At 46.2% G+C, this 119,258-nt stretch overlaps 2 protein-coding genes and 1 long non-coding RNA gene across 7 annotated transcripts; 1 reads left to right on the top strand and 2 right to left on the bottom strand.

The window, feature by feature from the left end:
- Nucleotides 1-40,392: 40,392 nt before the first annotated feature.
- On the bottom strand, nucleotides 40,393-52,943 carry CFAP20 (cilia and flagella associated protein 20). Its single transcript, XM_030297415.1, has 6 exons — nucleotides 52,611-52,943; nucleotides 43,440-43,519; nucleotides 42,620-42,731; nucleotides 41,403-41,591; nucleotides 40,944-41,054; nucleotides 40,393-40,462 (listed from the first exon to the last, which is right to left on the bottom strand). The coding sequence occupies exons 1-6, from the start codon at nucleotides 52,692-52,694 to the stop codon at nucleotides 40,457-40,459; spliced, it is 582 nt and encodes a 193-aa protein (XP_030153275.1). The 5' UTR covers nucleotides 52,695-52,943; the 3' UTR covers nucleotides 40,393-40,456.
- A 204-nt stretch (nucleotides 52,944-53,147) lies between these two features.
- Nucleotides 53,148-59,428, top strand: LOC116737777. The gene is made up of 4 exons (XR_004342949.1): nucleotides 53,148-53,358; nucleotides 55,487-55,548; nucleotides 57,950-58,064; nucleotides 58,970-59,428. It is a non-coding gene; the product is annotated as an uncharacterized LOC116737777 (long non-coding RNA).
- Nucleotides 59,429-60,341: 913 nt separating this feature from the next.
- Nucleotides 60,342-100,868, bottom strand: CSNK2A2 (casein kinase 2 alpha 2). 5 transcript variants are annotated; one of them, XR_003965022.2, is made up of 13 exons: nucleotides 100,739-100,868; nucleotides 99,804-99,915; nucleotides 90,669-90,770; nucleotides 87,766-87,816; nucleotides 77,862-77,921; nucleotides 72,056-72,139; nucleotides 71,149-71,259; nucleotides 70,797-70,898; nucleotides 70,219-70,319; nucleotides 69,267-69,415; nucleotides 67,525-67,618; nucleotides 61,585-61,835; nucleotides 60,342-60,513 (listed from the first exon to the last, which is right to left on the bottom strand). XR_003965022.2 is itself a non-coding variant. In XM_030297411.2 (12 exons), exons 1-11 carry the CDS (start codon nucleotides 100,840-100,842, stop codon nucleotides 67,542-67,544), a joined length of 1,053 nt encoding a protein of 350 aa, XP_030153271.1. In that variant the 5' UTR covers nucleotides 100,843-100,868; the 3' UTR covers nucleotides 60,555-61,835; nucleotides 67,525-67,541. The 5 variants fall into 5 exon arrangements, 4 of the variants coding, with proteins under 4 accessions (XP_030153271.1, XP_030153273.1, XP_030153272.1 ...); XM_030297411.2 differs by lacking the exon at nucleotides 60,342-60,513 and having other exon boundaries at nucleotides 60,555-61,835; XM_030297413.2 differs by lacking the exons at nucleotides 60,342-60,513; nucleotides 61,585-61,835 and adding an exon at nucleotides 63,094-63,267.
- Between the last annotated feature and the right edge of the window lie 18,390 nt (nucleotides 100,869-119,258).

Below are 119,258 nucleotides of genomic sequence, written 5' to 3'. Positions count from 1 at the left end.
TGGGCCACCTGAAGACTCAGCTCGGAGGCAAGAGATGGGACGCGGTGCCATTTTGCACTTGAAAAGCTCCCCTCATCACCTGCTCTGCTCAGAGGGTGAGGGGGCACCTGAGATCTGCCCCTGTCATAGTTGAAGAAGCAGAAAATCTCACGCTGGGCAGGCTGCAGACAATGCCCAGGACAGCAGGAGACTGAGTGTCACTGCCCCTCGGGTCTGGGCATGGCTGGCAAGCCTTGCACCCAAGTCCATCCTCTGGGCCAAGCTATCAGGTACCGGCCTGCACCCCCAGAAATGCAATGGTCAGCTCTAGTGGGGTTCCACCCTGACCAGGGAGCCGGCCCGGCCTCCACGACAGCGGGACAGGGTCTTTCAACCTGCTGCAGGCCCCACCCTCCCCTCAGCTGCCCACCTCTTCCCCAGCCCCCTTGATCCCACCCTTTCCTCCCTTTGTGTTGAAAACTGGCTGAGGAGAGTAGGAAATTCTGGCCCTCAGAAGCCCCAAAGGCCTCTCGGGCTCAGCTAGGAAATGGCCTGTGAGCTCCCCCACCACAGGGGCCTTGGCAGTCAGCATGGAGGGCCAAGGCAGAAGCCATCTCGTCAGCTTTTCTGTGGCAGAAGCCACAGGGCCCCACCCAGGTCTGCCCGAAGCCTGCAGCCTTAGGGTCACCCAGAAGCCCAGAGGTCACCAGGCGGGTGGAGGGCGGTGTGGAGGCACAGGGGCAAAAAAGGAAAGGATGTGAGACCTCTCACCGAGCTCTTCCTCAGGGCGCAGGCCAGGGAAGACTTGGCAGACGAGGCCTCAGCTCCTCAGGAAATTGCCTGAGGAGACTTGCACCCCTGAGCTCTCTGGTAAAATCTCAGAGAAACCCAATGGCTGAAGGAACAGCTCATCTGGGGAGCCCCGTTTATTGTCCCTCGGGCTGAGGAGTGTGAAGGTCTCCGAGGTGACTTCCGAGAGACCAGTGGTGCAATTTGACACCCCTCCCCCACCAGGATTAACAGGAACGTGCATCTTTACATTGGTTTTGTTTAATGTGGCTCTACCTAAACTCACCATGGGCCCCACAGTCCCCGTTTTGCTAATTCCCAAGTAAGATAATTACGATTTAACAGATACACAAAAAGAAGCAAAATATAAGCCACCCAATCCCCCAGGCCAGTGTTGACAGTGTGGCATGTTCCTTCCAGGCTTCTTGCCTCTGCATTTGCACAGCTTGGAGTTTGAGAGTCTCCAAACATCCTGGGCTTCAGCCTGAGGCTGACGGTGCTTACACCTCAACGGAGGGGGTGACATGACCTGCCAGGGGTCGCTGGGAGAGTGAAAGGAGGATGGATGGCTGGACAGGGCTGGTGATGGTGCCCGGCACTCGGCAACTGCTCAGTGTTCAATCGCGACCCCAGTGGCCGTGCATACTCCTCCACTTACAGTTTACTCGTGAGAAAAGCAGGGCTCAGAGAAGTTGAATGACTTGGCTAAAGTCACACAGCTAGGAAATGGCCATGCTGGGAGAAGAACCCAGACAGATTGTCTTGCACAGCAGCTCAGGCCCAGCTCACCCTGGTGCTGCTGGAGAACAGAGATAAGGATGAGGAGGCCTCTGCCCACCCTGGCCTTCCCTCCCCATACATTCTAGGCATCGAAGACCCCAGGGCCACCAACAGAGCCCCCTTTCAGGCTGGGGCAGGGGCCAACTGGCCTCTTCCTCCCCCTCCAACTTGGCAGAAAAGCCTTTTTGTTGTGGCTCACACAGAGGCCATTCTCTGGCTCACGGAAGGAATGGCCGGCTTCCTGTCCATCCACAGCCTCCCAGACTGCAGCGGACTCCTCCACGTAGGCCCAAGGGGAGCAAGGCTTTCTGTGCCTCCGCATCCTCCAGTCCTGGCTCTGGGGCCCAAGGCTTTCCCCCCTTGCCCCCTTGTGTGGTTTCACGGGTTGAAACTACCCGCGGTTTGGGGAGAGCCATCCCGCAGCCGTCCCCCCAAATGCTGGAAATTCCAGGCCTCAAGGCCCTTTCAGGGTGCAGTAGTACCACCCTCATCCCACTGCTCAAGTGGCTTTGTGACCCAAAAGCACTGGGGGAGACCCTGCCAGGCTGCTTGTCCTGTCCCAAATGTCCCCTGCACCTGCTTGCCTCTATGCCTTTGTTTATGCTGTTCCCTCCCACTGGAAAACTCTTCCTTGCACATTTCAGCCTGTCTAAATTGTATAGCTCCTTCAAGGCCCAGATTAAGGGTTGCCTTTTCCAGATTCCCACCCTCCTTCCTCAAGTTACTTGAGTTTCCTGCCTTCCTCCGCTGGCTCACCCAGCAGTCGTGTCCTGACCATCGCTTGCCTCCAAGCCTAGCCCGCCCATCCTTACAGGCACCCAGTTGTTGATCGTGGCTCCATTGCTCACCAGCTGAGTGTCCTTGAACAAGGTGCTTCATGTCTCTGAGCTCAGATTCCCCACTTGTAGAACGGGGCTAATAGCCATGCCTGTTTCATACACTTGTGAGGCTTGACTGAGGGAAGCCCTGTACACACTTAGAACAGCCCCCAGCCCATGTCAGACTCTCAGTAGTTTGCTACTAATATCTCTATTTTAGACGCAGGTACCTGATGGCACTGAGGAGGCTTCCCTCCTCGCCTTTCTCTCCAGGAGTGTTTGTGGGATGGGGTCAAAGGTCTCCAAGCCTGGGGACAGGTGCCGGGAGGAGTGACATTCCTGTCCCACCAGCTCCCCTCCCAGCTGCCCAGCCCCTCCTTGCTCTCCGCACCAGCCCTTCTTCCCAGACCCTGACTCAGGTTTCTCCCCAAGGGCTTCTGACATTTCCCAACCCCACATTGTTCACCCACCTCAGTCTTTGCCAGAAATAGCCTCCAAACTCCCCTTCATTTACAACCAAGCTAAAAGGCCCCTCCTGGAAAAAAATGGTATCATTCCCTGCCAGCATGGATCACAGCAATAAACTAGATTTCCATTAAGAAATCATTCCGAGTCACTGGAAAGGGAGAGGCAGCTATTCCCCGATAATTTCATCCAAGGATACACAGCACCATGCTAAAACCTGTCAGCTTCAGTCAGATCAACCTCTCTGTACCCATGGGGATACTGAGGTCTGGAAGGGGGGCTGATGTAGCCACAGCCCCTTGCTGACTCTGAACTGCCCTGCCTTCTGGTCTTCAGGCAGGACAGGACTCCCCTCCACCACCGTCACCCCCCACACACACCCTTTACTCCTCTCCCTGCCCCCATCCCACCCCCATGTCGGCCTCCCTTGTCCCCTCTTTGGGAGAGCTGAGGGCAGGGTGCTTTGATTAATCCTGCCTTCCTGATAAAAGGCATTTCTGCACTTCATGGAGCACAGCTCCTGGAGAGGAGTTGTGCCCTCTGCAAACAGCCCCCCCCCCCCATTGTCCTGTGAGCACAACCCCTCCCTCCCTCTCAGGCCTCAGATTCTGGTAGAGCTGACCCCATCCCCTTGGTGGCCAGATGATCTCGTGACCCAGGACCAGCCAATCAGCACCCTAGCTCATGGTTCAGGGGTGGGCAGAAAAGCCATGCCTGGCCAATCAGGGCCTCCCTGTGACTTTTTCTAGAGCCCCTGTGAGAGAGAAGCCCTGTGTCTGTTAGGATTGCTAAGCTACTAGAACTGGAGCCTGGAGCTGCCAATGGGTTATCTTGCCACTGCATGTAGACAGCCCCACTCAGAGCACAGACAGCACAGAGGAAAATAGAGCCTTGAAGATTCTGGAAGGCAACATTTGAGCACCTAGATCCAGCCATGCCTGAAGCTCTAGGGCCCTAGGCTTTTGGTTACATGTATCAATAAACTCCCTTTATTTTTTAAGACATGGTGAGCTGTTACTGATTTGGGTTTTAGTTTTTTCAATTTTTGCCCCGACTGATGGCCAGGGTTCCAAACTTGAGTTTCAAACTTGTGCTTAGCTTAACGCATTCTTTTTGTCCATCTAGGAAGGAGTCTTCTTAGGATAGCACCAAACCCCATGACCACAAGACACCCATCTCTTCAACCCTTAACTATTTATGAGAACCAGGGCTCTCTCTGTCTCTCTGACACAACCCCTCCCTACCGTCACCCCCATCCCCACCCCCACCCTGCCCAAGCCTCAGTAATGCTGCCTAAGACAACGTGGAACACCTGAATCTTCATGAGTCCCTGGGAATCAAGTAGCCAGATGGTGGCAGGCGAGGGGAGTGGGGAGGCTCAGTTAACTGTTACGTGGGCTTTTCCAGATTGCAAAAGGTAATACATAGTCAGCCATCAAGGACAATAAGGAAACCACAGAAATAGCAAAGATGACTACGAAAAATGCCAGCAATTTCTACTCTCCTGCCAAACAACCCTAACGTTTGAATGTAAACCCTATAGGCTTCCCTTTATGAGTATATATTAACATATTTTATTTTTAAAACATGAGTTCATACCAGGCATGTTGTTTTTTCACCTGCCTTTTCCATTGAATATAGCATGAGCTTTGGATGAGAAACATAAGATACAGAAAACTTTCACTTCATTTGTTGCTTGAATTTTTATGAGCATGCATTATATGCCCATAATGATGAAATAAGCAAGTAAACAGTCTATCTTGAACCCCTTTTTGTGTCCACAGATGGTTTTCTTTTGGTGGATGCATTCTATGGATGCCCCAGAGGAGTTTTCTCAACCGTGGCAAAACAGTTACAGATAATATTTTAGAAACATCCAGAATTATCGCAAATAGTTCTCAAGGGCTCACACTGCACCAGCCATTACATACTTTACTGTAGTTAATCCTGGTAAGAACCCCACAGGGTAGTTCTTCTGTTTGCACTTCATACCAGAGGAGCACAAGGCTCAGAGAGGTGAAGGAATTTGCTCAAGGTCACACAGCTAATAAGTGGTGAACTCAAGCCCCACTTGCTTCTGAATCCAAAGCTCTTGACCCTTCATTTATTCAGTAAATGTCTGCTGATGTCAGGAGGCAGGCCAAGGATCCAGCAGTGAATAACACAGAGAGCCTCCCTCATGGGGTTCACATTTGAGGAAGATGAGCATCCTAGGCAGAGGGGATAGGCTGTGCAAAGATCCTGAGGCTGGACCAGGTCTAGTGTGTTTAAGGAACAGAAAGGAGACAAGCAGCCTGACAAAGAGGAGGTGGCCCTCTGTTAAGCAATGAGTTTTAGAGCTACAGAGTTCTCAGACTAAGCCCCTCTTGTACAGATGGGTAAACTGAGGCCTGGACCATAACAGGTATTGGCCCAAGTCAGTGTTCTCAGTTCTGTAGAACTGAAGACCCATGCTGGTTCCAGGAGGATGCCCATGCCAGCTGTGTTCACTGCCCAGAGAGAATCCCCCTCCAGCCTCTCCTGATGTGTATGAAGTTCTTTGTCCCCACCCCCAACTCCCCACCAGAGCCTCTTACTCAGCTCCTAATGGAGAGGAAGACATTCAGCAGACAAGGGATTCTGTGTGCAGATGATATCACCCATGGAGGAACGGGTCCCAGAGAACAGAACTTAGTTTCCTGGGTGGGGTGGGGGTGTCGGGAGTGAGGGGGCTGTGCTCCTGTCCCCCCGCTGTCCCCAGATACCAGAAGGGGACCCATAATTTTATTGGGAGGCTAGCCGCACGGACACCCTGCACCAGCAGTCTGCTCTAGGCTCTGGGGACAGCAGGAGCTGTCCTGAGAATATTTTAAAAGGGCACCAGAGAAGGGGTAGTGCGGTGAATCAGAAAAAGTCCTACAGCAGGGCCCGGAGCCCAGCTCTGTCCAGCAACTTCCATGAGCTCTCAACCCTTGCTGTAAGATGGGAAATCAGCTCAACGGTGGACCTAAATACGGGCCAACAGGAGGCCCTGCTTACTCCTGCGGCATCAGTGCTGTTGCCCCGCAGTGCCCACCGCCTATTTCTTGGCTGCACGCCTTGATCTTCATCTGAAGAGCCAGCCCTCTCCCACTCTCAGTTTACAACTTGCAGAAAGGCTGCCCTTCCCCCCAGCTGTAAGTGTGGGTGGGAAGCAGGAAGAGTGAATCCCCTATCCCCACCTGCATTCCTACTAGGGACGGGCAGGGGTCCAAGGCATCTCTGGCCTTTGTCGGTATGTGGGAACAGCCTGCATGGAAAGGAGCAGCACGCAAGGGAACAGAGACACAAGATAGAAAGACGGCATTGTTCGAGCCCCTGGATGTAGCCAGACCTGATGTCAATAGCCTTACTTTTTTTGTGAGAGCCAGTAAATACTTTCGTCAGTCATTTAAGCTGGAATTTCTGTGATTTGTAACTGAGAAAAATACAACAAAGCACAACTGTCACTTAATCAAGTTCTTTGTCACCAAAGTCTGCGGCTTAGTGAGGACAGACTTGCCTCAGGTCACATACAACTTAGAAGTAGAGTGAAAGCTCTAGAAGCCCAGACAACCCATCCCCAGTCACAATGCCCTGCTCACCAAGGTCTGCCAGGTCACCTGATGTGCAGCCCTCTCCACCCCACCCCCAACATCTGTGTGAACTTGAAAGTTAACAAAAGGCTTTGCAAACACATGATCTTGTTTAGTTTCATAAATACAGTGAGCAGTTTGGGAATCAATACTAAGGAAGTCTATTTTCTTTCTTTCTTCTTCTTTTTTTGAGTTTATTTATTTTGAGAGGGGTGGGGTAGTGGCAGAGAGAGAGAGACAAAGGGAGAGAGAATCCCAAGCAGGCTCTGCACTGTCAGCACAGAGCCTGATGCGGGGCTTGAACTCACCCAGATGCCCCAGGAAATCTATTTTCAAAACATGAGAAAACTTTCATGCACAAAAACATTCATTCACCTGTATTTGGAATGAGAGTAACTGGAAGCACCCAAAGGACCCAATAACAGCACGTTGATTAAATAAGAAGTGGCATACTCTCTGATGGAATAGCATACAACCATGTCTAGGTGGTGATTCCAGAAATCGTCCATGCAGCAGCACCAGGGAGGGAGGGCGGGGGAAGGGCTCTTCTGCAGACTACAGAAGACAGAGGGGAAAGGAGAAGGGAAATTAGCCCTATAGCGGATCTGAAAGGGGCCTTCAAGAGCGTGTGGTCTATTTTCTAGTGGGGAAACTGAGGCCCAAAAAGTCACCATGGTTTTTCCCAGGATCCCCGAGCAAATTAGTGGCAGAGCTGATCTCAGACCTGGTCCTGTGGTCCCTGGAGGAAGGGAGAGGTCCCAGCCCTCACTCAATTACTCGTGTGCACTATATGCATTCTTTCTCTGTGCATAAAGTGAAAACATTGCAGATCAGGCAAGAATCCAGATCCTTCTCACTGCTCAGAGATAACTGCTCCTTCAGGGTGGTGTTCATCATCCCGGACCACTTCTGTGCGTTTATACTCTATATTTATCTATTCATAATTGAGGTCGTATTTGTCTCATGACTGATTTGTTTGCTTAACAGAAAGGTTATATTGTGTGCAATGTCCTACAGCTTATTTTTTCATCCAATATCATGTCCTGGACACCTTTCCACGTCAGCACGTACAGATCAAGCTCATTCTTCTTCATTGCTATCCATTTTGCACAGAGACTACTAGGGGCAAGGATGCCAAGTTTCCCTGTCCTCCCTGAGTGGACCGGAAGGCAGCCCACCTCCTTCATACTTAGGGCTGTTAGAAGTGGCAAGTGTGACTGTTGGGGAGAGGCAGCTCACACGGAAGGGCCTCAACCCCCTCCCCCTCCTCCTGGAGGGCTGATCCCGGATCCTCTTGTTGAGAAGGGGGTGCCCTCTGAGATGGAAGAGGCTGCCTCAGCCTGAGTCCCTGAGTGGCTGTGTGGAGCAGAGGACTGGCCTTCCCCCCGAGCCCCAAACCTGCACTGGACACACAGGCCGAGGAAACACGACTGTGTGTGTTAAATCATGAAGATTTAAGGGTGAAGTTAGTTCTGCAGCTTAGCAGTACCCGCCCTGACTGACACCGTCTGGGCGCAATCGATTTCCAGAACAATTCCCTCCGCAGATAAGTTGCTCCTAATGTGTTTATATTACAGACAACGGTGCGGTTACCGTTCCCGTCCATTCCTCCTTGTGCATCCTCGGGAGCATTTCTCTAGGCTTTTCTCCATCTGCCCCTCGACAAGCATCTCTGCTCAGCTCCACCTGCCCTGGGAGCCTGGCCCCTGGGATTGCATTCCCAGCAGGCTCACCTGCCCTCTGGCCTCGGGTTATGATGCACCAACAGAAGGTGCTTGCTGTTGTCTGAAGGGTGGAAGAGAGGGGGGTCAGGGTACTTTCACCTCCTCAGCTTGTGTCCGCTCCACTTATCAGAGTCTCTGGCAGGAGCACACATCTTCCAGCAGGCAGACCCTCACGATGGCCTCTGGTAATGTTCTCCCTCCCCTTGCTCTCTAGGCCTAGGGTGGCGATGTCAACCCACTGGGCTCGTCTGGTACCTCAACTTTCCTCGTAGGGTCCAGTGACCCTGGCCACACCTCTGTAAGTCATGAAAACTCGACATGTTACTTTACTTGTCCTGTCTGGAGTGAATTCTGTATCCTGCCAGGGCTCTGTTTGATACACTGGAGAGAAGGTCAAATTCCCAGATCCCTGGAAATGTATGTTGTCTTTTATTTTTTTAATGTTTCATTTCTTTTTGAGAGAGAGAAAGCATGAGCAGGGGAGGAACAGAGAGAGAGGGCAACAGAAGATCCGAAGTGGGCTCTGCGGTGACAACGGAGAGCCTGATGCTGGACTCGAACTCACAAACCTCGAGATCATGACCTGAGCCTAAGTTGGATGCTCAACCGAGTCACCCAGGCATCCCTATTTTATTTTTTTAAGTTTATTTATTTATCATTTGAGAGAGAGGGAGAGAGAGAATCGCAAGCAGGTTCTGCACTGTCTGCAGAGCCCGATGCGGGGCTTGATCTCACAAACTATGAGATCATGACCTGAGCCGAAGTCGGACACTCAACCGACTGAGCCACCCAGGCACCCCTGTGTTGTCTATTTTAATACATGCTTACAAATTTCTCTTCCAGGTCATGTTAGAGCTTGCCTGACCAGGCCATTGGGCAGCCCTGCAGAGACATGGGAATGCGGAGCTCCCTCCCTGGGGCTGGGCACCTGGCCGCTGAGGTGCAGGCTCCAGTTCTGAAGCCAGAGTCCTGGTTGATCACCAACTGCACGCGGGTGCACTTGGGGAACCTCTGGCTGGACACACATCCAGGTCCCTGCCAGCCACTACTGGCCACTGCCAATGGAGACCAGCCTGGGGCACCCCCCTCCCCCCCCCCCCCCCCCCCCCCCCCCCGCCACCTCATCTTGCTCAGAGGCTGGACAAAAACTTGACAAGCGTGTTTTCACCAACCTAAGAGTTTCGGCCTCTCTTTGGGGACTGTTTGTGTTTCGGGTCACGCTGTTGGCTGCCCCCACCTCCTTCTTTTCTCTGCCAAAGTACGTTCCCTAGGCTGCCAGGCTTCCAGGAAGCTGGCAGTTCCTGCCCTGAGCTGCCCAGTGGGAATCTCCTTTTCCTATTCCAGGCCCTTCCATGTCCTCTGTCCCATTTCATTGTCTCCTCATAGTCCAGCAAATGGGAGACACTGCCTCCATCTTATAGACAGGGGCCGGGCAAGGGACGGCAGTTTGCTCAAGGTCACTATACAGGGTAGGAGCAGGGGGGACGTGAAAACTGACCCCCAGGCCAGTATGCAACCCCATCACCCACCCAAAGTCAACCATCAGACGGGCGTCAGGCCTCATAGCAATCCCCCTCTTCAGCCTGTTTACTCATTAACAAATAAGAAGCAGTACTGGGCACTCACAGCCGAGGGTTGGCCCTCGACCAAACCCTGCCCCCCCACCTGTTTTTGTAAATAAAGTTTTGTTGGAACACAGCCACTCCTTGCCGGCTGTGTACAGCCGTCCCCCCTTATCTGTGGTTTCACTTTCTGCAGCCTCAGTTACCCGGGGTCAACCGTGGTCCGGAAGTAAATGATCCTCCCTCTGGAATTATTAGAAGGTCAACAGCAGCCTACCCCTGCTACATCTCAGTGCCTGGGTCATTCACCTCACTCCATCTCATCACATAGGCATTTCATCATCTCGCCTCATCATGAGAAGAAGGGTGCGTACAGTACAAGAAGGTATGAGAGAGAGACTGCATTCATAGAACTTTCATTAATACTTGCTATAATAGTTCTATTCGATCATCATCAGTTATTGTTGTTAATCTCTTACTATGCCTAATGTATAAATTAAACTTTATCATAGGCATGTATGTATAGGAAAACACATAGTATATGCAGATTCAGTTCTATCAGCGATTTCAGGCATCTCCTGGGGGTCTTAATATATATCCTCCCGCGTGGGGGTACTACTGTATTGTCTATGGTTGTTTTCTGCTGCACGGGCTGGGTTCGGTCACAGCAGACTATCTGTTCCCCAAACCTAAAGTATTTACTATGTAGCTAGGACCACATTATGACTTTCTAGGCACTTTTATGCCATCATGAGCCCCTTCCTTGTCAAAAAATAAAAATTATATACACATAATTGTACAAAATTATATTTTATGACTGTATGGGTATAAAGACAAATATAATCCAGGATGGATTATATTCTCTTTTTTCCTAGTGATTTTAAATAATTACAACATTTCCATAGGCCTCTAGAATAACTGTGGACCTCAGGCACTGCATCCATTGTGCCTCATGGAGAAGTCGGTCCTGAATTTGCCACACATGTGGTCCCTCACTGCTGAGAGTAGAACCCAAAGGGAGACACCCCTATATTTAGCCCTCTCCTTGGTCCTCCCTCCAGTAGCAAAGGGGTAGAGGGAAGTTTGACGGGTTGGAAGGGAACCATTCGGGGCTCAGACAAAAACAACTGCATGTATTTCCTAGGATGGAAGTATTTATTTCTTTTCAAGTTTCTCTATTTTGTATTTTTCAAATTTTTAAATAGTTTTTTTTTTGGAATAAATAATAGATAGCCATGAGTTAAAAGAAAAATATTTTGAATGTCCCAAATAATTTGACCCTCCCCCCCTCCTCTGCACCCCTCAACTCCCTTCCTACCACCGTGTGATTCCTTCCCAGCAGACTGTGTGTGCACAAGGGACGCTTGCTTGCAGATGGTTTATCACACACATCGTTCTGCTCCCTGCCTTTTTCCTTCTTAGGTCTATATTCTTATGCATAAATTCATCTTGCCTTTGTTGAATGGCTCTTCAGTACTCCATTGAATGAAGGTACCATAATTAGGACATTTGGGTATTTTCAATGTTTTTCTTTTGCAGCAGTGGAACTGCGAATACTTCTGTGAAGACCAGCCATGCCTGAATACATTTTTTCCTTCCAAACAAATCTCTCAGAAAAGGAGTCTTTTTATATACAGGTTTTGATTAAGGCTCTCCCATTACCTGAAGCTTTCTGATTCCTTTATTTTAAACAAGGAAGTACTATTTGCAGAAGACACAATAGCCTGAAATGACCTCAGCGCATTCTAATTTTGGATGTTTATGGTGGACATCCAACAGAATTAGTTTGGAGGGGGAGAAAAGGAGGCAAAGACATTTAACACAGATTTAGTATTTTTCCTGGGGATATGACTTCACAGTTGTAAGTGTTAAATAACACTGTAAACAAACCTTTTCAAAATTTACTTTAGAAAGCAAAGCTTTAAAATTAAGAGCACCCATTCACCAGACACATTAAAAGAATAAACAGGAAGCTTCAGAGTGGAAGATACTTGAAATCCACATGTCCCACAAAAGACTTGTATCCAAAATAGATAAAGAACTCCTACAAAACAATAAGGGGAAAAAAAGCATTTGATCCAAAGAAAAATGGATAAATGACTCGGTCAGCACTTCATTAAAAAAGAATACCCCAGGGGTGCCTGGGTGGCTCAGATTAAGCATTTGACTCTTGATTTTGGCTCAGGTTATGATCTCATGGCCGTGAGATTGAGCCCCGAGTTAGGCTTTGGTGCTGGCAGTGTGGTGCCTGCTTGGGATTCAATCTCTCCCCCTCTCTCTACCCCTCCCCTGCTCACATGCACTCGCTCTCCCGTTCTCTCTCTCAAAATAAATAAAATGAAATAAAGTAACACAACGATGCAATACCACTATTTACCCACCAGAAGGGCTGAAATGAAAAAAAAAAAAAAAAAAAAAAAAAGACACTATCTAGCATTGACAGGTTGTGGAGCAACCAGAAGTCTCATACCCTGTTGATGGGGACACAAAGAGCACAACTTTGGAAAACTGTCTGGCATCATCTGTGAAAGCTGAATATACACATACTCCCTGAGCCAGCAGCTTCACTTCTAGATGTATGCTCAACACAAATGCATACACCTGTTTATGAAAAGGCATGTGTACAAATATTCATAGCAGCACTGTGTTATTGTGATTTATAATAAGAAATATGTTTGATTTTCTTTAAGGTTCCTGGCACACAACTTCTAAGACCCTTGGAATTTCCTAAGTGGTAGGAGCTATAAAGTGCTTTTTGTTATGTTCATGAGGTGACTTTTGGAACGCCCCCAGGTTACCTATGGGTGAGTGCTTGTTGCCAGGGGACCCATCAGGGTTTAGAGGGTTGGAAAATTTAGTTCCGTCACCCTCCCCAACCCCCAACCTCCAGCAAAGGAAGAAGGGCTAGAGATTGGGCTCAATCACCAATTGCCAATGATTTAATGTACCATGCTTACGTAATGAAGCCTCCATAAAAACCCCAGGCCGGGGTTCTGAGCACTTCTGTGTGAAGGTTCGTCCCCTCCACAAGCCTTGCCCTATGCATCTCTTCCCGAGTTAGATCCTTTTATAATAAACTGGCAATCTGGGAAGTAAAGTGTTTCTCTGAGGTCTGTAAGTGGCTCTAGCAAATTAATCTAACCCGATTAGGTTGTCAGAACCTCTGATCTATAGCCTATGGATCAGAAGCACAGGTAAGTATCTGGGGGGGGGGGGGAGGGCAGTCTTGCAGGACTGAGCCCTTAATTCTTGGGATCTGCTGCTATCTCCAGGTAGATGGGATCAGAATTAAGTTAGCTGTTTAGTGGTGTTGAAAAACACACGTAACAGTATTAAGTACTCTTTTAGGTACTATTTGTGATAGCCAGACAAACCAAGTGTCCATCCACAGTACAATGGATACTTGTGTTATAAACATACAAATACTATAGACTATTGGAAATGAACGAACTACAGGTAAAGGCATAGAAGAAACTCACAAAGTTGAGTCCAGGAAGGTAGACATAAAGAAGTAAAGGCTGCATCATTCCATTTATATACAATTCAAAGACAGGCCAAGCTAGCCAACAGGTGGGAACAATAGATGAACAGATAAAATGGGGTACGTCCATATATATATATTCCTTTATGGAACATTATTCTCCATAAAAGGAATGGAGTTCTGACCCCTGCTACAACACAGATAAACTTCGAAACCATTATGCTCAGTGAAATAAGCCAGTCACAAAAGGACAAATACTGGACAATTCCACTTACATGAGATATTTACAGACAAAAGAGATCAGAGGTTAGCAGGGGCTGGAGGTGATGGGGAAATAAAGAGTTACTGCTTTATGAAAGGGTCTGTTTGGGGTGATGGAAAATCTCTGGAAACAGTGGTGATGGTCGCACAGTGTCATGAATATAATTAATATCACTGAATGTACACCTCAAAATGGTTTCAATGGCAACTTTTTCAAAATATATGTGTTACCACAATAAATAAGATTAAAAAAAATGATTCCTATATTGCAAATAAAGAAATGAAGTCAAGAGGAGTGATAAAACAAAACAAAACAGTCAAGGGTCACATGGTGGCTCAGTCAGTTGAGCGTTGGACTCTTGATTTCCCCTAAGGTCATGATCTCAGGGTTGTGGGATCGAGCCCTGCATCCCCGTGTCCAGCTCTGCTGGGCATAAGATTCTCTCCCTCTCTCTCTCTCTCTCTCTCTCTCTCTTCCCCACCCCTGTCTGCCACTCTCCCCTACTCGCTCTCTCTTTCTAAAAATAATAAATAATAAATAATAAATAGAATCTTTAAAACAAATGAACAAAAAAATCCCCAGGCCAAACCAACCTCTGGTGTTAGAAATCAGGCCAGTGGGTGGGGGACAGTGGCCAAGAGGGGAGTCAGGGGGATTCTGGTGGGTTGGGCATGTTCTGTTTCTTGACCTAGATGCTGGTTACATGGATGGGTTTTTTTTTTTTTTTTTTTTTGTGAAAAATCACTGAAATATTTGTGTTTTTTCTATATGTAAATGAAGCAATGAAATATACCTGCAGGATCTAATATTTTGTAAATGGCTAGCTGGGACCTGGGTTAAATTTCGGGGACAGGGTCTTAAGTGCCTGTGGCAAACACTTTTAGATGGCAGTCACACTGGAAAGTGGAGGGGGACAGACAGATAGCGATCACAGGACAGTGATAAAGAAATCACCGAGATGCATGGGTGGAAGGTGTAATGCAGAAAGTAGAACCCAATTATTTAATGAAATAAGACAGACAAAGCTACATTTCTAAAGTGACGTATTGTTTTAGCTAATATGTGATTTAAAAATATGTGTATAGCTAAGTCAAAACATTATTCAATACATAAGTATTTGAATATTTAACCTACACACCTAAAAGTTATAGATCTAAGCTGGCCCACAAACATGTGGTTGGTTTGTTTTCATTTCTTTTTATTATTTTAAATTGTGGTAAAAATACACATAGCACAAAATGTACCATCGTAACCATTTTTAAGTGTGTTTAGTGGTATTAAGTTCATTTGCTTTGTTGTAAAACTGTCACCGTCATCCATCTTCAGACCCTTGTTCGTCTTGTAAAACTGAAACCCTATGCTCATTGCCCAATAATTCCCCCTCCCCCCTCCCCCAGCCCCTGGCCGTCACCACTCTTCCTTTGTCTCTGTGTATTTGATACTTTCTGTACCTCACATGAGTGCAACCATACAGTAATCGTCTTTTTGTGACTGACTTATTTCACTTGCGTTCTCAACTTCCAACTATATTGTAGCATGTGTCCAAATCCCCCCCCCCTTTTTTAATGTTTATTTATTTTTGAGAGAGAGCGTGAGAGGGGGAGGGGCAGAGAGAGAAGGAGACAGAGAATTGGAAGCAGGCTCTGTGCTGTCAGTGCAAAGCCCCACATGGGGCTCGAACTCAGGCACAAGCCCTGAGATCATGACCTGAACTGAAGTAGGATGCTAACTGATTGAGCCACCCAGGTGCCCCAACTCTTTTTTAAGTTTATTTATTTTGAGAGAGTGGTGGGGAGGAGCAGAGAGAGAGTGAGAAAGAATCTCAAGCAGGCTCCACACTGCCAATGCAGAGCCCTACATTGGACTTGAACTCACGAACCTCGAGATCATGACCTGAGCCGAAATCAAGAGTCAGCCACTTAACCGACTGAGCCACCCAGGAGTCCCTGGTAACTATTTTTAACTTTTTGAGGAACCCCGCACTTTTTTCACATTAACAACACCATTTTACCTGCCCATCAACAGTGCACAGTGTTCCGATTTCTCCATGTCCTCACCAACACTTGTCATTTTCTGAGTTTGGACTATAGCCATCCTAATAGATGTGTTGTTTTTGTTTTTGTTCTCTTTGGGAAATAGAAGGCTGTCCTCTGTTCCGTGTGCTATTTCCTAACAACATGTGCAAGCATGTCTACCTTGGGGATAACTTCCTAGAAGTGACATTTCTGGACCAAAGGATGTGTGCATTTTTAAGGTCACCAAATTGCTCTTCTAGAGGTTGCCCCAGTTCATCCTCCTTTCCCCACTCCTGCACCATCCCAGCGTGTGATCAAGGACATATCTACTGACTTCCCCGCTAGTGCCCCTGGTCCCCCCTTCCTTCAGGGCCACGAGCCACCACCCCACTGAGCCTTGTTTCAGGCCCTTTTGAGATTCCCCTCCCGAGGATCGTCCTCTCCTCCATACCGGCCTCCACAGAGTCAGCAGGAAAGATTTTTCTCAAACAGCCGCTCCCCAGGCTTGGAACTCTCCGGGGACTCCACGTCACCCATCGTTGTGCTGTGTCTCAACAGGAGTTCGCCAGTGATTTGCTTTTGAAAACTGATGAAAGCAGCTGCAAGGGTACTCCAGTGCGTCAGTTTGGGCTCCCCCGGAAGTGGGCCGGAGACTGGGATTTCAGGGAAAGTACGGTGGTCTATCGCTGGCCATCCAGGAACACAAGTCCGAGAGCAAGAAAGGATAAGGGAAAGGAAGACCGAGTAAAGGGCACGTTATCAAGCTAGTTTACCACTGTGGGTTAACCAGAGCTTATCCTCCTGGAGGACTCCGGGGGCTGGCGTAGCACCTGGGAGGTGGAGAGCTGGGCGCTATGCACCAGCACCCATGGACAACTGGTTGAGCGCGGCTCTGACTTACTACGTGCGTGGGCAGCGCCACGGAAAGTTCTCAGGTAAAGAGACGCAAGAACCGGCAGCCGGCAGCTGGCCCTGTTTGCTAGACCAGTAAAGGCCAGGAGACTGACAGCCTCTGCTTCACCCTGTCATTGTGTCTCCCCATTGTGTCCTCTTGAGTGAATAAGAGAAAGGAAGAGTTGCAACTGGTGCAGGGAAATTTGCACCCCAGCTGCTCATCTCGTTGTAGCCACAGGCCTTGCGCCTTTCCACAGCTCATTCTGCCTTCTCCTTACACCCGCTTCCGGATTTTCCTTGGAGGAATCGCAGCCAACGCCCGCCCCATCCTCATTCCCTGCGGTTGGGGTGGAGTTGGCCCCGCCCCTCAGATAAAGGCTGGTCACATGATTCGGGCCTGGCCAATCAGCAGATACCATTCTGCTGGCCATTGAAATTGGTTCAAAGATAATAAGATAGTAACAAGGATCCCCATTGAAGGTCTTCTGTAGACTTTGGCTGCTGCTTCTGGGAAGGTGGGGCTCTTTTCCTCCTGGGTTTGTGAGTGTGGAGCTGCTGGCCACTCTCCTGTTGTCAGAGGTGTGTGTGTGTGTGTGTGTACGTGTGTGTGTGCGTGTGTGTGTCCATGGTTGTTGCCTGAGAGCCACTCAGGGAAAACCCAGCAAAGAAGGGGAGACTGATTATTGGTGACACTTTGAGCCCTGGATGCAGTAAAGCCTAAAATGAGATCCACCTGGGACCGTTCAGATACCAGGGCAAATTAAGTGCCGTTTGTAGCTTCAGCCAGTTTGAGATGGGCTTCTGTTGCTTACAGCCAATGGAGTGCCAACCAGGGCACCAAGGCACCTTAACAGATGTCATTGAGAATAATTGTGGGGCTTCTCTTGCCTGAATGTTTTGGAGAGGACCGTCAATCTGGGTCTCCAGTGGGGGTATTTTCCTCAAGGGAGCCAGGACAGCAAAGATGGGAGATACAGGCTAAAGGGGCTCCTGCCTGGCTCCTGCCTCAAGTGCACCATGTTTCTCCGTTCTGTCCTTCCTTCTCCACACCTTGGCCACACCAGGCTCCTCACCCTTTCCCACTCATGTTCTGGGTCTTGATCCTGCCCTTCCTGGGGATCCCCATACCTCCCCATTCCCACGTGCCCCAGCTCAAATATACCCTTTTTTGCAAGGCCTGCCTGGACAAGACTCCAAACAGAATGCTTTTTCCCCTCCTCCTGTGCTCCTACTGTCTATATCCTTCTATTTAATGCAGAGTTTGGGGTTCCTAGGTGGCTCAGTCAGTTAAGCGATGGACTTCCACTCAGGTCATGACCTCACACTTCGTGTGTTCAAGGCCCGCATCTGGCTCTGTGCTGGCAGCTCAGAGCCTGGAGCCTGCTTTGGATTTTGTGTCTGTCTGTCTCTCTCAGCCCCTCCTCTGCTCATGCTCTCTCTCTCTCTCTTTCTCTCTCTCAAAAATAAAGAAACATTAAGAAAATAATAACTTTTAAAGCAGAGCCTGGTGCTCACTATGATCATTCATTCACTCATTCTTACAACAGTTACCTACTGAGCATCTTCTGTGCTTACAGAATGGTTTTGTGCATTAGGAGTACAGCAAAGGACAATACAGACCAAAATCGATCATCCTGGAGCTTAAATTCTATTAGGGGATCGGACAATAAAAATCAGTAAATAAGTAAACTACAAACGGTATACCTGAGAGTAAGTACTAGAAAGAAAAATCAAGCAGGGAAGGAGGATAGAGAGAGCTGGAATGTGGCCAGAGAAAGTCCTTCTGCGAACATAGCATCAGAGCAAAGGCCTGAAGGGGATTGGGAAGTATAGTAGATTGAATGGTGCCCCCAAAATATATGTCCACGTCCTAGTCCCCAGAACTTGTACATGTAATCTTATTTGGAAAAAGGTTTTTCCAGAACTGTTAGAGAAGGCATCTCTGTTGTTAGGGCACCAAATTTGTGGCAATTTGCTATAGCAGACTTAGGAAACATAAAGGAAATAAACCGTGTGGGAATCTGGGGAAGAATGTTCCAGAAAGAGAGACTCTCAAGGACAAGGACTCTGAGGCAGGGACCAGGCTTGGTGGGTTTATGAAAGAGCAAGGGGCCAGAACAGCTGGATCGCACTGAACAGGGCAGCATGGTGGAAGGTTTAGGGGACTAGATCGTGAGAATATGAAGGGCTTTGTTGGCTTTTACCTTGAGCGAGGCAGAGCCAAGAGACGGTTTGAGCAGAGGAGTGACGTGACTGGACTTACAGCTTAAATAAATGAAGGAATAAATGAATGCATAGCAGCCACCGTATCACATCCTGGTTATGTCTATGCCTGTCTATGCTGCTAAGCTATGAGCAACATGAGAGTAGGGACTCTGTCTTAAATTTTTTTGTATCCCTAGGGTTCAACACTAATCATGCCTGTCCTGGCTTTTCCTGGCCTACCAATCAATAAGAAAAGACCAAAAAAATAGGCAAAAGAAATATTCAAGGTTAGGAAACATAGGAAGAGACTGGTTCAGTTGCTTTCTTAGGTATTCACCCAGGAGAATGAAAGCAATGGGTCACAAAAAGACTTGCATATGAATGTTTATAGCAGCTTTATTCATAAACAAAAATGTCAGCAGCCCAGGTATTCATCAATAAGAGAATATATATTTGGATAGTCATACAATGGATATTGAATATGCTATTCAATAATAAAGCAATATATGCTGAATTTATTCAACACCACTCAACAATTAACTATTGCAATGACCTAGATAAATCTCACAGAAATAATATGAGATGAAAGAAGTCAGACACAAGCAAGTACAAACTTTAGGGTCCCATTGATAGGAAGTTCCAGAATAGACAAAACTAATCTGTGATGGAAATGTAAATACCGTGGTTGCCTCTGGAGGATGGGGGCAGAGATTGACTAGTTAGGCACGAAAGGGAATTTTCTGGGGGTTGCATTCTATATCATGATAGAGATCTGGGTTACACAAATGTATGCATTGTCACAACTAATCAAATGATACACTTACGATTTTTGCATTACCCTACGAGCATTTTACAGAAAGCAGAAAAAAAAAAAGAATCCTAAGCAAATATTGAACTCCAGGTAATGATATGCATGCTCCAGTGTTTAGGGAGGAAGTGTACTGATGCCTGTAACTTACTCTGAAATGTGCCCCCCAAAATAAGAATTGATGGATGAATAGATCAATATGTGCTAAAGCAAGCCTGGTAAAATGTTAATTGTAGGACTACATGGTGGGTAAGTGGGTGTTCGCTGTACAATTCCTCCTACTTTTCTGTATGCTGAAATTTTCTTAATAAAATGTTTTAGGGGGCAAAAAGAGGCTCAGTGATCAGAGATGTGCAGATTATGACACTCAGTCCTCCACCTATCGGATCAAATTACAATGAGACTGTCTTCCAAGCACTGGATTGCAAAAATGTTCAAGACTAGTGATACCCAGTGTATGCGAGGGTGTGGGGATTCTCATATACTGTAGATGGACGGGACTATGACAGTGCCCCTGCCAAAGCCGTTGGCCTGGATGCCCTGTGAGCTTCCTTCCTGTCCCCGAGTGGCTCGTCCTTTACATACAATGTATACAATGTTGTATCCTGTTTTCTACTCAGCATTAGATTATCAACATTCCCCAACTTCTTTAAACAGTCTTTGTAAACATGTACTTAAAAGAAAAGAGGCATTGTTGGATTTGGGTGTTGTGTTTTTTGTTTTTTGTTTTTCTTTATGATTACAAAGTTCATTGTAGAAAAATTAGGATATACAGAAAAAGAACAGAGAAGAAAATAAAATCCTCTGAAAACCTACCACTTAGGCATGTTGTTGGCCCTTCCCCGTCTCTTCTGTGCACACACACACACACACATTCACAGAGATTTTTATGTTTGTGTGCTTTTTAACAAAATAGAGATCCTATAGGGCATTGTGTTTTATTACTTGATTTTCTTAAAATTCTTCTGGGACGTGGTTTTACAGGTTGCCTGTTTCTTTAATGAGGACCCACATTATTTCTCCATTGTTGGGGTCCAGGTAGGGTCAGCCTGGTATTGCTACACCCTTAGGGAACCCGGGGCATGGACAGGTCCACCAACACAGATGTTAGAGGTGTGCAGGCTCCTGGGGTTAAAAGGCCTGGCACGGGCACCCATTGATTCTGGGGCCACCCCATTCCCCTGCCCCTGGCCTGGCTGCCCCACAGCCCCCCACCGCCCACTGCTGGGCTCAGCCCAGAGCCAAGCCCATTATGGCTCTCCCTCAGGGTTCTGCTGCCTGTCCTGGCTTGTCCTGTCTGTCCTCAGCTGCCCTGTCTAGGCCGGGTTGGGTGAGGCTGGGCCCTGAGTCCCCCTGAGGACTGTGGGAAGAGCCAGGCATCTGGAACCAACAGTCAAGGAGTCCTGCTTCAGCAAGGCTTTTGGCCCAAGAAGCAGCCTCCGTCCAGCCCTCAGCCTGGAGGAAACCCCTGTGCCCCAGGCCTCATTGTGTTGTCAGGATTTCCCGTTTCCTGACCGCCTAACCTATTTATGGGCCACAATGGCTGCTTCCCTGGGGAGGCCTCTACTGTACTTGAGCCCATCCTCTCCCGGCCTCTGGACTTGGCCCATTTGTCACATCACAGACCCAGCCTGGGCTTGCTCTGGGGCAAGGACAGAAAATGGGTGTCACCTCAAATGCTAATTCAGTAGATTGATAGAGCCTGCCAGGTGCAGGGTGAGGATTGTGAGGCTGTATCTGGATTCAGCAAGAGAGAGTATGACAGTCCATTCACCGTGTGGTGCTGAATGACTTGGGCTTACCGCCTGGTGACAGCAACCCTCTGCTGTGGCCCAACTTCCCTTCTAGTCTCATCTCCTACCTCCCTTCCATGCTCCTCCCCTCCAGCCACAGGTCCTCTCTCCTAGGAACACGTCCCGCCTTTTTCTGTCTCAGGGCCTTTGCTCGTATTGTTCCTCTGGCCTCTCACACCCTCCCTCACCCTGAGCAAGATATATCAAATGGAGCGTTCAGCCCCAGTTAGCTGTTCAGTTCAGCAGTTCTTACTCAACCTTTCAGGCTCCATTTCAAAGGTCACATCTTCTGGAAGGCTCTCCTATGGCCCAAGACTGGGCCACACACCCCCACAAAACCTCGATACCCCATTCTGAAGGAGAGGCCACCAGATCAGTTTTGTGGGTATCTTAAGTCAAGCTCTCTAGAAGCAGAGCCTGAGGGAGGATTTCTTGTGCAAGTGGCTTACTGAGAGCCTCCATCCACAGGAAAGGAAGGGAAGCAGAATAGGGCAGAAGAGGAAGCTGAGTGAGACGTGGTTTCGGGAGAAAGCTTGCCTCAGCCCGATCCCCCGAGGAACTCTAGAGCATGAATGGCACCAAAGATGTTGTGGACTTCAGAGACACGGGGCCTGGGCTGCTATACGCCCATGTCAGTCATTGCTTATAACCTCCTGGGCATCTCCAGGTAATGTGGCGCCCATCAGCCAAGGGCAGCCTCTGGATGGGGGTGAGCAGAGAGCAGCCAACAGCATAGCAGCTGAGGGAAGGGGCACCAGCCTTGGGACCTGGGTGGACACGAGCAGCACCTGCCTCAGGGAGTGTCCGGCACCCATGCCATGTGTGAGCGCTCCAGGGCAGGTGTGGCATTTGAGGTACCGCAGAGCTCAGAACTGGGCTCCAGAGAGAACTTAGCATCTGACAGACTAAGCTGAGCCCAGGGAGGGCAGCAGCTTCAGGACTGATACTGGTTGAGTCCACGGCCTGAGCCCGGTTGGTGGGGGCCACCCCCAGCCCCGATGCCTTCCCAGCAGGCCCGGTGACTATGCCCCTGGGCCCCATCTCCTGGTTGCGTCCCACCTCCCTCCCCGTGGTTGTGTTTCTCAGCCTGGCTGTATGTCAAGCAGGCTCTGGGAAGGCCATAGGCCTCCATGTAGAGGATGCTCTGGACTTGTCCCCAGCTCTGTCCACCTTCTGCTCCTCTCTCTGGCTTGGACATCATCCCTATACAAGTCCCCTCTAGACTGGCAAGCAGGATCCTAAATGCCTCCTTCTCCTGGAAGCCTCGTCAGACCTGCCCACAGCCCAGCCAAGGGGCCTCTCAGCTCTACTCCCTACGCTAAAGACAACTTTGAGATTTACATGATAGAAGATAGTTTGTGCAAGAGCCTAAATATTGGAAGCTTCAAAATAGCCTTTCAAAAACGAGTTTTTTTAGGTCACCCCGTTTTACAACCATACCTCCACAAAGACAGACGTGCCGCGGTGGTATAAGGTTGTGAGGCTGGCCTGCCTGGGTTGTAGGGGCCGTGTTGACGGTCCTGATGGTCTTGATGGCCTGTGTCGGGTGGTGGCAGCAATGTCCCAACAGCCAGTCCTCTGATACCCTCAGTGTGGTGCTGGTGGGTTATCATGGGCTTGGGTGGGTGGCCACCACTGACAGTCTGCATGATGCTAAGTGAGTATATGTATTGGCCTAAGCTTTGCCTTTCTATGCTTACCGTGCTCATTGGAAATCAAGGTCTCTGATGTTCAGAAATATGGTTAATTATGGAAATAGGGGCTAAATGATAACAAATCTATACTTCATGCAGTCATTTAGTACTCCACAACCTGTACCAGGACCTGGCATTCCATACATATCAATGGATGGATGAATGGGTGGATGGATGGGTAGTTGGGTAGATGGGTGGGTGAGCGGGTGGATGGATGGATGAATGGGTGGATGTGAATGAATGGATAAGTACCTGTCTCACAAATAGAGAAAACGGGGTTCCTAAGAGGTAGTATTACTTGCTCGAGGTGACAAATAAAAGCAGAACCATGATTCCATACTTATTCCTAGGGTACCCCAACCCCACAATTTGGGCAGCATATCAGTATGGAGGGAGGAGGACATAAGGATGAACAGGTGTCTGGAGAAGGGGAGTTGTAAACTGATCAGGGAAAAGGTGATTCTGGGGAGTGGTCACCATTCTTGCTGCTTCCTGCCCCCTGGTGGTGGTGGTTGGGTCTCCAGCCTGACCAACCCAGGGGCTGATCTCCGGGAACGAGGTCATCCAGCCACAAGGCAATGGTGTTTACACTGAGGAGAGGGAGTCAGGGTGCAGAGAGAGGGTCTGAGGAAGGACTGGGTCCCTTTAAGCAGCCTATAGGAGGAGGGGTCCATGCCCAGAAACGGGGTGGGGGCTGGAGGGGTGTCCAGAAGCCTCACTCAGCATCCCTAGCTCACTGAGTGACCTATCTGGGGAAGGCAGGGAAATTGTGGTAGGGTTTGGGCCAGGCAGAAGACAGAGAGGAAGGGGAGTATGCCTGTGCTGATAGCCCCTCCAGGAACTGGTTCAGTTCATGCTTGGAGGAAGGAAGAGAGAAAAACAGGCCACCGCCTAGACCACCAGGCAGGAAACTGCAATCCCGGCTCTGCCTCAGCTGTGCTTTGCAACCTTAGGCACTAGACCCCCTAGGGCCTCAGGACCCTCACTGGCAAATGGGGATAGTAATAGCACCTGCCTCAAGGGTTGGTGTGAGGACGACCAGTGTCCAGGGAGCTCAGGGACATGTTCCTGCTCTTCTCACCTTGGCTTCTGTGATCCTCACGCCAGCCCCTATTAGGGAAGCAGGGCAAGTGTCACACTCACATCTCAGATGACAAAACTGAAGCTCCGGGGAATGAGCTCAGGCTCAGTTCTCTCCCCTACTGACGCACCCTGCCTCTCCCACCCTGTGGTTGCAGGTGATGACGGCCAGGCTCCTCCATTTCCCACCTGTACTTGGGCTGCACCATAAGTTCACACACACACACACACACACACACACACACACACACACACACACCCCCTCTGCAGGACTGCCTGGGCTCAGCTGAGCTAAGGGTGGGAGCCCGGAGCAGAGCATGGTTTTTCCAGCTGCTGGGCTCCTTCTGCCAGAAAGGGAGGGAGTGGAGGGGGGAAAGGGGGAGGGGAGGTGGCGTGGCCGCCTGTTCTCTGGAAGGATCAGTTTTTCCCTGGAAACACTCAGTGGAGTCCTGCCCTCCACCCCTCTCCCTTTTCCTGGAATGAAGGCTTGGGGTGGAGAGGAGAAGGTCCCAAGGCCACCTGGATGCACACACAGTCACGTCACCAGCCCAGCTTTGGCTCCAGAGCCCCTGCCCCCACCCCATCATCGAACCCAGGCTCCTAAGTACATCTCTGCCTCATTGAGGGAAACCGAGGCAGACAATCTGAAAACCACCGTCCTCCACAACTGGGTCCTGTCAACCCAGAGGAACACGGTTCAGTCCATGTCTTTTGAGGGGTCATGGTGACCAATCCCCTGCCTCGGGGAGGCCAGGGGCCCAGTGAGGGGACCACTTCCCTTGTGGGCCTGCTCTGTTGTGTAATCAAGAAGTTCCTGCTTATTCGGGTGCCTGCGGTTAAGCAACAGACTCTTGATTTTGGCTCAGGTCATGACCTCACAGTTCGTGATATGGAGCCCCACATAGGGCTCTGTGCCGAGAGCGCAGAGCCTGCTTGGGATTCTCTCTCCCTCTCTCTGCCCCTCCCCTGCTCTCTCTGTCTCTCTCAAAATAAGTAAATAAACATTTAAAAAATTAAAAAAAAAAGTTGTTGCTTATATCCAACCAGATCATCCCCATTTCCTCCTCTGTGAGCTGGAGAACAGACTAGCCCCCACCCCCCTCCCCAGCCAGCGAGGCCTGGGCTTGGGGTGCAGGGCATGGGGGGCACCGGCAGGGGAAGGTCTAGGCCAGTAAGGACTGGGGGAAGTCCTCTGGCTTCTCACTCCTTTGCTTGGCTATGGCCTAGATCTTTCTCCCTCCCCCTCATTCCCTCTCTGCCTCCTGCTTTCTCTGCTACTACCTATGTTCCTCCTCCTTCCTCTCCCCTGTCCCTCTGTCCATTCTCTGGCTCTCTCCTCACTCAGCATCTCCCTCTCTCTGGGTGCCTCTCTTCTTGCCTCACTTTCCCTTTCCCTGCTTTCTCCTTTGCTTTCTTGCCCCCTTCTCCCTCTTGTTTCTGTTGGGTCAGTGGCTCAGCCACCTCCTCGCCACCACTCCATTGGTCCCCCCTGACTCCTTTCCAGCCTCCCTTACTCCTTGACCCATCTCCCAGCTTCTCTCTTCCCCTGTGGTCCCCTCCTGCAGGCTCACATCAGACCCCTGGAGAGGGCCCATGGCTTTCTGGATAAAGTCCCTTCTGTGGTACCAGACTTGCTGGCCCTGCCCCCACCGAGTGCCTTCACCCACTCCTGGCACATCTCAGCTGAGGGCCTGTCCTTCCTCTGGGCCTCTGCACCTGTCCCCTCCATCTGCAAAGCCATATGCCCCACCCCAACTCATTTCCAAGTCACTTCCAGACTGGGACCCCTCCCCACCCCCTGGGCTTTCATGGTCACCGTGTGGTCCCTCAAGTGCTCCCCATTTCCTGCCCAGCTCCCTCTGAAGGCAGGTGTCTGTCCAGCACAGAATGTCAAAGCTGTGAGACACCTGACATGGCTTAGTGGTGGGAAATCCAGGGATATGCTAGCCAGGAGGACTCCCTAACAGAGGCCAGTTGAGGCAGAGTTGGTGGGGGGAGGGTGTGGGCTCTGAAACTACAAGCCCAGACCTTTCATGCTGGTGAGTCAGGGCCCCCTCTATGGGGTCCCAGGCAGGCACCCCTAGATCCTGCAGTGCGCGACTCTGCTCCCGGCGTTGCTGGCTGATCAGTGCCACCCCGGCAGGCGGCCCTGGGGCCCAGCAGACTGTAAATCACCACCATTGTCTGCCTGGCCCCAGTCTCGCCCATACTTTAAAAGGGAAGGACAAGAATCTCCCCGCACTGGCCCCTCCGCCCGCCAGTCGAGAGGCTGGTGCAGCAGAAGAGAAAGAGGGTCTTTATGCCCACGGGCAGGAGGGCACCACATCCCCGCCCAGTCCCCCGACGATGCCCTCTGGTGAAAGGAGCCTTTGTGAAGCCCCCGAGACCGGCCAGAGCAGACACACGGCCCGCCCCAAGTAGGAGGCGGTGGCAGGCAGCTGGGGGGTGCTGTGCCCCCGGTGGGGGGGGTCACAGGCCACCGTGGGGGGAGGCCTCGGGGCCCAAGGACCTGAGGCAGAGGTTGAGTAGTGGCAGGAAAGGAGAAAGGCCACGCTCAAACTGTGGCAGTTGAAAGTGGGCTCACAGTTGCCGCGTCCTGTGTACACACAGGCCCCGACCTTGCACAGCTGTGAGGGCCAACTTCCTGCAGACCTGTCACAGGGGAGGACAGCCTCCCCACCTCGCTGAGCCCCTCCCCTGCCCCCCATGGCTGACTGCTTTCTCACCTGCTCTGCCCCATTCCCGGCTTTTGAATGGCTGGGCAGCCCACCTGGGGACTCTGTGATGCCATTCCTTCCCCCTCGAATGCTCTTCCCAGCCTCCTTCTCTGAGGGCCTGCTCTGCCGGCTCTACCTGCCCTTCCCCACCTTCCCCACCTCCAGCCTGCCTCATCCTTTATCACATCTGCATTTTTCTGTCAGTCTCCCCAGCTAGATGGGAAATTCAGTGAAGGAACTTCTGTTCATTTCTTTCCTTTATCTTGCCCCTGGTGCACTGTAGGTAGACGCTGAATATTTCTGTGAGTGCATGAACAGATCATTTCATTTCACTTACCCTTCCTCCTACCCTGCGAGGGAGGAACAGTGATTCTCTGTCCTGGGACCGAGGCATCTTCCTCAAGTTATACACTGAGAAAGAGGTAGAATTGGGGATTTAGAGTCAAGGCTGGTGGACCCCAAAAGCCATGCATTTAACCTATGTGCTCCCTACTTCCCCACTCCTGCCTGGCAGGATCCCAAGGAGAGAAAGGCTTAGCCCTTAGGGAACATTCTTGACTATGCCCTTGGGAAGCAGCTCTGAAGTTCAGGTGGCCCAAACCCTCCCTTGCAGGTTGCATGGGATCCAATGTGGGGTCCTCAGGCACAGTGCCCTCTCTGTGACAACGGGGGTGGGGGGGGTGGGCGGCAGCTTAACTGCTCTCTACACCTCACAGCTGCAAGTCTGACACTGCCCAGCTATGTATCATTAGGCAGGGTTCCTGCTCCTTCTGGAACCTCAGTGCCCCACCTCCCACACCAAAGTGGGGCAGTAGCCCTGTCTAGAAGGTGCATCTGTGAGGAACACAGGTGAAATTGTGCAGGAAAGGGCTCCTGGGACCCGGAAAGCAAAGCCCCAGATAAAAATGTGACCCTCGCCCCATCTGCAAAGGCCTGAACCTGGCAGGCAGCTAGGGGTGGGAAAGATGCCAGAGAAAGGCTCAATCCCCCTCAGCCCTCAGCTGGGGGGAAAGGCTGGGCCAGGGCTGCCAAAGCCGTGAGTCAGCTGTCCTTGAAAAGCCAGGCAGCCCAGGGCCCGGCACCATGGAACCCAGACCTCCTCTGTGGTTGGGGAAGTAGACAGGGTCTCCCCAGGGAAGAGCAAAGCCACCCAGCCAGGAGCCACTGGGACGTGTCTCTTCTGAGCCTGATCCCTGGACCTGGAGTGAATGCTGGCAGCACCCGCTGGACGGCGCTGGCCCCTGGGATGGCACTTCCTGACAAAGGCCACCCTCCCTGCATCCTGCTGCCCCAGGTCCAGAAGCCCACAGTGTCCTCCCCCAACCCAGGGACCCTCTGAGCCAGGGACAGGGCCTTAGAGAACACCAAGGCAGCCCCTTCACTGTGCAGATGGGGGAGTCATCCCAGCTGCTGGGTCACACAACCAGCCGGTGGCAGAGCTGAACCCTGAGGCCTGCACTTGGCTCTGCTCCGAGGACAGGTCACTCGAGTGCAGCTGCCCCTCTCAGCGCTGGGTTGGATACTCCAGCACAGGCAGGCTCTGACTCGGGAGGGGAGATTCCACCCGGTGCCCCTCTTGCCCCATCCCTCACCGCCCCCCACCCCCACTCGTGGTCTGGCCACATGGAATGTCCTGCTGTTCCCCAAACTGGCCAGGCCCTCTCCAATCTCTGGGCCTTTGCCCACGTTGTTCCTTCTGCCTCGAAAGTCATTGCCTGTTCTTTTCCCTGGCCAACTTGTTCCACCCTTCAGCAACCACTGCAGACAGTAGACATGGACTCCTCCAAGAAGTGCTCCCTCTCCTCTTGCCCTGTCTGGATTCCTACCTATCACAGAGGCCACTCTGAAGGGCTGTGGTTCTGCCCCGGCCCCAAGTGCCAAGGCCAGTGCATAGCAGGGCTCAGTGAGGGGCCTGCAGATGAAGGGGAATGAGCTCCCTGTGGTGGAGGGTCTCTCGGATGGGGGGGAGCACCCTGCTCCTCCCTCTCACTTCCCTCCTCTGACCACTTAAGTAGCTGGGAAGATGGAGGGGCGCCTGGGAGCTGGAGAGCCGCTCTCCCCCAGGGTGCCCGGGGTTGCCTCGCCCTTGGAAGGACCAACTCCACCCCATTTCTCACTTCTGCTTCCTGAGCCCTTACTGCTAACTGCCCTGCTCTCTGTATTTCCATGATCAAATTCCAGGCACAGGAATTTGAAGGCTGAGTCCTGTATCACCAACCAGTCGACAATTCAGCACCCAATTATCTCCAGCCAGAAGCCCAGGGCAGGTTCACATTCCAGGGACACAGTGATCCGCTCAAAAGTCCATGTGTTCATTGAAAAAAATGTGCTCTCAGCACCAAACCTGTGCCAGGCACTGTCCTCAGTGCTGGGGACACAGCAGGGAAGAAATGGATGCAGGCCTTGCCCTCTCGGGGCTTACAGTCCAGTGGGCTCCTCCCTCCTCCCTGCACTTCTGGGAACCTCCACCTCCCTCCCTGGTGAGGATTTCTTCCTTTCTCCTCTTCGTGAAGCCCCTTCTGGAGCCCTCTGTGAAGGCAGGCACACAGATCCCCTAGAGGGTGGCCAACCTGGATGATGTCCGTGAGGATGATGAAACAGGGCAAGAACAGTCACCATGACAACACCCGTGGGTGCCGGGTCCTGCCCTAAGCACAGTCCATCCAGTTTCTGGGGATCCCCACCAAAGCCCTAGGAGGGGCTTATCACTATCGTAATTCCTGTTTCTGTAAATGGGAAGGCTCAGGGAGGCCCACTTTATGGCCTGAGTTCACAGGGCTGGTAAGTGGTAGAGCCAGGGTTCAAGCCCACCATGGTAAGCCCTAGAGGGAAGGGGGTAACCTCTGGCTGCTTGGCTCCTTCTGCCCCCAAGTGCTCTCACCTGCTTGTGATCCCACGGAGAAGAAGGGTAGCTGCCACCAGAGGGTATGGTCTCCACCAAACGTGGTTTCTGCTGGGAAGGAGGTGTTGGGAAGGTCTGCCTGGAAGGGGGTGAACAGTGACCACAGGCTGCCCTCCAGCCTAGCCCCTCACAGGCAGCCCTCCCCACAGACCCAGTCTCTGTCACAGGGACCTCCTTTTCCTCTCCACTGTTGCCAGTGGCACAGGGGCCAATATGGGAGGCTGTGTCCACCTTCCCCACCCCTCCAGCTAACCCAGACTACACTTAGGACACTAGCTCCGTATTGGGCATCCCCGATCTCGAGCCTGTTTCCTCGCTGGTCTCTACAGCCCCAGCCTCAGGGAGGATCATGTCCCGCTCCCCAGCACCCCCCATAATTAATCATGTGGGCTGCCCTCCCAGCCAGGCCCAGCTCTGGCCCCTCCAGTCCACCCTGTTGCCAGGCCCCAACACAGCCATCCGTTGTCCCCTGGTCAGAAGCCAGTGACCAACTCAAAATAACTATTTCCCTTCCCTCCAACACAACTGTCCTTCCTGGGGAGGACAACAGCTGCAAGGGATTAGGGGTGGGGAACAGAACCAGAGAGCCCCCGACCCTCAGCCCTACACTCAGGCCCAAACCCACAGAGCTGGAGGCCAGAGCTACAGGCATGGGGGTGAGGAGCCCGCCTGCCCCAGTGTCCGGGGCTGCCTTCTCCCCCCGGAACGAAGTCCTCCTCCCCATGAACAAGGAGCACCAGGGGAGCTGAAGGGCAGCAACCTCCTCAGCCCGACCTCAGCCCGACCTCAGCCAGCCCGACCTCAGCCAGGCCCACCTGTGGCCAGTCCTGGGCCTACCCCCAAGCCCGAGGTTGCTGCCTGTGGAGGAACTGCATGCTCTTGCTACATAGGAAGCTGGAACGTCCACTTCTGGCCTTTGCATCTGCTGTTCCCTCTGCCCAGATCGCCCTTCCCTTTACAGCCCGGTGTCCCCACCTCCTAGCCCCTCAAAGCCCTCCTGCATAGAACCTTTCTTGAGCTCCCAACCCCCTAACAAAATTCAGAGGCTGGAAGTTACAGCTCCTACCTGACCGTACACCATCTGTGATGGTACTTCTCACGGGAACAGATGCCCGGCAAGGATAACACCACAAAATGGCAGAACCACCCTCGGCTTGAGGAGATGCAGGGCTCTTTTGGACCCCGTAGTTGAACTGGACTGGCCAGGCCTCACTTTGAGCAGTGACCTCTCACCCAGGGCCAGTTCAGGCGGAAGGACAAGGGGAGGCATGACTGGGCCGGAGAGGGCCCCGGGATGCTCGGAGCTGAGTCCCCAAGGCCGGGCTGTCACTGCAGTGCCCACCTCAGGAGCATCTGTGCAGGAATAGGGCACTTGCTACTTTCCGAGTGGCCGCTGTTCTCTCAGGGGGGCTCCTCAGTGCTGAGCTGGAGCTGGAGTCTGGCCTCGACTTACCATCCATCCCTGGAGCCACCCTCACCGCCCACTACCCCTGCTGGCTCCTCGCACCCACCGCGCGGTCCCTGGCTCATTCCTGGCTCCTTCCATGTCGTCCCTTTCCTGGGGCAGGCCTGATCATTGCTTTCTTTCTCCAGGTCTTGGTCACACGGGCTCACGAGGCCACACTCACAGCCCCCGCCCCACACAAACACGAGAGCGGGCATGTCCTCATGGACCTTCACCTGGCAAGTGGCATTTTCCTCCTGCCCTTGGCCTTTTCCCTTCCACCTCACCCTGCGAACTTTGAAGACAATCTTCCATTACGTATATTTAAAAAAATTTTTTTTTTTTTAACGTTTATTTATTTTTGAGACAGAGAGAGACAGAGCATGAACGGGGGAGGGTCAGAGAGAGAGGGAGACACAGAATCTGAAACAGGCTCCAGGCTCTGAGCGGTCAGCACAGAGCCTGACGCGGGGCTCGAACTCACAGACTGCGATCATGACCTGAGCCGAAGTCGGACGCTCAACTGACTGAGCCACCCAGGCGCCCCTCATTACGTATATTTTTGATAAGCCACCTCATATACGTTTCGGGACTGAGATGAGATATATGTTAGCCAGTAAATAAATATTACCTGCTCTTCCTGTGAATTCATTTAATCCTTTGCTACCCTTGCCTGAAGGCACTTGTGGTCTGAGGATAAGGGGGCAGCACCCGGAAGGGGCAGGTCCTACAGGGGATGGGCTGGCTACGCTTCCATTACCTATGTCCTGTGTCACTTAGGTTCTGGTAAACTGTGGCCACCTAGGAACCACCCCAAAACCTCCTGGTTTAAAACAACGAAGGTATTTTTAATTTTATTTTAGAGACAGCATGAGCGGGGGAGAGGGCAGAGAGAGAGAGACAGAGAGACAGAGAGAGAGAGAGAAAATCCTAAGCTCAGCATGGAGCCTGACGCAGGGCTTGATTCCACAACCCTGGGATCATGACCTGAGCCCAAATCAAGAGTCAGATGCTCAGCCGAATGAACCACCCCCGTGCCCCCAAACCAGTACCGTTTTATTTGCTCCTGGTTCTTCCACCTTGGCCGAGCTCTCTGGGGCAGTCCCTTGGCTGGTCTTGCTGGGAGCCACCTGGGTAGCCTCACTCAGCTGCAAGCCGAGGCCTTGCGTCTCCGCGTAGGCTGGGCCTCCTGGTCAGTCCTCGTCCGGCTGTCTCTCCATGCAGTCGCCAACGTGATCACTCCAGCAGAGTGGCCGGGCACAAAGAGCTTCCATCAGTGAAAACCCAGAAACTGTCAGGCTTCCTCAAGACTTTGCCTCAGAGCTGGCACAGCATCACCTCTGCCACATCCCGTAGTTAGGTAAGTCACAGGGCCAGCACCACACCAGGTGTGAACACTCGGCGGCTATGTTCATCTCAGGCCACTGAATCAACAACATACGCGGGGCGCACTGGAAGGAATATGTGACAAATTGTAACGGTGGTAATTTGGGGCGATGGGAATATGGGGGCTTTGAACTTCTCTATTTTTACGTTTGAGAAAAAGACAAGAAATAAAGGGGAGGCTGAGACAAGGCATCCAGTTCACTGTTCTGAGAGGAGCTGTCCCCGACAGCTGTCATGGCAAGTCGCCTTGATTCCCGGGGGAGCCGGGGCCTTTTGGCCTGATGGGGCCCTAAGAGGGAAGCTGTTCCTGACGCCAGGACCTATCACTCTGGGAAACGGGCCTTTGGGCGGGGCCTAACAACAGGCCTGAAATTTAGGCTTGAGACATACTGTCTGAATGAAGTCGACAGCGGCCAAGGTATCTGGCCAGGAGTGAAAGATGACGCTCATCACTCATGATGCAATTTCGAACTTGCTTCCCATTCCCAAGGTTCATCACTAAAATGCACCCTGGGTGTTTTTTAATTAATCCAGTGATCCCTCACTGCCCAAAAGGTTGGTCCAAAGACCAGCAGCATTAGCATGACCTGTGGGCTTACTAGAAATGCAGAATCTAGGGCCTCACCCCAGACCTGCGGAATCAGAACGTGAATTTTTACAAGATTCCCTGGATGATTCTTATGCACAATTACATTTAGGAAGCCTGTTCAAATCTGTTCTTAAAAACACGATTATACTACATTGAAACTATTTTTTCTTTGATGGTGATAAAGTCTTATTGTTTTAGTGAAGGCATTTAAAACAGCATTGTCCAATTAAAATTTTCTTTATCTGCACTGACCAATATGGTGGTCATTAGCCAGCTACAGAGCGCTTGAAAAGTGGCTAGTACAACAAAAGAATTGAATTTTCCTTTAAATTTAAATTAAATGAAATGTAATTTAAATAGCCACAGACTGCTAGAAGCTTCCTGCTACTGTATTAGCATGGATTTTAAATCGACTTCATTTTTTAAAGGTCTGTGCACCTAGAAAATTGCAGCCGGGCTCCCCAGGGGATTTTGCACAGCCATGAACTCCTTGTTACAATGTGATGTTATGATGGCAGAAGAACTATATATTTTGGTGTTTGAACCCAGCTCCTGGCCAGAACTCCTAAAACCTTTGTAATTTCCTACTCCGTTAAGGTGCTAGGAGCATCTCTTGTTTGCCCTTGCTTCCTGACACAGAGCTCCCAAATCCCTTGGAGTTTCCTGGGTGATGGGAATATCTTTTGCTCTAATGAAGTGACTCTTGGCAGGCTCCTTCCTGGCTACCTTCAGCACAGGGGTTGGTGACCTGAAAGACCAAGCATGGTCAGAAGCCTGGGATGTTCAGCACTTCCCCCCACCCATCCCCTGGGTTCATCCCCATGATAAGGCCTCCATAAAAATCCCTGAAGTATGGGGTTTGGAGAGCTTCTGGATGCTGGTGCCTCTGAGGCTCACGGAGCCCCCAGTGGGAGGGGAAGGTGGCAGCCACCCTGGGTTCCCCACACCATGTAAACTCAGCCTTCTGGGGAATGTGAGGTGACCTGAAGCTCCCTTCAGGCCTCAACAGCTTCCCCGAGCAAGTGGGGTTCAAGGGGACAGCTAATGCCCTCTTCCCACAGCAAAGGCTGGTGGCCCCTGTGGGGTTCGCTGCCTAAAGAAGCTTGAGGTTCTTCATTTCCCTTATTTGGGGTTGCTGGGATTCCCTGGGGCCGGGGCCGGCCCAGGGCTGGTAAGGAACTTGTGTCGAGTGTCTCCGCTCCCCTTCCCCTCTGCCAGCACACGGACCAAAGTGAGCACAACCTCCGGGAATGAATCTCTACTCCCTGTCATTATAACTTCGTCGTTGGTGAAATGAATCCAGTCCAAATATGTGAGTGGCCAGAAATGTTATCTAGGTACCTCTGTCCCCAGTAGACTTGGGGCATGAGAACTTGGCAGGCCCAACCACCTAAGATCTGCAGAAGGTTTGAGTCTGGAACTCCTATAGGGAGTTCACTGCCCCCGTCCCCACCCGCAGACCCTTAGCAGCAGATTCCCGTGGGATTCTGTTCTCCCCTGCCACCCATCCTCCTGTTCCCCATGGACGTGCATCTGCAGAGAGCGAACAGACACTTTGCCAAGCTTTCGGTGGCAGGAGTCTTTTTCACGTGCTCCCTAGTCACTGTCGCACGTGGGGTCTGAGATTTGCTTTCCCAGCAGCACACCTCCCGGTAGCCAGCTCGGTGGGGGAGAACTGTGGCTTCCCACTACCTCTCCTAGGCGGGGGCTCCTGACAGTCACCAAGAACCTGACATGTTGGCATAGGTAGGTTTCCAATACCAAAAAAAGAGGCTTGGAAGGCTTCTGTTCTTTAGACTTCAAGTGAACATGAGGGCAGCCTTGGGGTGGGGGCAGCTTTGGAGGGGGCCTTGGAACCCAGGGGCTACTGTGTGTACAGGCCTATTCTACTATATCGACTGAATTTACTGTATTCCCTCCCAAATGCCAGGAGGATTCACAACTTAAGACTTGATGGAAGACAGCTGGGGGAGACCCAAGTGATGAGAGAACTCGTGAGAGTCCCTGTTAACATTTATTACCTTCATGCAGTAGAAGGGCAGCGGCTGTCAGTGACATTCGACACCCCTTAATAAGGGGCTCCAGCCACCGTGTTTCCATATCCCACCCTTCACATACTGTTTTGCTTTGCTTCAGACACCATGGATACCAAGAGGCACAATTTTTCCAAGGCTCGTGCTCCATCCAGATGTGCAATGCCTTGCGGATTTGCGATTTGGAGTGCGCCTACCACAGCTCAGAGGCACTCGTGGTTTGCATTACAGGACTCCGTATTTGCAGGCTCTGGAAAAGGTGCAGAGATGGAAGTTCCGGACTAGAATTTTGTATCAAAGGAACTTAAAGTCTGAGAGGGGCTTTGCTTTATGCTTTCCTTTCTTCCCAGCATCTGGCCTCTGCAGGTATGGCATCGATTCTTGCTCTTGGAACAGCTTCTCAGTGCCAGAAACACCACAAATCACCAGGGGAAGGTGTTAACATGCAGATTTCTCAGCCAGATTTAGATCTCCTGAAAGAAAATCTGCATTTTAACGAGCTGGGCCTCAAGCGTATGCATTTTAATAGGCCAGGGCTAAGTAATCGAAATTTGACTTTTTTTTTTTTTTTTTTTTTGAGAAATACAATCAGAAGAATATACTCCACAGTGTGATTCAAATTGTAATGAAGCAAACATCGGTGTGCAAACACTCCCCAGGTTGGGAAATAAAGCACTGGTGGTCCTTGGAAGTTCCATGAAGCCCCTCTCCTGTCACTCATGCCCCCGTCCTCCCACCCGCATCCCCCACCCCTGGGTGAAACAGTGTCCTGAGTTCTGAGATACCCAGTCCCCTTTTTGTCACTATGGCCTGTCATTTATAAATGCATCCTGCAATATATTGTTTTGCTTATCTAAAAGTCATATAGAAATGGAGGGGCACCTGGGTGGCTCAGTCGGTTGAGCATCCAACTTCGGCTCAGGTCATGATCTCACAGTTCGTGAGTTTGAGCCCCATGTTGGGCTGTGTGCTGACAGCTCAGAGCCTGGAGCCTGCTTCGGATTCTGGGTCTCCCTCTCTCTCTGCTCCTCCCCTGCTCATACTCTATCTCTCTCTCTCAAAAATAAGTCATCATTAAAGAAGTTTTTTTTAAGTCATACAGAAAAGGAATCATCCTTGATATACTGTACCTTGCTGTCTTCACCATGCACGGGAGTCATATGCTTCCTCTGCTGCTGCACCTGTAGCTGCAATTTGTCCCTTTTCGTTGCTGTATAGCTTTTTGTTGTGTGAAAACAACACATCTCGCTCGTAGGCATCTCTTCCAGCCCAGCTCTGAGGCACACTTCATGTGTTTTCCCCATCAGGCTGATTTTGCTGAGGAGGAAACAGCAGGTCAAAGAAGTCAAGTGCTTTAAGAGCCCAGCGCGGGGGTTCAACAGCCTGAGTTTGAAATCTGCTTCCGCCAAGGGGGGCATCACTGTGTGAGCTCAGGAACACTCATCTCTGTGCCTTGGTCTTCTCATCTGTAAAACAAGAATGGTTCCTGTTCCAGTGCTGCGATAATTCAGTAAAACAAATACCCGTAAGGCAGGTAAAACTTGGCCTAGCCCCTTCAAATGCCTTCAGATCAGAAATGGGAACTGGGGCTTCTGACTTTATATTATTTTTGTGGTTTATATTTCCCATGAACATAGGCTACTTTTATGATCCATTAGTGAAACAGAAACCTTTGCCCTACAAGCTTTTCACTCTTCACCTCAGCGCTGAAGGTAAGCTAACATGCAACCATGAGGGGACAACCAGGCAAGGCCTCACTGTGGAGACAGAGCCGAGTCTGGCCTTGAGATCTCTCCGGCAGTGGGGTCTGGCCTGGCCCAGCCACCCAGGGGGACATTCTCTCACATCTCACTGCTCTCTATAAAAAGGGCACACCCAGACACACAGGATGCCGGTGGACAGGGGGAGTGCCCACGCAAGCAGGACAGGGATGGCATGTGACTGGTCAGGTGATCCAGGTCCTTGTCCCAGCCCATGTCTCCCTGGGCTGTGGCATCCTCATCAGTAAAATGGAGGAAGAGGAAGAGAGGGTTTAGACAAGGAGAGCGTCAAAATCTTTCTCAGTGAATTCTCAGTGAGGCTTTTGGCTAAATCTGCTGAGGTGCTGGGGAAATCAGCTTGGAGGTCTGTCCCTTGGCATGCCTGACTTTCCTGAGAGACACCCCAGGAGGGGGCCAGTCTGGCTACAGGAAAATCATTCAGTGGGCCAGTGGCAAATAAGGGCCACAGTGGATCTGCTCTCACCCAAGATGAATCCTGTTGGGAATAGTTGCACACCTGTCCCTTCAAGTTCACGACAATTAACTAACACTCTCACTTGGAAGGCAGTTCCTTCTAAAACACACCATGACCTCCAAGGTGCCTGATAACGCGACTCTGCCCACTTCAATTTCTCCACTGTAAGGTCACTCTGGCCCCAGCTCCAAGGAGGCCGCTAACCCTCACAGCCTGTCCTTTCCTTCCTCCTGTGCTCAGCCTCCTAATGGTTTGTCGCCGTCTTCCTGGTGAGCTGGAAAGCCGAGGGCAAGGGGCCGTGCACTCGTTGGTTCCACAATTCACACTGGCCTGGGTCCAGCTTAGATAATACACCCCATCACCCCCAACGCCCCCTCACTTCCTCTCAAATGGATATGCAAAGCATCTGGGAAGTGGACAGCTGTCGCCTTCCACCCCAAAGAGGGAGGTGAGGTAATCCCCATACATAGTCTGACAAGTGCCTTGGGGTGAAAGGGGCTCTGTGTGGAGGAGAGTGTGTTGCTGTGTTTCTCTGGACTTCCAGGAGCACTTCCCTGATGGCCTGGCACTGAAGAGAGATGAAAAGTTAACCAGATTTCCTCGCCTCCACAAAAGCATCTTTCTTTCAGGCCACAATAGACACCATGTTGGAAGGAAGATTTCAGCGTCCAGTGACCAGAGATAGGGAGCTCTATTGAAGTCCCTGGCCACCCCACTGCCACCCATCTCTGAGGATTCCAACTATAACCCTGAAGGCTCAGGGGACAGGCCCACGGGATCTAACAACAACAACGCTACTATGTTTAAGAATGGACAAGGGGACAACATTCAGACGTGACTGGGGCTGGCCCTGTTACCTGGGCTGACGGCCCTCTGTGTGTTGACCCCATCAGAGGGGCAGCACCCGTGAAAGAGGCGGCTCCAGTCGAGTCGTTAGCAGGAAGAGAAAGGGCAGAGCTGTCCTGGGCCCACCCGAGTGTCAGGAGCTCGACAACTGTGGGGAGAAACGCAAACTCGGCAAGTCACACGAGGTGGCAGCGGAGCACCTTTCCCTCCAGACCCCTGGCCCTGCTGCGGCAGAGGTCTGCTGCTTACCCGCAGCGCACTCTGGAGGGTACGGGTTGTGGGAGAGGAGCGCTTCTTGCCATTTACTTTCACAGAAGGCCGTGACGGCAACAGCAAATTCAGCACGGTTTTTACGTCTCACCGAAGTCTAAGTGGCTGGTGCCCACGCTTCCAGCGTCATCCCTGTGGGACGAAACCAGACCCAGGGGGGATTCCCCGGGAGGGCCCAGTATCTAGAATGGCCTTTTGTTCTTGACTTTGAAATTCTTGCATTACTTTTCAAAAACATTTTTTTATAGTACACAAAGTCTACAAATGACACAATAACTATTGTCTCCAGATGTAGTCACTGTACTAGTTTAACTGTATCCTTCAAGATCTGGCATATCCGCCCATGCTCTTCTCTGCCCCTAAACTGCTTCCTCCCTGCCCACCCCTCTCTGCCCCCCAGCGAATTTACACAGGGTAGTCGCATCATGGAAGTGTTTAACTTCTGTGAATGTAACTATTTGTGCCGGGGTTGGCCATCCCACTGAGGGACCATATGCCCAAGAAGCAGTATAAGGGAGGGTGTGGGGTAAGCTTTCAGCTCCCTTATGTGATTCGAGTGTTTAGAGAAACACTTTTCCTGGAAGTCCCTAAATTCAAGGCAAGGAAGTCCCTAAATTCAAGCCCATTGGTGATGGGCTCCAATGCTGAGGGACAGTAGGTGTGGTTACAAAAGAGCATGTGGGGCTCCAATGTGACAACTTGCTAAGGGAATTAAGAGCAATCTGGACTAGATGCCATTTTGTCTTTTTTTTTTTTTTTTTTTCAACGTTTTATTTATTTTTGGGACAGAGAGAGACAGAGCATGAACGGGGGAGGGGCAGAGAGAGAGGGGGACACAGAATCGGAAACAGGCTCCAGGCTCTGAGCCATCAGCCCAGAGCCCGACGCGGGGCTCGAACTCACAGACCGCGAGATCGTGACCTGGCTGAAGTCGGATGCTTAACCGACTGCGCCACCCAGGCGCCCCTATTTTTTTTTTTTTTTCAACGTTTATTTATTTTTGGGACAGAGAGAGACAGAGCGTGAACGGGGGAGGGGCAGAGAGAGAGGGAGACACAGAATCGGAAACAGGCTCCAGGCTCTGAGCCATCAGCCCAGAGCCCGACGCGGGGCTCGAACTCACGGACCGCGAGATCGTGACCTGGCTGAAGTCGGACGCTTAACCGACTGCGCCACCCAGGCGCCCCGCCATTTTGTCTTAAGCTTGACTCGGGCCCCAATGCCTAGTAAGATGATTCTACTGATTATATGCTGTTCACATTTTTCCCCATTTAGTGTAGCTTGGAGTTGTTATAAATCAGTATCTGTACAGATGTCTTGTCCTGTAAGTGCTTACCGCAAGATATTTCACAGCATGAGCGTATGGGATGTGCTTTGGAAAGAGCTCTATGTTCACATCACAAAGGAAAGAAAAATATCATTAAAAAAATAAACTAAGAACAAATTTACTGGGGTGCCTGGGTGGCTCAGTCGGTTGAGCGTCCAATCCTTGATTTCGGCCTCAGGTCATGATCTGAGGGTCGTGGGATCACATCCCACGTTGGGCTCCACGCTGGGTGCAGAGCTTGCTGAAGAGTCTCTCCCCCCCCCCTCGACTCACCCCTCCTCCGCCCCACTCATGTTCTCTCTCCTTCTAAAATAACAAACAAAAAACCCAAATTTACAAACCAAGAATATAGCATTTTATTCATTTCCAGATTATGAGTATTACACAGCATATACATATATTTAGATAATATATAAAACAATGAATAAACCGTAGGAAGAAATATTGGTCTGAAATTGCTTTAGGGAACATCTTTAATTCTATAGTTCCTGGTAAATGTGTCTCCACACACTGGGGCAGGCAGCTGGGTAAAGTCCAGCATTCGTGCACCAGAGCCCGGCCTACCCCCCACGGCACTTGCAACGCGAGGATGGCATTCTGGCATGGTCACTGGTGTCCACAACAAAGGACACCAAGTAGTAGATAAAAGAACCACAGCACAGTAAACTAATAGAAATATTTGTTTTTTGTATTGTCCTCCAGTTAGTTTCCTTTTCAAACTAAGAGCCATGTCCAGGGTCTGACATCCCTTGAGTTGCATTCTAGTTATTGCTGGAGAAAAAGAAACAAAGAGAAGAGGCAATCAGAAAAATAGATGGTCAGTGCCACCGACCCGCCTTCCCCTTTCTGGTGACACTGGAGGGGACACTGGACTGTGCAGAAATGCGCAATGTCAGCAGCAGGCAGGCATGGAAGAAGCACCCAGCATTGTGTCAGAGGAGACCGATGGGCTGACAGGAATTTGTTCGGATGGAAGATATTCTCCAAGGAAGGCCCGTGAGCAGGAAGCAGCAGGATGCCGCCCAGGGAGAGGCAGGACCACCTTGTGGAGGTGGAGACAACAGTCACAGAACATTTCCCAGGACCGATCCTGATTCAGTGCTGATGTTGGAAGAAGACCCAAGATCTTACAATGAAAGGTACTCCAGACCCCACGTCAGCACTGAGAGGCTCTGCAACCCAACTCAGAATAGAGCACTTTCTAGCTCCCCCAACTCACCGTCTGGCCTTCCTCCGAGGAAGGCTGGCTTACCTTTGCTTTGTTCTGAACTGGGAGATATAATTTGAACTCTGCCGGCAGTTCATCTTCTGAGTAGAGTCTGTCTGAGAAGTAAACACGTCGGATGCGACAGTTTGCGTGGATCTGTGGGTGCAAGACTTATTTTAAGAGACAAAATAGGATTGCCCTTCCTCTTTCCCTGATTCTCCTAGAGTTCCTCCCACGAGGCTGTCAAAGCTTCATCTCTTTGGCCTCTCCTCAGCATGGCTTAGGGATGGAGTCTGGCAAGAGGGATATTTTGCTTGCTGTGTTCTCCCACTATATCTGAGCAGACACCTGAATATGGCCTGGACCTCTCTGAGCCCTCTGGACAGTGACTTGGGCACCTGAGCCAAAAACCCACACTGTTCTGTCACCAGGGCCACAAGCCAGGAACAGGCAGAGCACACTCTCCTCTCCCGTTTGGCACTCCACAAGAAAAGGAGCCAGCACCTGCACTCTCAGGGTCTCGATGTAATTTGTGCCATATGCCCGCCGTGTGAAGTCTGACAGATTGAACTGAATCTGGTTCCAGCCATCATCCAGCCGCATGGGCATGGTACAGATGAAGGGTTTGACTCGGGTGGTGCTCTGGTAGTTACTTGCCCGAAACCGCCGACGCACATTCTTGTCATCTAGTACCTATGACATATAGAAAAAGAGTCACATGAACTCTACCTTGGAAGAAGCAAACGACCTGGGTATAAGACAAGGGCCTGAACTCCCACAGCCCAGTTTCCCAAGGCTGAGACCCAAGGGAGAATAAACAGACCAGATACAGGTCACACTGGATGCAGATGGCCCGGAAGTAGCAAGTTTATCTTGTCCGTTGCCAAGACAACACCAGCTGCTTATGACACATGACACACCCGAGGGCCCACAGACTATAGAAGATTTCATAAACATTCTTCCATTTCAAAAATCAAAAATACTAGAACAGAGACCAACAATAACCAGTATTAAATGGACACTACTCTAACCTTTAAGCTTTGAAACTTACAGCTGTTGTTCAGACTTCCTAGGTGCCTACTGCTTCTTTAAAAACGTGGCGTTAAAGTTTGACTACCAAATTGATACCAAATTTATGCCGTATAATAACGGCTGCATCAAGTGTGTAGTAGAAGCAGAAAAGAATACATACAGGGGCTCCTGGGTGGCTCAGTCAGTTAAGTGTCAGACTTTGGCTCTGGTCAGGATCTCACGGTTCTTGGGTTCGAGCCCTGCGTCAGGCTCTGTGCTGACAGAGCAGGGCCTACTTGGGATTCTCTCTCTCTTCCCCTCCCTGACTCATGCTTTCTCTCTCTCAAGATAAACAAATAAACTTTAAAAAAAAAATACGGGATGCATGGGTGGCTCAGTCGGTTAAGCCTCCTACTTCGGCTCAGGTCATGATCTCACAGTTCGTGGGTTCGAGCCCCGTGTCGGGCTCTCTGCTGACAGCTTGGAGCCTGGAGCCTGCTTCAGATTCTGTGTCTCCCCCTCTCTCTGTTCCTCCCTTGCTCTCTCTGTCTCTCTCTCAAAAATAAATAAAGATTAAAAAAAATTTTTGTTTTTAAAAATACATACTAAAGACTAAAGATACTTTCCGAGAGCTATTTTTTTTCCTGCAAGTTGATGAGCTATCCCTATGGTATAGCTGAGAGTGTACACATTCATGTGCATATACTAACCTGTACTTCAAAGGTAAAGTATTTCTTCAAATTTTTGATAATCATGACAAGGAAGGGCAGTTTAATCCCCAACGTCTTTTTTGGGTCTGCGGGACAGGTGATATATGTGGTGCTGCAGAGAGAGGGGACACTGGTAAGCACTTCCCTTGTGGTACACACAGCAAAAACACTTGGTCCAAGAGGTAAGTTGGAAAGCAGATCTAAAAGAGCCAGATACCTCACCCAATCCTCAATCCTTGAATCAGCTGATGCTTAAGAAAACACAACGCTGGATTCTGAAACAAAAGCTGAACACAGGGCTAGACATCAACAAAAAAATAACCTGAAAAACAAAGCCAGGCCAGCGATCTGAGGAATTTCCTCCAGTGAGAGAAGACTCAGTTCTGGTCTAAGAGAAGCATCAAGTGATATAAAACGTAAACTAGGACCACCGTGGCACAGAGAGCCACACAGTGGCACACGCCATCTACTATGACCGGTGCCATCCCTCCGCCCACACCCACAGCCTTGGTTACTTATTAATAATAATATAACTAACATACAGCACTTACTATGTGCTGAGCAGGCTCTAAGTGCTTTATACACAATTTGCTTACTTAATCTTCACAACAACCCTCTAAGGAAGGGGTCCTGTTACTATCCCTATTTTACAGATGAGGAAACTAAGGCCTGTGGGTTAAGTAACTTGTCCAAGGTAAGCTGTAAGCAGTGAGCTGGATCCACACCAGGCGCTCGGTGCCACAGTCTGTGCTTATTAACTTCTATGACGTACTGCCTCCCTGGAGTACCGGGTCTCTGGGTGAGCAGAGGGGCCACCTACCTGACATTCGTCCCTTCAATCTCTAGCACCAGGGACTGGATGTCATTATCAGTGATTCTTTTGATGTGGCCATTCCGCACCTACAACGAAGAAAATTAAACCAATTAGGACTGAAATATTTGGCAACAACTTTGTTAAGATTTTGAAGGCTTAGGGGCGCCTGGGTGGCGCAGTCGGTTAAGCGTCCGACTTCAGCCAGGTCACGATCTCGCGGTCCGTGAGTTCGAGCCCCGCGTCGGGCTCTGGGCTGATGGCTCAGAGCCTGGAGCCTGTTTCCGATTCTGTGTCTCCCTCTCTCTCTGCCCCTCCCCCGTTCATGCTCTGTCTCTCTCTGTCCCCAAAATAAATAAATGTTGAAAAAAAAAAAAAAGAAAAAAAGATTTTGAAGGCTGAATGGGACCATTTAAAGAAAACCACAGTAGCTCTTGGGGCATAACACAGAACTTTGGGACACGGTATACTGAGCTTATCTGTAAGTAGGCCATGATATTACCTCTATATAAGGTCCCATCAGCCACCACAGGAATTGCAGGTGACTTGGCAATCTATAAATTAGGATAAATTTCTTCCCAAAGAAATCAACTCGAGGGGCACTTGGGTGGCTCAGTCAGTTAAGTGTCTGACTCTTGGTTTTGGCTCAGGTCATGATCTCAGTTTGCGAGTTCGAGCCCCCTGTTGGGTTCTGTGCTGGCAGAATGGAGTGTACTTGTGAATCTTTCTCTCCTTCTCTCTCAAAAAATAAACATAAAAAAGAAAAAGAAATCAACTCGATTCAGCTAACATTTACTCAGTGCCGACTATGCACTAGGAACATTCATATACACTCTCTGACTTAATCCTAACAACAAAAATCATAAGGTAGGTGGTATTTTACACATGTGGACACTGACATCCGGGCAGTGCAAATGAGGACCCTAAGTGACAGAGTCAGGATTAATGACCAGGCTTTCCACACTGTCTTATATACTTCTTCGGTCAAAAAGGCCCAATCCTGGGTGCCACTGGAAGGGCACCTCCACTGGGAGGGCAGCAACCAGAAAATGAGAGCACTACTCCCCAGTATCAAGCATCATTTTTATCTTCTACACTGCTTATTACAATGCTCCTACTTCCTGCTTCCTTATTTTTTCCCTAAATTTCAAATTTTTAAAGAATTCAAGTCTCATCGGTGCTGCACACAAAACCCTTCTTCAGCGTTTCAGCCCACACCAACCTCTCTTCTTTCTGATTTGTCTGTCTGGCTCATGTAGCCTAGACCATATAATTTAGCACTTCATCCTACATGGTTCTGTGTCATCTGCTGCATATGTAGGAGGTACAATATGAAGAGAGATCAATATTCAATATGGATTTCCCCTCTTAAAATATTCAGGAAAGCACAATTACCTTCAAGCAATGAGCGCTTAAGCACCTAATATGGACACAGCAGAGAAACGCAAAGGCATTTTTGACACAGGGCTGGACTATTAGGGCTGAATGTATTAACACATGAAAAACATCAACAAGATTCGGTACAGGATGCACCTAAAGCATGTGACCTTTTTCCAGGCATAGTGAAAATGGCTGTATTGACATGTCGTATTGACTCAATCCTTTGGCTTTCCAGTAGACTTGCATATAAAGAGAGAACACGGTGTCAAGTCTGACTGAGAGTTGTACTTTCAAAATGGATTATTAATAATACGGCATTTTGTTTTTAGGCATCAGTCTCTGACCTCTGGTACTGTGAATTTGATCCACTTGAGGTGTGCTTGGTGTTCCCATGGGACATTTGATATCACTGCCTATCTTTTTCTGCGAGATGTAACTGAGTCTTGTCTCCTTACAAAAGTATAAGCTCAAGGGTAGGGATCAAGTAGTAAGCATCATTTGCATCTTCTACAAAGCTTAGTACTATGTGAGGCATGAACTAAGCATTCAAATATTTGCTGACTTCTGGAATTTGTCACCCTGAGAGTTGGCAAGGGTGAATAGATTCAAGGAGGATTTAAAAAAAAACTCCTGGATAACATATCCACCATGGACTATTATAGGAAGCCAGAGAGACTGGGGTCTATCACAAAGCCAGGGAGGCTGCCAGCATGAGGAATGCTTTCCCACAAATCAGCCTTTGGTGCCCATTATCAGAGACAGAACGCAGGGTGGATGGGCCCCAGATCTCTGCCAATGCAGCATTTCTTGGGTTCTTAAGACACAAACGTCACATTGAAGTGCTCCTCAAACAAAGCTGGCGACACCGCTGCCCTCCTGCTTCGAGTTCTGGGCCTCTTTCCCAGGGAGATTAAGAGCACAAAGGCTTGGGTCTGTGTAGCACATGCCAACGCGGCCCACCTCATTCCCCACATAAACACTCGGGACCAAATGGCAATATTCCTCCTCGATCTGCTAGCCCACAGCTGCTGTGGAAAACAGACGGACTTGCTGGTGAAGGAGGAATCAAATGCGAAATTATTTCCAAATAACGTGATGTAGTCATGTTGCTAAGAGGGGCTGGTATTCCAACAAGATGCAAACACTAATTTGATAACATACAACTAATTATTCTTTATAACTTCATTCTTTCTTTAAAGGATACACAATGCAACAATCGACATGGTTAACCTGGAAGTATCAATTAATTATTGCTAAAAGGCAACTTGTTGCAATTTATCCAATATTGCTTAAAAGCATGGCTGTGAACCTTACATCCCCAAAGGTCTCTCAGAGCACAGGGAGAATGTTCTCTCGGCTCCAGAAAGCTCGGCCAGATTCCACAGGGAGGAAATGCTAGGAAATTTGCTTCTCCCCATCTCAAAGTTTCTAGCAGATGACTTCACTCCAGCAAATGCTACTATTCAAGTCTTTATACAGAAGAAAACAATGCCTTACAAAGCACGCAGAAGCCAACAGACTGGAAGCCAAAACAGACTTTGTGTATTCTTCTGCCTCTGCCCCAGAGGCAAGCTCATTTTTAGCTGGACTTTCAAAAACTTCCTACAGAGAAATTTCTCTCAGCAACACATCAACCACCACACTCCAGGACTTCGGTCTTACAAAATTAATTAACGTAGTCCATAAACCAGGAGAACCAGGAAAAAAGGCAGCTTTTTCAAAGGAATGCCCACCGGTCTCTCTGGAGTTTTAAGTATTCTCCTATCACCAACTGCCAGAGTTCTGAAATCAAATTAAGTTGATTGGTTAGCGAATTATGATTTTTCTCCTTTATTTAAGGGCTGCAAATCGAAACTCACTGGGAAAGAGGGGTGGGGTGGGGGGTGCAATTGATCAGAGAGATGAGCACTTAAAGGACACCTCCCCAAACCTCTTTAGGCTCTAAAACTAGGATCAAGGGAAAAGCGGGGTGGACAATTTGGGACAAGGCCTCTCAACCACCTTGGCAGTCTGGCCGTCACTGTTTTAAATTGTAAAGGTCTTGCAGGAAGCAACCCCGTCCTCAGTCCTGCTTCTGACAAACACATACAACAAGATACACAACCTCAGAAAGCACTGACTTCCTTTCCTTAGCTCCTTCCAGTTCAGAGGTCACTAAGCAGGCCTGGCTTTGAAACGAAGATAAAGTGAACTGGTCAGTATTTATTGCTTACGGTGGAAATAGGTTTTATCTTACTTCCCTCTCTAAATGAGACAGTGCCAATTGTTTTTGACTTTTTCATTCTTTTTTACTTCATGACACAGTCTCGCTATCAAGGTGTAGGTTACAAGTGTTTTATTCCTCCAAAAAATAAACAAAGCCAATCTTACTTTTTTTTTTCACGAACTCCCTATCCCCACCCTCTCCCTCCACCCCCAAAGCTATGAGATGGAGGTACTTTGGGAGCTGCAGAACCCAGGTTACTGGCTACAACAAATCAAAAAGGTTCTCAGCCTCTGTGGACACTAGGAAAGGAACCTTCAAACCCTTCTTGCAATCACTCTCCCAGGCTTTCCATGGTCACTGGGGCAACTAATAAAGAACACTGATTTTCTTTCTTTTTTTTTTTTTTTTCAATGTAAGCTCCAGGGAGGAAGGTCAAGCTGAGGGGAAAAAAGTACTACTGGGATAGGGAGAAAGCTAGCCAACTCTCCATATTTCTTCAAGTGTTTTAAAAATAACACATGAGTTGTATCCATTCTCTACCCCCACCTTTCATTTTTCTGGCTCCACCCACTCATCCTGGCAGACAGCTGAGCCCTCAGCCATCTGGCATCCTAGTCTTAATAATGACACATGTTCCAATTTACATTAAGCCATTAGAGCTGTACATGTCGGCAGGAAAGTTTCGCCTGTAGCTAGGGGCCGGGATATAAGTCAGAAAACAGGCAGAGGGAGACCTCTGTGGGGAGAGCTGGGCATAGCTCTGTCTCAAGGCCTGGGCCTTGCAGGCTCCGATGGGTCAAAGCTTCTCTCCCTTTGCTGCACTTAACAGGGACTCTCCAGATAGCACACGGGAAACTCTGGGCATATACAAAGAACCCTTTAGTTACAGTAAAGGCAACTAAGTTCAGTGCTAACCAGTCTCTTCCTAGCAATGCCTTGCAAGGGCAAGTGTAACTCAAACCCATGCCTTCGCCCAATTATAGTAAAAGCTATTACTCAGAATAATAAACATCATCAGGCTGATCCAGTAAAAGTCTGGAAAAAAACCCAGCTACACTACCTTCATGTCCAATGCCCTCGATCCTACTACCGGGAACGCAGCAGTTTAACATGTACCAAGAAAGTTTGCTAATTAAAAATGAGGGTGTGGAAACTCCTTTTCTGGACAGAGATTATTCATTTTTAAAATTAGGAACAGGGAAGGAATCTAATACTATCCAGCAACAATCACAAAAAGTCTGCTTCTAATATTTAGTTTTAGAATAGGCGAGGATCAGCGGCAGCTGAAAGACAAGGTGAGAGGTGAGAAAGACAGAGAAACTTGTATGAACTAACATTCTCATCTAGTAGACTTTTAGGATATTAAACATATTTTGAAATATGAAAATTTTATGTTTTACACAGGCATAAGTGGGAACAGAACCTTCTGGTATTTTCTTTACAAACCAGAAGTGATATCGACATTAAACATAAAAGTCCTTTAATGAATGAAATATTTGCTGGTTCCAGATGTTAAGGGAACATTAAGAAACCCCTAATTTCTCCTAAGCTGTTGGTTTGATAAAGACAGAGGTCTTTATCAGGAGGCTTGCAGTCTAGCAAGGAATACAGATTTTAAGAAGCTAATTTCAAGAATGAATTTCAAGAACGATGGGTATGATGAAAAGGAAGTAGAGGCTCTATAAGGGGGTATAAATGAACTTAACCTGGAGGGGCAAGTGGATATAGACTCACTTAATCTGACGAAGTGCCTTTGTGCTATAACCTGGAGACTAACAGAGGTGGTGTGGTGGGTCCCAGCAGAGGGACAGGTACAAAGGCCTGAAGGTGAGAGAACACAACCTCCTTCAGTTCAGTAGGAGGTCTAAGAGGGGAACCCGGTGGGGGGTGGGGGGGCAAGCCTGGAGAATTGGTTAAGCAGGCACCCGACCATGTGCTGTGTGGCCTTAGAGTCACGTTAAGGGTTTGGGACTGGGAAAGCCATGGTACAATGACTAAATTATTCTAATTTCAGAAGTCTGGCTTTACTGTATTTCCTATTCCTAGCCATCAATTATAAACTTATTTACTCTTGAGCAAATTCCTGGGTTTCCTGCCCTATTTAATACTGTATGCCATAACTCTGTTGCCAAGCATTTTATATAAACCTTCATTTAATCTCCACAATCATGGAAGGAGGTGGCATCATTACAAAATAAGAAAACTGGGCAGGTAAGTGCTTGCCCAAGGTTACACAAGACAGGACATAGGACAGAGCCAAGGCGCACATCCACACTGTCCCAACTCCAGCCCTGGGGTTTCAAGGTAAAAAAGTTTTCTTCCCCTAAAGGAACTTGTAGTCTAGTGGGAAATACACAATAAATAGGCAACTGCCATACAGTGTGAAGTAGAGGGCCACAGGAATACACAGGAGACCTAACTTAAGCTCCCAATGTAACAATGTTTAAGTTGAGATTTGAAGGAAGAGATGGGCGGCAGGAGCTATGAACTTCAAAGAGGGTCTGATAAATGCAGATGTTACAGATGTTAGTAAGCACACCCACAAAAATGGAGCCTGTCAATTCACTAGTATGAATATGGCATTCACTCTTCACACTCATAAGGAGACACAGAGCCCAAACAGAAGCCAAACTTAATTTTTCCAAGATTACTCTTTACAAAAAACAAATTATAGAAATTCTTCTCCATAAACTCAAGAAGGAGAATAGTACAGTTTGTGAAATCACAATAGTAACAAAAATAGCCATATACTACTGGCAGAGTTCAGGGTCATTTCTAGATAAATGTGGATGGTCTATCCCTCCCTCCATCGAACTTTACCTTTACTACAACTTTGCCTTACTCCCTAAGAGCAGGGAAAATGTCTTCTAGCTTTTTATCTCCCAGATCTACACAATGCCTGTGATTTAACTGTTGCTCAATACTTTGATAAGTATATCAATTCCCAGTGTTTCCCCAACTGAATTGGATTCCCAACACTTCCTGAGGACTTTAATATAGCTAAGAAAAGGCACACATGCAACAAAGCCTATGGATCTGACCCCAAACTTATCCTTTCCCTTTCCTTCCCTTGCCCCAGGGGACAAGATTCACCCCTAAACCCATTTCAGTCTAAATACAAAAAGTATTTGACTTTGGCTCAGCTCATGATCTTGCGGTTTGTGAGTTCGAGCCCCACATCGGGCTCTGTACTGACAGCTTAGAGCCTGGAACCTGCTTCGGATTGTGTCTCCCTCTCTCTGCCCCTCCCCAGCTCACACACTCTCTCTCTCTCTCTCAAAAATAAACATTATACACAAACAAACACAGAAAGTAGAAGGACACCTGGGTGGCTCACTCGGTTAAGCATCTGACTTTCAATTTTGGCTCAGGTCATGATGTCAAAGTTTGTGGGTTCAAGCCCCATGTAGGGAGCCATGCTGACAGTGCAGAGTCTGCTTGGGATTCTCTCTCTTTCTCCTTCTCTCTCTGCCACTCCCACACGCTCTCTCGCTCTCTCTCTCTTAAAATAAATAAACTTAAAAAAATACAAAAAGTAGAAATATAATTAACTTTTACTATTATAAGAATTTTGCTTAAAATGAGTGTTATTCTAAATGTTTTTTTTTGCCAGAAGGTCTGTTTAATTTACTCCAAGTAACCCTGCCAGGTGTTCTAATAATGTTTTCACACGTGTTTATGTCATTAGGGTACCATCCGACCTCTAGTGGCGTTGTTAAGGGACACAGTGCACCATGGTTACTTTGCTTTTATATTCCATGTGTAAACATATTGACTGGCCAAAAAGCTGCATTTGAAAAATAAAACACACACAAAAAGATCAAGCCCAGAAAGGTCAAAATGGACAACTCTGGTAAGTTTCACCTAATCGAAACGCTGAAGCGTTCCTACCACTGCAAGTCTTTCAGTGTTACTGAGTTCTCTGGCCTGCTCTAGAAACCTCTCCTAGATCAGGTCCCGTTCTCTATTTCAAGAGCCTTAAGTTGACCTTTTTGTTGTAACTGCATGTTCAGCTAGCACACAAGGTTACTGCCTCCATGCCTCCTGATAGCCCATCACTAAGCCCAGCCACAGGTGGGCAGCCATCGTCCTTACAAAGTTCCCAGGTACATTCACACCACGTTCTCTTTGTATAGATGCAGTTTCAGAGGTTTCAGTGTTTGTTCCAATGTGAACAGAACCATGGAACTGAAAACCTCAATAACGTAGGGAACAAAACTAAGGAACTGCTTTCCTGTGTAATACTCCTGGTGTGAGACTAGGCTTGTGGACAGAAGCATAGTGAAAAGAGGAGACTTCGATGTTTCACATGCGCATAGGGCCCAAGCAACTCATTATATTCAGATCTGCCAACTATTATAAAAATGACACGAAGAACACAGCACTCTCAAAGCTGCTCTCAAAATGCAGAATTCCCTAGTCCTGACCGGCAGAAGCCTCTCGGTGTTCTCTATCAATCGCTGTGTGGCCCCAAACGCTCATTTGCGGATAAGGAAGACAAAGAGCTGTTCTGAGATGAAATCCCAGATTCTTGGCTTCGTTACCCATAACCTGCTTACTTAGATTATTCCACATTTATCTCTATAAAATACCATTCAACATACCACTTCTCTCCATTCTCCCCTGAGAAAATCACCTGTCTTCCACAAGAGACTGCCTACCTGAACTTATCCTAAAAAAGGGTACAGCGGACTAGGAATTCACGGGAGCAATGAAATAACGAAGTAATAAAACGCAGACCAACGCACAGCCTGCTAGACATACATGCCCCCCTACCCCACGTCTCCAAAAAGTGGACAAGGTCATCATCTCCTGGGGTCGGTGAAAGTATTATCCAGGGGAGACCTGAATAAAAATACCGAGGCTTGTACTTGGCTCTGAACTTATTAACCCAAACAAAACTTTATCACCATTTTGCAATTTTCCTGATGTAGAAATCAAGCACAGAAGGCACAGTTCAGACCCCAAGTAGCACTGAATGTGGAGCAGGTGCCAAAGGCCACCCGAATTCTCCCTTGTTTGAGATCACTGGAAGGAAAGGAGCAAATGAATGAAATCCAAACATAACTGCCTTCTGGCTGTGCCTCTATAAGGATGCCTGGAACAAAAGCTCTGTGTCTTGTGCCCAGCACAGTGCCTGGCACAAAACAGGGTATCAGTAAATATTTGTGAAATCAGTGAACAGCAGCTTCTTTCATCTGCATGCTCCCAAAGCAACCTCAAGTAAGTTTATGCATTTCACGCTATGACACGGGTACTATCTATCCCACTATATAAACTGGGAAACCGAGGCTTCTGAGGAACCGACTGAGCAAATCAAGACTGCGGAGAGGGACCACTGTCATAACCACACCATGGACACTTAAACTCCAGCCACGCCCACCCCACACGCACCCCCAACTGCTTACACGACGCCCCTACTTTGCACCTCAGTCACGCCAGCCTGGGGACAGGTCACAGCAGCGCCCGCCCGGCCTCCCCTACCCCTAGGCCCCAACTCTACACAACTACCCACCACCCCGTCCCCAGCCTCCGGACGAGGGGGGGACGCGCGGCCCCTGCACCCCGCCCAGCGGCTGTCCCCAACTCCTGACCTTTTTGTCCCAGATCTGCAGGGGTTTGCTGCCAATGCTGTAGAGGATGGAGAGGAAGCCGCTCTGGAACGTGTTTTTGAACATCTCGCCCGCGGCCTTCTCAGCCGCGCCGGAGCCGACCTAGATATGGGCACCAAGTGGTGAAGGGAAAGTAAGGGCTGGGCCTGGTCGGGCTGCGCTCCTGATCGCCTGATCTGTAGTCCCTCGCGGGTAAAATCGGTCGCAAGACACTACCGCCACGAGTTTCTGCTCCCAAAAGATACAAGCAACCTCAACTGGGAAACCACAGCGACTGCCGCCCGCGCTCCTCTCCCCGCCTTAAATGGAGGCGGCGGGCAGTCCGCTGTGTAAAATGGATACCTCCGCCCACTTGACCCGCCCCCTGAGCACGCGGGACCCAATCCTGCCACAAGGATCACGGACTTCCTGTCTCTTCCGGTCTTAAGCCCCGCCCCAGTCCCGCCTTCTTGTGGAAAGAACTCTGTTGTCAAGGGACTATTTTTCTCATCCTAGTTCCAGAGCTGCTTTTAGAAAACGGAAGGAGACAGGATTATAGAATGTGTGGAGCACGCAAAGGGTGTCAAGGAAACGTGGCGGGGTGGGGTCAGGGGCGTGAAGACCTGGCCCCGCCCCCTGAAGGACTGGGAGGAGTTACAAGGGCAGAAGTAAAGTGGAGAAAGACGCAGAAGGTGGTTTTGCTAAGCAACTGCTTACCAGAGTGTCAAATAGACTGGCCGCCGTGTGCAGGGTAAGGTTAAAGCAACCAAACATTACTGAGCACTGTGCTAAGCGCCTTATGTACAGCATTGCTTTAATCATTAACAGGGTCACTATGAATATACTGCATATCTTGTGGGATGCAAAGCTGTACTCTCAGGAAAATTACCTTGAATGCACTAGCGAACAAAAAAGCCTGAACATTAAGATAACAGCAGGAATTAATAAAATTAAACAAAATAGAGTTGGTGGAGCTGTTTTTCTAAATCAATTAATACTTAGAACATTTTTTAAAAAGACACAAAATAAGCTATGATATTTCAAGTGTGGAAGAAATCCCAAGTGTTGGAGACCAGTCACTCACTGAGCATCTTCCTAAATATTATATTCTGTGCTCAGGCCTGTGCTGGGTATTGTGACTGACAGAAAAGGAGTTTGCAGTTAACATCATCAACAAGGCTACAAATGGCTAGCGTCAGTTGAGCATTTATCAGGTGTCAGGTACCATCCTAAGAGCTTAGCCTTTCCTAAATCATTTAATCCTCACATCAACCCTGTGAACAATCTAGCCAGAATTTCTAGACATGGCAGGGGGGTGGGGGGTGGGAGGATATGTGGATCATACTAGAGTAGAAAGTAAAAAATAGTTTTTTCTATGAAATTGTTATTTTTGGATGACTGCTGGGGACTGTGCTTTAGGCCAGTAAACAATTTATCCCTTGATTGTTACTAAAATGTTCAGGGATCTTCCTTGCCTCTTCCAGCTCCTGATGGCCCTAGGTGCTCCTAGGCTTGTGGAGCTTCACTGCAATCTCTGCCACCATCTTGGCATACCATTCTTCCGTGTCCTCTCCTCTCGTGAGCACACCGGTCATTGGATTTAGTGCCCACCTTGAATCCAGCATCATATCATCTTGAGACCTTAAACTAATTGCATCCACGAAGGCACTCTTTCCAAATAAGTGCCCATTTCTCAGGTTCTGGGTAGACATGAATTTTGAGGGGACACTATTCAACTCACTACCTCCTCAGAGCGGACCTCTTTGACAACCAGCGTGAAATGGCACCTCTAACCCCAACTTCTTGTCCTCCTACCCCACTTTATTATTTCTTTCCATAGTACTTATCACCACTTCATAGTCTATATAGTTACTTATTGCTGTCTCCTTTCCCCTGTTTTGAGCTTCTGGGAGAAAGAATTTGGTCTGTCTTGTATTCCTAGTACCTAAAGTGCTGGCATAAAGTGGGAATGCAGTAAGCATGTGTTGAATCAGTGAATCAGTCATGGACCTGGGGTCCTGGTCACTGCAGGCCCAGCACAGGTTCTGTGTCTCCTGGTCTCAGCAGCTCCAGACCCAACCCACCAATAAAGATCTTCTCCTCTGCATTGGGGCTCACCTAATGCATCTGCCTATTCACATGTCCCTCATTAACCATGCACTCTCCTCAGTTAAAACGGAACACCTTGGGGTGCTTGGGTGGCTCAGTTGCTTAACCAAGCGTCTGACTTCAGCTCAGGTCATGATCTCAAGGTTCATGAGTTGGAGTCCCACATCAGGCTCTGCACTAATGGTGTGGAGCCTGCTTAGGATTCTCTCTCTCTCCCTCTCTCTCTCTCTCTCTCTCTCTCTCTGTCTCTCTCTCTAAAAAATAAATAAATAAACTTAAAAAAAATGGAACACCTTGAGCAAGTATGGGCTTAAGCGCCTTGAACAGATAGACAATCAATGAGCAAGCTGATGAATAAAACGAAAGTGCTTGTTTCTCCCAACCACCCATTCTCAGTAAGTGTCTACCTGAACTGTGTTTAGTTCTTTCTTATGTTGGGGTTCAAAGTTTATTGCGATCATGGCCTTGGCTACAGTAAGAATGATTTTTTTTTTATTTATTCTGAGAGTGCACATGTGTGCAAGTGGGGGTGGGGCAGAGAGACAGAAGGAGAGAGAGAATCTCAAGTAGGTTCCACACTGTCAGTGCAGAGCCCAGTGTGGGGCTTGAACCCAGCAACTATGAGATCATGACCTGAGCTGAACTCAGACGCTTAACTGACTGAGTCACCCAGACACCCCTACAATATAGATGATTTGATCAAAGGTTTGGAGAACATGAATTCGTGAGTTGACTCCATGGTAGACTTAATTTTGGCATGCTTTTTTCAGGTCCAGACTGTCTTCTTCTGTGCATGTATCCCAGCACCTACACAGGACCACCATCATGGCAGGTATACGATGAATGAATGAGTTGATTAGAGTCAAATGATCACCTCTGACATATACTTTCATTTCAAAGGTGATGTGGACCAACTTAACACTATCATTCTTTAAGATTGTTTTCCCTTCATCAACATGAATTTATGTAAGGACAAAATACAGGAAAAATCTTGCTAATCAGTAGCTTCCTTCAGTGATTTCTGTAATTATAATGAGGTGGATGAGTCAGTTAAAAAAAAGAAGAAAGAAGGAAGCAGAATTTACAGAGGCAGTGAAGTGATTCCAATCTGGGTAGTGGGTGCAGAAGCTTAGTTGATGTATCAGGCCATTAAGAGTTTCAGAAAAGGTAACAAAATCCTGACCCTCATTGAGTGAGGTGGGATCTGGGGGTAGTCTTGAAAATCCCATTACTATTGCAAGGGGCTTAGTTTGTTAACCAGAAATTTGCATATAACTATTGCAGAAGTAGCAACCTGTACTTGGCCAACCCCAGAATCTCTGACTATGAATGTATCATAGTCCTGAGTTCAGATAGAATGTTACCTTGGTAGAATGTCACACACAGATTATGGCAAGTAAATCAAAACCATGATACCAGTAATCCTTGTCAAATAGAGGAATAAGTTTCCGATTATTGTGATATTTTGTTATTTAAGATACCTTAATGTATTGGAGAACCCAATGCTTTGAATTTAATTTGCAATGCTTGAAGGAATGTGAAATTACCTGTGATTTTAATTTTAAAATGCTTATAAAATTTTAAGTGTGTAAACATTAAATGTTTAAAAGATTTTGATTTATTAAACTTTAAAATGTATTAAGTATTAAAAGATTTTATTTATTAAATCTGTGAATTTAGACTTAAATATGTTAGTATTTGAATGCTTAGGAAGATTTCATCTCATTTTAGGTCTTTCATATTGGAAGTGCTTGTACAAATCAAACAGATTAAATATGTGATTAAATATGTGGTCTAAGGAAACTAGATTAAGCATACAAGCAATATTTACAGTTTAACCCATTAAGTTTTGAATCGATCGAGCATCAATCAAGGATTTAGCAAAAGTATTTATACATAAAACCAACTACTTTGTAGTTATAACAAGACTTGTAAATTGATGTTAAGAACACAAGAGAAATTAGATTTTAAATGTACAGCTTTAATAACTAAGATATTATCGGGGCACCTGGGAGGCTCATTCATTTGAGCTGCGATTTTGGCTCACGTCATGATCTCACAGCTCGCTCGTGGGTTCGAGCCCCGCGTCAGGCCCTGTGCTGACAGTTCAGAGCCTGGAGCCTGCTTCCGATTCTTTGTCTCCCTCTCTCTCTGCCCCTCCCTGCTCGCGTTCTGTCTCTCTCTCTCAAAAATAAACAAACATTAAAAAGAAAAACAACTAAGATATTATTTGAAACACCAGTAACCATAAGCATCCCTTTCAGTGTGCAAAGGCACTGAAAAATACCAAAACCCAGTGGACGGTGTTTGCTCAGGTCAGTCAGAGCCCAGAAACTCAGCACACCTGGCCTCCGAGAGACACAAGGGACTCGCCACACACTGCAAGGAAGCATTTACGCCCCACCCCTCTTTGCTGATCGAGATGGGAAGGTATAGCAATGAGGTGGGCAAAGTTGTGCCTGGAGAATCACCCCTTAGCTGGGAGCAAAGATGAAGAGTGCCTTGAAATTGAGTGTCCAGCTGGTAGATGGAGGACCACTGTGTCCCGGCCTGGGTGGTTACACCCAGAGACGACCCTCAGCCCGGAAGATAGCAGTGAAAGAGCCAGTGGTGGGCGGACGAGGCCGCTGCTCATCTGAGAGTGAAGTTCAAATGGGACTCTGTTGGGCCCTTGCACATTATTGTTATTTTTTTAAATTTATTTTTTAACTCACATACATATGTGTGTGTGTGTGTGTGTGTGTATGGTGTACAGTTTTTTAAAAATTTTTTAAGTGTCTATTTATTTTTGAGGAAGGGAGAGACAGAGCATGAGAAAGGAAGAGCAGAGAGAAAGGGAGACACAGAATCCGAAGCAGGCTCCAGGCTCCAAGCTGTCAGCACAGAGCCTGACGTGGGGCTCAAACTCACGAATTGCGAGATCATGACCTGAGCTGAAGTCAGATGCTTAACTGACTGAGCCACCCAGGTGCCCCGGTGTACAGTTTTGACAAAGGCACCAAGTCATATAACCATCACCACATTTAAGATACAGAAGAGTTTCATCAACCCCCAAATTCCCTCGTGTTATCACCTATGCTTAAACCCTGGCAACCACAGATTTACCTGTTCTCCATTTCCTACATTTTGCCTTTTCCAGAATGTCACATAAATGGAATAAGTATCCTTTTGAGTCTGACTTCTTCACAATGCGTTTGAGATGCACATTTTAACAGCTTTTCTTTATTCCTCAGTGTTGCTCATCCATTCTACACCCACCCCTCTGCCAGCCCCTGCGTGCTTTCTTTCGAAGGCTTCCCTACAGCACTTCAAACATAGCAGCCATAGTAGCCATTTTTCATACTTAAGGTAAGTTTTTCCCTGTAATTTTTGAAAAGATCTTTTAAAACTGCTTTTGAAATTGTTTGATTTTGTAATTGTGACTCTTCACTAATTATCATGAGAAAAAATACATATATGCATATTTTTCCAAAGCTAAGTTTTTTTCTCTAAGTTTATTTATTTTGAGAGAGACAGAGACAGTGCGAGTTGGGGAGGGGCAGAGAGAGGGAGAGAGAAAGAGAATCCCAAGCAGGCTCTGCACTGCTAGCACGGAGCCCAATGTGGGGCTTGAACCCACAGAACTATGAGATCATGACCTGAGCCAAAACCAAGAGGCAGACACTCAACCAACTGAGCCACCCAGGTGCCCCAAGAAAAAAGTATATACATTAAAAAAAATTTTTTTCCCCATGTTTATTCAGTTTTGAGAGACAGAGCATGAGCAGGGGAGGGGCAGAGAGACAGGGAGACACAGAACCCGAAGCAGGCTCTAGGCTGTCAGCACTGAGCTGATGCGAGGCTCGAACTCATGAACCGTGAGATCATGTCCCGAGCTGGTCGGCCACTTAACCGACGGAGCCACCCAGGCATCAAGAAAAAAATATTAAAAAAAATTTTTGTATTAAAAAGCATGAGAGAACACCAGTGGGGAAGAAGGGCAGAGGGAGAGAGACAGAGAGACATTGAGAATCCATGCTGAGTGTGGAGCCTGATGTGTTGGGCTTGATTCCACAACCCTGGGATCATGACTTGAGCCGAAACCAAGAGTAGGATGCTCAACCGACTGAGCCACCCAGGCACCCCAAGAAAAATATTTTTTTAAAGCAAATGACAATGAAGCTCATAGGATTGGAAAGACATGTAATTACATTTATTAGTTTTTTATTTCATAACTTTCTTATGTTAGCGCCAACACCTTTTCTTTTTTTCAGGTCTCAAACATTCCTGTTTCCCTGGAAAGCGCAAAGACTCTGGGCATCATGTCCCAGTGCCTAACAGAGCCTCACAAGAATTCCATGACTAAAGGCATCCCAGTTCCAACCTAAACCAGTGAGAGAAGGGAAGAGAAGACTGCTTCCTCTGAATCATAGCAGTGCCCTTTCTAAAACAAAACATACAGCACAGTTTTTCCTTTTTAAGATCTTATCTCACAAACATACCGTGTAAAAATGTATATGCAGATTTGTTCATTGCAGCAATACTGGTAACAGTACTGGTAAAAGTCTCTCATCAGGAAGGGATTGCTTCAACTGTGGTACGTCACACAATGGAACCCCATGCAGCCACAAAAAGGGGTGAGGTAGGTCTATACGTGCTAACAGTAAAACTGTCACAACTAAGCGAAAGCACAAGTTGCAAAAAAGAGAGAATGTGTGGTTTGATTACATTTCTGTAAAAATAAAAATCGTTGATTTTTAAATGTTAGTAAATTACAAGATATATGCCAAAATTAACTATGGTTACCTCCAAGGAAGGAAAGAGTAGTGTGTGTGTGTGTGTGTGTGTGTGTGTGTGTGGGCGCGCGGCATGTGGTAAGGGAAGGCTTTCAGAATTTCTTACCATGAGCATATATTACTTTGGTAATCAGAATAAATAAATGTTACTTTAAACAATCCAAATATAAGCAGGGCCATTAAAAGATGTGATGTTCTGAATTGCCAAGCACTTTGTGGATGAGCTTTATAGACTGTTTTTGGGTAAGCAGGTCCCTTGTCCCCTTCTCTCAAGGTCAAAAAAGCCTAAGCAAAAATTCCTCCTTTCCCTTCATTCTACAACCTCTCTTCTGCCCAACAGTAATCATCCACAAAAAAGAAACATCTGATATGCTTGAGGGGTGTCCAGAAAACAAGACTTTCCCACTGGGAAGTTAGAGAGCACCCTGGGAAGAAAAATGGGGAGCTAACATTTGAGTTCTGCATGGCATCTAAGAATTCCCAAGTCAATCAACTGTATCTACTCCGAAGAGCCCCTTCTGGTCTGGGAAGGCCCTCAAATGCCAGTGGGTCACCATGGAGGTAACGTGCTATGTAGATAAACGTGCACACAAAGCATCGTGTCCTCAGGAGCTTTGGGGACGTGCTCGTTATAATGAGGTATTGAGATGCTGTCCCAGAGACCTGGGAGACCAAGAGAAATCTGCAGAGCCTGGAGTCAAAAGGGCCGCGGCATGAGAGTGCCTGCTTGAGAAGACCAGGCCAGTGATGGTGCTGGAAAAGTCCCAAGTCCATCCACTCGATGTCCTGTCGGCCTTACAAAGTCTGCTGGCGGTGGGCCTGCGGGCCCTCCTCGCTGGTGTCCGGGGGCCGGGGGGGGCAGGCACTGTCTCGGGCTCCCACACCTGTGGAACTGCTTGAATACGACAGAAGCTGCTCCAGGGGCCACTGTGACGCCGTGGTGACCCTGAGGGGCCTCTTTGCTTTCCCCCCACAATTGCTTCAGAAACTGTGAGTGTCCACACCTGCGTTCCCACAGTCACCTGTGCAGGACAAGCAGCAAAGACAGAAGAAGGAATGTTGTGGGAACAAGTGGCTTGTGTGAATAGTGGGCACCCCTGAGACGCCTGGGTATCGGGGTCTGCCCGTTGCTCCTGCTCTCTACAGGCTGTGGGAGGACGCAGGCCACAGCCAGAGGCCAAGCTGGCCGGCCACCCGGTTATGGCTGCCTTCACCTCCCCATGGCACAGCTATCCTCAGAGGGCAGGCCTGAGGGAGCCAGGGAAGGCTCATTTGTAAAGCAGATTTCCTTTGTTTTCACTCAACAAATACAACTGGTGCTTCCACTGCACCCTCTCTCACAGCGGAGTGGGCCACTTTTCCTTCCAGCTCGCGGGAGCTTCCAAATGCCACCAGAAGCAGCCCTCGGATCTGGCCCTGAGACCCCTGACCCTTGCCTGCTGGAGAACAGCAGACTCCACCAGCCTCCAAGCTAAGATGCTTTTTCAGAAGGGGCCATGGGGAAGAGGGGCAAAATGGGGAAGTGGAATGAACTATGGAGACACCAGCAAAAGGAAAGCAAAGAAGGGGCTAAGGCATCTTCTGGAGGTCACTAGAGATGATGTTTACCGCCTAGTCATTGGATTAGAAGGAAGGGTCAAGGCAAAACATGGCTTTCCTGGCTCGCCCAGTCTACTAGAGTCACCTGCGGTTTGCCCCATTCCCAGGATTAGTTCACCATACCTGTTCAACTTCTCATCCCTGGTCAAGAGCGTCCTTAAAAACGGCCCTCCTCACCTCTGGGACTCCCCCTGCTTTTCCTCTGGCTAGAACCTGCTCTTCTTTTTCACTCAGTCCTCTGTGGCCACGGGTCTTGGTTAACGGCCCCTTCCACACTGAAAACTCTCCATACGTTTCTTTTAAAACCTTTTATTCAATAATATATACTTTTAAAATTATAATATGTAACTGCCCGTCATGCCATATATTGCCCCCGTTCCCCACTGTGGAGTCTGTGGTCGGCTAGTTAATGTGGTCTGCTGGAAAAACAGGTGGCCACAGGCCGAGTCAAGGGGCACGGGAGAGCAACAGTAACCAACAACCATTTTGCATACCCTTCACATTTCCCATGCTTTCTGGGTCAGGAGGAAGTCAACAGGAAGCCAAAGGCGTGTGAACCTTTTACATTCAGAAGTGAGGTTTGAAATACGGTGGCGGGCTGCCCTTCGGTTGGTCTGATTCGTGCTCGCCAAACCTGCCACCATTTTGTGTCTGCTCACGGAACGTGATCGCGCTCTACACACGTTAAGACGTTTGATTTGGTTCTTGTTCTGCTTATGGAAAAGTGGGAGGAACCGCAACAGACCTGGGGAAAGAGATGGGAGGAGGGGAAAGACGACATTAATCAATCTGACCCGGAGTGAGGACAGGCCTCCACTTGCCTGTGGCTTCCTTCTCTCGAAGAGTGCTGGGAACAGTGTGCAAGCTTGACTTTCCCACGCCACTGTGTGGAAAACCTGGTAAGAACTAACTCTATGGTCTCGGGTTTCAAGTAATACCCTCTTCCTTCCTCTCGTGATCACCACTAGCAGACGCGGTTTCGGGTGCAGGCTCCTGGGAGGAAGAGGGGAAAGCTCCGGACACATCATGTGTGCCCGAGTCTCCTCCCTGCCTCTTGGGTTCAGAGTGCAGATTTAGGAGCACCGAGGCCTCTCGACTGTTCTGAGCAAGCTGAGTGACAGGCTCAACAGTCCAACGCTGGGTCCCCATCAGCCTTGACCCCGTTTACAGAGGATGTCTTGGGACTAATAATCAGAGGACTGTATTTATACCAGGAAAGTGCCCAGTCCACTAATAAACAAAGAGCAAAAAGGGAGCTCAAATATTTTTAACTCTCCCCTGGGAGCAGCTGTGAGGCATGACCTAAAAACCCCATTTTCCCTTCCATGTCCAGCACAGTGAAGTGGGTGGTGAGATGCCAGCAGCGGAATTCTAGAAGCAACGTCTCACAGATCGGCACTACATCGAGAGAAAAGGACTGTGCCCCTGGGAAGCTGTCACAGAAACATCGCTTCGTGAAAACTTCCTCTGGGTAAAGGAAGAGAGGCCTTTCTTGAGAAAGGCCGCATGGTGCGTGAGGTTCAAGAAAGAAAGGACTATTTGCCTTTAAGCACTTCAGCAACTGATTTCCAAGCGTCCAGCGCCACTGAGGGTTCCATCAGTGAGAAGCACACTAATTAAAGACACCACCATCTGCCAAATGCAGACACACAATAGCGTGTGCCCGCTCTTGATGCAAGGAATGGGGGTGGGGAGAGGTTTTCATAAACGCAGAATACTCAGCCACAAAGGTTAAAGTTGTGCACTAAAATGGGCCAATCCCAGAAGCAGGTGCCTAGGAGAGGGATTCTGGAGCAAGTACCAAGAAACAGCACAAGCCCCACATGACACCACTCTAGTCCCACCTCTCTTGATAAAGGAAAGCTCCACACGAAGGTGGTGATGAACTGCAACCCCCATACACACATCTTTCCAGTTCAAGGTGCACCCCTCCTCTCCCCCAAGAGACAGGAAATACAAGTTTAAGGGCCTCATAGCAGTGGCTTGTCTCCCGCTTGGGAATCTGGTGGTTATCAACATTTTTATTTTTGAAAACAAGGTTTCACATGACACTTGTCTTTCCTCTAAGGGCAGCAGCACATCAATCAGACATCAGTCATCCAGTGATACAAAGAGGTGGCCAAGTGTGTCTGAAGTGATCATTTGGAAGGGATCACAACCCAGGCAGTGTTGCTGTTCTGCAAACAGAAGGAAATAGTTGACTCCACGGTTCTTGAAGATTTATCCAAGCTTTCCACAGGGTGTCCAGATTTCTGTCCCAACCTCTTAGTCGCCATTTACAGCAAGAAAAGCCAGCAAGTGCAAAACTGTTAATTTATTGATTCCACGAAAGTTTGTTTTTTTTTTTCAAACAATCCCCAATACATGCAGTTCAGGATTAAGTATCACATTTGTAGCACATTGTTGAGTCTCTACACAAAAGTACTCATGGCATCAGCTGTATAACCCATCACAACACTTTCCCCAGCCTCCACAACACCTGCTTGTCGTCGTTTCCATGAACACATCCATAGAGCTCAAAAGTGTTTGTTATTACTGGTTTTCTCTGCCAGATGTTTCACTGCCACCTCCCCTCCCCCATTCCCACCCTGGGGTTAATTTTTAGAAGCAGGATGTTATGCCACCTTAGACTTATTAAGCTCACTGAAAAACTCTGGCTCCTTGTGTGCTCCCGTGCACCCTGCTTTTGCTTTTAGAAGGGTTTCTATTTCAATGAACTTAACTCCAGCTTACCCCTATTATCTGCAGGAGGGAAGTTTGCTTTTTCCTGCGAGTGCCCATGCAGGAACACAGGTTTCTAAACAAATCGCTCAGTCTGAACTGGCATTAAGGGAAACTGCTAAGTGGGCTTAGAACCACTTCAATGCATATATAAAAATTCTTCCAATTGCTGCTTGTGTTCCCAAATAGTTTTGCTTCCATCCTCAACGCAGCACCTGGGAGAACCTAAGTCATTTCCCTGAGTAGGTGCGGACCGAGACCACGGCCGCCAGCTCTCTCGGGGACTCAGCAGCTGTCTGAGGGCGCCACCTTTCAGCGGCGCTGGAACCACTCCAGGGGGCAGTGCCCATCTCAGGGCGCATTCCACGTCATGAAGGTGGTACCCCTGACTCTCTGAAGAAGTCATGTTCCCTCCTCAAGACCTATCCCTTGACTGTTTTTCTTACTGGTTCCCTTTCCTTTAACCACCTCCTTGCTGAGCCCCCTCAGGATTACAAGCTCTTCTGTCTCCTCCATCCAAGCAGTCTGAGTCCCTTCCTTCTCTGCAAGGGAACACACTAGCTTTGAGCCCTGTGAGCAGTGATGCGCTAGAGAACGTCTGTCAGGCCTGGTGCAGCAGCCGGTGTTTAGGCGCCTCCAAGAGCCACCACTGGCACTGCTCTAATTGGTGAGAAGACCCAAGAATGCTTGTCTGCACTGTCCACTTGGCTTCTCCCACCCAGTCACCTCCCACAGGGACAGGACAAGAGCAGGCAGCTGATATGATCCAGGGGAGAGTGAACAGCAAGCAAACTGCAGATGAAAATATCACTTGGCGTTCCATCAGCTCTGCTCTCGCCATGGGACTCGTCAGCTGAAGCAAAGCCTCGCGCTTATGCTCACTTGCGGTCAATCAGACCAATCTGTATTTGGCATAGGAACTTTCTGTTCTCACCATACCAGGCCTATGTTGTCGAACACAGGCAGTACCTGAGATGATAGTGTAACACTACCCTGTTCCCCACATTTTTTGCTTTTCTTTAGGAAATAACCAAGTCCTTATCATAGGCACTTTTAACCTGTTATAAGGTAACAAAGCAAAAAAAATGCCTAATAAAAATTACTGAGATGAATTTAAGAAATAACATGCTGATCAAAAAGGATAGTGGGTGGGCAAATCTACCTTGGCTTAATCTAAATAGAAGAACAGACTCACACACACACTCTCTCTCTCTCTCTCCCCGCCCCCTCTCTCCCCTTCCCTGCCCCCCACACCCTGAACTCTCCATGACCATCTCCTAACCCAGGTAAGCATTCTGAAATCTTGAAGGAGCTAGGTACATCGGGACACAGAATGGCTACGGAGATGGGAAAGAAGAGAAAAGGTCTGGACTGGACTCACTTCAGTTTGGGAAAGAACCACCTACAGTCAGCCAGCCAGCTAAGTGTCAAGACCAGACTCAGAAAGGGGCAGGCTTTTGAAACTCAGCGATGCTAAGGCATGAAGAGAAGTGAAGAGCATAGGTGGTGGAAAAGTAAAGCATACACGAAAAGGAAGAACGATTCCTGTGTCAGAGCCACAAGACAGGCAAGTTATTGTGTTTGCATCTACTAAATCATCAACGGAGAGAGGCTGGAGCACATCACCTGACTGTACTCCTCCAGATGCTTTCAATGCCTCTGGGGAACCCAACGGAAAAAATGGAGTTGCTACTTCACCAAGACTCTCCAGTATGCTCTCCCTGCCTGTTCCAGACAGACAACTACAAAAAAAAAAAAGTGGAAGGGGAGAGAATGGGTGACGAAAAGGGGAGAAGTAGGGGGGCAAAAAAGACACAGTGGCACATCTCCCTGATAATCACCAACAGTGCTGCCTAGAGGGGCACATCAGAAGGCTTCTGCTGCCTGATGTGCCAATACAGGTCCAGCTGAGAGCTCATGTCTTGGCTTTTCAGGCTGAACAAATGGACTCGTCAATATACAGAATGTGCAACACAGACAGGTAGTATCGGCATGAGAACCTTAACTGAATGCATTTCCTGGCTTTGGGGTCTTACTTTTAAGTTGTAATCCGTGAGCTCAACTCTAGTAAGAGTTTTATTTACATTTCAAATCCCCACCGACCAAACAACAAAAACAGAATCTACATGTAGAAATAGGACCTGCTACCAATACCAATATGATTTTATTGGAATATGGAATGTAAACAGAGGTTTTCAAACAATCAATCTAACCTTATAAAAATGTATGGCATTATTAAATAGTTAATAAAGAAATCCTAAAGTATGATGTGGGTAGACACCTCCAGCTCTGGCCTAGCTGTCAAGTTCCCACAGCTGTGGCATGGCTCTGCAGCTGGGGTGAGGGGGGACTGCCTGCAAAGCATACTGGTGACAAGTCCCCAAAATGACATCAGCCCTACATTTTTTACTTTTTAAAGCAGAATCTAGCTTCCTTTGCTAACATGAAGGCTAGTGCCATGGGTCCCAAGTGTTGACACTTGCTCTATGTGCTCCAAATCCTCACCAAGCCCCTCGCATGATGCTCTGCTCATCCCTGGGAGTGGGCTGGCCCTGCACACAACCTGTCCCTGCAAGTGAGAAAGACTCAGCTTTGCCATCACATTCACGTGGTACCTCTCAGAGCTTAAAAACGCAGGTTACCCTGATTACAGAGGGAAACTGCTTCTCATGAGGATAAAACGAGGCAAAAAGGGGGGTTGGGGAGAATACATTTTTCTGACCCAACAGGTCTTTCCTAAATACATTCTAATAGGATGTTTCTCTCCCTCCCCAGCCTGCCTGAAGACTGACTTTCCAGCTTTCATTATGGTTGTGACCAAAAAGTCTCTTTCAGAGAGGTGTGTTAAAACAGGCACACGCACACACACACACACACACGGATGTATGTGCTGGGAAATGGTGAGGCTTTCCTTACAAGGCTGCAAAAGGAAAAAAAAGGCTACACAGAAAAAACAGCAACAAGGTTTTATGGTTAGGCAAATCAACAAAGGTTACAGTGAGCTCCAAGTTATGCACTTTGCATCGAACTTTTGAGGAGACAGACGGCCCTGGACACAGCGTCACAAGGTTTAAAGTGATGCCTTCTGACAGCAAAGGGGACCCTTGTGAGAGTGACTGCAGTTTGCTCCCAAATGAATACACTTAGAAGAAAACTGCAGGGATGAGGTACATTTCCTAGAGAGCTCATGTCATAAAAAAATACATAAAACATGAATTTGTAAAAGAGCTTAAAAAAAAAATACTGTCACTGTTTTAATATCTCCTTTTCGTAAATGAGGCTGGTGTGTCAGTATAGACTGCTGACATTTTGCTAAAACTTGAGCCTGAATCTCACCAAAGGAAACCCAGACCACAGTGGAATAGATAGGAAGTCAGATATTCAGAGCTTGTTGACTGAACAGGTTAATTCAACAGCAGTCTCCTGTTAAATAAACGCAAATGCACAACAACTCCGAGTCTCTCATCTCCCATGCATTCCAAAGGGAGTGTTCCCTCAGATCCTGAACTATGTGCATCATCACACTGCCAGAATGGCGGCTCCCTGTAGTAACTAGTACTGGGGAATTTCTTTCTTTCTTTTTGACATTTAGGTCTTTACTCTTCTTTGCATTTAGAAGGAATGACTAGAACTTCTTTTTATCACATTGTAGTTTCCTTCAAGATTTGTGTTTGGTTGGTTGATTTTATTGGCAAGCATCAATGCCGCATTACCCGTCGCCTTCCAGACTTCACCGGGCTGCCGTGAGGCCACTGGAAAGCACAGCGTTGTCTGCACAAGGTTGGGACTGCTCCTTCACCACGGGGTCTGCAAGGAAACAGAACAGAAGTCAGCTGAATCAGGGCTGGTAGGTGTGGGAGACACCATCATGACAAAACCCCTTCCACGGTGACATAGACAGACTGACAGGGAAGACAGAGTCAGAAGGGCAACGGAAATCACAGAACTAGGGGCGCCTGGGTGGCTCAGATGGTTAAGCGTCTGACTCTTGGTTTCGGCTCAGGTCATGAGCTCAGTTTCGTGAGTCTGAGCCCCATATTGGGCTCTGCACTGACAGTGTGGAGCCTGCTTAAGATTCTCTCTCTCACCCTCTCCCCGCACTAATAAACTTTTTTAAAAATTAAAAAATAAAAACAAATTACAGATCTAAGGTTATAGAAAAATCAGACATTGAAAAATGATCAGGGGAATTTGCTCTTAGAGTCAACTCTTAACACTTCCCTCAGAAGGCAAGTTCAATCTCTGAGGCCCATGGAAAACAGAGGCCCAGACTCACTAACTTCCCACTGTTCAAAATTACTACTTATTTTCTTATGTGTTCCTTTCCTTGAATACTGTCATATCCAACCCCCAATTTCTTCAAATCATGTGTGCTAATGAGTACTCTGGAGCAAAGGGAGAATGAAAAGAGCCATTAGAAGACCTATCAATTTTAAGCAACAGTCATTTGAAACATTTTTTTTTTCTTACAAAAGATGTGTATTCAGAAAAGCAAATAAATCACGAATTACTTACTATAAAACACTGGAATTCTTAGTTCAATTTAACTCAAAGGGTAAAAACGGCTTCCTGTGCCAGAAGTTGGAAAGAGGACATCTGAGTTGCACTTGTCTGAGGTCTAGAAGACCAAAGGGTAAAACCTTTCCAATTTGCTGTCTACTAATGCTTACAGGCCAAGAGGTTCAAGATTTATTTTCTTCAGGTAAGATTTGTTTAATCTTAGGGGGTGGAGGGGAGGAGGGAAGACAGCATACTGGCCAAGCAACAGACAGGCTGAAGGTTTTCTTCTCAATTCAGAGAGTGAACAGAGACGGGTCCTGTAACCTTCATCCCCAGTCTCCCCTGTGCCTGGACTAAATCATCTCACGTCGCCAACAATTAAGGGGAAAGTTTGTTGGAGACATCTTTATCGGTGAGGGGTGGGGAGGCCTGTATGCATGCAGACAATAAGCAACCACATGCACTGAATACATACACACACTTTGAAGTGAGACCTAAAAATTCTTTAACGCAGGTGAGATTTTAGTGCAGTCCTGCCATACCTGCTTTCCTTTCCTCAAATTCCTTTTGTTTATTTAACTCATTTCCTTCTTTGAAAATACACTACAGTCACCTTATCACTTTTAACTACTTGGTTTTTGAAGGGAAGAATACCTTTGGTTAGGTTTCCATACAAATATATACACTTGAAAACAAATTTTAGATACTTGTGATCTATAAGCTCAGGGCCACAGGGAATGGTCCCTCCCGGACTCGAGGGAGCTAAGGCAGTGAACAAGCAAACCCCTCTGCAGAGCAACTGCAAAGTTGTCTCAACGGTCTAGAACTAATGAGGCCAAATTCTAAGGACGATTCAATACAAATACCTAGAATTCTCTTGACTGATCTCAAAGATGAAGAGAAGTATTTTTCCCTTAGTAAGTTATGCCCCTGAAAACAGTCCCTGGAGACTCACAGAAGTACGGGTGCTCCATGGCCTCTTTGGCAGTCAGTCTCTGCTGATGGTCGTATCGCAGAAGTTTGTCCAGAAGATCTAGGGCCTCGGGGCTGACGAGATGTCTGTTCTCACTATGGATAAAGTTTTCCCAGCGTTTCCGTGAATGTCTGAGAAAAAAGGGAAGCAATAGTATTCTGAGATTAAATTCAACAAGGATCCTGATGCATTAGGGCTAAAGCCAACAAAATCTTAGAATAATGCACTGATTCCAAGCTTGTGAAACCTCATTCTCGCTGGTACCTGCCCCACCCCCACACAGATACACTCGCAGCATCCTAAAACAAAAACTGTGCTCTATGACTGATAAATAAAATTAGCTCTAACTTCTACATCTGATTTATTTTGTGGCACCTTTCTAGATCACTTTTTATGCCTCAGGCTTTTAGTCAATTTTGGTGAGGCGCAGAGGTGATGGGAGTTATTTTTGTTGTTCAGCAGAAATATTTAGAGAGCTAGCCTCAGAAACATAGAGGTTCCATAAACCACTGTTTGAATATTGTCAACACATTTACTTTTCAACACTACTGCACTGTACCTGAAAATATGCTTTCAAATTTGCTATCTTGTGGAAAATCCATTACACCGAACAAGAAAAACTGTAACAGTCTTACTCCTAGAAGAATCAGAGCTTTCTAAAATAAGCACATGCTGTACCAGAAAGCTGGTTTCTGTAACAGGATTTTGTCTTCAATTTTTTACTGATTGACAGACTATCTCTTGGAGAAGTACAACACTTGAAAGACACATGTAAACACTGCCCAAATACTCTCAAAAAACAAGTTAAAAAAAATACACACGGGAATAAAGAAGTGTATTTCAATTCTGCTAGAATTAGCCAGCGATTTCAGCCAACACTCCCACTTTTGAAATGGGGTAAAACCCTCTTTCTCTCTCCCTCTCTCTTACTTACTGTCCCAGGATATCGTTGAAGTGCGGATCTAGGTCTATGTGATACTTCTTCAGATAGCCATACAGCTCATCTGTACCCAGAACCTTGGCAATGCGAACAAGCTGAAACACAAAACAAACTGACCAAATCACTGAGCACAGGGCTCACTGCAAGCCTGTGAGGTGCTATCCCAAGGAATTAGGGGACTTCCACATCACTCTACCTCCAGACACCAGATACAGACTGGAGCCGGGAGCTGACAGGCGGCAGACACAAGGACACGATGTTCACAGAAAGCAAATTTCCAAACTGCCTTTAAAATGGTAACAACTTATGACAATAATCTAGAAGCTGACGAGTACAAGAGGCATCACCTAAGGACTAGAATCTAGTTTTATTTAGACAAGGAGTGCGTGACTTCACAGACTCACTCTGGAAGTTGGGCATAATATCGCTTTATCTGTTATGTTTGGGGACCTGGTAACCAGACAAAATTTCATGAAATTCTTTACCCTGAAGGAAAACTTATGTGCAGACACTCAACGATATTTAGTAGCTCCTGCTCCTACACAGGGAGGGGCTAGTTAGTGTTTGCTCACCTGGTCGTAGTTGTCCTGTCCATGGAAGAAGGGCTCCTTTCGAAAGATCATGCTTGCTAACATACAGCCCAAACTCCACATGTCCAAGCTGTAATCATACATCTGAGGAAAATAAGGTTGGCCTGTCAGGGAAGGGTGTTACAAACTCATTTTTCAGATCTGAATTTCTAGTCTTCAGGGTGACCTTTGCACATATTTTACAATTTGAAGCAAAAAAGTCATTGAGAAAAATTTGAAATTATCACTTTGGGTGGGGTTTTCAATATATCCAAACTGCTAAATAAACAGCAAACGGGGAGAAGCACTAAGGCAATACACCCCGAATGCACAGGTGCTTGGCTAACAGTTTTACCTGATAGTCCACGAGGAGCTCCGGGCCCTTGAAGTACCTCGAGGCTACACGGACATTGTACTCCTGAGCAGGGTGGTAGAACTCTGCCAGGCCCCAGTCTATCAGTCGCAGCTACAAACATGACAGAAATCAAACATGTAAAGCATGTAGTTCTAGACTCCTGTGCCTTGGAACCAGGCCCCATCACACTGGCTACCAATTACATGGGCCACATAAAAAATGTCAGCAAGCGCACTGGCAAAAATTACACTTTCAGCAACTGTGGAAGAGGTCATTTCTAGAGCAGAGCACTCAAAATGCTATTTGCTTTTTCTTTTTGAAAATTTAAATTATCCTGGGCTTCTCATTCTCTTTAGATCAATAAAACTTAAGCTTTTCTTTCTGTCTCCATAGCACTTCCATGTATAACACATTCCCCCATCATTAATAGCTTCCATTATAAGTTCTAGCCACAACGGAAAGGGTTGGGGACATACAACCCCAGTCCAGGATCAAAGCGCTGCTCCAGCTTCTCATTAATCTAAGTAACTGATTCATTTACTCATCTATCAGGGACAACCAGAACTGAATATCAAAATAAGGAGGGACCCAAGTGTACTTTTGAGGCCAGGCAGATTGGTCTGAGGGTCATTAAATGAAGTAGAAACCATCAGCTGTAGTTTCTTTGCAGGGTCCTCCAGAAAACCATGACCAAAATAAACAAGGGACTATAGTTAGGTTCAGCTGTCTACTTTCCTTGTGTACTATACTTATGCAAAGTAGAAAGCAACCCTGGAGACTAAGAAGTAACAGAAGCCCGCCAAAGAAAACAGCATGGGTCTCCAGTACCACCTCAGTACTGGCCAGCATTTTGGTCGGCGGTAAGCCTTCCAAGGAAAGACTTGTTGCTGCCTGGCTGCCACGGTACCTTTTTCTGTTGATGATCTATCATGACGTTGTGAGGTTTCACATCCCTGTGCATGATTCCCTTGCTGTGGCAGTAATCCAGAGCCTATTAGATAAGAAAGCACAGAGAAAAATAAGCAAACCGTCTACCAATTCCCAATGCAAGCATATTCTTATTTGTGATAGCTTGACTTGAGTATCTCCTAAAGTGCAGCTTACTGTCTGTAACAAATGAGAATAAACACGCTCAGAAGATATCCCTTGCTCTCTGCCCACTATGCTGGCAGCTGGCGGAAAGGGGGCTATGTTAAAAAGGAGACAGAGACACTTTGGACACTCCTCCTACTTGTAGTCGGTAACACTTTACCAGCCACCTAGACTCAGAAATCATACATCAGCCTGTTAGTCTAGTTCAATGGGTTTAAAAACAGATCTCGGAAACCCACTAGAGTCACTTCTCAGAGGGGGTTCAAATGCCACGCCAAGAGTCCCTGTGGACACGAAGAATGGTATCTAAACGTACTGTTCAACATGGCTTATGTTTTACACAAGTGCCCCATGTGGATTTTTGAGATTAACAAGTATTCTAGTATTAGTATTTTCCTTCAAAAATAATCCCCAAGGGGTCCCTGGGTGGCTCAGTCGGTTAAGCGTTGACTTCTGCTCAGGTCATGATCTTAAGGTTTGTGGGTTTAAGCCCCGTGTCGGGCTCTGTGTATGTGCCTATATGTATATAGGCATTTTGGAGAGGTTTTATACGTTTTCCTAGTGATCCATGACCCCAAACAACTTAGGAACCATTCGTCTATCCATTTTACAAAGCTTTTTAGAATTCTTTACCTAAGTGTTTACCTAGACTAAAAAAACTAAAACAAACAAGCAAACCAAAACCCATGGAGCCTGCTTCAAATTGTGTCTCCTTCTCTCTCTGCCCCTCCCCCACTTGTTCGCTAGCTCTCTCTCTCTCGCTCTCTCAAAAATAAACATCAAAAAAATAATTTAAAAACAATCCCTGAGCCAGTTGGCCTTTAAGAATTATATTCTGGGGGGCGCCTGGGTGGCGCAGTCGGTTAAGCGTCCGACTTCAGCCAGGTCACGATCTCGCGGTCCGTGAGTTCGAGCCCCGTGTCAGGCTCTGGGCTGATGGCTCGGAGCCTGGAGCCTGTTTCCGATTCTGTGTCTCCCTCTCTCTCTGCCCCTCCCCCGTTCATGCTCTGTCTCTCTCTGTCCCAAAAATAAATAAACGTTGAAAAAAAAAAAATTTAAAAAAAAAAAAAAAAAAAAAAAAAATTATATTCTGGGGGCGCCTAGGTGGCTCAGTCGGCTAAGTGTCCGACTTCGACTCAGATGATGACCTCATGGTTCATGAGTTCGAGCCCTGCATTGGGCTCTGTGCTGACTGCTTGGAGCCTGGAGCCTGCTTTGGATTCTGTCTGCTCTCCCCCACTCATGCTCTGTCTCATTCTGTCTCTCAAAAATAAATAATAAGCATTTTAAAAAATTTTTTTTTTAATTTTTTTTTTTCAACGTTTATTTATTTTCGGGACAGAGAGAGACAGAGCATGAACAGGGGAGGGGCAGAGAGAGAGGGAGACACAGAATCGGAAACAGGCTCCAGGCTCTGAGCCATCAGCCCAGAGCCCGACGCGGGGCTCGAACTCACGGACCGCGAGATCGTGACCTGGCTGAAGTCGGACGCTTAACCGACTGCGCCACCCAGGCGCCCCAAGCATTTTAAAAATTTTTAAAAAAACATTACATTTTTACTCTAAGGAAGGATATTACTACGTTATATTTCTACTCTAAGGGAGGATATTGCTTCCTAAAAGATGAATGATATGCAGGTAAGATTTTTAACTGTATAATACTTTTTTTTTTTTTAGCACATTTATAGAGTTGTACAACTATCACCATAATCCAGTCTTTACCATCTTCCCAAGAATTTCCCTTTAGCTTGCCTGTGATCAATCTCATTTCCCATTTGCCCCCTACCTCAGCCTTAACCACAAACCTGCTGTTACTATGGATTTGTCTTTTCTGGACGTTCATTAAGTGAAAAATACAATATACATCACTTTGTCTATCTTCTTTCGCTCAGCAGGTTGCTGAGATTCATCTGTTACTTTCTTCTTGCTGAGTAGTACTCCACTGTGCGGACGCACTAGTCGACGGCCATCAGAGCTATTTCCAGTTGTTAGCTATTATGAACATTCATGCACAGGTCTTTGAGAGGGCATAGGCTTTCATTTCTTTTATGCAGATTCCTAGGGGTGGATGTGCTGTGCTGTATGTTAGTTTACATCAGACTTTTCAAGAATGTCCTAAATGTCTTCCAAAACGCCTGCTCCATTCTACATTCCCATCAATAACGTATGAAGGCTTCTTTCTCCACATCCTCGCCAATGCTGGTCATTGGTTCATCTTTGTAATTACGACGATTCTGACAGGTTTGAAGTGGGATCTCATTGTGGATTTGAATTGTATTTTCTTAATGAGTCATCAAAGTTGAACATTTCAGGTGTTACTGGTCATCCTCTATTTTCTTCGGACAAATGTTGATTCAAATCTTTTGCCCATTTTTTCTTCAGGCAGTTTGTCTTTGGTGTTCAAGAATGCAAAAATTTGCTCTAAATCTCCTTTTCTAACATAGTATCTATTTTCATAAATTTCAAATTGGGCACTTTGGCTGGTCTCAAAAAGCACTGCAGCCCACTCAAATGTTATTCCCTGGGTAACAATACTTGCGGCCATCCATCATCTTGTGGTACCTACTATGTGCTCGGCACTGAGTGCTCTTGGTAGAGTTTTCCTCGGGACAAAATTAGGGTTTCTCAACCTCAGCACCACTGACGTGTTGGACCGGGGAATTCCCGGTTCTGGGGAGCAGTCCTGTGCAGGGCAGGATGTTTACGAGGCTCCCTGGCCTCTTCCGACCAGATGCCAGTAGCACTCCTCCAAACTCTGACAACCAAAAGTGGTTCCACATATCGCCAAATTGACTTGGTTGAGAACCACTGGACTAGGCATTTTTACATAGGAGAGAATGCGTAAGTCCGAAAATGATCCCTAGGATTGGTATTCTGGGAACAAGCAAATCTTGCTTTCCCCAGACACAGGGTATGATGTTTCTTATATGTAGGTTTAAAACAGGCAAAACTAAACTTGGTGGTAGAGGAGGGGATCCTGAAGAGAAGGGACACATGAGACCTTTTGGTGTACTCATAATATTCTTGACCAGCCCTGTCCAACAGAACTTTCTGCAATGACAGAAATATCCTAATATCTGCACTGTCCAATATGGCAGCTACTAGCCACATGAGGCTACTGAATAAACAAACTGTGGCTACTGTGATTAAGCAAAGGAACTTTAAATTGAAATTAAAATTTAAGTAGCTACCTGTGGGAAACAGCTACTATAATGGACAGCATAGTACCACATATATCTGGGTGAAGGTTCTACTTATGTGCAATCCAAAAACCTGCACACTTAAGAATTGTTCATTTATGGAGCTTCTACTTCAATTTAATTTTTTTCTTTGTTTTGTTCCACAAAAACAGTTGTAGCAAGATTCCACAGTGGCTTTGTGGCAATTTTTTCTGAAACCAGGGCTCCTGAGGACAGACCTCCCTGGATCCGAATCAGGAGACCAGACAGTGTACCCAGCAACGACTCAATAGCCCTCAGCCTCAGTTTCTTCTACATTTTTGGGAGAAGCTACATATTTCCCCTACCCTATCCCCATTTTTTTTTTTTTTTTACCCGAAGAGAAAATTTAGCAAGTGTTGATTCTGTTATTTTGCCTGGTCTTCACCCAAAGGAATGAACTAATTAGGATCATAATACCTGGGATGTGAGAAATATCTGAGGAAAGCAAAAGTTGAACAAGTACAGTAAGAGAATTAATTCTTTTGCCAACTTCACTGGTCAGACTCCCTGTGGAGTTACTGACATGCTTTTAGATTCCTTAGGGAAGTTATTTCAGTTTAGAATCTGATATTATCTGACCATTAAGCATGAAAGACATTTTTCAAGCTTCATCTAGGGTTGTGTGCCACATTAACAGAGAGCAAGCCCTTACTGCCTAGCTGCTAGGGATCAGACACAGAGAACCACCTGAATGACCAGCCTGCGAAGACCTGTGCCACTGGGATGTCTTCACCCGATCTAAGGACAACTGTGCTGGGTTATAAATCTTCACCTTTGGTGTGCACTAAGTTAAAACCACAAAAATCTTAACCCCTTACTTAAAAAAAATAACCAAGTGACAGATTTGGATTATAGCTCTCATAGGGTGAATGCATGGGGTTCTCTGGAAAGGGCCTCCAGGAAAGGAGCTAAGCCTGAGAGCTCACAAGACCACAACACTGCAAACCTCTTCCCACCAAGGCCTTCGTTCTGGTCTGGAGAGGACATGGAGAAAGGTGTGATAAACCCAGCTCTACCTTCACATGTTTCTGATCTTACTGATAAAAGAAAGACTCATCAGTTTTAAGAGTGATCCACCTAAATCCACCACCTTGGTACCAATGACAAGTGGTTTGTGCAAGTGCTTATAAGAAAACACATTCACTCCCCACAGCCAGTTCTTCAAAGTCCCACTTCCTAAAGCCTCGCCTTAATTTGGGATTTTGTTCAAGCAACCGTTCGCAATCCCATCAAAACTCAATCTTGGCAATTTTCTTCAATAATGCCAGTAGCTCAGTCATCTCTACTCTTTCAGAGGTCTTGAATTGAGACCCACAACCCCCATAAGACTTTAGGTAATACTGTATATGTATATAGGCTTTATACGTTTTTCTAGTGATCCATGACCCCAAACAACTTAGGAACCATTCGTCTATCCATTTTACAAAGCTTTTTAGAATTCTTTACCTAAGTGTTTACCTAGACTAAAAAAACTAAAACAAACAAGCAAACCAAAAAAACATTCCTCCATCAACCATTAGTGTTTCAGAATTTCCATCTTGGGATTACTAAGTCTCCTAGAAAGACGGACCATCCATCACCTCTTCTTGCGCGTCAAGGTTAGTCAGGGCCAAAGAGTAGGTTGGGAAGGGGATTATGAGAGATGGCAAGATAAAGAAGGCCAAAAATGCCTACCATCCCAGTACGCATTCCCTCCACACTGTGACTTCAATGCTCTTCCCATCAAATAGTCTACCTCTCCACCCTTTGAACCCAGGACTGGCCCATGACTTGCTTTGGCCAACAGGGCATTTAGTAGACATTTATACAAGCAGAAGCCTGAGAAGTGCTTACACATCAAACTTTGCCCTCTCATGCTATTAAGAAGCCAGAGACCACCATGGGAAGAAGCAGCCTAGACTAAACCCCTGGAGGACAAGCCTTGAGGTATTCCAGCTGCCATCCCAGATATGTGAACGAGGCCATCCTGGACCAATGTGCTCTAGTCAAGGTGACCCAGACCAAAAGACTCATCCAGCTAACCCACAGATTTTTTAAAAAAAAATCATTAAGTTTGGGGTGATTTGTTATACAGTGAAAACCAATAGTATTAATTAAGCAGCAAAAAGAAAACCCAAGGGCCAATAAAAGCTATGAAGGAGGTTCTGATTTCTGGCATAATGTCCCTAGTATCTCTTGACTTGGCCATCTTTCTCAGTTCCACTGAGAAAGTTTCTATGTAAAGATCCTGCAACAGAGATCTCAGTGTAAGTTAAAAAACAACAAGAAAACTCCCACTTCACTAAATTCTCTAAGTATCAAGAAAGAGTCTGAGATCTCTTTGTCCCCCCCCCCCCGCAAAAACTTCTCTTTTAACGAATACACCTGAAAAACTCCACTGCTTATTATGAATGTCACTTACCTTAAGCAGCTCATACATATAAAACCGGATATCAAAGTCTGTCAGGATCTGGTATAGTTGCTGAAACAGATTTCAGAAAACAGAAAGTTAATTTAGTCTCATCATATCTTGTCATCCCAAACATTGGTCACCATTCTCTATAAACTTAGTACTTAAGTCCCTAAAGAATCCCAGGAATTTTTACCATCTGATCTGGAACAAATGGGGACAAAGACCAAAGATGAGGGTCTAATACTTCAGTCTCTTGTTAAGGGTAAGAAAAAAAAAAAGGAATTCCAAGGGAAACATTCAAGCCAACACGGATCTTTTAAAAACTTGTTTAATGCTCCAGGATTTCAACACCCACAATTACATTATTACGGAAACGAAGTCCAAGTTGTCCAACTGTCCTCATATTCTTACTACAAGCATAGCATAGCAGTACAGTGTGCTGTAGAGAACTAAGTGGAGAGCAGGACTTGAAGAATTTCATCAGCCCATGTGGCAAGTGGCCACATCTCATGAGTGTATCTGCTCACAGAAACAGGAGGAAAGTGACTGCGATAGCCCTTGGAGATGGTAAGAGGCTTAGGAGAGGAGCAGGGGAGTGAGATGCTGGAGGAAAAAAAAGAGTGACAGGAAGTGAAAATGACTCCAGGCAAAAAGGACACATGAAAGAGTTCTCATTACCAATAATCCAAAGGAACACCCACTCTGAGTTTTTTCAAATTTCAATTTCTAGGAGACAGAGTAGCATTTATATATCCAGGTTCATTAGAGTCATCACAGAACCTCATCAGAAACTATACTATTATTTTTGGTAATCAATTCCAAGCAGAGCTCTTTCCCCATCAGTCCAAAGCAGCACTGTCTATAAAACTAATCAGTGCACCTTTATTAAACTTATTTTGTTTCTTTATTGGAAGACTCAGGCAATGGAGGGAAACTCTCTAACGAGCAGTGACCAGCCTATATAACGTGTCTGTGGAAGAGGGGAAAGCCAAACTACACATCCTTATTTGTTTGCATTCATATGAATGATATGAAGACCTTAATAAAACATGGTTTCACATGTATGCATGTGGGGGATGGACTGCTGGGGCTCAGGGAAATAAGACTTTTAATCACATACCATTTTATAATTTTAGATCCACGTAAATATAACCCCTGTTCAAAAAGATTAAGAAAAACAATCTGCCAAGAATCAAATTTAACATCTAAGAACACCAGGACTTGTTTTTCCCTGTTAATAAGTGAGAGTAATTCTCCCCCCCAGCTTGGCAAGAACATCTGACTTCATCAGTCTCTGGGAGCAGCTGGCTCAGCGCAGCACAGGGAATGAGGACACACGGACCGGGACACCCGTGGCGCTGGGAGCTGCTCCGCTACTGGAAACTAACCTGGGGTGGGAAGGAAAGCATCTGGGCACGTGGCACCAACACGCCACCACTTCTGTTCAGGAGCTAAACACCCAAGCGTTCTGTTGTCCCCCAGCTCCACACGGCAGGGAAGACTTTGCAGGCAGCGTCCCAGCACCAGTATGGATGGACACAGGCTAAAGATACTATCTCTTTGGGTGTCAAATCAGCTCCTCCTTGGGAGGAGCTCTCCCAGCTCTCCTCTGGGAGATCCCTCCCAGAGATGCACCAAGTTGAACCTCATGTCAATAAATAGACTGTGACAGTGAAACGAGCATTTTCTAACCCTCAGAGGGGGCTGGAATATTTTATTTCCAGAAAACAAATACGGGCTCTTTTATCATTTGGATTTTTGTCTGTGGAAGGCATTCCTCTTGTATCACGTGGTATCTATACCAAGCATCTGTGCAAATGGTATAAGGCATAATAATAATAAATGTCCTTGGACCGCCAACACAGTACTTCTAGCTACTCCAACCAATATCAATTTTATGTAATACAAAAAACACTAGATGAATGAATGTATCAGGCCTAATACATTACAGAGTCCTGAATGACAGGCCGACATTTACTCTCATTTCTCAGGAGCTTAGGATAGGAGGAGACCCAACTACATGTTACATTTTACCACCTGGGCCTAAAATTTAGGACTCAGTAGGGTCCACAGTCTGGCTCTGACCAACTTTCACAGCTCTGTCTCCATTTCAGACCAAATAAACTTGGTTGCTTCCTCCATTCTTCCTTCTCCAGTGTCCCCACCTCCTCCCAAATCTCTAACATCCCGCCCCTCTCCCTTGGCCTATAAGTAAGCCCATCCCATCTACTCTCTACAAAGCTAACAGTGGTCCCTTCCTTCTCTGAACCCGTGCTACTTAATGTCCGCTGGGGTGTTCAGAGGCCAGCGACAGCAGCAGCGTCCCCGGAGTTGATGCTCCCTACTCAGATACTAGCAGTGACCTAAGGTTCTCTAACCTGGCTGTGAGCACCAAGAGGCTGCTCCCCTCTGCCCACACCTCAAGTCTCATGCCAGCGCCCTCACATATCAGGTGCATACATTGGTAGGGAAAAACGGGTTCTGGGGCCGGTGGTAGTCACCAACTTGGTGACTCAACTTCTTTGCTCTCCCTCCTGCAAATATGCAAGAAGCCACTGTACAACCTGGTCCACAGTCTAAGTGCTAAGATAACCGAACAGTGGAATAGCATACCCTGTATACACCCCACCCCATGAATGGTGGTTCTCAGCTTGTACCCAGAAGGCAGTTGATGAACATTTGTCTTTGATGATGTTCACCGGTGGAACAAAATTAAAATGGTTTCCCAGGAAATACAAGTCCGAAGAGTCTATGACAAGTTATAAAGGGCAAGTTCACATGAGCCACACTTTTCCTCCATTCTTCTTACCCAGCTGTGTCCAATGGCAAATTGTCAGCAGAAGTTGGCTTTGCTTATATTTTTATAAAATAAGTGACTTATCAAAAACAAAGCAGGCCTATGCTTCTCAGAAGATTACAAAGATGCTGAGGAAGACTATTCACCAATCCTACATTGGTTCCAAAGCTTCAAACACAGGCATTTTCTTAGAAATCAGGGCTATCTGAGGACTACCCGAAGGCTAAGGTGGAAATTTCCTAGGACTTTTCATTAACCTGCGAAGGTCTGAGGAGGACAATGGAAAAAAAAAAAAAAGGCAATTTGATTAACAGACTCCAAATCTCCTTGGGTTTAGAACAACTGCCCAGAAAGGAATGGCCACGTGGGCCTCACTTTTGCTATATACCCATAGGTCCTTGGACTGCGGGTATAGCTCAGGTGCATCATGACCAGGTTCCCCAACCCCAGTGACTGTCATTTAGGATGACTACCCACTTTAGGAAGGTTCCTAGTCACAGGTGGGAATCAGCAACACAGCAAACTCACGCTGCACACACAGCTGGCAGATTCCCTCACATACACACCTCACTTGGTCTGTATCCAGAAATCCCAGGGGTCCCCATGTAGGGAGAAGAAAAAGCAGGGGGAGTGGGATATAAAGTGAAAGGTGCCTAATGCAGTTGTCACCTGTTCTGGCATCAATGTGTAACCCCAAGATCCAGAATAAAAACCAAGGTTAATATTTTCAGAAATTTAAGGAAGCAGGACAAATCATTGATCAAGCAAATCAAAGTTATGACTAATGACCTGAAAATGTCTTATAAAGAAAATCTCTGTATCAAACTCTAACAGCATTAACAAGGCCTCAAGATATCAGCTAGTGAAGGCCCATCTCTATGGGAGTGACTTAGAAATTCTCTACAGAGCAAAATGGGTCTGCTTCCTTTTCAAATGCAGTCTATTAACCAAAAAGAATGAAATCTTGCCATTTGCAACTACGTGGATGGAACTAGAGGGTATTACGGTAAGCGAAATTAGTCAGAGAAAGACAAATATGACTTCACTCATATGAGGACTTTAAGAGGGAGGGGGCCAAAACATAAGAGACTCTTAAATATGGAGAACAAACAGAGGGTTACTGGAGGGATTGTGGGAGGGGGGATGGGCTAAAATGGGTAAGGGGCATTAAGGAATCTACCCCTGAAATCATTGTTGCAATGCTAATTAACTTGGATGTAAATTAAAAAAAAAAAATGCAGCCTATTCAGGGGGCCTTATCAATCTTTAAAATGTCCAAATGATAGATTTTGCTTAAAATGCATACTCGTTTTTTTAAAGTTTATTTTTATTCTATTTTGAGAGAGCGCCAATAGGGGAAGGGCAGAGAGAGAAAGAGACAGATTCCCAAGGAGGCTCTGTGCTGAGTGCAGAGCCTGATGTGGGGCTCGAAATCATGAACCATGAGATCATGACCTGGGCTGAAATCAAGAATCAGACGCTTAACCAACTGAGCCACCCAGGTGCCCTTTTATTCGTTTTTATTTATACTCTTCCAAAGGCATAGAAAGCTGAGAAGCAGGTCTCAGCAGAAACTTTTTCTTATACAAATGGTACTTTAACTTTCTGGAGAAAATGGTGAGTTTGGGAGTGTTCTGTAACTGTTCATTCCACTTTTAGAAACTGGCCTTTCCTATTCCTTTGTTTGGAAATTCTTTTTTCTTAAGTGTCACTGTGTATCTTTTATTATCACTTTGACACATATGAAGCATAACTGAGGATTTCAAGGAGAAATCAACCAAACCAGCTCTTTCATAAAACGAAGTATCAAGGGGAAAATGAATAAGACCATAGAAGATCTGAACTAAATTAACAAACTTGATATAAAAAAATGGCCATGTACTAAAGTCACAAAGCAATCATCAACAAATTCCAAAAACCAACATTATGTAGGTCACGTTCCTCTGGACCTAAAGATAGCCAAATTATAAATCAACAATAAAAGAATAATTTTTTTTGAAAAAAACAAGTGGTTCCTCCATCATATTATTCACAAACATACAGCTATGAAGGACATTCTTAGGATAATTAATTACTGGGAAACTTCTCAATAGGGATTCTGTACTGTATGTTAGATGGCATTATTGCATAGATATTAAATTTCTTAACTGTACTAACAGTACTGTCATGTAGGAAAAAGGTCCTGCCTAGTTCCAGTGCTAGCATATCTAGAAGTGAAGTATCATGATGCCTGCAATTTAATTTAAGAGGATTTCAGTAAAAAGAGATAAAGGGTGGGGGGGGGGGGAAGAAAACATCAAATGTGGCAAATATTTTTAGTTTTTTTAAGTGTTTTTCCCCCCGAGGTGGTTTTTGTTTGTTTAGAGAAAGGAGCACTCCATCAGTGGAAAGAGGCAGAGGGAGAAAGAGAGAGAATCTTAAGCAGGCTCCATGTTCAGCACAGGGCTGAACACTGGGCTCGATCCCACGAACCTGGGATCAAGACCTAAGCCATAATCAGAGTCCGAAGCTCAACTGACAGGCGCTCAGACGCCCACAAATGTGGCAAATATTAACAACCGGTGAATCTAGGGGAATAACATGAGGGTATTAATTGACCACTCCTTCCGATTTTTAGTAGGTTTAAAATTTTTCCAAGTACAAAGTTTGGGGAGAAAAACCCAAATCCACAAGTACTTTGTACTTCTAATCTGAAAACTACATGGAAATGAGCTCCATGATCACGGCATGCAGCAGCTAAGGTGGTGCCTGGGGCGGCACACACGTAAAGCCCAGTCACCACAAATCAAGAAAGAAACAAATGAAATGAGTGGACTTCAACTCAAGAAGTTAGGGGGAAAACTGTAAAAACCCAAGAAAGAAAAGCAACAAAGAAGGGAAGAAGAAAGAAAGAACTGAGATAGGAGCAGAAACAATGAAATAGAAAAAACAAAAACAATTGAGCAAAACCAAAAGCCAGTTCCATGAAAATATTAATAAGACCTCTGTAGCAACACTGATACTTTTTTAAAAAAAGAGAAAAAGCAAAAATAATGTCAAAAATGTAAAGGAAAACATAATTACAAACACATTACAGTCTTTAAGCCCTAGGAAAATTCTATTAACTTTATGTAAATAAATTGAAAGTGGTCACTTTTTTTTTTTTAATTTTTTTTTTCTTTTAAATTTTTTTTTTTTTTTTCAACGTTTATTTATTTTTGGGACAGAGAGAGAGACAGAGCATGAACGGGGGAGGGCCAGAGAGAGAGGGAGACACAGAATGGGAAACAGGCTCCAGGCTCTGAGCCATCAGCCCAGAGCCTGACGCGGGGCTCGAACTCACGGACCGCAAGATCGTGACCTGGCTGAAGTCGGACGCTTAACCGACTGCGCCACCCAGGCGCCCCTAATTTTTTTTTTCAACATTTATTTTTTTTGGGACAGAGAGAGACAGAGCATGAACGGGGGAGGGGCAGAGAGAGGGGAGACACAGAATCGGAAACAGGCTCCAGGCTCTGAGCCATCCGCCCAGAGCCCGACGCGGGGCTCGAACTCACGGACTGCGAGATCGTGACCTGGCTGAAGTCGGACGCTTAACCGACTGCGCCACCCAGGTGCCCCGAAAGTGGTCAACTTTTATAATAAATATTATTGGGGTGCCTGGGTAGCTCAGCCATTTGAAAGTCCAACTCTGCTCTCTCTCTGCCCCTCCCCAACTTGTGCTCTTAAAATAAATAAACTTTAAAAATAAATAAGTAAAAAAGAAAAGTGTAGTTCAAAGTCTTCCCTTCCCTCCCAAAAAGACATCTACTTAGATAACCCTTATTTCATATAAACTTTCAGAGACTAGAAAGGAAACACTACCCAACTTATTTTACGAAGTCAATATAATCCTGAAGCCAAAATCAGAGTTTGCAATAAAAGGAAATTTTGGATAAAAGTTTATTATCAATTGTGTTAACAAAAAATACTGAAAAGAACAGGCTGCAGGTTGTATCCCTGTTGATTCACCTGGGATGCTAAACCAGGGACCAACTCCCCTGGGTGATACCTTAAGTCCAGTTATTAATACACTTAACAGTAAAATGAAAAAAATAAAAACAAGCTTTTATAATTAAAACAGATACATGACAAAATAAAAAGGACATTAAACTAACTGATTTCTCTATCTGTGGTCTGTCCTTCCACCCAGAAAAGACAATGACTGTCTCATCATGATCTGTTCTTCTGAAATACACCTCTGCTACCTGCTGCTTGGTGATCTTCTAAGTAAACTAAAACGGCAGGGCTTGAACATTCACTGGACCTCCAGTTTAACACGGCAGACCAAATACATCCTCCCTACACTTCTTCCTGAAGCTCCTCTAAATTAACAGTAAAAGGAATGGGGCTTTTGGTGGGGGAGGGGGGATTCACTCACAACTAAGAGAATGGAAGAGATGACAACATTTCGAAGCTAGAAAAAAAATGTCCAACTGACTCAGCAGACCAAAGAAGCTGAACTTCTGCCCAAAGTGGAGGGGATCCGGAAACAAACCACCTCACATGAAAGAAATTACAGAAAGGCTCAGGAATCAGTGACCCCAGGTACCAAGGAAAGAGAGTAAACAGATTCAGCTGAAAACAGGAAAACAAGTTTAAAACACCACACCAAAAATGAGGGAATTACGTGAAAGTCTACAGAACTTTCCCAGAGCTGTCCTCCATTGGAGGCTGAGATGCCCGTGGCCAGGTTCGCCACCTCAAGACAGGAGTTGACAAGCCGTCATCAGTAATTTCAGTCCTCTAAAACAGGAGTAGACAAAGTCCGTGCCATTTCAGACAACTATAACAGACAAAAAACAAGAATGCACAAAAAAAGGAATCTGAAAGAAAAACTGAGAAAGAGTATGAAGAAGAAAACATCATGCGGGGGGGGGGGGGGGGAGAAAGCCCACATATTCTCAGTGAGAAAATAGAAGATATTACATAAAAGAACAGGATACTACTTTTAAAAGTTCAGAGAATAGAACAGAGCTAAGAAATAAAGTCTAACGTTCGAATGAGTTCTAGAAAGTGAGAACAAAGAAGAGAAGAAAATCAAAGAATGTTAAAAATATTGTTCTAAAATGAAAGGACATGAGTTTCTAGATTGAAAAAGCCCAGCAAGTGCACAGAACAAAAGATAAAAGTGACCCATTCGAAGGAACATCTTTGTGAAATTTCACAGACTGCGGCTGAAGAGAAAACCCTAAAAGCTTTCCAAAGGAAAAACCAAAACCAAAACCAGATCACATAAGGTGAAACCAGAATGGCTTCAGGGCTGATAAGGAAAAAAGCTCTTCAAAACTGAGAAAATTATTAATTACAACCCAGAACTCTATGCCATGGCAAGTACATTAATTGGAAACATAAAACAGAAATGTTTTCAGATATGCAAGCCTCAAATACCATTAATCTTCCACGATCTCTTTAAAGGAAGCTCCTAGAGAATGTGTGCCATTAAAACATCTCTTTGAGAGTTGAGATGTAAACGAAATAAGATTTCTCCAGGGAGTTAAAAATTTCTGCTGTTAAATCAACAGAGCAGGCATCAATTCAAGAAACACAAAATGATGAAGTGAAATTGTTATATGTATGGCTAGACAATTGGTAAAAACTTATTAAGGAAGCAGAAGCATTTAACTTAGGCATTTTGCTATGAAGTTTCATTAAGACCAGCTTTCAAACTTTTGTATTTAGGAAAATGTTTGGTTTCATTAAGAAAGGCATACACATTCCCACTCATATACGTACACCTTGACAAACTTGGGTCATTCAATGGCAAAAGTGTGATTGGCTTTGTGGATCAGCAGACTACTACTTTAGCAGCTAAGCACCGCTACGCTAATGGAAAATGTAGCCCTCCTTTTTTTTTTTTTTTTAAAGTAGTCTTCCCACCCAGTAAGAGCCCAATGTGGGGCTTGAACTCATGACCCTGAGATCCAGACCTGAGCTGAGATCAAGAGTTGGATGCTTAACTGACTGAGCCACCCAGGTGCCCCATACATCCTATTTTTATGAGTTCACTATTGATTTCACCCTTAGGGAGTCACATTAGAGGCTCTTTCTAAATTAAAGAATTAAAAAAAAAAATTGAAGAGTCACATTAACAAGGGAACTTGTTACATATGGAAAAGCTACACTGTATATAAAACTTGCTTATTGTTTTATCAGTTGTAATAGCCACTTTTACTTATTTTCCACAAATTAACCCTGAAAGTTGTTTTAGAGTGATTACCTAAGAAAAATTAAATGTGAGATAAAGCTCTTTTATTTTCACCCACAAGCTTCACTCCTAATACCAGCATCTTTCAACTGCTGATTTGGTTTTGCCCCTAACTTCCATCACAATAAAACCACAACCCTTTCATTCACTGACAGTGAATTATAAATCACCTAAAAGTTCTCCAAACACCTCTCAAAATCAATGCCACTATTTTGTTTTTATATTGGTTTTCATATTATGTTCTACCGTGACCAGAATGTTTGGCCCCAAAAACCTTGGCAGAAGTTAAGGCTTCAGTGTTTGAATAATAACAAAAACAAACTCATGAAAAACCAGCTTAAAACCATGCTTTTGGAATTACACTTCAAGTCTAAATTAATTTGCATTATAAATACAAGAAATGTAAATAACCCAAGAGAAGGTTTTTCTAAAGCACAGTGTCTCTTAACTAGCTTTTTTGTGTCATTTGCTTTGTATACAGTGTGCATGAACACACACACTCTGACAGCTTGAATCCCATGTGTTGCTTCTTTTTATGTAAGCCCTATATCTGTTTATGACTTATCAGCAACGGAAGATTCCTATGCAAATCAAGTATCTACCCAAAACTATGTTGTCTAAAACAGGAGTATTATAGATGAGGCATTAGCTTAGACTAGCAGCTACTCTCAGAGTAAGCAAGGCAAAGGGTGATGAGTAATTTCACCAAATGCAAGAACCCCACCCACTTTCTGCATCCTGTACTCCTGCTATAAGGAATCCAATTTGTTAATTCCCAATCTCACCATGACTTTTCCTGAACCCCTCGTGTTCTGAAGTATCAACAGTATTTATCGCCACCTCCCCACCCCCCCTCACCCCCATGCCAGAAAGAAAAAGCATATACGCACCTTAAAATCTGTATTATTGATATATTCAAATACCAAAGCCGGCGTCTTTGACTGCAAGAGAGAATAGTAATGCCTTATAAGTATTCAAACAATAAATGTACTTTGCTTCTGTCATACCCATCCATCCCCAAATCCCACTTAAATGAAAGAAGGATTTACTCATCAGGGAGAGCCTTTTAAGAAAGTATCCTCTTGAGACTGTGTGTCTGGAATTTGCTTCAAAATAAGTGGGGACGGTGGGTGGTGGGAAAGTGGGTGGCAGGCAGATGAAGCAAAGTTGGCCACAAGCTAAGGCACTGCTAAAGTTGAGTGATGTGCGCAGGGCGGCCCATTATATTATTCACTCTACTTTTGTAAATGGTTGACATTTTTCGTAAGTTGCTTTTTTTTTTTTTTTTTAATCCTCTGACCAACCTGTCAGTGGGCCTGGCACATCATGTGAAGATTTACACTCTGCAGTGTTCCAGTCTGCCAACCACAAAAGGAGTGACATGTTTTCATCTTGGTTTAGCAACCCAGATGCATTTTACAGAATTATCATACGTCTTGGGAATCTATCATAGGCCTTTTCAGGATCCAAAAGGGAACTATCTGTGATTATCAGCAAGCCATAATGTGAAATTACTGCCTTGGCTACAGACCACCGGAGAATGTCTGACTGTACAAAGTAGATATGTTCCCCCCAAAATTCATGCATAACCAAGTATTTCTAAAGCACTATAATCGTTAATACAATGAGTACATAATATCCAATATTTCCTTGTGTAAATAGATTTCTCAAACGTCAGGTTTACTTACGGTAAAATAATGCTAACTAGCAGTAATAAGCTTTCAAACTGGGAGAAAAGCAGAGGCTTAAAGGGTTACAGGAAGAAAGTCACCTTGGAAATCTCTATGGCCAGGAAGTTTTGCTCAAGGAAGCAGGTGGAAGTTACCTAGGAGACAGGCCACAGTACATGCACACAAGTCTTTGTCAGAACAAGCAGCCCCGGCAGCCGTAGGCAAAGGTTTCCTCAATAGCCCAAGGATGACAGGGTTTCATCAAGACCACCAGATCTCTTTACTGCCTGGGAGCAAGTCCATTTCCCTACAGGTCTGGGAAGGAGGGCTCCCTGTTGATTTTCATCCACCTTGATTTGTGTTACATATTATATAAAACACACACATGCCTCAGACAACAAATTACAAAAACAGTAAGATAAATATCACTAACTTTAAAAAAAAAAAAAAAAAGAAGAAGCAAAATGAAGATGCTCCTGGTGTAACAGTAATACATACTGGCTCACACTGCAGGCCGTTTTCAAAGACTATGGATTTCAGAGTGAGTCATTATAAAATCAACCTGAGCTGATCAGGCTGGGATATACTTTTTTTTAAATTTATTTTTGATAGACAGAGAGAGACAGAGCACAAGTGGGGGAGGGTCAGAGAGAGAGGAAGACACAGAATCCGAAGCAGGCTCCAGGCTCCGAGCTGTCAGCACAGAGCCCGACGCGGGGCTCAAACCCACGAGCCGTGAGATCATGACCTGAGCCAAAGGCAGACACTCAACCGACTGAGCCACCCAGGCACCCCTGGGATATACTTTTAATGCCAATTAGATTCTAGCAGACAACCATTCTTCTCAGTCTTTTGAGGGTCCAAGAAGAAAAATTTTCCTTATTCTTCAGTTTAATAACACTGGGGAATCTTGAGCAAATCACTGAACCCCTGTAGACTTTGGTTTTCTTATCTGTGCAAGTAACACTGTGGCCCGTGATGGCATGTGCTTCAACTTGTGAGGATTGAATGGCTTTGTACAGAATGGTGTCTGCACATAGCAAGCACTCAACGCACGTTAGCACATCATTTCTTTCTTTCTTTCTTTCTTTCTTTCTTTCTTTCTTTCTTTCTTTCTTTCTTTCAAGTTTACTTATTTATTTATTTTTGAGACAGAGAGCGAGAGAGCAGGGGAGGGGCACAGGATCTGAGACAGGCTCTGCGCAGAGAGCAGAGCGCCTGACATGGGGCTTGAACTCACGAACTATGAGACCATGACCTGACCTGAGCCAAAGGCAGCTGCTTAACCAACTGTGCCACCCAGGTGCCCCAGCATATTGTTTCTTTAGGTCTTCATCAGACAGAAGCAAAGACCTACCTCTCAAACAGAAGGCTATCCTGGGAGGACAGGAAAACAGGTGAGGCAGAACAGGTGAAGAACAGAAATGGGGCGGGAAGTGGAACATAAAAACTCTAGCTAATCATAAACACTTAGGGTTAAGTTACTTCTCAAGAAGTGAAAACAAAATTAAACACCAGTACATCTAAAATGGCTACAAAGTAAGTATATTTAACAGAAACAGTTTAGTTGTATCAGCATGTACAATATGAGCCCCAGTGGCGGATGCTGAATTAAAGCTTAGTATGAGAAGCAGCAAGGTGCCTTCCTCAAAGGGGCTGCGGGGCTGTGATCTGTCCAGCTCTCCGGGCCAGGTGTCCACATGGAGACATCGGTATTTCCTTCTCCAAACCCAGATTTTCAAATGTCACGCTGACATTGTGAAGTACAACAATGCTAATTGGTGGTAATAAGCTTTCAAAATCGGAAGAAAAGTAGGCACTTAAAGAAGACATTCAGCGAACATCTGTGGGCTGAATCAAGAGGAGGTTATAAACCTGGGCCAGGGATTTTTCTATACACACTTTTAGGTTCCCTAAAAGTGGTGGTGGCTACTTTATCACTGGACCATCATGATTTTTTCTCGTTTTCAAAATTATTCAGTAGTAAAGAAAAACATGATCATTCCCACTATGTAATGACGTTTCTCATGATTTTGATGTTCTGTGTGACACACACACACACACACACACACACACACACACACACACACTTTCTCCTTCTCCCCCCACCATCAGGCACCTACCACAGGGTCCTTCACAGTGTCAATCAGCTTAATGATATTTGTTCCACCACGAAGATTCTCCAGAATCTTAACCTCTCGTTTTATCTTCTTTTTCTTCACTGGCTTAAATACACAAGAGTAATCGGAAGTGAGATTCCTTTTGAAGTTAATAAATAAAATTTTAAAGCAATGTCAGCTAATCAAGTGGATGCTGCACTATCTTGCACACCATGGTGTTATGTAAACGAGTGTGTCTAAATTAGAAAAGAAATAAATATCAAGATAAAATGGGGCCTGCCCTTAAGAACATTTAAGACTAAGTTAAATACAGACTCATATGGCATATGTGTCAGATCTTTAAGCAGCTACATTTAGGGCACTTACAAATTTTGAACACCCATGTCATACTTTAAAAATAAAATGCTTTCTAGATAACTGCCAAATGGAACACATTATAGTTCTGAACAGCTGTATATCATGCGCTCACAAATGGAAAAACTGAAACAAAATGGTGAGACACCTGCTCTACCAATGAGTTCCGTGTAATTTTGTCTTCCACGAGTGAAGACCAGGTCACTGACATCAAGTTACAAACTTGTTTCCCAGCTGCTGGCTCCCATTTCCTGTTGCCACTCCCATTTCCTCAACATCTAAAATCTGAAATCAGCACAAAGCCAGTAAAACTACCCAACAGATCCCATTCCTAAAAAAAAAGATGACGGATCAGCAAAGGAGAACACTGATCTCTGATATGGTACTGATTGGAAACTTCTACCTGCTAACCTTTCCATCTGCTGGACAGAAAAATTAAAGATCTCAATTAGAAACACTAGCATTACATGTGTTATTTCTTGTCTTAAAGAATTTGAAGAATGAAAGTAGTTCTGGAAAAACTGACACATCACAACCAATTATGTTTTATAAAGTACTTAGAACACTAGCACGTAGTAAGTACTCAATAAATGGGAGATTTACTCTTTTCATGCTTTTAGTTAGTAATAAGTCACAAAATGCCTATGTTGTGGACTCAGCCTGGCTGAGCCATTTGTCCAAGGTCCCACAGCTAACAGGGAAGAGTAGGGGCGGGACTCAGATCTAGACAGTGACTCTGCAGGCCTCACTCCTGGCCACTGCGCTCTCATTTCTCAAATGTGGCTATGAGTGAAAGGGAACTAAGGAAAAGGAGTATTCTATCACGGAGACACTACTATGAAAGCAAAGGCAGAGTCGAATGGGTTTGCGATGAAATAAGATTTTAAATGCCTGCGTGTATGGGGTGGTGGGGGCGGGGAGAGATAATACATATGCCAGAGAAACTGTCATCTTTTGTTGGTCACTAAGCTACAGCTTTGAACACATAACAAAACAGCGGGAGATTATGAAACACAGAGCACCTGCATCACCTCTAACAGGGTGCTTGACGGAGAGACTGGAATCTCGCAGTATTCTTCCAAGCCAGCTGCCACAATCACGTCCGCTCCACTTTGTTAGGGTTCCCAGTGGAGTAGAACTGGCCACTGTGTCTCTCCTACTTCCACTAAGGGATCTTATTCATTCCCTTTTTCATTAGGGAGCTCAATACTTTGGGAAAATAAAGCACTCAAACATGAAGCACAACTTGATCAGAGAATAGCCAGAGAAGGACACACTACAAAATAAGTAAGTTTCAAAACTGTCAACGTCATGAAACAGACTGAACAACTGTTCCAGATTTAAAAGATATGACAACCGAATGTAACACATGACCTGGGATTTTCTTTTACTATAAAGAACATGATATGGACAACTGGCAAATAAGAACAGAGGCTGTAAGTTAGCTAACAACACTGTATCAATGTGAATTTCTGATTTTTTGATCATAGCACTGTGGGTTATTTAAGAATTGTCCCTAGGGGCGCCTGGGTGGCGCAGTCGGTTAAGCGTCCGACTTCAGCCAGGTCACGATCTCGCGGTCCGGGAGTTCGAGCCCCGCGTCAGGCTCTGGGCTGATGGCTCAGAGCCTGGAGCCTGTTTCCGATTCTGTGTCTCCCTCTCTCTCTGCCCCTTCCCCGTTCATGCTCTGTCTCTCTCTGTCCCAAAAATAAATAAACGTTGAAAAAAATTTATAAAAAAAAAAAAAAAAAAAAAAAAAAAAAAAAAAGAATTGTCCCTGTCTTTAGGAAATGCGTAATAAAATAAGCATCACTGCAATTTACTCTCAAGCACATAATCATGTGTATACACATATATTTACATATATAAAAAAAGCAAAACCAAATATTAACATTTAAGAAATCTGAGTGAAAGATACGGGAATTCTTGTAACTTTTAAGTCTAAAATTGTCAAAAAGTTAAAAGAAAAATAAAAGCTAGCAATTATATTTATAAATTCAGCCAATGCTACCATTACATTCAATGTAAGAAAATTCTAGAGTTGTCACCCACTCCTGGAAAGCAGGTACAGATCTGTGGCTGGTAACAGAGGAAAAAATACCCCACAGCCAGAAATCTGCATACACCAAAAACCTTCCTCTCTGCCTAACAGTGAATTCGTACAGGAGGAACCCATTAAATAAGTTGCCTCATGACAATGCCCCATATAAAGCCTTGCCTTGCTCTATTATTCAGCAACAGGTCAAGCAGGCACACTTCCCGGACAATGCAGCTGAGACCAAGGGATCTTTTCATTATGTCCTAAGGTAACTTACAGAGCAACTGAAGCATTTTTTTAAAAATTATTTTAATTTTATTTTGGGGGGGTGGGGGAGGGTCAGAGGGAGGGAAAGAGAGACTCCTAAGCAGGGTCCATGCTCTCAGCACAGAGCCGGACGAGGGGCCCACAACCCTGGGATCATGACCTGAGCTGCAATCAAGAGTTGGACACAACTGACTGAGCCACCTAGGTGCCCTGAAGCATATTTTGCTGCCCAACTGTCACCTGTCCAACAACTTCCTCACCTAGAGACGGGACAGCAGGGCAATTCTGAAGTGGCACAATGGACTCAGCACCTAAAGTCCTCAAATCCTGACAAAAGACGAAGAGATTATAAGAAAGGAAAGTGACCGACAGCTCAGGACACTCCCCTCCAAAGTGCAGACATCTATTCTCTACAGGAACCAGGCTATAGGTAACTCTCTTTAGCCTCAAGCTTACTCTTCTGAACCTGGGAGATGCTCCAGAAGCTAAAAAAACCAACAAGCTCCCAGGGAATGAAAGTGATCATTTTAATTCTATAAACAGAATTAGGGAGACAAAGTTAGAATTTATAAAGGAAGACCATTGGCATCCTATGGAAAATAGATCATGGATTTTACAGAAATTAGAATGCTCTGACCATGCAGTCCAGTGTTTGTACTCATCCACCCACAGTTACATGAAGCAGAGAAAATACATACACTTCCATAACAGTCTCATCATTTCATCCTGCTAGACAAAGTGTCTCCCACCTAAGGTTCATTTATTCCAAGTCAGAGAATATCTGTTTCAAAGATTCAAAATGAATCAGATTATAGCTGTTTCCTGATCCCCACACCAATTTTTTTTACTTAAAGTCTAGTAGATAAAAATGGAAAAAAGGTAAAAGAAAAAAAAAAAGAAAAGAAAAAGCAATTAAAGTATTAAATCAAGTTTCAATAATAAATGAATTTTGGCACACACCTATAAAGAATGTGTAAAAGGAAAAAAACTCAATTTGAAATTTTTCTGTGCATGAGCTCAGGAAAGGAAGGAAAGGGAAGGAAAGAGGGAAAAAACAGAGAAAGAAAGAGAGGATAGAAGAAACTTTCCCCAAGATTTCTGACCATATGGTGGAGAGTGCCGGCTATTCATGAAAACCTTGTTCAATGTGATCCAAGAGTAAGATACTTCTCTCTCTCTATTGACCAACTTGAGAAACTTAAAAGACAAATTTAGTGATGAGCTGCTTGGAAAGTCAAAAGTTAATAAAGTCAGTAATCTATCCTATTTAGCAAAGCTGATTTTTAAAAAGTCAGATCTGAGCATGATTTCAACTACTAGCACCTGACAGTGATTCAATTTGCAAAATAACACATACAAAGGGCCTAAGAATTAGAACCTCGAAAAATCCCAGCAAATGTCAACAGGCAAAGTCCCATTTTAATTTCTTTCTAGGCACAACTGAATTAATAAATTCAAGACAGGTGAAAAGATAGCTCAGCACTTTCAAATCTGGAATTACTTTTATTCCAGTGCCACAGCCACAACTTAGCTATTAATTTCACCACCCTCAATAAACAATCACAATGAACAACGGTCGCCAGGGATGCAGGACAGGGTAAGGAAGACAGTGCAGCCCAGATGACAGCATTTATTTTACTACCTTGGGAGCATCTCTCAAATCCACTGCAATTGACCCAAATATAAACAGCATCTGAGCAACGTTGTTTCTTCACAGCAATTCTTCCTTTCATCTTTCAAGTCCCACCTTTCCAATTACATTATCGATTCCCCAAGACTGTTTATTCTCAGGATTTTTGTTCTTGTCGATTTAAAAAAGCAAGGCATACAGCAGGCCTTTTGAATCTCACCAAGAGACTGGTATAGTTGTTCCTACTTTTGATTTTGCCCTTCGAAATCATTCATGCGGCCCAAGTGAAATATTATTATTGGACCTATACTTTATTGCTAAGTGCCAGGCACTGTTTTAAGCACATTTAATCCACTTTTAACAGTATCCTGACATGAGAACTACTGGTGCAATTTTACATGAAGACACTGAGGCAGAGTCTGAATAACTGCTCAAGGTCACAGAGCATCTGAGTGTCGGGAACGAGTATCTGAATGCAGGCAGTCTACTCCCAGGGCCACTTTCAGGAAAGAAGCACTTTGCAGATTACTAAACCACTGCTGTCTACCTACCCACCTATCCATATCTCATTTAATTCTCCCAAGAACACTGTGATTTATACAAGAAAGGTATATCCATTTTATAGATAACAAAACAGAGTCAAGTGGGTATAAATGAAGAAGCTGGTTCTAGAATCCAAGTCTTCTGACCTTCATTTACACAGCACTTAACACTATACCACCCTGATCATAAGGTGGCAGATCCTAAAATCAGGCTCTAGAAACTATCCAGAGCCACGCTCTATACATGCAAATCGGTACTCTATAACAAGATATTCTTTTTACACACGGCTCACCCTCCAATAAACCCCAATGTATTAGAAGGATAAAGCTGGTGGCCCCCTAACCTGGCAAGTCGTCATGATGAGACCTGGAACTGTAGGGGTTAAAAATGTGTAAAAACACTGATTATTGTGGCTTCCAACCAAGAGAGCAAAGTAACATTTTAGTTACGCATCAAACACCCAGCTGCAGTTACAAACCAGAGAACCCCTGTCCGGGTCCCAAAGCTCTCTGGGCTATTCCACACTCCGTCCAGCAACCCATCAAAGTCTAGCGTTTCCTTCCAGAGGAATAACTCCCCCAAATCATTAGAAACCACACCTGACTTTTAGTGAGTGTCCATCCATCCTTCCAGGACAGTTCAACACATCAAGAAGTAATTAGCCACTGTCCTAACTGCATCTACAAGACTCCATGACAGGAACAGAGGACCCTAGCGCTCCACGCTGTGACCCTGAGCAAACTTCATGCTCTCTCCGGGTCTCAGTTTCTCTCTCAAAAGGGTTTGGGTTCTAAGGTTTCTCTGCTCCCACATTTCATGATTCTGTTTCACTGCAAATTCAATCCCTGACCCTACAACCTCATTAGGAACAGTACAGATTAGTTCACATCATTTTTAAAATTTATATTATTTCTGAGGTTTAGTACCATTTTAATAATATTGTTTTAACTACTTTTACACCATGACATTGGTGGGACTCAAAATCACAACAACCTTAGATAAACTAATACCGATGTCCTGCTTCAGGAAGATGATGTCTTGGTACATTTGCCTAACAAAGGACATGGAGGGTGAAACCTACCAGCAGAGAAAGCAGAAACAAAAGAGAAAGCGGGGCACCAGCATGGAGCAGACAGCACGTCCATGTAACCCACACAGTCACCCGCTCGCTATGAAGTAACCAACAAGATGTGTCAGGGACAGCCCTCCCATCCTTGCTTTAACACTACCTCCTCACAGCACACAAGTTTCACAACGTCTACAAATACACTAAGAACACTTCAAAGATAAATTTGCGTTACCATCATTGTTTTAAGCTTGAGGATTAACCTCTGGGGAAAAAATGGATTTGCCCCTCTTCGTAAATAAGACCATCAAGAAACTGCCAACTTACTCTCTTGTACGAGAATTTCCAACTGAGTACAGCATGAGTTCAAAACGCCGCGTTTGTTTACAACTGGTATTGCTCTTAACCTCTATTTACGAAATAGTTTTATTTTGAAGGATCCCAAGAAGGGCTGAAATCCATACACAGGTGGTGCTCACAAAATGCTACAAGCTGTCCAAAAGGGCCAAATACTTTCATTTCTGTGTATACCTTCCTAAGAGGTCCTACAAGTGAACTGAGAAATGGGTTTCTCAGAATCAGAAGATGAAACTGTCAGCACTGAAGTGGCTTTCTTACCCTTCTATGTTAACTCTTCCATCCACCCTCCTCCCTTCCCCTCAAAACAATTTCTGTCAAAAAAGATTTAACCCGCCTGTTGATTGGAGCGTTTTAAGATTTCAACCTCAGAACTTCACTTCAAGATAGACAGTAAAATTTTGCTCACCAACTTCTAAATTCCTAAAACCTCTAAAGAGCTCCAATATGTTTTGATCAAAAACTACGAAAGAATCTACCAATGCAAATTAAACGGTAGAATTCCTCTGTGGTCGTTCATCTGACCATTCTCATATGTTGGACAGAACTGAAGGAAAATGTTATCAACCAAAAAGGAAGACAGCCCCGTCCTCAGGGAAAGTACCCTGTATCTCAGTCACTGCGTGTACACTTATAAGTTCCTTCCTGCAGCTGAAATAGAGTAGGCCTTTCATGAAGCGCAAGTTTTTTCTAGATTCCTCCAAATTATGAGCAGCTGGCACTCGGTCCAGCACCTAATTTCCGATGACCAAACACCGTAACAGCAGATTATCAGTCATAACTTATCTGAATAGGGGTGCACCACTTTGGATAAAGACCTTGTTCTTTTTAAAACACAATACTTTTAATCTACTTTAATTCAGCCTGTGAAAACAAGAAAACCACAGTACAATTAGTAGTTTCTTACCCCATCCTTCAGATAGAACAAAATGTGGATAGAAACGCCACAGGGCTTTGAAAAAAAAGAAAGAACTGGGTGTCGTAGGCACCAGTGGGAAAGAGGTAGTTCAGGCTGCACCCTGAAAAGAACTTGTATGGAAAAGATACAAGAAATACTTCATTAGCTAGAGCATCAAAGGAGCCTCCCAAATCTTATTCCCAAACACTGGAACTTATTCTGTGCTCAACATTAAGATCTTACCAACCAACACTAAAATGAGGAGAAAAATAGGAGAGTTCTGGCTAAGGGTCATTTCAACATCGTGGTAGCAGGCAAGTTTTCTTGTCTGTAAAAATAACCTTCACCTTACATATTGGGTTCCCTAAACATATCCTGTGAATCTTTAGAGGAAAAGCTCTCCAGCAACCGATGCTATGAAGTTCTGTAGAAGGACGACTCAAGAGTAATGTGATTCTCTCTCGCATGAACACACTGCCACTTTTATATTTACCTAAAGGCCATTCCTTCGAAAAAGACACCACAGGAAGTTACACACTTATTCTAAAAATACTATCGCACAAAAGTTATTATTTTTCTGAAATTGTTCTGGAGTCAGTTCATTCTTCCAAAGGCACAGCAGAGGAATATTCCTAATTCCTTGCTTACTTCCCGGAAAGACTTTAAGCAGCTTATATTAAAAACATTTATGCTTATGCATAAAGGAAAAAAGTGTATGGCCTCCCCAGGCAACTTCTTTGAAGGGAACATTTCTTTAAATATTTATGTTTGTAAAGGAAGGAAAAAAAATAATAAGAAAGACCACGTGGCTTTTCAGGTCCAATTCATATTTGGGGAAGAGGGGAGTCAAACTCCACATCTTCAGTATCAATTCCTCACTTCTCACCCATAGCGTTTCTGATGGCACAGATAATGTTCCCTATTTCTCTCTACTACAACTCTGCCTCTTCATCATTAGGCTCAGATGGTACTGAGAAACAGAGCCGATCACTTTCCTGAAAAGGGATTTTCAGACCATGTAAGCCTGACCCCTCATGCTAAACAGGGACACAGCTGCCCTAACTCTGGCCTTAAGACACAAAAACAGCTTTTCAATCCCATGTCCTTATTCACAGCTGCAAAATGGCCACACTGGAAATCTTGTATATGCAAAAGTGCTTGTATTAATCATTCTTTTTAGTCTTTTCAGTATTTTGCTAAATGACGTAAAACACATTAAATGATCTGGCAATGATGAGGACCCTCTACAGAATCTAAGGCTTTTTTAGTACACTCTATAAAACATTATTAAAACTATCTAACCAGTTATCTGAAAAAGAATTTAGCCACTCCTCATGCTCATTAAAATCATGTCTTCACCCAAGAGACAACAAAAGGTCTTTATCCAACTTAGGCTACTAAACCAGACACTAAGATTGTTTTGTTCCAACTATAATTTTAGCATGTACTCTTTTACTGCTCCCAATTTCACCTTTACTATTTGATAAGCAACAATGAACCTTCCAGGCACTACTGACTCACTGTATCCACCCCACCTGACAAATGTGCATTGCCAAAAGACATCAGCTTCAAACTCATCTTTGGAGCTGCTCTAATTTTTCCCAACTTTCTTTCTGGAGTAATCCGAGCATCAAGGGTAACAAACTCACTGCTCAAGGAACCCTTGGATCAATGGATTCTTTACGAAAAAGCTTTTCTTTCTTCTGAATACCTATTTCAAGTGGAGCCCCTTTGGAATTCTCACTTTGGGAGCCCAAAATGACATTTTGGAACAAAGATGTTCCTGAACTATCATCCTTGGGTTTCAAACAGGTCCACATACTTTCTTCAAAGTTCACAGGAAAATGGGTGGGAGAGTGAGTAGGGAAGGGACATCAGACAGAACAGATGTAAAACCAGAGTTTGCACTGCTCATTCTAGAATGTGAGGGAGTTTATATCCTAACCAGTGAGGAAAAATTTTAATGTCACTCAAAAGACACTCACCTTGAGAATTTTTACAACCACTCTCTCATTGTTGGTGATGTTAATGGCCTCAAATACTTCACTATACTTTCCCCGACCAAGTTTTCGAACCAGTTGGTAATCATCTTGATTACTGTGAAAGGCAAGAGTGACACATAAATGCCAAGACTTGGGATTAACCAAGCCTATACCCACTCTACACCCCCATCCAGCCGTTTCCATTAATCAAGCATTGGAAGCATCCATACATCAGGACACAACTCATTCCCTAAATGAAAGCCACAACATAAACTTGGCTCCTCTCACTGCGCACAGCTCCTAACCTAATTGGTCCGTCACAACTTGGGGAGCCAAGGTAGGAAGGCACGGCTCTGGGCCAATCTAGAAGGGTGAGCAAAGGATCTATCCTGGAGGCTCAGAGGGTGCCCGTCTGCCTGGGGCTCCACAGCAACTGCATTATACTTCACATCCCAAAGGTAGCCAGCGCCTGCTTTGAGAATGTGGATGTCTTTAAAAGGTTTCCTCCCACCCAGCCTCATTTCAAAAAACTAAAAAGGCAGAGAATTTTAATAGCTCCAGAGGACAGCTGCTGACTGCCCACCCCAAATAGAAACCCAAAAGTGTAAGGAGGAAGGGCTGTTCCCTCATTACCACCAGGCTCCGGTCCCTGGACCCTACACTTCTCAGTAAGAAAGCATTTCTTGGGGTAAGGGGGAGAGTGGGGTGCGCAAAGGGGGGGGGGGAGAAGGGGGGGGGAGAAGGGGGGAGAGGGATCCGGGGATGTGTGCGGCGGGGGGGTGGGGGGGGGGTCTGTCTACCACCCCAGGCCCCGAGAAAGCGCCGGCCAGCGGCTGGGCGGCGGGGGAGGCAGACCGCGGGGTGGGGGGCGAGTGCGGTTTGCGCCGGGGGCGGGGGGGCGGCCGGGCGAGGATGGGGGGCGGCGACAGCGGCTTTACCCCCAGCTCGGGACGTGAGCCTCATAGTCCCAGTACTCGCGGCTCCTCAGGCTGTTCACCTCGGCGTAGACCCGGGCCCTGCTGCCCGCGGCCGGGCCGGGCATGGCGGGCGGGACCGGGGGGCGCCGCGGGGCGCAGAGGGCGGCGGCGGCGCGGCGGGGGGCGCGGGGCGGGCGGGCGGAGGAGGCGGCGGGCCGCGGGGCGCCGGAGGAGGAGGAAGAGAGCGGCTGCCGGAGGCCACGCCAGGCCCGCGGGGGCGGGCGGGCTGGGGGCGCGGGGGGCTCCGGCCGAGCCGGCCGGGCCCTGGAGCGGCCGGCGAGGCGGCGGGGCGGGCGGCGCTCGCGCTCCGCGGCGGCCTCCGCTCGGCTCGCGGCCCCGAAGCGGCGGCGGCGGCGGCGGCGGCGGCAGCGGCGGCACCAGCAGCGGCGGCCGCCGGCCGGGAAAGGGGCAGCGGCGGCGGCGGCGGCGAAGAAGGAGGAGGAGGAGGAGGAGAAGGAGGAGGAGGAGGAGGAGGAAACCCGGAAAAGGGGCCGCGCTCACTAGGAGCGGCCGCCGCCCGGCCCGGGGCCGCCCAGCCTCACAGCGCCCCCTGCAGCGCGGGGGGACCGGCCGGGCGGTGCCGATCCCTCCCCCAGCCCCGCCCCTGCCCGCCCGCCGCCTCCGCCCTTGCCCGCCTGCCCGCCGCCCCGAACCCGCTCCCAAAGCTGCCAGTCCTAGGTGTGGCGTGGTGCGCTGGCCGCCAGGTCTCCCCCACCCACCGACCGCTGCCTTCGGGCCTTGCCCCTCGTGTGCCCTTTCAGGACTGTCCTGGAGACCCCCTACCCCTAGCTCTCCCCCTTCTAGTCATCCAGAGTTTATCCGCCGCGTTCTGACCCTGCTGTTAACCAAACCGTCCCCATCAAATCACTCTTAACAAGGAGAACATCCCCCCACCTCAACGTTTCTCCCTTCCTCCCAGAGACATCCCCTGTTTCTCCAGTGGACCCTGCTCTATCACCCATGTATTCCTCAGCCTCAAGATTTCCCCTTCTCTGTTCAACCAGGGCCTTCCTGACAAAACCCTTCTTTTAGACTTTCTCCCAAATTCCCTTCCAGAGTCTTCCCTAAAAACCTCTGAATGCTCACTTCTGTCACTTGGTTAGGCTGGAGTGGGCCAGGTTCCTTGCTGCAAAGTTCCTGTTTTTCCCTTTATATAATTAATAAGCAGTTTGTGGGGAAATACTTTGAGACAATGTAAATGTCCTGTTTTGGGGAGGACAGAGAGCAGAAGAATAGTGAGTCCTGCCTGAAGGGACAGGCCAGGGGCTGGGCATGGATTGAGGGTGAGGTGGCCAACCAAACTTTGTCCTATTTTATTATGTTGCCTTTTAGTCCTTAACACACTTCTCTCTTTGATCTTCTGGGCCTTTCTTTTGTCTTGCTTTCCCATTTCCACACTCTGTATCAACAGCACTTCCCACGGGGCCCAGGTTGCTGGGACTCCAATCCTTTTCTATATTGCTTTCTAGGTAAGACCCTGCTTCTCCTTCTTGACTGTAGAGTCGGATCCATCCAGGTTGAATCCCAGCTGTGCTTCTTACACACTGGGCAACCTGGGGCCAATAACTTAATCTCTCTGTGCTGTATACAGATTTTACAGCATAAAACCAATAATGGCCTTCACAGGGCTATGGACAGACTTAGACAAGGTAAACCACATAAAACCCTTAGAACAGTGTGTAGCAGTTACTAAGTGCTCAGTATCATTATTAGCAGACCCAGAGCCTTTCTCCTATCACTTTTCCCTCCCTGATACCACCACATACCCGGGTCTTGGTTCCTTTCGCTCTTTGGCCGGGGCTGCCTCTACCTCCTCCACCCCCACCTTCCCATGTCTGCCTTCTTTCTCCTCCTCCGGTCTCACCTTTAAGTTCACTTTATTTACTTGGATGTGGATTATATCGAGTCGTAAATGTGGGACAGGGTGAGCTCAAAGTTCTACTCTGTCATTTTTCCCAACCTCTCTTTAAGTTCAGGGTTTTTTTTTAATCTTTATTTTTTAATGGATTTTTAAATTTAAATCTGTACTCTTTTTTTTTAAAGTAAGTTCTATGCCCAATGGGGGCTTGAACTCACAACCCCTAGATCAAGAGTCACATGCTCTATGGATTGAGCCTGCCAGCCAGGTGCCCCTTTGAGTTCACTTTCACTTTAAATGGTAGAGTTGATACTTCTCTATCTTAGCACCCTATCCTTCAGAAAACTGCATATTTTGTAATTGTAATTCTGTCTCCTCCACTGTAAAAACAGCATGAGAGCAAAGGCTAAGTCTCTATGGTCACCACTGGCTCACCCAGCATTTGCCACATTTAGAGGCTTTCAGCAGATACAGCGGTACCCCACAGATCACTTACTAATTACAAAGTGGAGGTCACTGATTTAACTACCAGTCAAATTTAACATCAATAAGGGACCGACTGACCCTGTGATGTGAGGCACCAAGCAGGGACATGGCATCTGCCCCAAATGCTTGACTTGAATCTAATTATGAGGACACCATCAGACAAATCCAAACTGGGAACATTTTGCGAAACAGCTAAGCCTGGATCTCTTTAAAAATATGAGTGTCACAAGAGAAGACAATACAAAACAAAACTCTGGAGTAGTTCTTGATTACAGGAGCCTGAGAGATATAACTAAATGAAGTATGTAATTCTGGGTTTGATCCCAAATGAAAAAGGTAGGAAGGAAAGGAGGGAAGGCAGGGGAAGGGGAGGAGGGAAGGAGAAAGAATACAGCAAAAAGGACCCTAAGGAATGGGACTTCTGAGGCTATTTGAATATAGGATGTACATTACATAATGGTACTGCATCAGTGTTAAATTTTATGAGTGTGAGGATTATATTGTGGTTATACAAGAGAGTCTCTTGATCTCAGGAGTTACATGCCAAGTGTTTAAGGATGAAGTGTCATACCATCTGCAACTTATTCTCAGATGGTTCTCCAGAAAAACCTGGGTTCCCAAGAGCACAAGCATTCATGGGGAGAGGGGAGCAATTAAGCAGAAATGTTGACAGTTGTAGAATATGGTTGAAGACCACATGAGCTTGCAACTTTTCTGTGGATTTGAAAATTTTCAAAACAAAAACTGGAAGAAGATACATAAGGCATTTATGGAGTAAGTGGACTTTGGAATTTGAGTCTAAAGCCTGCAAACCTCTCTAAATGTCTTTCACACAAGAAGACACAAACGTTCTCAAGCTCTTAACACAGCATTTTGATTTTTTTCCTGACACGTCCCTGTGAATCAGTCTAGGCCAGAGGTTTTTAATCCTGAGCCCTTGGAGGGGCACCGGGATGGCTCAGTTGGTTAAGCATCCAACTTTGGCTCAGGTCATGATCTCACAGTTGGTGAGCTCAAGCCTGGCGTCGGGCTCTGTGCTGACAGCTCAGAGCCTGGAGCCTGCTTTGGATTCTGGGTCTCTCTCTCTCTCTCTCTCTCTCTCTCTCTCAAAAAAAAAAAAAAAAAAAAAAAACTTAAAAATAATAATAAATAAATGGGGAAAAAACCCTTAGCCCTTGGACGAGCTTCCTGGGTTCCAGGAACCCCTGACATGCTAGGCAAAATGTGTGGGTCACTGCGTGTTTGTGTGTATGTGTGTATGTTTGTGTATTCTTTCCTTAGCATCCACCAGATTCTCAAAGGAGGCTGTGACCCAAAAATGGTTCCAAACCACTGGTCTGACTACTAGGCCCAACCCCTGCAGGGGCCCCATTCCTTGCCTCCACCCCCTCCTACCTCTGACCCCACACACCCTCCCTGAACCTTCCTCTCATCCCTCATCACCTAACCCACACCCATCTCACGTAACCTGCTCTCACACCTGCCAGGATGCTGAGGGTTCACCCACACATCGCTCTGGTGCAACACACTCCTGGATTTGGCTGACGCTTCACTAACTCAGCCCTGAAACATGCAGCCTATACTTCCACGGCCACACAGAGTATGTTTTTATGATTTTTTGGTGGGTAGATTGGGCTCCCCATAGCATTGGTGGAGACTTCCTGCCAGCCCACCATACAGTGTCCTTGGTGTGAATTAAGATTGGCAATTGAGGTTGGTACAATGCAGTCCTCACTGGATTGAGTCTCCCTTGGATATGAAGAGGTACAGGTGGATGGTTCTGCAGGGTTAGGTTACAGTGAACCAGAATCGTCTTCTCCTAGTTACCCTGTGGGTGTGGGTTTGGGGTTGAGTACGATTCAGGGTTACACAAGGGGGAATGAAAGAGAGCATCTTGGGTCAAATAGCCCAACAATTTCATACCAACTCTTATGCTTCCAAATTCTATACACACACACACACACACACACACACACACCCCACAAAAATTTAAAGACCTCAGAACACCTTCTATCTTCTATCTTCACAAAGTCTATTTCTAAAACATTTGAGAGATTAATAGGCTTATTTTTTAATGTTTATTTATTTTGAGAGACAGAGAATTTGAGCAGGGGAGGGGCAGAGAGAGAGAGAGGGAGAGAGAGAATCCCAAGCAGGCTCCATGCTCAGTGCCTGACGCAGGGCTCGATTCCACAAACCATGAGATCATGACCTGAGCTGAAATCAAGAGTTGGATGCTTAACTGACTGAGCCACCCAGGTGCCCCCATATAGGCTTTTATCTTATATGGCTGATTCTAAGAACTTAGCTTAAGGAAATAATGTAAATTATGAGCAAAGAATTATTAAGAGTGGTGACAATTTGTGTGTTCAATATCACTGAATCCTGCAAAAACCCTGAGGCTAAAACCCATTGAATTTATACTTTAAAAAAAATTTTTTAATGCTTACTTATTTTTGAGAAAAAGAGAGAGACAGAGCGTGAGTGGGGTGGGGGCAGAGACAGAGGGAGACACAGAATCCGAAGCAGGCTCCAGGCTCTGAGCTGACAGCACAGTTGGACACTTAACCAGCTGAGCCACCCAGGCGCCCCCAATTTATACTTTAAATGGGTGAATCATATGGTAAGTGAAATGTATCTCAAGAAAACTGTTAAAAAATCCTGAGACTGGAGTTGTAACGATCCTGTTTTTGCAGTTAAGGAAACTAAGACTCCAAAGACGTGGGTAATTGAGGCAGAGTCTGGATTTGAACTAAGGCCTTTCTGACCACCAACTCCATTTCTGCAATCCCTTTCTAATTCTATATACCCCCTCCCAAAAGACCCAAAGATGTTTGTCACGAAAATCACCTTTAATCGTGAAAAATAAAACAACCTAAATATCCCAAATTACAGGAACAGTTAAATAAATTGTAGTGTATCCCTACAATTCAACATTAGGCATCACTAAAAATTATGATTATCCTGAACTTTTAGTGATGAGAAAATTTTTATTATATGAGATTTTTAATAAGTATTTTTTTAAGTTACACAAATAATTGCAGTACACAGAATAACACCACCTTCCCAACCTTGTTCCCCAAAGATATCTACTTCCTAATCTCTGTAGCCTGTGAATATGTGAATATGTTACCTTATTTGGGAAAAGAGACTTTGCAGATGTGACTAAATGCAGGATTTTGAGACGAGGAGATTATCCTGGATTACGTCCAGGTGTGCTTAATGTTGTAAGGGTCCTTATAAGAGGAAGACGGAGGAAGGAGAGTCTGGGAAGTACATGTGGGGATGGAAGCGGAGAATAGTGTGATTGCCTGAAAGAAGGAAGGGGGCCACGGGCCAAGGATTGTGGGCAGCCTCTGGATGCTGGGAAAAGCCAAAGAAACGAAATCTCATCTAGAGCCTCCAGGAGGAATTCAGCTAGCCCTGTCAACACTTTGATTTTAGTCCAAGGAGACCCGTGTTGGGCTTCTGAGCTCTTAACTACAAGAGCATAAATCTGTGTTGTTTTATGCCACTAAATTTGTGGTGATTTGTTGCAGCGGCAATAGGAAACTCATTCAGTAGTATAGAGTTACTAAACATTTCCCAAGAAACGCAGAGATCCGAGGGGCAAGGAGTGAAATTTGCCCTTCTTTTCCTTCCACGTTCCCACAGTTTGGTATGTATCCTGCCAGGCCCTTTGTCGTCAGGACACATAATACAACCCACATTCTTGTGTATTGTTTTGCTTAGTTTCAAAGCAGGAAACCAGAATGTATATGTATTTAGCAGGTAAGTTCATAGGCACTGAATGCATAGGAAAATAACTGGAAGGAAATACATTAAGTGCCTTAGAGTCTTTTTTTTTTTAAGTTTATTTATTTATTTTGAAAGACAGAGTGTGCCTGTGCATGCAAGTCAAGGGAGTAGCAGAGCAGGAGAGAGAATCCTAAGTAGGCTCCATGCTCGGCACAGAGCTCAGCATGGGGCTTGATTTGACAATTGTGAGATCATGACCTTTGCAAAATCAAGAGTTGGTCGCTTAACCAAATGAGCCACCCAGGTGCCCCTCTTTTATATTCAGAAAAAAAAAACCCTATGTTTACAGGCTGTTGACTATCCTAGCCCTTCCCTTCAACAACTTGTGGGTTAATGGGGGTTTTTCACCAGTTGGGAAGGGGTAGAGAGTAGGGCAGTAGGGTCTTAAATTCTGTTTGTAACCAAGGAGTCCACAGGGAATGCTGGATTCTCAAGGCTGGGAGTCTTTAAGGCTCCAGACAGGTGAATAGAATATGTTAATTAGGCCCCCACTGACTGCACTTCACCTGAGTACATTTATATACCACTTGCTTAGGGCTATCACTTTTTGATTTTTTTTCTTAATTATTCTTAAAGTGTGACCCACTCTGCCCTTCACACAGAAAGTGCCTGTGAGGGGACAGGAAGGGCTGGGGAACAGCCTGCCCAGGCTAGAAGTGATAGAAACAGAAATATTTGGCTGGTGCGTCAATGAGGTCCCCTTTTATTCAGTGTTGCCTGACTGGGAAGGGGGGCACACTTTTAGCCCCCATCCCTCAATACCCACCTATTCCTGGAAGCTCAGTGAACTCCAATTCTCCTAATACTCTCAGGGAAGGATGGATAAACTCTTTGGGGCTAAAATGTGAATAACAGCTCTCCAGAAGGGATTTGCATTTTAAGAAAGGTCAGACTAAGAGGTCTTGCACAATGGGTCCTTAATCCTGGAGTTGCAGGTGATGGGGGAGGGGGCATTTTGGAGGGTACATGGTACTTCTCTGGGGACCACGCCCACTCTGCAAGGTTGTGGTAGGCATTTGGAGGGAAATGGGCTAAACTCTATAGTAGCAGGTACAACACCCATGGTGAGGCCATTGTACTTTGTAAACATTCATCTCTTCCTAACTGCTCTTCCAAATTGTCCAGAATCACCATCATCTTTCATGCCTCCTCCATCACCAAACCAGGTGGCTTTCCGTCTAGACGGCAGCTTACTTGTAGCCTCCCATCTGGGTGTCCATAGCCTTTGCCCTGATTTAAGCCTGTGTCATCTCCTCCTTGGGCTTTCTTCAGGTCCTTTGCTGGAGTAATTTCTGGGCCATCAGACTCCCTGTGTGAAAACTCAGGACCCTTGACCTAGGTGTGGCTCAGGACTGAATATGTTCATAAACTTGGATGGAAATAATTACATCTTTATTCACAAACCTCTAAATGAAATTTAGCATTTCCTTCCATTATGGATGTAGCAAACGCTCAAAAACAAACATAACAAAGCACGTGAGCTGTACCTGAGAGTCTATCACCCCTAGAAATCACAGATATTTGCTTATCACTTTGCAGGTGGTGTTATTTTAAGGTAGGAAAGTTTGCTCTCCAGAAGGACCAGCTGCTCTAATTGTTGGAGGCGAAGAATATGAAGGAATCTCCGGATTTTGGGCTTTTCCCCTTATGTTCCAGCCCCCATCCTTCCTCAGCTTGGGATATCTGTTTAGAAGGTTCTGAGCCCAGGGTGCCTGGGTAGCTTACTTGGGTAAGTGTCCAACTCTTGATTTCGGCTCAGGTCATGATCTCACAGTTTGTGGGACTGCACCCCAAATTGGCCAGGTGCTGGGCATGGAGACTGCTCTCTCTCTCTCTCCCTCTGCCCCTTTTCCTCACTTGTGTGCATGCCCTCTCTCTCAAAATAAATAAACTTTTTTAAAAATATAAAAAAAATTCTAAGCCTGAGTGCAGCCAGTGGGAGCCTAATTAACATATTTTATTCACCTGTCTGGAGCCTTAAAGACTCCCAGACTTGAGAATCCAGCATTCCCTGTGGACTCCTTGGTTACAAACAGAATTTAAGACCCTACTGCCCTACTCTCTACCCCTTCCCAACTGGTGAAAAACCCCCATTAACCCACAAGTTGTTGAAGGGAAGGGCTAGGATAGTCAACAGCCTGTAAACATAGGGTTTTTTTTTCTGAATATAAAAGACTCAAAGGCACTTAGTGTATTTCCTTCCAGTTCTTTTCCTATGCATTTGTCACAGGCCTGAGAACTTATCTGCTAAATATATACATACACTCTGGTATCCTGCATTTTATTTCCCCCAATAGATACTAGCTGCTATACCGAGGAATAAAAAACACCAAACAACAACAACAATGAAACCAAAAGATGTTGCACCTGCAAGCTCTATGTTTTATTTTAGGAAATGCATCATTTCTGGGTGCTTGCAGAAGTCTTCCTGTCTGACTGGAAGACAACCTGGGAAGCCCAGGTCCCTATGAATGTGTGAGCGTGGCAGCAAATTGACCCATGAGAGCACAGAGGACGACAGAAGTCCTGGTGGATGAACTGCCAGCCCCAGAAAGCACAATCCAAGCCCAAGAAAAACATCCGAACTCCACACCCCTAAGGTGGGGACCAATCACTTCACTGAGAACATGGAGGAGGGAATACAGGTGACAGTGGCAGAGATGGTTGGGATAAGGTGGTCTTGGCTGCAAGCACACTAGACATCTGTGGCAGTGGTGAAACCATTGTGGAGTCAAGCAGGGACTCATCCTAATTAGAGCAATAATTGTGTTATTCTGCCAACACCATAATTCATAGACCCCATTCTAATTTTGCCATTTGCCCCAGTAGTGTCCTTTAGAGCCAAAACATCCTCTCCAGAAACACAGAGCCATTTAGCTGTTATGTTTCTTTTAAATCTAGATATACTGAGTCTTAGTTTCAGGTATATGACACAGTGATTTGATACATGTATACACCAGGGCACCTGGGTAGCTCAGTCAGTTAAGGGTCCGACTCTTGATTTCTGCTCAGGTTATGATCTCATGGTTTGTGAGATCGAGCCCCATGTCAGGTTTTGTGCTGACACCACGGAGAGGGTGAGTGCTCTCTCTCTCTCTCTCTCTCTCTCTCCTCTTAAAATAAATAAATAAACGTTAAATATATATATGTGTGTGTGTGTGTGTGTGTAATCACAGAAGTAATCTCTATCACAGAAAAATACATATATAATCACAGAAATAATGCCGTGTACTTCTCGCTGCACCGTATCAGATGATGGACAATTTCTGTTTGTCCTATTACTTGAAGTATCAACCTCAATCACTTGACTACCAAGGTAGCATCTGCCAGATTTCTGCACCGTTAAGTGATTCTTTTTACCTTTTTAAAGAAATATGTACTTTATGGGGAGGTATTTTGAAAACTGTGTAATTATCCTGGTCCTCATCAAACTTTTGTATTTATTTGTTGGTAGGGACTCGTGGATTCCTATTTTATTCAGTGAGTTATAATCAATTATTGTCATTAGTTATTTCAGCATTCAAACTGTCCTTTATTGGCAACTGGGAAACCCTTCAAGCTAGTTCCTGTATCCTTTTGATGTGTTACACTAGCCTTTGAGCACTTTCTTATTTTTTTGGCACAAAGAATGTTCCAGGCTTTTCATGTACTTTTCCTGCCCCAGGCCTGGAATCAACCATTTCTCCAAGGGGTCCTGATTCCTTTTAATGGAGAATAATATTTACAAGTCAAGATCTGGGCATAAGGTGTGCTCGCTGTTATTGGAGTGTTGCTCCCAGGCCTTCTCCAGTGGACTGAGCTAGAGAATATGTGTATGTTCACACACACACACACACACACACACACACACACACACACCCCATTTCCATCTGTATTTATTTCTATATATATCTGTATCTATTGAAAACCATGAGTTCACTCCATCTCTCTGATTCCAATCTATCACCATAGAATTCATTCTAGCCTTCTCCCTTTCTATATTTGTAACCCTCTTTTCTGACAGTGAGCAATCTGGCACATGCAGGGTTCTTTTAGATGGAGGAGACAGTGCTAAGAAAGGTCTGTTGAGGAGGTGACATTTAAGCTGAGACTCAAGGAAATGAGGGCACAAGCCAGGCAGGTTCTGGGAGAACAGTATTCTAGGCAGAACACTGAAGTCATTGCAGTGGCCCTGAGCAGATGTCTGAGGAGCAGCCGGATCCCTGTGGCTGAGCCGGCCGACAGGTGACGTCAGTCAGGTAAGAGAGGGTAGGCAGTTCAGGCAGCATCTTGTACACCATTGCAAGGACTTTGGTTTTTATAGTGACAAAGACAGGAAGCCACTGGAGCATTTCAAATTCAGGAGGGACGTTGTCTCGTAAAGGATTGCTCTGACTGCAAACGCGGAAGCAGGGAGACCCACGGGAGATTTGCAGTACAACACAGGAGGTGGGTGGCCGGGAAGGTGGTGAGAAATGGTCAGACTGGGGAATCATTTTCTAGGGGGAGCCAACAGGATCTGTGAGATGTGGCCTGTGAGAGATGGGTGACAGTACATGGGGCTCTGTGAGTGCTCATTAAATGAATAAAGCAAAAACTGTGTGCAATGCACTTAGCACGTGTGGCATGCAATGAACTAATCACAGTCTTTGTTTATCATTGATGAATGAAGGTGAACTCTTTTCCCAGCAGACTCCTTCCCCCCCATCTATCCAATTCTGCACCGCCCCCCCCCCCACACCGCCTGGAATGTCACTTCTCTTGCAGAGTCACCCATTTTCCACCACAGCTCCCTCCCACTCCTCCCCTCCCCTGTCTGGGGAGTCAAAACTCCCACTTCCTCCAAGCCCTGTCTCATCAGGGTGTGAGGCGGCATCTGATAAGCTAATTCACAACCAGCTACTGACTTCTTGCAAGATGCCTACCCCTCCCGGAGGTATTCACATTTTCAAAAGGCGGCAACATATTTACTTAGTTTGGGGATGTGCCAGTAACCCTGATAGTGTGACTGACAGTAGTGAAGGAGGTCATTTGATTCCCACCAGCACACAAATGACCCCTTGCAGAGTTGGGGATATTGTTGAAGGGGCCTGGCCCAGGCCTAGCCTGCATTTTTCCTTTCTTTCACCTCACACAACAATCCTGGGCATCTACCGCCTCCCTTTTACCAGAAGGATACTGCGACCCATGTTTGGGCAGAAGACCACAGGGGCACCTGGGTGGTTCAGTTAAGTGTCTGACTCTTGATTTCTGCTCAGGTCATGATCTCATAGTTTGTGGGATCCAGCCCAGCGTCCAGCTCTGCACAGAGGCTGCTTGGGGTTCTCTGTCTTCCTTTCTCTCTCTTTCTCAAATTACATAAATAAACTTAAAAAAAAAAAAAAAGCAAGACCACAAAAGCACAATGATACTGCTTCACACCTACTAGGACGGCTATAATCAAAAAGGCAGATAATAACAAGTGTTGACAGGGACGTGGAGAAACTGGAACCCTCCTACGCTGAGGGTAGGAATGTAAAATGACAAAGTCACTTTGGAGAACAGCTTGGCGGCTTCTATAAAGGTGAGGTATAAGTTATCCTATGACTAAGAAATTCCATTCCTGGGTATATACGCAATAAAAATGAAAATATATGTTCTCACAAAAACTTATAACTAAGGTTTACAGCAGTATTTTTCACAATAGACAAAAATGGAAACAACTTGTATGTTCATTGGTTGATTAAAATGTAGTATATCTATCCAATGGCATATTATTTAGCAATAAAAAGGCATGAGGTACTGAGGCATGCTACGGCATGCATGGACCTTGAAAATATTGGGCTAAATGAAAGAAACTAGACACAAAAGACCCACATGTTGTATGATTCCATTTGTAGAAAATGTAGTCCAGGAAAGACTAATACATAGAGATAGAATGTAGATCACTGGTTGCTAGGGGCTGGTAGGAAATGGGGAGTGACGGCTAATGGCTATAGGAATTCTTTTTGGGGTGAATAAAATGTTCCAAGATTGATTGCACAACTCTTGAATATACCAGAAATCATGGGATTGTACACTTCAAATAAATGTGTGGTATGTGAGTTATATCTGGCCAGGTACAGTGACTAATTGGAAATACCCAGGTCCCTGGGGACTGATCTCACCTGTTTAGAATGTAGGTTAAAAGGGAGGAAGATGAGGGATGCCAAGGGGACCGCAGAAACCATGGCCACTTTGCCTCAGGGAAATCTTGCATAGAATTTGCCTGGGGAACCAGAGAAAAGAAGGGATATTAAGAAAAATTATCCCAGGGTGCCTGCTGGCTCAGTCGGAAGAACGTACAACTCTTGATCTCGGGGTTGGGAATTCAAGCCCCATGCTGGGTGTTGAGGTTGCTTAAAAATAAAATCTTAAAGAAAAGAAAAGAGAAGAGAAGAGAAGAGAAGAGAAGAGAAGAGAAGAGAAGAGAAGAGATCCCAAACTTGGAAATGAGGCAAAAGGAGAAGTGCACATCCTTTCATTGCAGACTGGAACACTGCCTAACAGACCACCCCAGGATTATTTTGTTATCTAATCCCTCTGTTTGATTTGAACCTCTGTTTGATTTGAACTTTCCTTTTGCCTGGGGCCCTGATTCTATAAGGTTGTGTAGAATTTTGTTTGGTAGAGATACAAATGATTTTTGTCTACAAAAATGATAACCTAAAAGGTTACAGTTTTATTACCCTGTAGGATATGAGTCAGTTTTGCCTCTAACCTAGCATGCTGATTTTAGTATGCTTTTCCTGATGGATTGTATAACCTCTTTTCCCCCACCTCTCCTTTGGACTGGTTTTTACCATCCTGCTGATTCCCTCATTAACAAGTTAAATGTATCTGGGGTGTGTGCTCGGTTGTAGGAATGCCATGTTTGTAATGTTCTTTAAGTTATACTTTGACAGGGAACAGAGGTCATTTGCTGTATTTCAACAATGGTACAGGCAAGTGACCTCTTTATCAGTGCGATCAGAACCTGAGCAGTAAGGCAGAGCCCTCTGGATGCACAAATAAGGAGACATTACAAAGGACTCCGGGTACTTAAAGCAAGAAGACATGTTACAATGTTAATCATATTTTCTTAACAGGGGGTTTTGCTTAAAAATTTATGCACACACATAGGTATGTAGACAAACATACAATCTATACAGAGGAAGAGAGAGAGAAAAAGACTAGAAGGCTGTCAAAATAATCACAAAATTATGTTATCAGTGATTATGGAAGTGGTCCAGAGGGAAGATTTTAATTCTCTTCCTTGTGCTTTTCTGTATTTTTCAATTTTCAACAATAAATATGTATTACATTTGGAAATTTCTCAAAATTCTTTCTAAGGATAGCAGCAAATAAACTTGAGGCGGGGGGGGGGGGGGGGAAACCTGCCAGTAAGAAAAATTAACCCAGGGCTCCTGAGTGGCTCAGTCTGTTAAGCATCCAACTCTTGATTTCGGCTCAGGTCCTAATCTCACGGTTCATGAGATTGAGCCCCCAGTCAGGCTCTGTGCTGACAGAGTGGAGTCTGCTTGGGATTCTCTCTCTCTCTTCTCTCTCTCTGCCCTTCCCTGGTGTGCTCTCTCTCTGAAAATAAATAAATAAACCAAAAAAAAAAAAAAAAAAGGAAAGGAGTTAACCCTACCTGGACACTCAGGGAATGGCATGTTGGGACTATATATCCTCTCCTAGAAAAACCTAGGTAACTAGTTGTAAGAGAAGCAAAGGGAGAAGAGCCAGCTAACCGGGTTACAGGCTGCCAAGAGGACTTTAGATCAGTTTATAGCAGTGGTTTTCAACTGGGAGCGATCTTGTCCTGGGGGACATTAGGCAAAGTCCGGAGACATTTTTGGTCGTCACAATGTGGGGAGGTGGTGCTAGGTATCCAGTGGGTAGAGGCCAGGGATGTCACTGAACATCCTGTAATGCACAGGACAGCCCCACAACAGAGAATTATCTAATCCAAATTTCTCAATTAGTGCCCAAATTGAGAAATCCTGGTTTTTAGCAATAAAGCCAAGGGGAAAAAAACAGACTCTGAAGTGTGCATGCTGTAATGATAATTATGTACATGCATGTGGCGTCAAGGATATGGTTAAAGCTCTGTACACCTCATCCCCACCCACCACATCCTGCCTCTGACCTTGGGGCACTCCTTTGGGGAGTCATCCTGTCCCTCCGGCATAAAGAGTGAGGGATAGGTACATTTCCCCCCTTTTCTCTCCTGTGGGATAGAATTCCTGTTCCTCCCATGGAACACTACACAGCTATTTTATAGAACGAGGCAGATCTATATATATTGACATTAAAAGATGTCCAGAATATATTAAGTGAGAAAAGCAAATTACCCAACAATTATAGCATGATCCACTTTTGTAAAAGTAAACTCTACAGAGAGGTATTAACACTTGCTTATGTGCATATTGAGGCATTATTGCAGTGATTTCTATTAGGGGAAAATATGGAAACATGGCATTTTTCGTTAAAATAATAGATTGAGGGGTACCTGGGTGGCTTAGTGGGTTGAGCATCCAATTCTTGATCTCAGCTCAGGGTTGTGGGTTCAGGGCCCATGTTGGACTCCATGCTGGGCGTGAAGCCTACTTTAAAAAATAATAGGGGTGCCTGGGTGGCTTAGTCGGTTAGGCATCCAACTCTTGAGCTTGGCTCAGGTCATGATCTCACGGTTTGTGAGTTGGAGCTCCGCGTTGGGCTCTGTGCTGACAGTACAGAGCCCGAATGGGATGCTGTCTCTCTCTCTCTCTCTCCGCCCCTCCCCCGCTTGCTCTCTCTCTCAAAATCAATAAACTTAAAAAAAAATGATAGATTGAGGATATAGATTTTCCTTTGCCCCCTCCCCAAAGCCGTACCAAAACCAGAGCAAATGAACCAAAAAGTTATTAGCTCACAAAAGAGCCAAAAAGAACAGGAGAGAGGGCAATAGCAGATGAGAGGTGTTGACCAATTTGGGGAGGTGGACAGGAGATGAGTTAGTAGAGCTGAAAATGCCTGCAGAAGAGGGTGGCAGCAAGCCGTGGGGCCACCTGCTAGCCCTTAGGCTAGGCGCACTGCCCAGCTTGCACATCTGTGCATGGGGGCCTCCCAAGAAGCAGGAAGATTCATGGACCAAAACTGCCAGGAATTGAGTCAGAGTGACGTGTGGGAGGTAGAGAGGGGTTGCCAACAGAAGCATGGCTAGGACCCTGCGTGAGAAGCAGTGAGACCACTGTGGCAGGTTGTACTTTCCCGAGAGGGCCACAACAGTATCTCCCGTTGCACCTGTGTTCCACAGCGTGACTGTGACACCCCGCCTGTTGAGAGGTGAGGTCTATGTCCCCTCCCCTTGACTGGGGCAGGCTTGTGACTTGCTTGTAACAACAGAGTGCAGGGGCAGTGACACTGTAATGTCTGAAGCTGGGACTCCGGGCTGGAAACTTAAGCAGTGTGACTGTGCTGAGACCACCATGCTGTGAGGAAGCCCATATGGAAGAACCCCACGGAGTGGCCCTGTGACAAGAGAGAGAGAAAAAGAGAGAGAGAGATTGAGAGAGACAGAGAGACGGAGAGAGACAGGGCAGTAGGTGCCTGGCCCCTGCTATTCCAGCTTCAGTCACCTTCTGGCTGCAACCGCATGAGAGATCCCAAGCCAGAAATACCCATTCTGAGCCTTTCCAAAATTCTTCAGCCACAGAAACCATGAGAGATTAAAAAAAAAAGAATATTGTTGTTTTGATTAGTTTTGGGTGATTTCTTACCTATCAATTATAACTGGAAGAACCACCGAAGGCCCCTTTCAGATCTAGGGCAGCCAATAAGTTACCCCCTCCCGACCCTGGCAGAAGTTTGTTCTACAGAAAAATGGAACAAGGGAGGCTCCGGACCTAAGGACACTAGGCACAGCGGAAGGCGGGAGAGACACTACATTAAAACCAGGGATGTTATGTGAAAGTCTGTACTGACCAGGGAGAACCCTGCTCCTCCTGCCCCCTGGCTCTCAGGATGCTGCCAGTCAGGCACGTGTCCTCATCATAGTGGGAAATTGGAGAAACTCCAGAAAAGTAAACAGTAGATAATTATGGGCCAAGGCAGGAGTGAAGCTTTTTCTTTCCTTTTCTTCATTTTATTTTATTTTATATGTGTCTTTATTTAAATGTTGATTTAGTTTTGAGAGAGAGAGAGCACACACATGCAAGTGGGGGAGGGGCAAAGAAAGCTGGGAACAGAGGATCGAAAGTGGGCTCTGTGCCGACAGCAGACAGCCTGATGTGGGGCTCGAACTCATGATCCGTGAGATCATGACCTGGGCCGAAGAAGGATGCTCAAATGACTGAGCCACCCAGGTGCCCCAGGAATGAAACTTTTTAAACAGATGTTAGGACTCACTATAATTAATACCCACAGAGAGATAATGAGGTATCACATCCATGAAACACAAATAAGATTCTATTTAAAAAGAAAAAAAAAAGGAGTGTTTGGGTTTGGGTTTTCCCAAATGCCCATTTCTGAGATAATGATTCCAATCAATGGATTTTTGGCAGGTGATCCTAGGAAATGTGGGTCAAGGAGTTGGGAAGTGAGGCAGGGAAGGGAAGGAAGCCAACAAAAGGTGTGTTACCCTAGCTAGCTACTACTGTGGGCACCTGGAGCTTGATATTTCTGGAGAACCCCAGGAGCCGGTATAGAACATGCCTCAGAGGTATCCCAGCCAGTGCACGAGGGTCCACTAACTGCCTCCAGTGGGGAGTAACCTCCGGCTTGTCCTGCACTCAGGCTGAGGATGCTGGTTGGAAGAAAATAGCTCTTGGGCAGAGCTGCATAGCTATGTGTAGTAAGCAGCTGTGGGCAGCACTCAAGGGAGAATGCCAAGGGCCTATGCCAACAGTGTTTGCTGCAAAAAGCAATCAGAACACAAGAAAGAGTTATTGTAAATTAAAAATGTAAGAGCAGAAGTAAAACATTCAATGGAAAGCTGACAAGGAAAAAGTGGAAGATAACCTGGCTTAATTGATCTGGGGTTCAGGCTGGGCTTCAGGGTGATTTAAAAGCTCCCTGGGTGATTTAAAAGCTCCCTGGGGGCAGTTAAAGTTAAGAACCACCGCTTGGCAGGAAAAAATAAAAGATCGCACTGATGTAAACAGAGAATACTGATTAAAAAATTTTTTTTAATGTTTATTTATTTTTGAGAGAGACAGCATGAGTGAGGTGGGGGGGGGGGGGGGAGAGAGAGGGAGACACAGAATCCGAAGCAGGCTTCAGGCTCTGAGCTGTCAGCACAGAACCCGACGTGAGGCTTAAACTTGTGAACGGTGAGATCATGACCTGAGCTGAAGTTGGATGCTCAACCAACTGAGCCATCCAGGTGCCCCAAGAACACTGAATTAACCAGAAAATTGTCATGCAATTATATAGGAAGAATGGGGAGAGGGGAGGCAAGTGCATGGGAATGGTGTGTATAAAGCTACCTCAATAGGAAGGCAGTAGATTATGTCTTGGATTGATAAACCAAGAAATAGCACAGGGTGCCTGGGTGGCTTAGTCAGTTAAGCACCTGACTCTTGATTTTGGCTCAGGTCATGATCTCACGGTTGTGAGATCGAGCCCTTCATAGGGTCCTGCACTGGGCATGGAGCTTGTCTAAGATTCTCTTCCCCTCTCTATTGCCCTCCCTGCCTCTCTAAAAGAAAGAAAGAAAGAAAGGAAGAAAGATAGAAAGAAAGAAAGAGAGAGAAAGAAAGAAAGAAAGAAAGAAAGAAAGAAAGAAAGAAAGAAAGAAAGAAATAGCATATAAACATCTTATTCAGAAATACAGAGGTAAATGCCAGAAGAAACAGCTGAAAGAATAGTAACTTTCTGAGGAGCAGGACTCAGGGGTGTGTGTGTGTGTGTGTGTGTGTGTGTGTGTGTGTTGCATTACTAACATTTGCTAGAAACCCTATAATATTATTTGATTTTTTAATACCATGAATATGCATGAATTTGACCAAAATTTTAAAAAATTGTTTTTATAAAGGGACAGAAGAAAACATCAGGAACAACCTAAGCATCCACCAGTTCGGAAAAGCTAAATACATTGTAATACATTCATTTAATGGAACACAATGCTATGCTTAGAATGAGGTAGCTGTATACATCCTAACACAGATGAATTTTCAAGACAGTATGACCAGAGTTGGCAAACAATAGGTGTGATATGCCAACATTTATGTAAACCACATGCACGCAAAATAGAGCTATTTATTCCCCACGGAAATAGAAACATGTGCGATTAAAAACACATAGAGCAGGATGGGGAAGAATACACTCAGAAGAGATAACAGGCATAACCCGTGGGCTGTGGTGAGAGTGGACTCAGAG

The sequence above is a fragment of the Lynx canadensis genome, chromosome E2, assembly GCF_007474595.2.
Source record: "Lynx canadensis isolate LIC74 chromosome E2, mLynCan4.pri.v2, whole genome shotgun sequence".
Classification (NCBI taxonomy): domain Eukaryota; kingdom Metazoa; phylum Chordata; class Mammalia; order Carnivora; family Felidae; genus Lynx; species Lynx canadensis.
Note: the sequence above shows the minus strand (reverse complement) of the source record. Positions and strands in the feature narration are given on the sequence as shown.

What these genes read in the sequence shown, in the direction of transcription:
- CFAP20 (XM_030297415.1), bottom strand. Translation starts at nt 52,694, where the DNA reads ATGTTCAAAAACACGTTCCAGAGCGGCTTCCTCTCCATCCTCTACAGC. An exon ending in ATTGAAGGGACGAATGTCAG is followed by an intron (nt 42,732 to 43,439) that starts GTAGGTGGCCCC and finishes CTCTCTCTGCAG; the next exon opens with CACCACATATATCACCTGTC. An exon ending in ACTTTACCTTTGAAGTACAG is followed by an intron (nt 41,592 to 42,619) that starts GTTAGTATATGC and finishes TATATGTCATAG; the next exon opens with GTACTAGATGACAAGAATGT.
- CSNK2A2 (XM_030297411.2), bottom strand. Translation starts at nt 100,842, where the DNA reads ATGCCCGGCCCGGCCGCGGGCAGCAGGGCCCGGGTCTACGCCGAGGTG. An exon ending in GCTCACGTCCCGAGCTGGGG is followed by an intron (nt 99,916 to 100,738) that starts GTAAAGCCGCTG and finishes TGCCTTTCACAG; the next exon opens with TAATCAAGATGATTACCAAC. An exon ending in TTCAACGATATCCTGGGACA is followed by an intron (nt 69,416 to 70,218) that starts GTAAGTAAGAGA and finishes CTTTTTTCTCAG; the next exon opens with ACATTCACGGAAACGCTGGG.